This window comes from Lemur catta, chromosome 5 (genome assembly GCF_020740605.2).
Source record: "Lemur catta isolate mLemCat1 chromosome 5, mLemCat1.pri, whole genome shotgun sequence".
In the NCBI taxonomy this organism is placed as follows: domain Eukaryota; kingdom Metazoa; phylum Chordata; class Mammalia; order Primates; family Lemuridae; genus Lemur; species Lemur catta.
Genome location: NC_059132.1, coordinates 2163322 through 2307500, shown reverse-complemented (window position 1 = coordinate 2307500; position 144179 = coordinate 2163322). Strand labels below are relative to the sequence as shown.

Here is a 144179-nt window from a genome sequence, read left to right as displayed (position 1 = left end):
GTGTTTCCTAAGACTGGGGAAATTGGGAATGGGGAATCCCGAGCCCTCAGGGAGGGGACGGCTGGGCAGGATCACTTGGCGAAGATCACGGAGAGGATCTCCTCGTCCTGGTGGTCTCGTAAGCAGACCTGGAGTTGAGCGGGTGAGGCCCGTCTGCAGCAGCAAGAGCAAAGGTGGCCACAGGCAGCCTTGCTGCGCAGCCCAGACTCTTGGAAGATGACCCGCTGGGTCCTAAGTCAGACCTCTGGCTCTGCCTCGGAAAAATGCTTCACTACGTCCACCACTGAAGACAGACAGACAAGGCTCTCTGGGCCCCTCGAGGGGTACAATTCCTGGTTCTGAGCTGTGATATCCCCCCACACTCCCTGCCTGGCCACAGGGACATAGAAGGGCCTTTAGCCCCCTAACTTTAGGAGATACAGCCAGGGCTTCTGGAAACTCCTTCTTCCCTGTTGGGCGTCTGGGATTTCTGGCGCAGCCTGCATTTCTATCCCAAGGTTCATATATACGTGACCAGTGTCAGAAAATAAAGTCCTTGAGCCAAGCAGGAGTCTTTATCCGAGTTGTTTTTAAAACATCCCAACGTTTACCAGGCTGGCTAGAGCCACCTTAGGTACAGAAGTAAAGCAGCAAGGAGCAACATTCTTCTTATTTCAGAGATGAAGCAACAGAGGACTAGAAAACTCTGTCAGGGCGGGAAGGATGTTATCCAACTGAGCCTTTTGTTTTACCAAGTGGAATCTATCCATCCATCCATCTGTTCATTCATTCGTTCGGTGCCGACCCCCGGGGACAGCCCCCTCGCCAGGAGCTGGGAATACAGCAGAGAGTAAGACAGCCAGGGTCCCTCCCTCAGAGAAGGCACAGTCTGTCGGAGGAGGCAGATGGTAGCAAACAAACAAATAAACAAACGCTAAGAACCCTAATGAAGTGATGGAACATGGTCTATGGGAATATTTAACTATAGAATTTGACGTGGACCCAGAAATCAATGAGGCCTTCCCTGAAAAACCAGAGATGTGAAGGATGGGTGGGAGCCAGGTAGGCAAAGAAGAAAGAGAAGAGTTTTCCAGGCAGAGGGAACAGCAGGTGCAAAGGCCTGGAGGCTGGGGGAGGGAGAGGCCTAAAGAGGGAAAGCCCACCCAGGGAGCCGTAAGCCAGCCAAGGCTTTGGAATTCCCATGTCTGTTCTTCCAGCAGACCCACTACTCAATGCCCCCATCTTCACGGCCTTAGAGAGCCCCCAACCCCTGCTGGGCCATCCACTGCACTCTTGGGAACCCAGGAGAGCTCAGTGACAAACCACAGGGTGCAGGACACCAGAACTGAGCAAAGGACATATAGGGTGTGTCCTACTTTATTGAAGCCCCTTCAGGCCCCTGGTGGCTGGTGGGAGCCTCTGACTTGTGTTAAGATTAAAGATCCTGGATTTGTGTGAGCCCAGAAAAAAAAAAATTAGACCAAAGTTCGAGTGCTGAGGCTGGGCGTGTTGACTTGCGCCTGTAATCCCAGTGCTTTGGGAGGCCAAGGCAGGAGGACCCTTTGAGGTCAGGAGGTACAGACCAACCATTTGCTAAATGAGGACCCCATCTCTACAAAAAATTTAAAAATTAGCCAGGCGGGGTGGCACATGCCTATAGTCCCAGCTGCTCAGGAGGTTGAGGCAGAAGGATCGCTGTGATTGTGCCACTGCACTCCTATCTGGGTGACAAAGTGAGACCCTGTCTCTAAAAAAAAAAAAAAAAGATTGAATGCTGAGTACAAAAGTTTCACTGCCAAACAAGGAAACTATTCCATCATAGAATCTAGGCTCAGAGATTGTGAGGGGTGGGGAAGAGAGGGAGAAATGGGGTTAGGCATGAACTATTTCTTTTCTGTATTCAAAGAACAAACTTTCTGCGGACCGCTGCTTGACCGGGGACGTGGGGCTGGTGGGGGAGGCGCGCTGGGCTGGCTGGAGGGGGTCGGCTGTGTGCCTGGGCATCGCTCCAGGGCCACGGTGTCTGGCAGCGTCCCAAGCGTGGCACGGCCAGCCCAAGACGCGGGGACCCAGTCAGGTCTTCACACCGTCAGCCGGCTGGACGGCCAGGTCGGGCTTGTCACTTGCTATGGTCTTCAATTCTTCACCTATGAAAGGTGTGGGGGCTCCAGCTCCTGCCTCCTGAGCCCAGTCAACAGCCGTTGCTGAACGCAGCCGTCAGTCTGGGATCTTCACCCTCAACAACCGAGCCAGGGCCCCCTTCCTCGCTTCCCTCCCCCCACCCTGCTACGTTGAATTCTACTTCTCTATATTCCCCTGTGTCTGCCCTGGTCCCGCCACCACTAGTGCTCACCCAAGGCATTCACTTCCTCTAAACGTACCACCTCCAGTTCATGGTCTATGTGGCAACCAGAGCCATCTGTCTAAAATGTCACCCCTCTGCTTGACCCTTCTTTGACTCTCCTTGGCTACTGGCACAAGGCCCCAGCCCTGCGGCCCAGCCGAGAAGGGTTTGCACATCCCGGCAGTTGACCTCTCAGCCACTTCCCCACTTCCCCCTCGTGTGCTGGGCCTGGCCACTGGGACCTTTCAGTTTCTGCAAAGTCATGCTGCTTCTCACCTTCAGGCCTTTGCCCACGGTGTTCCCTCTGCAAGGAATGCTGTTCTCACCTTTGCCTGCTTATCTTCCAAGCGTCAGTTTAGATGGGGACACTTCGGGAGAGCCTCCCCTGCCATCCCCAAGCTGGGCTAGGTGTTCCCAACTTGACCTGCTGCAGTCTTTTCGCCTCACTTACATGCTTGTTTGGATTGGGGTGTGGAGGAGAGACGTGTTCCCTCAGGTTAGTTGGGGAGACATCTGTCCCCTGCCGCTCAAACTCCCTAGAAACATGGGCCGGAGTCCCTGCAGCAGGAGGTGCCGGCACAGCTCTGGTTCTTCACTCAGATCCTATTCTAAGCACGGCAGGGCCCATTCATTCCTGAGAGCGGACTCTTCTCTCGGACCACGCTGGAAGGCGGATCACAGGAGTCCCTCATGTTTGGTGGTGGAGGGGCTCCAGGCCCACCAGCCGGAACACAGGGGCCCACGGGGGCCAGGCACAGGCCCGGGTTGGAGAAGGCAAGGCCTGGGCTCAAGCCCCGGCTCTCTCCATCTGACCGAGTGACCACCGCTCAGGCTGCCAGACTTCAGCGCCCAGCCTGGGCTTGTCGTGCTGGGTTGTGCTGGGCCAGAGGGATTCTCCGCAGACCTGGTGCCTTTTGAACTGATGCTTCTGGCCTTTGGGAGAATAGAATGACTATTCCCACAAGAACTAGGAATGCCTCCCTGGGGCTCTGTTCTTTGAACCAACTTGTACAAGAAATCAAGGGGTCCCACAGACTGACCTTGAGGATTTTCTTTCAAAGTCAACCCAGGTCAGGACTCTCCAAGTCTGTTGATCCCCACTGCTACCCTGCCAAGTGGTTACAGAAGGTCCCCAAGGGCCCTCCCATGCTGGGGGAATCGGGCATCCCCTGTGGAGGCTTAACTGTTCACTGGAGTGAGTTCTGGGGAGGGGAGGGCTGGGATGACACACACTCATTTTACTACGTAGCTTCTGTAATGTGGGAATGTTTTTACAAGCGTGTATCACTCCTATAATTAAAGATGCAAATCTAGTAAAAAGCTCCATCCCTTAGGCCATAGGTTCAGAGGGCAGAGGATGACAAGGAAGGCCTGACAGGTGAGACGCTGGGCCTGGTCAGGCCAGTCAGGTGTCTGCACCAGCCACAAGGGGGCATGTGGCCAAGGTAAAGGCAAGACCCAGGGCCTGAGGATGGGAGGGCTTTGCAGGTAGAGTATAAAAAGGATGGGCGCATACTTGGCTGGAGGGGGACCCTGTGGAAGGATGGTGAGAGGTGAATTGGTACTGTAGTGGGCAAGGCCTTGAATGCCAGACCAAGGAGTGTGTAATTACAGGGTTTCTGAGCTAAGCCCTCGGGACTGGAGCTGGCAGAGGTGAGAGAGAGACGGGCTGCCAAGAGGTTCTTTGGACATCCCAGTGAGAAGAGCAACAAGCAGGAGAAAGGGATTCCTGAGGGATGAGCTGGGTTGTCCAGGGCCTAGATGCCAAGGGCAGGACGGCCCACCCTCCACCTGCACTGAGAAGCCTCTCACAGCCTCTCTGAGCATCTTCTCCCCTCCTCTGACTCATCTGAGCCGTTCAGTGGACTCAAACGCCTGGCCTCGACCCATCCTCCTGCCTCAGCCTGGCACGTTTAGTGAAGAGATCAAAGCCACACTCCACCCTGAAGGAGCCAGAAACTTCAGTGCACAGTGAACACATCAGGCAAGGAAACGCCCGACTTCTAACCCGGACAGTTTCACAGCTCTGAGCTCTGGGGCCTGCTGTCCCCTCTGCCCGGGAGGCCCGTCCTCCTCCTGTTCCTTCTTGCAGATGTCGCCTCCTCTGTGAAGCTTCCCTTCATTCCTCTGTTAGCAAACTCCCCTCCCACATCATTTCTGGACCTTGTCCTTGACCCATCACTGCGTACTGCACCCTCTGCTGTTTCACTTTATTTATGTGTCTGGGATGATGTCATGAGTCTTCCTTGGCTCTGAGTCACCCGGGTGGAGCCTAGTGTCTTCCCCATTGAGGGGATCCTCTACAAGCCTTGGTGCGAGAGCCACGAAGCACAGTCCCAGGTCGCCTAAACCAACTCCAGGCCGCTTTCCCTTCTCACTCACCCCCAGGTCCCCCTCCGTCCAAGGTTGGCGCCCGGCCTCAGCCATGCCTGGAGGTGTCTCTCCTGAAAGGGCCCTCAACCTAGGAGTCTGCCGAGGTGCTCCAAGGCCCTGTTGGTGACTTGGGACTCAGGCCAAGACACCACAGGGAAGGCTGGGAGCTTCGGTGCACCCCTCACTGCTCTGAAAACGGACCCTGGTACAGGAGTGATGCAGTGATGACTGACAGCTCGCGTGTAATAAGGAGATTGGGCTGTGGCCTGGGTGAGCGAGTGAGCACCTTGGCTGCCCAGCGTGTCCTGAAAACCCCATCTGGAGATGGCTAGGTGGGGACACAGGACCCAGGACTTATCCAACTTGGGCCAAGACCCCCAACCATGAGCAAGGAGTGTGGGACCAGCCGGACAGGTAGGGGCTCCCCAGCCCCGCTCCGTGCAGCTAGTGCCAGAGTCCTCAGCCCACCCCCTTCCATTCTCAACTTGAGATGCGGTTCCATTGTCTAGGCAGGACGTGGCAGAAAGGAGAAAGCCAGCCCCTGCCAGAAGGGCTTGGCAGTACCTGCCGTCCTTTGGGTGCTCCAGCCCCAGGCTTCGCATTCCTCTGGGATCACAGTACCCCACCACTGGCCACCTGGCCAAGCCAGAGCCTTGTCTTCCTTTCTTCCTGTGGACGTCTCTAGCTTTGGGATTCTCTGGCTGGCTGATGGCTCATCTGCTCAGCCCGGCCTCTGCCGCCCGACCCCTCCCTCCTGACCCCCACCCCCAGCTTGAGTCAGCACTCAGCTGGGTGCCGGAGCCCTGGCGCTGGGCTCCTAGAGGTCTCTGGGCGAATCTGCAGCTCCGCTCTGAACACTTCTGCATTTGGTCTCTTCGGTTCATTGATCAGGAATCATATGATCTTTGAAAAACACAGCTGGTAGAGTTGCCCATCTGTGCTTCTGCATTTGGATCAGCAAATCAAGCTGCCTGGAATTTATTTAAACCTGCGGGTCTGGGTGTAGAACGAGGCTGCCCTCACTATGCCTCCTGTGAGGATTTTTCATTTTCTGGATCTTCTTAATTTTTAAGACCACCCTTGGCTGGGCTGCTAGGATTGGGCCTGTTGTTTATACTTATTTGTCTCCTGAGCTCCTCTAAGGACTATTTTCTGTTTACACTGAGATTCACTAATTACAGGGGATGCACTAGTCTGCATTCCTTCCTCATCCCTGTAAAACACACACACACACACACACACGTGCACACACACGCACACGCACACACGATGATTTCCCAGACAAAATGGGCCGTAAGTCCTTGGCCAGGCCAGTAACCCAGAGTAGCGATGTTCTCTATGCTACCTCCCCCATACCCCTTCCTGGGTAATAAACAGGAGAACTTTGCTGATGTGACAGAGACTGCCAATTGTCCCCCAGTATCTTTTCTAAGTGAGCACACGGCCACCCAGAATAAATACTAAATGTTCTAGCCTCCTTTGCAGTCATGTGACTAAGCTCTGACCAATGAGATAGAAGTAGAATGGGATATACAACTTCTGGAAATCCTCCTTAAAGGGAAAAATCATGCCCTGCTTCCTTTCTTCCTCCTCCTTACAGTTTTGGAGGCTTGAAGTCTGAGATCGGAGCACCAACTTGCGAGGGCTCTGGTGAGGACCCTCTCCTGGGTTGCAGACTGCCCGCTTCTTGGACTCCCAGACGGCAGACGGAGAACAAGCTCACTCTCTGGCCTCTTCTTATGGGGTACCAACCTCAAGACCTAATTACGTCCCAAAGGCCCCACCTCCAGATACACCACAATGGGGATTAGATTTCAGCATGTGAATTTTGGGAGGACACAAACATTCAGTCTATAAAAAGGGGGCAGTAAACTAAGGAGGGGAGAGGAAAGGTGGAGAAGACACATCTGCTTCTTGACTGCCTTGGGCTAGGAGTGACACTTGTCATCCCTGATCGACACTCCACTGGCGAAGAGTGAGAAGGAGTCACTTGACCCCTCTCAGGTGTGGCGGGCGTGTGGGGAATGTGGTCTCTGCGGAAGCCCCTTCCCAGCCTCAGCTCCCTTCTACAGGAAGGTGGGGGACAGCAGTGTTTGGTGACAGTTAGCTGCCTCTGCTATGTACCCTTCACTTCTTTCTGCCACACCCTCCCTCTCACCAAGACACCAGCCCTGGCACAACAGGCCCATCTGCCCCCTGGCTACGTCCCGGAGAGAACCCTGAGGTGGACAGTTAGTGCTCACGCAGGTCTATGACCTCCACGGCCAGGAGGGTCCCGCATTGCCAGGCCTGGGTCAGCTTCCCTCCTATTTCCAACAGCCATTGTTCCAAACGTCCCCCTCTTGTCCCCACCCCTCGCTCTCAGCAAGTCAGAATTTTAGGGCCAAAAACTGTGATGCTCCTGCACTTCTCCCCCCCCCCCCCCCCCCGCTACACCTACATAAGCTTGTCCCTGCCACGTTCACGCCAGCCTCATGGCACAAACCGCTCCCTACGTTTCAGACCTGCGTATACACCTGCCTGCTGGATGCTTCCATCTGGATGCACAGAGCTCTTTCTTTCTTTCTTTTTTTTTTAATTTTTTTAGAAGCAGGGTCTTGCTCTGTTGTCCAGGCTGGAGTGCAGAAACGCTATCATAGCTTACTGCAGGCTTGAACTCCTGGGTTCAACCGATCCTCCTGCCTCAGCCTCCCGAGTAGCTGGGACTACAGCTGTGTGCCACCATGCCCAGCTAATGTTTAGAAAATTTTTTATAGAGACAGAATCTCACTATTTTGCCCAGCCTGGTCTCAAATCCTGAGCTCAAGCGATCCTCCAGCCTTAGCCTCTCAAAGTCCTGGGATTACAGGCATGAGCCACTGCGCCTGGCCATGCTCTTTCGTACTCATGGTGTCTCCAGCTGAACTCACCATCCTCCGGCCCACCGCTCTGTTGTGGTTTCTTTCTCCTACGACGGTGACACCCTAAGCACACGGTGGTCTTGACTGAAGGCCAGAGGGTTATCCTTGTCTCGCTTCTCAGGTTAAATTCAGGCCGACATGTTTCTTGAGCTGGGTCTTCCCCTCCTTTCCTCCTGCCCGGATGCCTGCGGCTGCCTCCCGAGGGGGCTCCGCGCCTCCAACCCCTCGTCCCCCAACCTGCTCCGCACAGGCTGCCCGAGCGCGTCCTCCAAAGCACAGCTCTGACAAAAGCACTCACTTCCTTTTTTCATAGAGACGGGGTCTCGCCCTGCTCAGGCTGGTCTCAGCCCCAGGATCCCAGGTGACCGGCCCCACTGCCCCTCCAACAAGCGCCTCCTCTCCCTCGACACTCCTCAAACTCCAGAACTGCCTCCGCTCGTGCCCTGTGGCCTCGATGCCACGCTGGGGTCGTGGGCGGGTGCCCCTCCTTGGTGCTGCTAGAAAACCCTTTGTTTCTCTGTCTGCTGATCAGACTCCTTGGTGAATCTCCCCTCGCTTGTCTGCTTCCAGCACCACGAGAGCAGGACCAACCGTCTATATGTACCTCAGTGTCCTAGAGCCTGGTACAGTGCTCACCGTACAGTGCTCACCATACAGTGCTCACCATACAGTGCTCACCATATAGCAGGTGCCCAATGAACGCGCGCTGAATGAACGAACATGGTGAGGACATACTCATCTAAGGGATGGAGAACCTTGACTGAAATACTCTTGCCCTACACTGTCTTGCCTCATGCTGAATGAACATTTTCTCCTCAGGAAGCCAAATTGTGTAAATACATTTGCCTGTGAAATCTGATCCTTTGCCCGAGAACCTCCCCATCAATTAGCCGTGACCGGCCATTTGCACAAAGCCTCTTCTCCCAGGGCACTCTGCACGGAGGGCCAGGGTCTCCCGCCTCGCCAGAGCGGTGGGCTCAGTTTTCCTCTCATGACGGGCCCTGGCAGGAGACTTATCTGTGCTCTCATGGGACCCCCACAGAGACCCTGGGGGGCCAAGCGAGAGGAGCACTGTCCCCCCTTTTAAGATAAGGAGGGGAGGCGACTGTCCAAGGCTGTAGAGCAAGTCAGGTATTTGTTCTTTCCTGCCGTGTCACAGACCACCCTGCCCCCACCCTCTAGAGCCGACATGAGACCCCACAGTGCCGACACAGACCCTGGGCTCTGGGAAACTGCCTCGCAGCTGGGGAGGGTTGAGACACACCCCGACCCCTAGGTTACATACATGCTGTATGTCAGTTACTCTCTTAGGCAGGCGATCATCGGAACAGACGCCTATCCAAGCGGACTCTTCCAGAATCCACACACAGGAAGTCACCCCAGAGGAACTGCAAGCTCCCTGGACAGGCACTCTGTCTTTCCTGCTGGGTGGCAGTTTCTTGTCTTTGCATTTCTGATCTGCTGCCGTTTTCAGAAAACCCTTGACCATCTTTTACAGGCCCCTCATGACCGCAGCCCCGAGTCTGCCTGACTCACAACTCGCGTGCCCAGCACTGTGGACACAGAACGGCGGAGCCTTGGGAGCCCTTGTTTGGCTCAGCCCAGGTGGTGACTTGGTTCCCAGCTTAGGCCTTCAGCCCTGGCCCGTCCCCACAGCAGGGGAGGCTGGAACTCACAGGGCAGCAGGGACTGTGCAGAGGGAAAATCTGGGAGTGGTGTAAGTAAGGGGCCAATCACAAGTGCAGGGAAAAAATTTAGTGGGTGTCCTGAGTAACTCCCACCCAAAAGGTCATCTCTGCTTTTTGTCGTCTAGACTATTTCTCAAATCCCTAAAGATAGAAATTAAATTGTAAAAACTTGATAGCAATGCAAATTAATTCCTGTTCACAGAAATGCAAGTTGTGTCTGGTGGAATGCAACTGACTATTGTCTGATGGATATTGACCAGTTCTGCATCCATTTCTAAAATCATTTCAGCACTTCTTTTTTTCTTTTTTCTGAGACAGAGTCTTGCTCTGTTGCCCAGGCTAGAATGCTGTGGCACCAGCCTAGCTCACAGCAACCTCAAACTCCTGGGCTCAAGCGATCCTCCTCCCTCAGTCTCCCGAGTAGCTGGGACTACAGGCATGTGCCACCATGCCTGGCTAATTTCTTTTTATATATATTTTTAGCTGTCCAGATCATTTCTTTCTATTTTTAGTAGACAAGGTCTCGCTCTTGCTCAGGCTGGTCTCGAACTCCAGACCTCGAGCAATCCACCCGCCTCGGCCTCCCAGAGTGCTAGGATTACAGGCGTGAGCCACCACGCCCGGCCTAAATTAAATCTTTGACATGTGTTAATTTCATAACATGGGAGAGTCATGATTGCATCTTCTTTTAAAATTTATCAGTATACAGTGGCATTAGATTTGGCAAAAAAAAAAAATTATCAGTAAATACAGACATAGCCTGTATGATCACATACTATTTTAGAAACATTACTGATGCAGAGAAAAAAATTAGAAGGATACACAAGAAAGTACTGGTGACTATCTGTGGGGAAAATGAGAGGGAAGAGTCACTTAGTTTTTATTTTATCTTTTTGTGCCATTTTAATTTTTTAACTATGTTAAAAGAATTTCAGAAGTTGCCAGGCAGGGGCCAGGAGCAGTAGTATGGTTGCCCAGGTGTGGTTGTTTGGACTTTTCTGACTATATGTCACATTTTAAAATTAAAAATACCCCAATACATGTTAGCATTAAATCTTGTAAATTTTAAAGGTAAAAGCAAACCAAATAGGCAAAATCTTGGCATATTGCTCCAAACCAGCCATGCCCAGCCAGAGACGGTCATGACGTGCTGCCTGCCTTCAGGGAAGAGGGTAAGGTTCATGCTCCACCCACAGGCAAAGGGGTCCAGGCACCCACGACGACACCCACCTCGTATCAGGAGCTGCTCAGGTAACAGGACTTCCTCAATACCTGCCCCTGGCAGCCCAGCTCCGGGAACACTCGAGGGAAGATCCTGCCAGACTGGGAACCCGGGTTCTACCTGCCCCGCCCGCCCTGGCAGGTTGAGCGGCACTCTGCCCGCGACTGCTTGCAGCTGAAAGGGGAGAGTCTCTGCCAAACCACTTCTTGCACAACAATGCATTTTGGAGGAGGGCACACAAATTTTTTTCCATTGAATCGTGTCTTCCTCCTGACTTACATGATGGTCCAGATATGCTCTGGCTTCCACGCTCATGGGTGGGTCATCCGTCCACTGGCGAAGGCTCCCAACATCCGTGTACCTCTGTCTGCACCAGCCAACCTATAAACCAGTATTTATTTAAGTACCTGTGGATGGAACCCTCGGTCTAGGAATTCTTCCATCAGGCAAGCGTGGATGTTTGCCTCTGCCATTTCCTTAGGGGGGCGTGAGTGGCGAGGGAGGCCACACCCACAGACAGTGGGACCACCTCTCAGCCCAGGAGCCTCCCCCCATCTTTGGCCTGAATGTGTGCAGTCCCCTACGCTTGGCACAGTGGCTCCCAGAAGCTTCATTAATGAACTCCTGGCCGAGGAGGACCAAAGAAGGCGGAAGGCACGAGCCCAGCCCTCCCCTGGCTCACCACACGCTTTCCGCTGGCCTGACCAGGACTGGCCCTTCCCACACTCACCCACTAAGCACAGAGCCTCCGTCACCTCCTAAATCTCAGGGCTGGTGCTCCAGAGGGGCAAGGACACTGTCCCAAGCAAAAAGCCACTGCCTACCGACTGCTGTGGGAGGGACAGCCTTACCCATAGTGCCACTCCTCAGGGATGTTTGAGCCCAGACCCCCAATGTCATCTGACCACATCACCCTCTCAGTCCAGGGTCAAGTCCAAGCTACATGGCCTGGCCTTCAAGTCCTTTGCTCCTCATTCTGGTTCCAGCTATATCTCTGGCCCCGTCTCCCTACACCATGTACCCCACCGTCTTAGCATTCATTCACCCCACGCGCGCGGGAATCCAACTTATGCATGAGCCTAAAGGCTGTTTTCCAAGTCCTCACAGCTGCCCCAAACACCTCATTTCAACGGCAGCCTCTCTCCTATTAATTGATGTCACCGGAGCTGCATTACTGTAGACTCACACGCAGGCAACGCCAATGCCGCTTCTAACGTGGGGCCTCACCCTGCTGCTAACGCGGCCGGGACTGCACCTGGGCGAGCTCCATGCAGGTCACGTTCCGGAACGGAGCAGCTGCAGATCCCTCCCACCTCCCAGAGCTCACTGCCCTGGACCAGAGGACACATCACAGCATCTCGCTGCCAAAGTGACAGCTACAATTATGTTTTGGCTGACAGCTGGAGAGGAGAGTGCAGATAGCCAAGGCCCCCAGGGTGAGTCAGCAGTTTGTGCTGCACGGCCAGCTGGTGGGCGGGGCCTCCCTCGCTGGGCTTCCTGATGGCTGCAGGCCTCAAGTTAGCACCTGGGACCCTCAGGTAAAGTCCTCCAGGGGATGGTGACAGTGAATGTCCCCAAGGTCACCCCAGGAGCCTGAGAAGCAGGAGAGTCAGGGTGGGCAGCCCCAGGCAAGGCCCAGCCCTGAGGGACAGGAACTGAGCTGCCAGGGGTGAGGCCATTCGGCCTGATGCAGGGTACTGGCGCGGGGCAGAGGGTCTCTATCGAGACCCCAGGGCACCAGCCCCCTGAGGAGCTCGGGCCACAGGCTGTGTGCAAAGGACAGGTGTCAGTACAGGGACCAAAACCCAGCGGAAGTAACTGCAGCAGCAGCACGTGCCGGTGCTCTACCTACCTTGCCTCTGTCACTCCCCACAACCGGTGCGCTAGGTTCTGTTATTACCCTCATTTACACTACGCATGTCACGTGAGGCAACGGAGCCTCAGAGAGCAATCCGACTGCAGCCACGTGGCTGGTAAGTGTGGAGGTAGAATTTGAGCCCAGATAATCTGGCTTCAGAGCTTGGCTGACCTCATTATCCTGGTTGGGCCCTTTAAATCCGGCCTGGGTTGCAGGAAACTAAGAGACCGCCAGTGCCTTCCTCACCCAGGGTGAGCTGAGCGGGGCCTCTGAGCAGACTTTGGCCTGGAAGCCAAGACGTTACTAAGGAAAATAAACAACAGCTATTTCAGGTGACAGGTACTGGGCTGTGAAATTGGAGGAAATTTTTTAAAAGCCTCAAGGATTTCCTCATTGTGAATTTTTGCATGTTCAGCAGAATGAGTGCTGTCCGGAAGCTGCTCTATGGCCAGCGTCACCCCTGGAGACAGGCAGGAGTGGGGATTGTCCTCTCTCTCTGACTTGCAGGCACTCGGAGGCTTGCCTCCCACTCAGCCCTGCGCTGGGTTCTAGCCCAGGCCCCTGGGAGGGTGGGCTGAGGTTGTCAGAGCTCACGCAGGGGTGCCGCTGCCCTTCGCAGAGGTCTCGCTGGGGCAGAGCCTGCCCGTGCGTCCCACCCCAGCGCATCCAGCCCAGGATGCAGCAGGCCAGCAGCTCTGCTTGCTCAAAGTGCTTCCAAATGGGTGCAAAAGGCCGGTGGGGCTGGGGACACAGAGCGTTTGTGTTTCAAGTGGCTGCTGCCCATGAATCACCAATTTCATTTTGTGCTCTCAGCTCCGCGGAGGCATCGTTTCCACCCTGCCTCACAGGGAGCTGGCGGCCAGAGCCTCTTAGTGGGGCTATAAATAGCAGATCATCAACTCACCTCTTCTGAGCTCATCACAGCCTTCTCGGTTTACTGTGCGTCTTCCAGCTGCCTGCACGTCACTGTCACTCAGATTTCCCAGGTGAAGCCTGGCTGACAGACCCAGGGCATGCTCTGGGGGCTGCAGGGTTTTGGTTCCCAGAGACATTCAGGGTGACAGCGAGGGCAATGGCAGACTTTTGAAGAGCTTGACATTTAAGACGTCATAATTATAATCTCAGGTCTCTGTGCTCCTCTCCAATTAAATGCAGTAGCAAGGGACTGTCATTTCTCTACGAGTCCTAGAAATCAAAGGCAAAGGATTCACCAAACACACAGCCGGAGAAAGCCACAAGGAATGGGTGGCATCAAACGAAAGGTTTCATGCCTTCCTGTGGACTTGTCTCCTGACACTCTGAATGAAACACTTTATGGCTCTCTGGCTTCAGAAGTGCGATTGCATTTTTTTGCATTGCTCTTCTAGCTCCCGTACAGAGTGTCCCTGAGAGCCAGGCACCGCGCCCGGCCGTCACAGACAGCCTCTCGTCAAGCCTTCGCACAGCCGTATCCAGTTAACTGCTGGTGTCATTTGCTTTCCATAGGTGAGGAGGCTGTTGCTCACAGAGGACAGGTGACTCCTCCAGAGTCACACAGACAAGATTCCAGTCCAGGACTGCTGGGTTGCACAGCCCAATCCTTAAAGCACCACCCTTTCCCCCTCCTGTGGAAGAGGACTGTGTGTGTCCACGCGTGTGCCCACGTGTGTGCACCCTGAGCTGTGGGCTCCTTTCTCAAGCTCTACACCCAACCTTTTTTTTTTTTTTTTTTTTGAGACAGAATCTCACTCTGTTGCCCGGGCTAGAGTGAGTGCTGTGGCGTCAGCCTAGCTCACAGCAACCTCAAACTCCTGGGCTTAAGCAATCCTCCTGCCTCAGCCTCCCAAGTAGCTGGGACTACAGGCATGCGCCACCATGCCCGGCTAATTTTTTCTATATATATATTTTTAGTTGTCCAGATAATTTATTTCTATTTTTAGTAGAGACGGAGTCTCGCTCAGGCTGGTCTCGAACTCCTGACCTCGAGCGATCCACCCGCCTCGGCTTCCCAGAGTGCTAGGATTACAGGCGTGAGCCACCGTGCCCGGCCTACACCCACCTTTTACACCGATCAGTAAGGGGTGCAAGGCAAGAATGGGGGTAAGGGCCTCAAAACTCTGTAAGGGAATAGGCCTAGCTAACAATAATACTAATTAGTCACTGTCCATAATTGATACTCTGGGGTCCCATTGCTGGTGGTCATAAAGATTCTTAACTCTGGCCAGGTGTGGTGGCTCATGCCTGTAATCCTAGCACTCTGGGAGGCCATGGTGGGAGGATCATTTGAGCTCAGGAGTTCGAGACCAGCCTGAGCAAGAGCGAGACCCCGTCTCTACTAAAAATAGAAAGAAATTAGCTGGACAACTAAAAATATATAGAAAAAATTAGCTGGGCATGGTGGCGCATGCCTGTAGTCCCAGCTACTTGGGAGGCTGAGACAGGAGGATGGCTTGAGCCCAGGAGTTTGAGGTTGCTGTGAGCTAGGCTGATGCCACGGCCACAGCACTCCAGCCCAGGCAACAGAGCGAGACTCCAAAAAAAAAAAAAAAAAGAAAGCTTCTTAACTCCCTCCGTAGATAACATCACCCTTTCGGAACCGGGGTAGCTTCTGAGCTATCTTCCAGGCCCACATTCCAGTGGACTGGCTGACCCACCCAGACCGGTGACCCATACCAAGAAACTGACTCCACTGGAATTGTAACCCCAGCAGCTGAAACAACACAAAAAGATTTCTATGCCCCTATAATTTTGTCCCCAAACTAGCCAATTAGTAAACCTAATTGCCTAATCCTTGGCCCACCAAACTATCCTTAAAAACCCCGTCTCCCAAATTCTCAGGGAGGCGGATTTGGGAAATTCCTCCTCTCTCGCCACTTAGCGGAATCAAACCCTTCCTCTGCTGTAACCCCTGCTGTCTCCGTGTGTCGACTTCATCTCGGACAGCGGGCAGTGACCCTGCTTGGCAGTAACAGCTCCCCACAAGCCATGACGATAAGGGCAAGCCAGATGTCACAGATCCATCATCCCCCGGGTCCCAGGCCCCCTTGGCACCTGAATATCTCATGTCACTGGCTTCTTCCACATCTGAATTTCTTCCAGGTTCTCCTGCAGGGAGGGCGCCAGTCTCTGGACAGCTGTCCTGGCCCAGCTCAGTGGTCCTCCTCACGCTCACGCCTCCCCGCTAAGCAGGCGGAGGTCAGGTGGGACTCTCCTCAGGGCAGCCTTCCCTTCTGTCTCCCCAGAGTCACAGCCCCACATCTGGGGTCTGGTCCCCTCTAGTGGCCCGTTCCAATGGCCTCCCTGCTCAGGCCTCTGCACCTGCAGAATGTTTTGAGAACACAGGTTCCTACTTCCCTCCCTAAACCACCTGAAACACAATCTCAAAGGGCAGAGGCGAGGGTCTGGGTTTTCACAAAGCTCCCCCGATGATCTGTCTAGCCACGGCTAAGAACCTTCGTCCAACTGGCCCACTGGACTCCAGCCTCTCTTCCTCCGAACCCTCTGACCCACAGCTCTCAGCTTAATTTTCTTGAAACACGGTTTGCCTCATGTCATTCTCCTGCTCAGAATCCTTGGGTGTCTCCCCACTGGCTGCAGGAAAGGCCAAAGTCCTTGGGGTGGCATTCGAGGCCCTATCTCCCTGGTCCACTCACTGTCCTGCTAACCTTTCCCTGTAACTGGCTGCTGGCCCTGCCGTCCCTCTTTAGCCTGTCTGGACTGTCAATGTCAGCTGGGCACAGCAGAGCTCACTGAAATGGCAGTGACCCTTCCCGAGACTTCGAGCCCTTCAGTGAGAGGAGTGAGGAGTTGGTGCTAACATGCTTCAGTGCAGGGGTTTTGTGCAGCCTGCAGAGGAAAGGAGTTCCCCCGGCAGCTGCCACACAGTAGCAGTACCCTGGATGGCAGGAGAAGTGGGGCTCCTGAGGGATTCAAATGGTACAACGTTTCCTCATTCTCCTTGCTTCATTCATGCACAGATGACAGGGCACAGGGTAGGGCCACCCGCCGCGGGCCTCTCGTGCTTTCCCATCCCCCACTTCCGGACAACAGCACAGAGACACTTTGGGTCTTGCTGTTGTTCAAAGGGTCAGGAGTGTTTTGCTAAAACCATCACACAATGTGTGTGTTTGCACATTGCATTTCCCACAGAGAAACATCTACCCCAAAATAAAATAAAAAATACCTGTTGACTGAAAGCAAAATTATTTCTGAATGGGGCCAGGAAATTGTCACCTGAAAGCACTTCAGAGGGAAAACTGACATTAAAGAACTGCTGGTTAAACACGGCAGAGTCTCTTGTGAATCTCTGCTCCCTCCCAAACCCTACTAAAAACAACTATACAAGAGTAAAAAGAATAAAAAAGGTGTAAAAAAAAAAAAAACCGGCAAGGTCTCTGCGGAGAAGAAATAGCAGCAGACGGAGGATGTCCCTGCGTTTTTGGGGAGTGGGCGGCGGGGGAGGAGCGGTGAGTCACCGGGCGGCTGCAGAGGGTTCCGGTGAGTCGCAGGCCCGGCTGCTGGCTGTGGGGACAGCAGAGCTGAGGACGGCAGGGCCGGCGGAGCCCACCTGGGAGCCCAGCGAGAGTCTCAGGTGGGCGGTGGGCTGGCCACACCCGCCTGCTCCTCCAGGACACCTGAGGGTTGCTCCCTGGGGGACTGGGGTCAGCAGGTCAAGCCCTGGGGAAGGTGAGTCTGAGGGGCAGAGATGGAAACGAGGGAGCAAATGGGGATCCAGGTACTGAAAGGTAAACTCTCGGCCCCTCTTCCTCAGGCTGCTTCTAACAGCCCCAGGCTGGACACGGAAGAGCTCTTTCCCGGGACGCTGAGCAGGCTTAGGGGAAAGACCCGCAGATGCGGACCTCGGACCTCGGGGGCTCCCAGTGGAGGAGCCAGCCCGGACCACCCGCCTGCACAGGGCAGTCCTGGGCGAGACGGGCTCTGCCCACGCGGGTGGTCCTTCAGCATGGTCAGAGAGCCAAACCCCAGACGTGAGAAACTTTGAGGAGCTGGGGAGAAGAATCTATGAAATCCCCAGGGAGCAAAAATAAGACTTACATCTCAGGGTGCGTTATCATGAAATGTCAGAACACCAGGGATAAAGAGAGACCCCAAAAGGATCCAGAAAGGAAGAGCTCAAGCCAAGGGTCAGGACTCAGAAGGCACCAGACTTCTCAGCAGCAGCACCGGAGGCCAGAACGTGGTGGAGCGAGGCCTGCTGGGTTCTGAGTGAAAATTATTTACAACTGGAAATCTAAACCCAAACCGTTAATCAAGAGGAACGGTAGAAGAAAGAAGTGTTTTCAGATGAGGGAGACCACAAATAATTTACCTGTCGTGCTCCCTTTCTCAGAAAGCCTCTACCCAAACAAGAGAATGATCCAAGAACGAGGAAGCCGTGCCCAGAAAAAGGCCAAGGGGTCCCAGGACGGTGGGGAAGGAGACCCCAACAACAGCTGGGCAGTTGCAGATGTCGGGAAAAAGATGGGCTGGGGGATTACTGGACAGGTGTGAGTAGGTGGGAGAGATGTTGACAGTCTGTTGAAGGGTTTTGAGAATTACAGATGCTTCTGGATTTATGATGGGCTATGTCCCAATATACCCCTTGTAAGTTGAAAATATCGTAAATCAAAAATGCTTTTAATACACCTAAGCTACCAAACATCACAGCTTAGCCTGGCCTGTCTTCAGTGTGCTCAGAACGTTTACATTAGCCTACAGTTGGGCAAAATCATCTAATACAAAACCTATTTCATAATAAAGTGTTGAGGTCAGGTGTGGTGGCCCACGCCTGTAATCCCAGCATATTGGGAGGCTGAGGTGCAAGGATGACTTGAGGCCAGCAGTTTGAGACCAGCCTGGGCAACATAGCAAGATCCTATCTCTACAAAAAATTTTAAAAATTAGCCAGGCGTGGTGGTGCATGCCTGTAGTCCAGCTGCTTGGGAGGCTGAGGCAGGAGGATGGCTTGAGCCCAGGTGTACGAGGCTGCAGTGAGCTATGATTGTGCCAGTGCACTCCAGCCTGGGCAACAGAGCAAGACCCTGTCTCTAAAAAGAAAACATAACATATGTGTGTATATACATATTAATTTATATATACCATATACATATATATAAAGTGTTGAATATCTCATTTAATTTATTGACTGTACTGAAGGTGAAAAATAGAATGGTTATGATAAAGGAAACCCCCATCTATTACTTGGCACATCAGCCACCTGAGCCCCCCACCCCTCATGGAAGACCCTCATCAGCATAATACTAACCTATTACTTGACACATCAACTAACCTATTACCTGGCGGGCATTAGCCACCTGAGATCCCAACCCTTGAACCACCCCAACTTAATAAAAGTGGGAAAAATCGGGTAGATGGGGCTCAGAATTTGGTGGTGAGACCCCTCTGAGCCCGCCGGCGAATAAACTTTGATTCTCTGACTCTCCGTGTGCCACTGGGCTTGTCCTCGGAACCACCGGCTGTGACACTTGCTGTAACAGTTACTTGGGTACTCAAAGTACGGTTTCTACCGAATGGCCTATCACTTGCGCACCATCATAAAATCAAAAAATCCTAAATCGAACCATCGTAAATTGGGGACTGTCAATAGTAATAGGTTTACCAAAACCTTAGAAAATATAAAAGAGGCAATAATTACCTGAAAAAAACCACACACACGTAAACAGTAAAAGAAAACAAATGCAACACCAAAAAATTTACATAGCCATGATAAGGGAAACGTAAAATATTGATCTAACCAAAGACTGTAATAAACAATGCTGGGAGTACAGGGGGAGGGAAAGGAGGATGCAGGTGGCTGAGGGTAAAGGAAACAAATCATCTCCTGCAATTGAAAGAAAACAGGTCATGTCTAAAACCAACAGATTGACAAAATAGCCGTTGGAGTGGGAGTGGTACTGGGTGGGAAAGAGCCCTGCTTTTTTTCATTGTATCTTTTTAGTATGATTTGATGATTTTTTTTTTTTTTTTGAGATGAGGTCTTGCTCTGTTGCCCAGGCTGGAGTGGAGTAGCTCAGTGCAGCCTTGACTACCGGGCTCAAGCGATCCTCCTGCCTCAGCCTCCTGAGTAGCTGGGACTAAAGGTGTGCGCCACCACATCTGGGTAATTTTTAAAATTTTTTGCAGAGACGGGGTCTCACTATATTGCCCAGGCTGATCTTGAACTCCTGGCCTCAAGGGTCCTCCTGCCTTAGCCTCCCAAAGTGCTGATCTTTCTATTTTCTTTTCTTCAAACACTTAAATATTGACAGGAAAATATGGTAAGTTTTGCCAAATAAAATACATTTGGGATATACTGACCCTACAAAATTATTGGTTGTTTATCTGAAATCCAAATTTAACTGGGCATCCTGTATTTTCATTTGCTAAATCTGGGACCCTAAAATGTGGGCTCTCCTTTCAGGCTAGGACTGTGGCCAAAGAGCTAATGAAACCAGAAAGTTTTTCTTCAATTAATATTCACAAGGTGAGAAATTTGTATAGAAACTGACTGAGCTTCCGGGTCGGATGCTGGGTGATGATTTGATATGTAGCATATCGAGTGTGCGTGGTGTGGTGCCAGGCAGTCCCAGCCAGTCTCTGCGAGCCTAGAAGCATATTTAAGGCAGTGCAGGTGTTGCCTGCAGCACAGGGTGGTCCCCACCCCCATACCCAGTCCTCCTCTCTCCCTGTGTCCCTCAGGGCTCCTGCAGGCCCTGCAGTCCCTGGGCTGCATTCTTTCTCTGAGAGGGGCAGGGTGGGAGGGGAAGTGACCTCCATTTAGCTACATTCAGGAGTGGGACCATACCCACGTCACTGCCTCTTGCTTTTTATGGAAAAACTATCTGAGCAATTTTTTTACAAAGTTGCCTCAGCTTGTCTACAATGTGCTTTACCTAAAAGAATTTCACCCTCAGAGGAGGATTTTGATCCTGAACTGCGGAGAGATCTCTGCCACCCCTGACTAAAGGTCAGGCTCATCTTCTCTCCTTTGTGCATAGGAAATTGTTCTCGGTGTTAACAGAAGTAAGACCAAGACTAAGGAGACAGATGAGTCTTACTGAAAGCTGAAATCATCTCTGGAACATATACAACTGGGAAATACAAAAACATAAATCTGTATGGCAAGAGAGAAACAGCTAAAGTCTGGATATTTTAAAATATGTAAGAACACAAATATAAAGCATTTTTATTGTTTTGACATTAATTATTCCTTTTGTTGAGGAGAGGTTGGGGCACAGACAAAACAATACCCCAAAATGTGACGCTTTGGAAGGCTGAGTGCTTTGAAAATGGAAAGGCTGTGTGATCCTGTCTCTGCCAAAGCACAGGATGAGGCTGTTCTCTGAAGTCCCCTTATCTACCTGGAAACTGGACCTCCAAAGAGGGACACAACTGTCTTTCATCCCTTCCCTGAAATATCATTAACCGGAGACAATTGAAACTTGTATCACAGAGGAAGACCCTGCACATTAAACACCACACCTAGAACCCACACAAACTTTGTCCCAAGCCATTGTTTGTTCTCCAGCCCCATTCGATTTCCAAAGAGAATCATTCACAGGATAATGTTTGCCTCCCCCTAAAACTCACTCACTCCTCTACACCCCCATCTGCCCTTCCCCTACGAAGAAGGGTGTTTAGGCATCTGGACCTCCCTGGGTTATTGGGTAATCATTCTCATGCAATTCCCATGCATATTAAATGAATTTGTCCACCTTTTTCTCTATTTATCTGCCTTTTTTAAGTTCATTTTCAGCAAACCTTCAGAAGGGGAAGGGAGAAGCTTTCTCTCTTTGCCCTGTAGGTTTCAGAAACCTACATGGGATTAAGATGGTTAGCCACATGGTCCTACTCTACAGAACTAGTGGTTGGAATTACAAAAGATTACCCTTAAACATTTTCAAGTCTTTCTAAAATCAAAGGACTGTGGACGTATATTTTTTTAATTGAAAAATATTTAATTATGTATCTAATGCAATCATGAGTTTATTGTAGACCCATGAGATGACCATTCATTTGAATCCTCCCAACAATGGGCAGCTCAGTTCAACCCAAAGTCTTTCGTATTTTTCAGATAGCTCTACTTGTTTAAAATTCTTCCTTTTAAAGTTGAAATCATATAGCTCTCTCTTTGGCCCTATGCTTGCCTTGAAAAACAAGAAAGAATGAGATGTCTTCTCTAAAACAGCCCTTCAAAGATCTGAAGATGTTACAAGGCCTCTCGAACAGTAGAACTGTATCTTCTGCTTGTCAGGTAACCTGGTCTCCAGTTCTCCTCCTCCCTCCCCTTCCTTGTGCGCACTTTAGTTCATCCACGCTGGGCTTAAAATAAGGCACTCACACTGAAGTTCTTCTAGTATCCCCTAAGGCTAGCAAAATAGCAAAGAACTTTCTGTGATCCGAACGCTGAGCATCCATTCAGTAAAGTAAAAGCAGCCACTAGACTACTGTTATTAGTATACCAATTTTATTTTATTTTATTTTATTTTATTATTTTTAGAGACAGCCTCACTCTGTTACCCAGGCTAGAGTGCTGTAGCATCAGCCTAGCTCACAGCAACCTCAAACTCCTGGGCTCAAGCGATCCTGTAGCTGGAACTACAGGCACACCCCACCATGCCCGGCTAATTATTTATATTTTTAGTAGAGACGGGGGTCTCGCTCTTGCTCAGGCTGGTCTCGAGCTCCTGAGCTCAAGTGATCCTCCCGCCTCAGCCTCCCAGAGTGCTAGGATTACAGGTGTGAGCCACGGCACCTGGCCAAGAATACCAATTTTAAGGTTTCTGGCAGAGAGAAGACTTGTCTAATTCAATAGAAAAAAACTGTTTACATTTACAACAGGTTAAAACATTTGTGCATTTTGGTACAGAAATGCCATTTCATATGAATATAAGTAAGGGACAAACTTTTGTAAGACAGAAGCTAACCTGGTTTTATTCTGTCTGCATGTGTGTCTGGGAGAGGTTGGGGGCACCATGGTGCCTCAAGACCCCCCAACCTGATTTTAATCCTTACTACCCTTGGAGTAAGGACCTGGGTAACTGCCTGCAGTAAGAAGCCTTAGGGGAATTAAGTTCCATTGCCTTGTGATGTTAATTTGAGGTAATTATCATAAACAGACTAAAAAAAGTTTTGCATATTATCTGTCCTTATGAAAGCCCTATGCAGTGGGAGAGTCAGGATCCCAGAGGAGCCCCAGGAGAGGAATATTCGGAATGTGGATACTTCTTGAAGACCCACAGAGGCCGCGGTTTGCAACCTTTTATTTCATGGTTCCCAGCCTTCCTCTCAGAAGCGGGGAGGCCTGCTCCAAGCCTGTCTCCATGTTTTTACTGCACCTTCATTGTCACCCTTTCAGACGCAGGACGCAGGACGGGCAAGAATAAAACCATTTCTCCAGGGCATTTGGCTATATGGATAAGGAAGACCCTCATCAACCTAATGCTAACTATTACCTGGCTTCTGCAATTGCATCAGCCACCTGAGACCCCACCTCTCGGACCACCCCAACCTAATATAAGTGGAAAAAACCCAGTAGACGAGGCTCAGAATTTGGTGGCGAGACCCCTCTGAGCCCACCAGCGAATAAACATTGATTCTCCGACTCTTCGTGTGCTGCTGTTTGTCCTCGGGACCACTCGCTGTAACAATATTAGAACAGTTTTGTTGGTATGGAGAAAAAACTAGGTACTCTTTCTGCCTGACACTTCCCGGACCACTGTGAATTTAAGTTATTTGCTGAGCTTGTTTGTGGTGGGAATAAAAAGGAAACCCTGGGGTCCTTGAGCCATTTCTGGGGGTGGGGCTCACCTGTTGGATTGCCCTCCTACCTTTGCTTGGTTCAAAATCTCAAGAGCAGGCCGGGCGCGGTGGCTCAAGCCTGTAATCCTAGCACTTGGGAGGCCGAGGCGGGCGGATTGTGTGAGCTCAGGAGTTCGAGACCAGCCTGAGCAAGAACGAGACCCCGTCTCTACTAAAAAATAGAAAGAAACTATATGGACAGCTAAAAATATATATATAGAAAAAAAATTAGCCGGGCATGGTGGCACATGCCTGTAGTCCCAGCAACTCGGGAGGCTGAGGCAGTAGGATCGCTTAAGCCCAGGAGTTTGAGGTTGCTGTGAGCTAGGCTGACGCCACGGCACTCACTCTAGCCCGGGCAACAGAGTGACACTCTGTCTCAAAAAAAAAAAAAAAAAAAAACACCAAAATCTCAAGAGCTGAAAGTACCAGAGGGTAAATAAGGACCAGCCGGTTCCCAGCCCCGTGTTTCAGTGTCAGGTCCTCTCAGTCTGGTGCTTCTACAGAGCTTCGGCCACAAAGTGGGGGGCTGTGCAAACAGAAGAAAGGCTGCTCCAGAGAGTCGGAAAATTCCAGAATGCCAGAGTCTGATTGTAGTAACTGTTCACCAGCTTTAAAGAGGAAGCCTGTGGCTGGTAGGTATGGAAATTGAGGTCTAAACTTTCTGGAGAGCAATTCGGCAAAACATAGTATTATAAATAAAAGCTTTTAAATGTACATGCTCTTTTGAATCAGGAATTTCACTTCTAGAAATTTATCAGAAGAAAAAAACCTGGATGTTCATAGAAGTTTAGTCTGTAGGGGCAAAGTAAAACTTACCCCTTCATCTCTAAAGGCGCAAAAGGTACATTAAGGCCTGGCCCAGTGGCTCACGCCTGGAGGGCTAGGGGAGGCGGGAGGAACACTTGAGCTCAGGAGTTTGAGACCAACCTGAACAAGAGGGAGACCCTGATAGAAAAACGAGCAGGACGTTGTGGTGTGCAGCTGTAGTCCCAGCAGCTCCGGAGGCTGAGGCAAAAGGATCACTTGAGCCAAGAAGTTGGAGGTTGCAATGAGCTATGATGATGCCACTGCACCCTACCCGGGGTGACAGAGTGAAACTTTTGTCTCAAAAAAAAAAAAAAAAGAATAGGAGAAAAAGGCATACACATTTATTAATGTGCACTAGAGAGGGGAGAAAGATCATAGTTATTACCCAAATAACTCAGTGGGGCCAGATGCTTATACAACTTTCTTCACAGGCGAGGGGGGAGATAGGGAATGTACATAATTCTTTTGAAGGGTAAAGGATTATTAGGGAGCATCTCTTACTGCTAGGAGTCCAGCCTGGACAACATAGTGAGACCCAGTCTCCAGAAAACAAACAAACCAATAAGAAATTAGGGAATCTCATTCTCATAAACCCTTTCGGAGGAACCTACTAGAACCATGAACCAGCAGTATCAGCACCAGTAAACAGCCTTGAGGAAATCAGGGTAAGAGGACTTTCCCTGAGCACTGAATGTATTCAACTATACAATGTTACCGACTTCAAGGTCCCCAAGTCAATAGAAATTGGCATGAGACCGGAAAAGGAATTTATGCAACCAAGGCTTTATTGGGGGTGAGGGTGGAGGGCTTTTGTTTGAACAACAGGGAGACAGTGCTGGTTAAGGAACAACTAGACTGGCTGTCGGAACAAAGGGCTGGGGAACTTTTAAAGGGCAGAGAGAGAAAGTTTGACTCTAGCATTGAAATCACAGCATGTAGAGGCGGAGTTCTGTTGGCAGCTGCCTATCTGGTGATCATGTTTCTTCACACATCCTATGTCTCATTAGCCCTTAAATCTCCACCCTTGGGCATTATTTTTAGCATTAAAATGAGGCAAAAGGTCTATGAGTGACAACATAGCAAAACCCCATTTCTTTTCTTTTCTTTTTTCTTTTTTTTTTGAGACAGAGTCTCGCTTTGTTGCCCAGGCTAGAGTGAGTGCCGTGGCGTCAGCCTAGCTCACAGCAACCTCAAACTCCTGGGCTTAAGCGATCCTCCTGCCGCAGCCTCCCGAGTAGCTGGGACTACAGGCATGCGCCACCATGCCCAGCTAATTTTTCTAGATATATCTTTAGCTGTCCAGATAATTTCTTTTTATTTTTAGTAGAGACGGGGGTCTCGCTCTTGCTCAGGCTAGTCTCGAACTCCTGACCTCGAGCAATCCCACCCGCCTCGGCTCCCAGAGTGCTAGGATTACAGGCGTGAGCCACCGCGGCTGGCCGCAAGACCCCATTTCTACTAAAAAAAAAAATTAGCTGGATGTGGTGACACATGCTTATAGTCTCAGCACTTTAGGAGGTTGAGGTGGAAGGAACCCTACAGCCCAGGAGTTCAAGGTTACAGTGTGCTATGATGGGGAGACTGCATTTCAGCCTGGGCAACACAGCAAGACCCTATCTCAAAAAATAAATTAATTAATAAAAATTTAAAAACTAAAAAATTAAATGTATAAGTAACTACATAAGGTAAGCTACAAGCTAAGTTAACCACATACACAAAAAAGAGGAAATGCACATATAGCCAAAGTAAGAAATTACAAGGGGAAAATAATCACACAAACATTAGGAAGTGTGGGGGTGGGGGGAAAACTTCCCCTTTCCCCAACTTTGGGCTTCATCTTCATAATAACCAGTCTGTGCCGGCTTTGACGGGGGCCTACAGACCTCTGCCCCAGTGGTTGTCACATGCTGTTAAGGAAAGCAGAACCACCTTCTGCTGAAGCCGGGAGTTAATCGTTTTCCAAGCTTTTGTTCAGGATCGTAAGCAGACCTAAACTCTGGCTGAGGGCTCAGGCAGGTAGCCAAAGTCTACCACCCATACTATCTCAATAAGACTAAAGCAAATGTAGAGATTAGGGTGACAGACTAGAATGCAGATGTTCTATGCTTTAATATTGTAAAAATTTTCATTACTAATAAAAAATTGAAGAAGGAAGAGAGAATAAGAGTGAGGTCACTGATCGCCTCAAATTAATTGACTCAAAGGAGGCAACATGAAGAGCTGCCTGAGTTGAGAGGAGTACTGAGGATATGCCGGGGAAACATCATGTGAGGGTATATTGCAGATGCTATATATTTGACATAGTTGTGACGTTGTTCCCCTATACTTATGGTACAGTACAGAAATGGGAAGGTCCAAAGATTTCTTGAAAATTGAATTAGAATATGGAAAGTTGTATTCATAATTTTCAGGTTTCATACTATAAGTGTCAGACTACATTGCATATAACTTGTTTAAAGTTATATAACATTCCAAGTTAGATAACATTTCCAAATCAAGTAGAAGCTTAAGCATATTTAACAGAAATTTTAACATTTATAATTCTATTGACTGCACGATGGAGGAGGGGGAAGAGGAAGAGGATGAGTTTACAAGATAATTTTATTAATTATCTTGCAGAATCAAAACATACTGTTGCAAGAGTATTAAGGGTGTTTATAAAGGTAACTTCTAAAATAAAAATGTAAACTTTCCTAAATATTGAAACTACATTTTAAAAAGAGGAGGGTGCAAATACAAAACTACATTATGAAAACATTACATAAGTTAATATGACATAATTATTAAATAATATCAAATAATATTACATAAATTAATATATTCTATATGAAAAATATAGAAGACTTTGATTCATCTTCCCCAATCAAAAATAGAACAAGTGGTCAAAGTTAACTGAAGATCTAGAAATTCAAACAACATAATTAGAAATGTAGATGTTACTGACATGAACCAAACATTCCCTTGAAACAGGGAATATGCTTTCCTTTCAAGTGCTCTGGAATATCTGTACACACACACACACACACACACACACACACAAGCATATACTCACAAAAGATTATATATTGGGCCACAAACCAAACTTCATTAAATTTTGAAAATAAAAAATAATTCAGGTAGCATTCTATAACAACACAATAAACATCAAAATTTATATCATATCACAAAAAGTGTCCTTCTACCAATGTGTATGTGGACTCTATATTAAATAACTCCATGATCAAAGGGAAAATACAAACTGAAATAGCAGAATTTCTAGAACACAATAATAATGAACCCACCATATAGAAGGATCTATGAGTACAGCTAAAGCGGCACTAAAACGAAAATTCATAGTCTTAAAATAATTATATCAATATAAATGAAAAAAGAATGACTCAAACAGCTGTCTCAACAACCTACAAAAAGCAGAGGGGGGTGGGAATAAAAAAAAATAAAAAAAACCTACAAAAAGTATTTTAAGTGGCCGGGCGCGGTGGCTCACGCCTGTAATCCTAGCTCTGGGAGGCCGAGGCGGGTGGATCGCTCGAGGTCAGGAGTTCGAGACCAGCCTGAGCAAGAGTGAGACCCCGTCTCTCCTAAAAATAGAAAGAAATTATCTGGCCAACTAAAAATATATATACAAAAAAAATTAGCCGGGCATGGTGGCGCATGCCTGTAGTCCCAGCTACTCGGGAGGCTGAGGCAGGAGGATCGCTTAAGCCCAGGAGTTTGAGGTTGCTGTGAGCTAGGCTGATGCCACGGCACTCACTCTAGCCGGGCAACAAAGTGAGACTCTGTCTCAAAAAAAAAAAAAAAAAAAAAAGTATTTTAAAATAAACCAAAGGGAAGCAAAAGGAAAAATTAATAAAGAGAAATACATCCATTAATCAGTTAATAAACTAAATTATGAAACTGCCTTTTATAAAACTGATAAAAGGCCACAAGGTGGGAGCTGAGGTGGGGAATAGGTGCATAACCAGCCACTGTTCCCTAGCTCGCTTTCCTAGAATGCTCACGTCACACAGCCGACGGTCATGAAGACTCTTAGCTTCCTCTGTTGCTCCCGTAGATGACCTCACCCCTGTGAAACCTAAGGCTAAGTTTTGAGATAACTTCCCGGCCCTGCATTCCAGGGGAAGGGCTGACCCCCACCCCCAGGACCAGTGGCCCACAGGGAGGAACTGACTCAACTGGTATTGCAACCCCCACCCAAGAACCGACCCAGTGCCCCTATGGTTCTGCCCTGAACCCGCCAACTAGCAGACCCAATTGCCTAGCCCTTCGCCCACCAAACTATCTTTAAAAATCCTTTCTCTCAAATTCTTGAGAAGATGGATTTAAGAACTTCCTCCCACCTGCTCCCATGGTACCTGTGATATTAAATTCTTTCTCTGCTATAACCTCTGTTGTCTTAGTGTATTGGCTTTCTCTTGAGCAGCGAGCAATGAACCTGATAAGGCTGTAACAGTAGAACCTATAAATAAATAAGCTTATTTTTAGAAAACAATTTAATAAACTAAGCTGGACATGGTGGCTCACACTCGTAATCCCAATGTTTTGGGAGGCTGAGGGAGGTGGATCACTTGAGAACAGGAGTTCGAGACCAGCCTGGGCAACATAGCAAGACCCCATTTCTACTAAAAAAAAAATTAGCTAGATGTGGTGACACATGCTTGTAGTCCCAGCACTTTAGGAGGCTGAGGTGGAAGGAACCCTACAGCCCAGGAGTTCAAGGTTACAGTGTGCTATGATGGGGAGACTGCATTTCAGCCTGGGCAACACAGCAAGACCCTACCTCCAAAAATAAATAAATTAATTAATTAATAAAAATTTAAAAACTAAAAAATTAAATGTATTAAAATTAAAAGTAATTGCATAAGGTAAGATACAAGCTAAGTTAACCACATACACAAAAAAAGAGGAAATGCACATATAGCCAAAATAAGAAATTACAAGGGGAAAATAGTCACACAAACATTAGGAAGTGTGGGGGTGGGGGGAAAACTTCCCCTTTCCCCTGAAAGTTCACTGAAAGATCAACTCACAATTAAGGCAGATTAATAAGAGGAAGAGGTTTATTTATTGTCCATGGGGAAAATCAGAGTGATTACCCAATATCCCAATGGGATGCAGATATTTTTATACCCTCCTTTTAGAGGGGAGGGGAAGATGAGGAATATAGGTAGTTCTGTTTAGGGGTAATAAATGGTTGCTAGGGAGGATGAATGGACGGGGGAAATGGATTGACTTGTAAATGATTCTCTTTGCAAATTAAATTAAGCTTGAGAGATAGGCATTATATTTAAAATGATTTGGGCCAGGTAAAGTTCTATTCTTGATTTTCTTCCTTGCAATACAGTGAGATAACAGGGAAGGGAAAGGAAGTCTTTGTTCTTTTGATGGGTGTTGTGGTTATGCAGATAGAGGGAAAGCCCCTTCCCAAAGCCTGTTGATCTGTAAGGGCCTTTACTTCAAAATACTCTTTATACCAAGGAATCGTATTTTGGGGTGAAATTTCCTGAGCTCCTTCAGAAGTAAAAAACAAGACTAACCAAAACAAAAAAATTTCTAAGAGAACACTTTACACAATTTTATTCAAATACATTTGAAAAATTATATGAAATGTATAATACTTCTCAGAAAACCAGACAGAAAACCAAAACAGACCAATTTGCATAAAAGAAATAGATAAAATTTGTCAAATATTCCCCCAATAAAAAATAAGAAAAACTAAGCCTGTGATTTCACAGGGGAATTCTACAGTTCTACTACCCTTTAAAGAACAGATGATTCTAAAGATTTTAAAATGCTTCCCATGGCCCGGCGTGGCAGCTCATGCCTGTGATGCTAGAACTTCGGGAGCCTGGGCAGAAGGATCCCTCGTGCCCAGGAGTTTGAGACCAGCCTGGCAACATAGAGAGATCGCATCTCTATAAAATATAAGAAAAAAAATTAGCCAGGCGTGGTGGCCCGCACTCGTAGTCCTAGCTATTCAGGAGGCTGTGTTACAGCAAGTGCTACAGCTGGTGGTTCCAAGGACAAACCCAGAGGCACACGGAAAGTTGGAGATTTGCCGGCAGGCTCAGAGGGGTCTCACCACCAATTCCTGAGCCCCTTCTACCCGATTTTTCCCACTTTTATTAAGTTAGGGTGGTCCGAGGTGTAGGGTCTTAGGTGGCTGATGCCCGCCAGGTAATAGGTTAGTATTATGTTGATGCACCAGGTAATAGGTTTAGTGTTATGCTGATACGGGTCTTCCGTGAAGGGTGGGGGTCTCAGGTCTCAAGTAATAGATAGGGGTTTTCCTTATCAGCTGAGGTGGGAGGATCTCTTAAGCCCAGATGTTGCAGGTTGCAGTGAACTATGATCGAGTCACTGCACTCAAGCCTGGGTGACAAAGTGAGAGTCTGTCTCCAGAAAAATAAAAATAAATAAATAAAATGGTTCTAGTCTAAAGAAAGAAGAAAAACATGTAAATTCTTTTCATAAGGCAAATGTAAGTACATTGAAACTGTATGGGAGGAAAAGATTTTTTTTTCCCCTCACCCATTGCAAAGTTCAGGTATTTAATATGAGGCCCCTATAACAAAAGACAGATTAACAACAGAAAAGTATACAGATTTATTTAATATAAGTGTTATTATACATGACACAAGGGTCTTCAGAAATGAAGACCGAAAAAAACAGGTAAACATGTATTTTTTTTGGGGGGGGACAGAGTCTCGCTCTGTTGGCCTGGCTAGAGTGAGTGCCATGGCGTCAGCCTAACTCACAGCAACCTCAAACTCCTGGGCTTAAGCGATCCTCCTGCCTCAGCCTCCCGAGTAGCTGGGACTACAGGCATGCGGCACCATGCCCGGCTAATTTTTTTCTGTGTATAATTTTAGCTGTCCAGATAATTTCTTTCTATTTTTAGTAGAGACGGGGTCTCCTCTTGCTCAGGCTGGTTTCGAACTCCTGACCTCGAGCGACCCTCCCGCCTCGGCCTCCCAGCGTGCCGGGATGACAGGCGTGAGCCACCGCGCCCGGCCTGAACATGTATTTTTGTGCTTCGGTTTGGTGCAGAGCGGATCGCTGCGGAGCAACATGGCTGGAGGACAAAGGGTATGATCTAATGGTCATAAACTGGGTGAAACTTAGGAAGGTCTTTTTGTTCAGAGTCTTCCGTGTGTCCTCTGGGTAGAGGAAGGGCACCTCTCAAGTGAGGGGCTTATGACCCGCTTCACGGGATTAGGATGGGGAGGAAGGTGACAGTGACCAACTGCTTCTGCTTTCTCAAACGCTAAGGTGCCACACTTTGGGGCAGAGGTGTCAGATTTCAGTCTGAAGTGTCGGTTCCTGGCGCGCCCGTGGGCACAGAATGCCCAAAGTTAGGCAAGCACGAGGTGCAGTTTGCCGAAGGGGACCAGGACAGGGTTCCGAGCAAGAGCAAGACCCAGGTTTACGGAAGAAGACACGTCCCGCACGGAGAGCCTGGCTAAGCTCTGGGTCTTGCTTTATGGTGCCCGGATAGGGACCTCCCCTCCCGGTGGTTCAAAGGGCACCATGGAAGCACTTTGATTGGACAGTTGGGAGCTGCATGACCTGAGTCTTACTGCGCATGTGGGTTCTGGGTCACGTTCCCGACTTTATGGCACCCGTGCTGCTTGGCCGGTGGTCTAGAGAGCCCTCTGCATTCTTTTGCAGCTGGGGTGCTGAGTTCTGATTGGCAGATTCGTAGGGTGTTCCCTCCTCCCCCAGGTGTGGGAGTAGCTCAGGGTAGGATCAGAGTGGGGCAGGACCCTGGGAGGCCTGGGGCCCACCCTTGTCCTGCTGCGAGGCGGGGGATACACCAAGGCAACAGCACCCATTTGTCCCCGGGAGACCCGGAATCCCTCGCTATCTACTTAACAGAGGGTCCTGACCCCAGCAGTACTGAAGTACAATAAGGACTACAAAAATAAAAAAAAAGCAATAGGCGGCCGGGCGCGGTGGCGCATGCCTGTAATCCTAGCACTTGGGAGGCCGAGGCGGGTGGATCACTTGAACCCAGGAGTTTGAGGTTGCTGTGAGCTAGGAGGACGCCACGCCTCCCTAGCCCGGGCAACAGAGTGAGACTCTGTCTCAAAAAAAAAAAAAAACAAACAAAAAAAACACATTACCTCTTTAAAAAAAAAAAGAAAATCTACTAATGTGAGTCACTGTATTATTAGTTCTAAATAGAAAATCACATGATCATCTTTAATACTGAAAATACATTTGATAAAATTAAACACTTATATTCTTGTTAAAAGCAAAACACTCAGTAAAACAATGGATACTTCTCCAACGTGGATGGGTTTCTTTTTTAGCAGAAAAATAACAATTAATGTGGAAAATATTGGAGACATGAATATTCATGATGTGTTAGACTTATTAACCAATGCAATATAGATATGAGAAATAAATTAGTAATAAAAATATTGAAGGTAAATATTCTAGATTATCTTATAGAATATCTTTAGAAGTAGCTTATGGTTCCCATGTCCATAATCAAAAAAGTTGATAGGGAATATTCTAGAAGATAACTTTAGAAGGAGTAGGAAGACGGAAAAGGGAGGAGGAGCAGGAAGAGGAGGAAGAAGAAGAGGAAGCAGAAGAAGAAAGAAGAAGAAGAAGAAGAAGAAGAAGAAAAGAACATTCACAAATTTTTTGATACTCTGTTGAAAGGTAAAGTATAATTCCCCTCCCCTTGAATGTGTACTGGACTTAGTGACTCACTTCTAATGAATGGAGTAAGTCACACGTGACGGTATGTGACCTATGAGTCTAAGTCATAATAGATATTGTGGCTTTGCCTTGTTCTTTCTTGGTTGACTTACTCAAGGAAGACTCCCTGCCATTGGAGGACACTCTGGCAGTGCCGTGGAGAGGTCCGTGTCGGGAGCAGCTGAGGCCTGCTGGGAACAGCATGTGAGTGACCCATATCAGAGGCGGATCCTCCAGCCCTAGACAACAAATTGAAAATTCATCAGAGACCCTGAAGCAGAACCACCCAGCCACATCACTCCTGAATTCCTGATTCACATAAACTGAGAGATAGTAAATGTTTATTGTTTTAAGTTACGAAATTTTGGAGTAATTTGTTATGCAGCCATATAGCTAATACAGAAGGCAGAACAGAGACATTTTCAGGCAGACAAAAAGTGAGAGTTTGGCATCAGCAGACCTGTACTAATGGAGATTCTAATGTAAATTTTTCAGGTAGAAGGAAAATGAAACCAGATGGAAGTTAAGAGATAGATAAGGAATAAAATACAAATAAAGTAGTAAATAGGTTTATAAATCTAATGTTTCATTCGATTTTAAAATATATCACAACCAGCCGAGTGTGGTGGTGTGCACCTGCAGTCCCAACTACTTGGGAGGCCTTGAGCCTAGGAGGTCAAGGACAACTTGGGCGACATATTACAATAAGACCCTATCTCTGACAAAAAAAAAAGGCACCAAAAAACAAACAAACAAAAAACCCCAACAACAACACAACAATAAGAAGTCCTAAATAAATGGAGAGCTATACCATGTTCATAGTTTGGAAGATTTGATATTAAGATGTTAATTCTCTGCAAGTTGGTCTATAGATTCAGTATGATCCCTATTAAAACTTTGGAGGAATTTAGACTGTTTTTCTAAAAATTGACAAACTGATGCAAATATTTGTATCAAAAACCAATAGACTGGCTGGTCCTAGTGAAATGGTATTTACAACTGCTTGATCAGAACCAGTTACAGATTCCTTTGTTCCTTCTCTATTCCCACTGCTTCTCTTGACTCGCAAAAAAAGAAACAAACAAACAAAAAAAAAAAAACTAAACCAAACAAACAAATAAAAAGCAAGCAATAGACTAAAATAGCCAAAACAGTTTTGTAAAAGAACACAATTGGAGGACTCATACAACTTGGTTTTAAGAATTAGAATACATTTAAAGCATGGTTGGCAAACTGTGACCCATAGGCCAAAGCTAGCATGTAGCCTGTTCTTGTAGGGCTCACAAGCTAAAAATGCTTTCTACATTTTTAAATTGTTGAAAAAGGAAACAACAAAAGAATAGACAGCAGGCATTGTATGTAGCCCATCCTTCGTTTACATTTGCTAACTCATGAGCTGTAGTAATCAAGACACTATGGTATTGGCAAAAGGATGGACACGTAGATCAATGGAACAGCACAGAGGGTTCAGAAATAGACTCACACAGATATGGATAATTGATTTTTGGCAAAGTTACTGAAGCAATGGAATATAAAACGGATAGTCTTTTCAACAAATTGTACTGAACCAATAAGACACCCACATAGGAAAAAATTTTGGAACAAGAATCGTAACCTATGCTGAGAGGCAATTCTCCATGGGTCTCTCACGTATTTGCATATCTTGAGCTGGACACTAACTGCCCTTTTGTTCCAGGTTATCTTCTCAAGGACAAATATCCTCAAAACAGCCTAGAGATAGTGTTTATCTCCAGATAAAAAGAATGTATTGCCCTGGAGAAAAGGTTGGGCAGATTTGCTTGTAGTCTTTTATAAATTATTGATGTTCCCTTAATTTTGGGTTCTTCAGTTGTGACAAAACCCACTATATGTACCTCATCTCTAAACATAAAGGTTTTTTTTTTTGGTTTTTTTTTTTTGAGACAGAGTCTCACTCTGTCACCCCAGGTAGAGTGCAGTGGCCTCATCATAGCTCACTGCAACCTCAAACTCCTGGGCTCAAGTCTCCCGAGTAGCTGGGACTACAGGCACGTGCCACTGCCCGGCTAATATGTTCTATTTTTGGTAGAGACGGGGTCTAGCTCTTGCTCGGTGGTCTCCAACTCCTGACCTCAAGAGATCCTCCTGCCCTGGTCTCCCAGAGTGCTAGCATTACAGGCGTGAGCTACTGTCCCGGGCCCTGTTCCACTATCTTGCAACTCTCTTACCAGGCCAGGTTCTCTCTTGCCATGGCCCACTCCCCTTTACCTAACTCTCATTCATTCTTCAGTCCCCCATGATCACTTCCCTGAGCCCAGCACTAAATCAAGTCCCTTGCTTATTCATGCTTGTAGCACTCTGGGTTTCTCTTTATTAATTCCTGTCAACGTTGAAATTTTTCCACGTACTTCAGCAATTATTTCATTAACGTCTGCCTCCTCCACTAGATGGTAAAGTTCATCAGAGCAGGATTTGCGTTTGCTCGCATTGCCTCTGCGGTACCTAGCAAAATGCTGGATGGATGACTGGCTCCAGCAAGGCGGGCCCCAAGCTCAGTGGGGTGTCGGGGCTCCTGGGGACGGATCAGCGGTAGGCCTCGGGCAGCTACGCGGAGCAGCCCCCAGAAGGGAGGGCATCCATGTTCAGCCTGGGTCCCCGATGCTGCTCGGGACGAGGCGGTGCCCGGGGAATCCCAGGGCAAGAAGGACACAGCATAATTCTGGCTGGCATCCAGCTGCCGACTGGGCGGTGGGCGCCCCGACTCTATGCTTGGGGCCCTCAGTTTCCCCACTGGTTCCCCGGGCAGTCGCCCGCGAACCGCCCTCGCAGCCCAGGTAGACTCACGCCAGGTGCCGCGGGCCGCGGAGGTCTGCGGGGCCGAGTGGCGGGCGGAGCCGCCGCGGGCCGCCGGGCCGGGCGAGGGCGCTCCAGGCACGGCCTCCGGGGCCGGCGCGCGGCCGGGGCCCCTCTAGCCGGCAGGCGGTGGCGCGGTGCGTGTCGGGAAGGCGGCGGCGCCCCGGCCCTGCGCGGCGGCGGGCACCATGGTGGGTGGCGAGGCGGCTGCCGCGGTTGAGAAGCTGGTCTCGGGGGTGCGGCAGGCGGCCGACTTCGCGGAGCAGTTCCGCTCCTACTCGGAGAGCGAGAAGCACTGGAAGGCCCGCATGGAGTTCATCCTGCGCCACCTGCCCGACTACCGCGACCCGCCGGACGGCGGCGGCCGCCTGGACCAGCTGCTGTCCCTCTCCATGGTCTGGGCCAACCACCTCTTCCTGGGCTGCAGGTGCGGACCCCTGCCGGCCGGCCGGCCCCGTCCCCTGCCACCTGACCCGCTGCCCTCTCCCAGGGCTCACCCCTGACCTGGACAGTGCCCCCAACCTCCAGGCGCGTTGGCTGATCCGGTGTCGATTCCCACCTGGGCAGCCCCTTGCAAAGATATTTATCTTCTCTGAGCCTCAGTTTCCTCATTTGGTAAATGGGTGGTTGTGATGACTACAGTAATTAAAGGGTGAAGAGCTAAATATATGGTGGCTCCAAAGTTGCTATTGTTATTTGTATTGTTACTATTACTAGCTGAAACCTCACCTTTGCAGAGTGCCTTTTAAGCACGTTAGCTCCTTTCACCCACATGGCAACCGTGCAGAGACAAAAACTGAGGTAATTTAACAGATGAAAAAGCTGAGGGGAGGGGAGTGATGTATCTGGGACCATGCAGCTTTTGGCAGGATTGGTGGATTTTACCACATAGAGCAAGACGTAATCTGTGTCCTGTGGCTTTTTCTCCCCATCCCCCATCCTCCTCGCTCCTGAGAGCTTCGTCTGTCTGCCTTCCCTCCTGTGAAAACAACAGTTGCCTTTTTGTCAACGTCCGAAAGCCCACTGCACCAAGAGGCCAAGGGGCTGCTTTTGAAGTGCCTAATAAGGCACCCCCTTTACCCCACCACGAAGAAGGTGGCAGATCTTGAGACTCCCTGTTAGCTCCATTCCCCTGACATTGTGTTAGGAGGATAGGATGACTGGGTTTGCTCCTGATTTCTTTACCCATTATGGCTGCCCGACTTGGATCACATGGCTCCCCCAGGCCTAAGCCACCTGGTTTTGCTTCAGATGTCGGGGTTTAGGATGTAGAGAGACAGCGCCAGATGCACCCATCCCTTTTCCCTGCCTTCTAGGTGCTCCTGGGAAATCCTGATTAAACAGGATCCATGGTTAGGCAAATGTCAGAGAATTGGGCAAATGAACAAGTGATGTTATTTTCATTAGACCAACATTCTGCATGTTTAAAAAATAATCAAAAGTATTTTGGGCCCTTTTCCCTCATCTGAGAATATGTACTGCCAGAGGTACAGTGCCTCTGTTTTTATAAATCTTGGAACATTTGCTCTGTTGGCATTCCTAAAGCCCACTTTTGTATCCACAAGCAGGAAAAACTGTTTCCTAACCTTGTGCTGAACATGTATAGTTTCCCTTGCAGTATCAGATCAGTCCTCTGAGAGTTTGCAGTCCAGCAACCTGCAATTTCATAATAATCCACAGTGACAATTCTTCCAAGGTTTTTACCTTGCTGCTTTTTATTGTGCAGTTACAATAAAGACCTTTTAGACAAGGTGATGGAAATGGCTGATGGGATTGAAGTGGAAGACCTGCCACAGTTTACTACCAGAAGTGAATTAATGAAAAAGGTAAACAGGATATCCAAGTGCATGTGATGATATGGTATAGAGTTAATGGTCCCTGCTTTGATGACACTATATTAGAGTACATTGTTTTTTGAATGCTCTTTTTTACCCCAAAGATCTAAGCCCTTTCATTTTTATTTCCTAATAATTGGTACAAACCATTTCATAACTACAAAACTCAGTATGATAAATTATGCATTGTTGGTGGACAACACAAACTTGACCTCTCCAAGTTGTCTAGGAACATTGTTTTGAACTTTTTGCTTGATTATTAAGAAAATATTGGCTAGAGTGCTAAAGTTTCCCACTTGTTAAAAACTCTTGTTTGTAACAGAGTAACCCTTCCTTACCCTAGCAGGTGAGGACCAGACTTATTTGACCTCTCTTGACTTTCTGATAGTAATTTGGCTGGAGTAATGTCCAGATATCACAGCTGTTCTCTGTTCTTCAGGGCTTAGTCTGGTCTCAGGCTACGGACTTTTTACACAGTGAGCTCTTGCTTTGGGTCTTGAATGTGGACCCTGGAGGTGGGGCTATGGAGAGTGTGGCAGAAAGAACCTCAGGGGGTGGGGCTGGGCATCCCAGCTACTTTTCGGAATCTGCCCCCAGACATGCTTTTTTCACATTTGTCCCCGTCTCTTCAGGCAGAATTAATTGCTCCCTTATCGCCCAAAGTTCCTTTCACACTTTACTCCAGCTTCTTTTAGAGCAGTTGTGACCTTAAGGGAAGAGATGGTGCCTAAAGTTTTAGTCCTTATAACTCCATAGCCTAGAGAATGTACTCAGAAGATATTTAAAAATGGATGAAAGCAATAAGATATAAAGCTGGGGACCACTTTTTAGTTCTACCCTCAGAAACATAGGCAAGCCCTTGTTTCACCTTAATTGGGTCTTGTTTTGGGAGGCAAGGCACATAACGAAGTCCCCTTCTGTATGTGTATCAAGGAACTAATCAAATCCTCAGCTGCTCAGAAAATATTTCAGTCCCAAAGAGCACATCCCACTTGATTTCAGATGGTTTTTCTTAAAAAAGTATTCTTTTAGTTTTTAATGTGAACCTGCAGTCAAAACCTTCAGGTTGGTGTTCCAGCCACTATTTTGTTTTTTAAATAAGCTGTTAACAGGGAACTATTTTTAGCCAGGTAGCAAAGTGAATTGGGAGTTTGTGGGTTTTTGGATCCTCCTATTGTAATACTTTTAAAAATCCCTGGGTAGGCCGGGCTCAGTGGCTCAGGCCTGTAATGGTAGCACTCTGGGAGGCCGAGGTGGCAGGATTGCTCGAGGTCAGGAGTTCAAGACCAGCCTGAGCAAGAGCAAGACCCCCGTCTGTACTAAAAACAATAGAAAGAAATTAGCTGGACAACTAAAAATATATAGAAAAAGTTAGCCGGGCATAGTGGCACATGCCTGTAGTCCCAGCTACTCGGGAGGCTGAGGCAGGAGGATTGCTTGAGCCCAGGAGTTTGAGGTTGCTGTGAGCTACGATAACACCACTGTACTCTAGCCGGGGCACCACAGTGAGACTCTGTCTCAAAAAAAAAAAAATCCCTCGGTAGTCCTTGGGTGTCCCGGAGTGGTGAGGTTCCTGGGGCCCAGCCAGGAAGGGGCTAGATAGTTGTTGGCTGCCAGAGTGTACCCCATGGGGCAGGGGCAGGCAGGAAATGGGGCGAACCTTCATTTCCTAACTGCTTGTGGCATATTCTTTCTTTCTTTTTGTTCCTCAGTAGTTTTCTGCCCTTCCTCAGATCTTGCTGGGCTATTAGAGATCGGAACACTTCATGACATTTGGGCTATAAGCCCCAGGAGGAGACTAAAGAGGTGTGACATATCCCAAACATTATCCACAGACCAGTATGAAGAAGTGTGTGTGTGTTGGTAAGGATCTGTATAAACTGCTACATATAGTAAGGGGTCTCATACCTCAAAAATACAGAGGCCCTGCCCTGGAATGTTCATTCTTGACACTATCATTGCATAGTGTGACCTCCAAGGACGAGTCCTCACGCGTGAAATTAGCGTCCTTGAAACCAGTGCTAATCATAAGTAGTTAGCTACACTAAGAAGCCTGTACAGAGGCCATAATTCTATAGCATTTTTAGATTATGTGTGTTGCAACTTCCTTCAAATATAACTTATTTTTTCTTAGTAACCAAGTTTAGTTTTAGACTGTTGATACCACTGAAAATGAAATTCAGCTGATCCTGAAAAATGAGATACTTAGACGGTGCATAGTTTTGCCAGACTTTTCTAGATAAGCCCATCCTGAGATCCAGTCATCAGATCTCCGTGCCGTGAGACTGTGTGGTATTGAAGGCCACCCTGAGAAACCGCTGTTAAGTGAGCTATGGGGACTTTGTACCAGTAGTTTTGTCCCTTACCTGCATTTTTTGCATGTGATGAGGAGGCTGGCAAACATTAGGCAACACTGCCAGCCCAGAGACAAAAAACCCTAATGTCAAACCACACTTCTGAAAATGTCTCTTGTTATTGTGCCCAGAATTGATCCTTAGCTCTAAAATTAGTTTGGTTGGATTTTAAACCTGCTACCAAGTGGAAATGAATCGCCTGGCATTGTTGGTATCTCAAGACCAGACAGTGATAAAGACCTGGAGGCAGACATAAGCTCTTTAAAGTAGGATTTTTAAAATACTTTATGGCTATTCTGCAGCTTTGAAGCAAGTGTGCCTGTGTCTGTCCTTTTTTTTTAGTCTGTGAAAAGAAATGAGCATTGGTCTCTGACAGGTGGGATTGGTTACACACTTGCAGTGTATGATTTTTTTTCTTTTGAAAGAAGGGGATTCAAACAGAAACCTATTGAGCAAACAATCTTGATTACCTAACCACCATCCTAGGCACCTGCTAGCAGCCTTTGTGGTTGCCCAGCTTAACCTTTAATGAGTGGTAATTAACAAACAGCAGCAGCTGACTCAGGAAGGGTGTCATTGCTATGACTGTCAGAGTTAATATTTCCAAGGTAACATCTTAATCAAGGAGAAACAGGAGTGATTGACTAGGAAGCTATTATTATTGACTCAAAGCAAGAAGCTGTCAACCTAATTACTCGGTCCATTTTTCCTGAGAACATTTTTATCCCAAGAGGGAAAAATGTCAATATGAAAAGTGACTATGAAACGTGAAAGAAAAGTTAGAAAAACAAGTGTGCCTGCACTTCTTTCTTTTTGTGCGTCATGTTCAGTCTTGGCGAGCTCTGAGGTAATGGGGCTGCCACTTGTTTGGTGGAAGAAGCTGCGGTTCTAAGGTGGCAGGTGTTGGTGAGTATTTAAAAAAAATTCAGCTTGCCAGATTAGTTAAATCAGAAGCCTTGCATCCCAAGACAAGTGCCCAGTGGAGCTACCTGTCTTTTACTCCTTATCTACTCTGAAACAGAAGCTGGAAAAGCTGTGTCTGACCCTACAGACCCGTTTTGTCTGGTGCTCAGAACGCGAGGACGGGGTCACCCACCAGCACCTTGTGGGAAAGACCACTCGTAGCAGCCGTGTGCCGCCGCAGCCTGGGCCTGCCCTGTCAGAACCCTGAAAGCCGGTTTAGAGGACTTTTTTCTCTTTGGACATAAGATGGTTTCTTTAGGTGGTGATACTGCATTCTCCTAACTGGAAAAAGACTTCTTACCTTTTGCTGAGGAATTTTGTTTTTTCACCTCAAAAAGACCGACTGGCTTAAATAGGAAATAGGTCATACCTTGAAATCTCTAATTACTAAAAAGACTCTCAGGTTGATTCACTCACACTGCTAAATGTTAAGGAAATTCATTCAAATACAAGGTGACAGCCAAAGTGATTTCTTCACACCCTGCTTAAAAGTTGTCTAAAGCCAAGTTTAAATTTACCAAAGGTGCCAGAGAGTACCCAGAAAGAATGTATCTGCTTCATTTTGCCACTATTTGAAGACATGCTTTTACAGTTTCTAATAGTGTGAAATCCAGAAATATATAACCTTCACATCTCCTAAATATCCTGACTCAATGTGAAATGTTGTGAATTACTACCTGAATCTGACTGGTTTTAATTTAGAACAATAAGTGTTTGTGTGATTCTGCTTTTAGAACCGTTCACTGCAGAGCATGCCAGGAAAAGTTGTATTTTAAGTATTTCCATTATCACTTTAAATTGTGAACATTTATAGATTGCAAGTGACAAGACAAGAAAATTAGGTTCTGGCTTCCAAATGGATGGTGTGGTCAATGTTTGCTGAATTTTTTGTATGTAGTAAAATATTAATAATTTCTGAGTATGCTCACCATTGGGATAGTATATGAATATTACATCACTGCTATATTTTAATTTATGAAAATGAACTTGATTCACTGGATTACCTGATTATATAACCTTTTCTTTTTTTTCCCCAGCATCAAAGCTAAGGCAGAAGATTTATCACATTTTCATCATCAACTACAGGCTTAGAAAGGAGGCTGGGATGAATGTGACACAGACCACAGTAGCTCTCTTGAGACTCCTGGTATCACCAACAGCAAGAGGCAGGTAGAATGGGAGGAATCTGTCTAGACAGGCTTTTTAAGAGTTATCATTCTTCCAGTAGCTATCACTGTAAAAGTATGCATGGATATTTATGTATTTATAAATCATGCTCTCTAAGACAAGTTCATCAACATTGTAAAAGCCCTCTTTCTTATTTTCAGTTGTTAAATGTCAAACTTTTTGTTTAAAATGACCTTTTTTTGTTGACGTAGTAATGGCAGGTAATGAATTTTATAGTTTGGATTTTTCAACAATTTACCTTTAAGTGTGATTCTGTTTTATGGCCTTTTTTTCCCCTACCAAGGCAAACTAGATCCTTATTTCCTTATTTCCACCTGAAATTTACACCATACCTATATCCCACTGCCACACATACTCATCTTTTTTTAAGAAATGAGAATCAAATCATAGACCTGAGGTACCCACCAGCACATGGGAGGAGGCAGAGGCAGCCTACAAAAAAGCTTTATTTTAAAATTCATTGATAACAGATTCCTAGGCCTTGTCCAGCCAGCGAGCTGATTTATAGATTTGGAAGATCTCCTATGCTGGCTTTTTCTGGAAGGAGCCTGCAGCTTGGGTCTTCTGGACTTGAGGAACTGTTTTGCACATGGCCTCTTAAAAAATACTGCTTTGCTCTAAAATTTTGGTATTAATGTTCTCTCGTAACTAAATGTGTCTGTTCTGTACCCCCCTCTCTGTTCCTCTTTCTTACTCAGTCCTCATCATTAAGTACATAGCTCTAGGCATAAATGCTGGGAAAGGGGCTTCATCTGGGGGCAGTAGTTTAATGGTCTACCACAGCAGGATCACTCACTAGTGGGAGGCACTGTGCTTGGTACTGGCAATAGTGGCAATTAAGACAGTGGACCCTGCCTTAATCTGTGGGTGAACAGAGGCAATTGAACAACCAGACATGCTGAAAACAGAGCTGGGGAAGCATGGTGTCTGGGAGCAGAGAAGTGGGACAAGACTCTTGCCTGTGGCTTGAGACGAAGGCCAGGTAGCACACCTTGGATGGGACACATCTCTGTAGGGCTTCTAGCTCCAGAGTCCCTAGTGATCTCTAGGATGGACTGAGTGAAGAAGTCAAGATCTAGGATCTGTAACCTTGGACAAGCCACTTCTTTCCCCTGATCCCTTACCTGGAAAATAGAGATCATAGAAATACACAGAGAGCTGGGGGCAAGGATTAAGACAGCAAATGTTATGCTCAGTGAGCCTTAGCTGCTTCTATTCCTCAAATGTAGCCTGGCTTTTTCCCCTTCTGACAAATTTGTAAGGCTTAAAAAATGAAATTACAAAATGGGAAACAGTCAGTGTGATTATTCACTTTTAAATGCATCTTCCTGGCCAGGCACAGTGGTTCATGCCTGTAACCCTAGCACTTTGGAGGCCCAGGCAGGAGGATCACTTGAGACCAGCAGTTTGAGACCAGCCAGAGTAACATAGGGAGACCCTGTCTCTGTAAAACATAAAAAAAAAAAGCCAGGCATGGTGATGTACTTAAGTCTCATCTACCCAGGAGGCTGAGGCAGGCGGATCACTTGAGCCCAGGAGTTTGAGGTTGCAGTGAGCTATGATGATGCCACTGCACTCTAGTCTGGATTGGCAGAGTGAGACTGTCTCAAAACAAAACACCAAAAACAAACAAACAAACAAAAAACAGTAAAGAGGTCAACCGTGGCCGGGCGCGGTGGCTCACACCTGTAATCCTAGCACTCTGGGAGGCCGAGGCGGGTGGATTGCTCGAGGTCAGGAGTTCAAGACCAGCCTGAGCAAGAGTGAGACCCCGTCTCTACTAAAAACAGAAAGAAATTATCTGGCCAACTAAAATATATATAGAAAAAATTAGCCGGGCATGGTGGCGCATGCCTGTAGTCCCAGCCACTCGGGAGGCTGAGGCAGTAGGATCGCTTAAGCCCAGGAGTCTGAGGTTGCTGTGAGCTAGGCTGACGCCACGGCACTCACTCTAGCCCGGGCAACAGAGCGAGACTCTGTCTCAAAAAAAAAAAGAAAAGGTCAACCGTGAGCTGTGTGGGGCCGATAACTAGAGCTCTTGCTTTGCTGTGAAAGTGGGCATCAACTCATCTCCTCATGGTGGCATTTTCCTTTACCGTGGACATGTCCTCATAGAATGTTAAATTGCCCGTAATAAGTATGAGCTAGTGGATACTTCCTTCTTCTTGAGTTACTTTATGTCAGTGTAGGCATCTGCAAAGTGAGGACGATTCCTTCTTCCATTTTTATCGGAGGATTCAGTGGAAAAGCTAATGTGTGAGGGTCCCGGGTGCTTCGGGGGCTCTCACTGCTTCATTCTGGCCCTGAGTCCCCCTTCAAGGTCAAGCTGGGGAGATACGAAAACTTTTCAACTAACTTAGATTTATACAAAATAAAAATGAGTGCCTACAATCACCCTACTCAACCAGGCTCCATCCCAGGGCTGCAGAAGAGTAAACTTTTTTCCTTTTAAGTTGTGCAGGGCCTAACATGCAACCTGGCACCCAGTAGGTCCCAAGTACATGTGGCTGACTGGTGAATGGGGGCAGGCACTGAACGATGTGTCAACCAAATAAATGCCAGCCTGCTCTGTAGAGAGAAAGCACCACCTCCAGGAGAAAATGGCTACTACCCGGCAAACCCTGGCCAGAGCTCCCATGGCCACTGCAGCCCTGTCTTCAACACTGGGTGCCCTCAAACCCCTGTACTGGACACGGGAGGTGCAGGGCTTGCACAGCCTGGGGGCATGTTCTTTTCAGCGCAAGCGCTGGCTACACAGCAGGAGGCTTGTGCCAGGGTTCGGTCCCCTAAACCAACTAGATTCCTCATCACCGTGGCTGTGAATTTCAGGTCCCAGCTCACGACAGTGCCCATTTCCCCTTTAGCCAGCTGTTTTCATTGTCTCAGGTTGTCAAACTATGGCTCAAGTTTCCTCCTACCTTTAGGTACTCACCAAAGTATCATGACTATTTTCTACTTTTACAACAACAAACAACTGCTATTTAAAAAGTATCCCCAAAGGAGTCAGAGCTTGGACCCCAGAGGTCCTGTTAACTCTATAGGCCTCCTGCCAGGCCTGTGCATGCATCTGGCTGTCTGGAAAGCAGTTCCCAGTCTTTGGATTTAACTTCCAATGTTTGGTACTTAAATTGTTGCTCTTACAGCCTGGTTCTTGATTTGGTTTTGAGAGGAAGTCATGGTGATTTTGGCCTGTTCTCAAACTGCCCTGTGCAAAAGACGACCCAGCCCAGTCAAAGACCCGATGTAGCCAGGTGCAGTGGCAGTGTATGATCATAGTCCCAGCTACCTGAGAGGCTGAATGGGGGGATCTCTTGAGCCCAAGGGTTTGAGTCCAGCCTGGGCAACATAGCAAGACCCCATCATAAATAATAAATAATTATATAAATAAATAAATAAGCAAGCAAACAAGCTCACGTGTAGGCACTAACAAAAACCAGGGAGAGGAACTTTCTCCTGAACTCACCACTGATGGGCCCCTCTAATAGTATTGCTGGCTGGCAGAAGACCCCTTGTACTTTCCCCTTTAGAGTGATTGTCCTCACTCTAGAAGCAACCTTCCAGCTGATGTTCCAGGAGTCTCCACCTGAAACCGCAGCCTTATATGTGCCCATGCAGGGATAGCCCAGTGCCACACAGCGAGGCTACTAATTTAGCTTTTCTTTGGAGGTGCTATTTCAAGCCTGAAGCCAAAGTTTGTGACTACAGGCTGAAGTCTCTGGATTCCTCCCCATTCTCTGCCCAGTAAGGTCATCAGGCAAAGCAAAAGCATCTTTTTCTGTCAGAAGGAGACAATATCTCTCAGATTTGGAATGACGTACTAGCTAAGCAGCTTCCTGTTCCTTGTCTTTGTTCTAGCACTGGTACAAAAACAAAATTTCCAGCTCAGTTCCATAAAATGACCTTATATAGGGGCTAGCCAAAAAGCTGCAAGCTGCTAGTCCAATTCAGCTGGTGGGCTGTGATATTCTTGGCAAAAGATCTTATTTGTAAAGGGGGAAGGAAAGAAGGCAACTGTATCGTTTGGGCTTCAGAAAGAAAGCAGCACCACCACCCTTTTGCTCTAAAGAGGTGTACCTTCAGTGCTCTCTTGTGTGCACTCTGGCAGCCTTAAAGACAGCAGGGAACCTCCCCTGCACTCCAGGAACAGTCACTAAATAGTTCAGGTTGATGGTGCCTGGGGATCTTTTCAGAGACAGGCTCTGATTCCCTTTGCACAAACTCCCAGCCCAGTGGCACTTACTGAATCTCAGTCGTCCATGTAAGACTTCAGACCAAGGCCGGGCGCAGTGGCTCAGTGAGCCTGTAATCCTAGCCCTCTGGGAGGCCGAGGCGGGTGGATCGCTCGAAGTCAGGAGTTCGAGACCAGCCTGAGCGAGACCCCGTCTCTACTAAAAATAGAAATAAATTATATGGACAACTAAAAATATGTATAGAAAAAATTAGCCGGGCATGGTGGCTCATGCCTGTATTCCCAGCTACTCGGGAGGCTGAGGCAGTAGGATCGTAAGCCCAGGAGTTTGAGGTTGCTGTGAGCTAGGCTGACGCCACGGCACTCACTCTGGCCCGGGCAACAAAGTGAGACTCTGTCTCAAAAAAAAAAAAAAAAAAAAAAAAAACAACAAAACGACTTTAGATCAGCCAACCTCCCCCAAAGAGTACAGAAACATCACACTTATAACCAGGACCAGCACCAACCATAAAAAGACTTTCTCTAATTGGCTAAAAGGTTATTTTCTTTCTCTCAGCAGACCACATTCTACAGATTATATATTAAAGCCTTCCTAAACACATTAATCCAGAAGTCACCAATCAACAAAAGCATCATGTGGCCAAGCTTTGGCACTCAGTAAATGGCTGAGTTGCTGAAAGTCATGCCATATACAAGATTCTCATCCAAGTCTGAATATTCCATATGCCAGAGAGGAAGCCTGGAGCCCAAGTCCTCCTGAGGTTGCTGATTTTAACCATCAAGGAGCTAATGTTGTTGACTGTGGGGCAGTCACATACTCAACAGGGTTTGGAATGGGCACAGCTCACTCATCTTTTTGATCCAACTAAAAAAAATCCCTAGCCCTCTTCCTAAGAAGAGAGGAAACATTAAAACCTTAGGACATTCCAGACAAGATTGTTTTAAAAAGCTGTAGTGATGGTGGGAAAAGCTTATTGAAGGAAGAATGGCACAACATTTGCCAGCTTTGTTCAAACAATAGAGAAAAAGTCAATCCTTTCAATAAAATGTAGTTTTTGATATCTTTGCTCTGTCATATACTAGAATAACTAAAGATAATTAATCCTTCCTCCTATCTGATAAGAGCTCATTTTCTAACTAGATGGGAACTGAAGTAATAGAGCTATTATCTTGGCACAAGGCCCCTGTCCTATGGACAATTTCATTAAAAAAAAAAATTTTTTTTTTTTCTGAGACAGAGTCTCACTCTCTCTTGCCCCGGGGAGAGTGCACTGATGTCATCGTAGCTCATTGCAACCTCAAACTCCTGGGCTCCAGTGATCCCCCTGCCTTCAGCCTCCCCAGTACAGGCGGGTGCCACCACACCCAGCTAATTTTTCTCTTCTTTGTAGAGATGGGGTCTAGCTCTTGCTCAGGCTGGTTTCAAACTTACAGCCTCAAGCAATCCCCCCCTCCCCACCCCCACTGGCTTCTCAAAGAGCTAGGATTACAGGTGTGAGCCACTGTGCCCAGCCTTAGTTACCTTTAATAATAATAAATAGCTTTTCAACTATTGACTTTTCTGTTTATATACACAATCCCCACATAATTGAGATTCCACTGGGATTTTCTATTGCTCAATGCAATGGAAAATTATTACCATGAACACTATTAAGACCCCAAAATTTGATCCCTACCTCCAAAAACTTGGGATGACTGAGAATGAAACACCTTAGACATTAAGTCTGAAGTACACTGTGAGCCCCAGGGTTATCTCTTAACACTAAATGAACAAACTGAGCAGGGCAGGGACTTTATTTACTAAGGAAAAAGCAGACTGTCAGTAAACACAGCACTTTTAATAGCTGTCTTCTCTACTACCTTCCACCTACTAAGAATTTAAATCAATTCCAGAAGTTATTCATATTAATGAAACGTTTTTTGGAGGGGGCAGTGGGGGGTATCCTACAGACTCAAGGATATTTCCAGGAAGGGGAAAAATTATGGTTTATTGATAAGCCATAATCCTTTCTATCACAGACCAGAAAGTGTTCCTATATTCAGACTTACTTCTTTACATTAAAAAGAGGTGAAAATTGGTGTCAAGAAAACATTTTCATTGGAGTAGTTACAAGTCTGTATATAACTAAAGCAACTGAAGTATTTCCACAAATTGGGACGAATATTTAAGTTCAGTAGAATTCCTAACACTCATCTCAATATCTTAATATTTCTTAAGGGACAGTACAGTTGCTGATTTAAAAGACCAGACTGGGTTCCAGGCCCAGCCCTACCACTTACTGGCTGGTTGACCTTCAGCAAGTCACTTCATCTCTCTGTACCTAGTTTCCTCATCTGTAATATAACAATACTTACCCTCATGGGGTTACTGTGAATTTGAAATGAAATTATACGTTAAAGTGCTTAGTGCCTTGCCTGGATTGTTCTATGCTAGAGGTACTGTTACAAAAGAACTGTATCACAAATGTATTTAAATTTTAACATGAATCCAGCAATATAACTTTGTAGCAACATAAGTAGTATTTTAGTTCTAGCTTCTTGTCATACCATACATTTGTAAAATTGACCTAGAGTTTAAAAGTAAACATTTTTCGTACGACATAACCTTGTAAATTGAAGGTTTATATTTGGTACTCAACCAAAGAAATAGGAATCTGTTCCAAGGCTGAAGGAAAAAAAAAAAAAAAAAACAGTAAGGAATTACTTAGAGATGGAACCTTCTTAAGGATTTTCTCCAAAACAAATGTGGACTAGGGACAAGCTTTATGCATATGTTGAATTTAGGAATTAGAACTCACTGAATTTCCTGCAAATTAAGATGTAACTCACTTATAATTATCAATACTTGAAATGTTCCCATTTTAAATCACAAAAGAAAAAAAACAGGTTAAGGATAAAAATGGATGTTAAAGCAGTAACCAAATGGCATTTAATGAAATAAGAGGGAGACCCTCATGGCTACTGCATATTTAATCTAGGAGTTACTGGAGTAAATGTCTGTAATTTATTTTAAAGCTAAATTATAAAAGCACCACACACTTAATATGACCATAAAGTAGTTTTAAATCAAGCATCTTTTTTGGGCTGTGATTCCAGTGAGTGAATTCCCATTTGCATCAAAGTTCCCTAAAATCATACACTTAACCCGGAACTTGCCAAGTAATAACTTTTAAAGGGAAAGCAGCACTTATCCATTCAGTGTTAAACTTTGCTTAATGAATAGAAGCTGTAGATACTGCCATCCTGTAACCCAGTCTTCTAATAAAGAAGCAGCTTATTCCCAGGAGGCCAGTATGGTTATGACAAGAAACCCTTGGGGTTACTGAAATAGCTGTTTTAACTACTAGAGAGACTACACAGGTGGTTCAACAGAATTTACTTGTATATTTTCAATTTTCTAGACTATTTGAAGGCATAGGATAGCTTTATGTTAGCTTTCTACAATACTGTGTTTTAAATTTATCCAACAAACTAAGATGCAGTACAACTGTTATACAACTTAGGAGATTAAAAAAATCTCCACAAGAGAAAGCAACTCAGCAGACCCCAGTGTTAAAACATTTCCCCAGAATAAACAGATATGCAATTGCATTAAAAGGTAGTCTTCAAATATCTAAATTATACCAAGACTCCTTCCAAATATGTGCCTTACCCAAACCAATGCAACCAATTCATTGTTTGTACTGGGGCCTGGATTTTTGGCAAATGTTTATGGTTTTACTTTCATTTAAAGTGCTACCAAGCAGCAAAATCAGTTGCATCAATTCTCTGCCCATGGCAGAGGGGCCAACTGGGAAATCGCAAAAGGTACAGTTTAACAGTAAGTAACGCAGGAACTGTAACAAGTGGCCGAAGTACAGGCTGGGACATAATCAAACCAGTTATGTCTAGAATTACTCAACTGAAGCTAATATAGGTACATTCAAAGTAAAGTTGGAGATTATAATTGGTATTTAGAATCAAATTTGAAGACTGTCTTGATAAAATATAATTATGTTCTTTTGAAATTGGAAATGAAACTATTAACTGATGGAGAGCTAGAGACTTATTAGCCCCTTCTACAGATTAAGGAAATAAGTGACAAAGTCTCTTGCACTGAAGTTATGTATTTTAACAGCTTTACATGTAATATTCATATATAAAAAACTTTAAGTGCTTTTCTCCAATTTAAAAATCTAAAGAATTCAAAAATAAGGCATTCAATATTTGAAAAAAGTACAGATTTACAAAATGTGTATATTCTGTCATGAAAACTCCACACCAACATTATACACTTGGAAAAAAATACAAACAGGATATATTACAAATTTATGCAGCAATAACTTAGTTCACACCATGCAATAAAAAGTACATTAATCAAGATACACAAGCTTTTGTAGGTTCTAAACTGAAGGACTTTTTTCTTTTTTCTGCAGAATCCTTAAAACCTGTGGCACTTAAAATTTGTTAGCCTTTCTACTGAGAGGTAAATTATACACAACAATGATGAAAAAGATTAACAGACCAGTTGTCTATTATGAATCATTCCAGCTTTGTTCAACAATGGCCGAAACTCTTTTCTCATATTCTCGTTTGTTTTCCTGATAAAGCTGTGCTGCCTGGCTATTGGCTGGACTGTTTGGATTCGGTTCATCCAGCAGAGACTAGAAGGAAAGAGAAGAGACAGGTTTGCAGAGTTATTCTTTATGTTAACATGGGTCAGATATGGAGTAAAGTTATACAAAACAACAGAAGTTATTTAAGGGATTAGTATGCCATATATTCTCAGGTTTACATTCTTTCAGAAATGGCTTGGCAAATACTACAATAATAAGAGGTTTCCTGCTGCTGAAGAGCTTAAGCTTCTAAACAAATAGTTATCAACTGCCTTGAGACCTCTAATTTCAAAGAAATTACAAAAGAATATTCTTCAGCATACTGAGACTTGCTCATTAACCAAGGAAATAAACAGCTTAATTTGCTTAAGATACTATACCTATAAATACCTTTGTAACCAACATTTTCCAAGGTTAAACTCTATTATTGTGGTTACTTTGCAAATGCTGGACAGTAAATGGCGGGGGGGTTAAATCTTATTCCCTTTAATCAACAAAACATATACATTTACCAGTAAGGGAATGAAATAGGAAGGTTGAAAACAATGTTTATAAGACAACCAGAATTAAAGGAGTGTGATAGAAAAAAGTTTAAAAAGTTGGTCACAAACCAAAATGTTATTTCTGCTCTTCTCAAATCCACATAACTAAAACATCCCCCAATTCCACCCCTCCAAAACTGTCATTCAAGGTCTATTCTGAAATATTCTGCGAGACAGCTTTGGCAAATAGTTACACTACTTTTTATTTTCTTTTTTAAAATAGAATTTTTTTTTTGAGGCAGAGTCTCACTCTGTTGCCTAGGCCAGAGTGCCATGGCATCAGCCTAGCTCACAGCGACCTCAAACACCTGGGCTCAAGCGATCCTCCTGCCTCAGCCTCCCAAGTAGCTGGGACTACAGGCATGCGCCACCATGCCCAGCTAATGTTTTCTATATATATTTTTAGTTGTCCATATAATTTCTATTTTTTAGTAGAGACGGGGTCTCTCTCTTGCTCAGGCTGGTCAAAACAGAATTTCTTAGATGAGGCAACATACTCAGTGCTTCTCTGCACTTAGCAATAATATTTTCCCCCAAGATATCCCTTTCCACATCCTCTAGTTATGCTTCATGGGTACAAATAAGGTTTAACCTGTGAGAACACAGCAAAGGGACTGTGGACAAGATTCCATGCAGTCACACTAATGAAAAAGCACAGCAGTTAGCCGAAAATCAGGAGTTCTTGTCTGATGTCTGCCATTAGTTACCTGGGTCCTAGGGAAATTAATATGTTCATGTGGTCTTTAGATTGCTCTTAAAGGAGCTGATTGTATCCTAAATAATATTGAAAAATTACGATACATCCTAGCACACACTTACCTGAATTGATGTTAAGATAGAAGATACATCGTATGTTGGACTCCATCGATTCTGAAGGATATCTAAACATATGCTACCATCAGCATACACTGCAAAGACAACACTAATTGTTATACAAGTAACACTGTCAGAGCTAACAGGAGAAATCTTCACCACAAACAATGCTAGGCTTGTTCAGACGTTTTATACATCAGGTCATAACCCTTCTGTATCATAGGAAAACCTGTGTTTTAAAACTAAGGTCTCTTATTTTGCTAATTGCCATTTTATTAGGTCATTAAATATGAAATGTCCTATTTCTAATCAAAAGTTTAGTTTATTATATCTCAAACAAGAAGCAGTATGTGCCTAAATTATCAACACAGTTTTGCCATCTTAACAGTAGCTTGTTTAAGCCTGGGGAGTGAGTGGAGATGAAATCACAAAAGGCGTTTTCCACAGCTTGTTGAGAATTGAATATTGTTCCTTGCAAGAAGTGGTCCAAAGCCTGGAGGAAGTGGTAGTCAGTTGGTGCAAGGTCTGGTGAATATGGTGGCTGACAGAGAGTTTCCAACTCCAGCTTCTGTAGTTTGAGCAGCAGTGTTTGTGCAACATGTGGTCAACTGTTATCTTGCAAGAGGACTGGCTTGTCTCTACTGACCAATCTCAGCTGCTTAATCGCGAGCATCCTCATCATTTCATCCAACTGGCTGAGGTAGACATCCGCTGTAATTGACCAAGTTTCATGAAGCTGTAGGGGATAATACCAGCACTGGACCACCAAACAGACACCATTAGCTTTTTTTGAGGAATATTCAGTTTTGGACGGTGTTTTGGCACTTCGTCTTTATCCAACCATTGTGCCAAATGCTTGGGATTGTCAAAAAGAATCCATTTTTCATCACATGTAACAACACAGTATAGAAATGGTTGGCCTTAATGTCATGACAGCAAAGAAAGGCAATCTTCGAGACGATTTCTCTTCTGATGCTCATTTAATTCATGTGGTACTCATCTATCCAGCTTCTTTACCTTGCTGATTTGTTTCCAGTGGTCCAGTATTGTTGGAATAGTAACGTCAAACCTGGCTACTAACTCGTGGGTAGGTTGAGATAGATTTCTTTCCAGTACTGCTTTCAACTCATCATTATCCAACCTTGGTCTCAGGTCACCCATGTGGCTCATTTTCAAGATTAAAATCACCAGAATAGAACTTCTCAAACTATTGACGTACTGTATGTTCATTAGCCACATCTTTCCCAAACACTTCATTGCTATTTTAACCTATCTGTGTAGCATTGGTTCCATAACAGGAACTCATATTTGAAAATAACATGAATTTTTGATGTATCCATGGTTTTACAAATTGCTCTTAAAAAAAAAATTGAAAGATAATCACAAGCCAAACGATGCGTTTGAAAGAATGATGTAGCTTCACAGTAAAAAACCAAAAAAACCCCAGAAATGTCAAACATCAAAGAAACCAACTGTCAAACTTAGTACTTAAGGAAATGGGACATTTCATACTTAAGAACCTAATACCAGCATTGAGAGGCGGGACCTTTAAGAGGTGACCAGGTCACCAGGGCTCTCTGCCCTCATGCACAGGTTAATGCCATCATGCCAGGAGCGAGCGCCTGATAGAAAGATGAGTTTGGCTTGATTTCCTCTCTGTCGTGCGTGCTTGCTTGCCTGCCCTTTCACCATGGAATGCCACCACACGGAGGCCCTCACCAAATGATGGTGCCATGTTCTTGGACTTTTCAGTCTCCAGAACCAGGAGCCAAATAAACGTCTATTGTTTATCAATTATTACCCAGTCTCTGGGTATTCCATGAGAGCAGAAAACAGACTAAGACAGGCCTTACCATCAGGGGGCTGAGAGTTAAATTTTTTCAACACATACCACAAGCCATTTGTTTACATTCCATATTTTGAAATATTCTTAAATAAAGCTCTTGAAAAATTGCTTATTTACTGACATAGAAATTCTCCTAGAAATTATTCTAAGGAAATAATTATGGGCATACACAAACATTTATTTACAGGATTTTTGCTATGATACTATTAATAGGATTGAAAAACTGGAAACTACCTTATGGTCCCTAAACAGGGTACTAGCTACATAAGTAATGGTACATTCATATAACCAATATCAACTGCCACCAGAAATAATATATATCTGCTGTTTATTTTTACGCAGAAAGACACCCACAGTATATTGGCCTAAAAAACAAGTTTTTAATTATTTACATTGGATAATTCCATATTTTGGCAAAAAAAAATTATATATAAATATTTTCATTTGAAGTATATGTAGTCACAAAAACATTTACTGTAAGACTAAATGCAAAATCTAAGTGGTGGATATCTGTAGAGAGCAGGATTATCAATGATATTTCTTTACCCTTCCTTGTACTTATTATGTATTTTTGCATTGAGTATGTATTCCTTTCATAATAATTTAAAAAACATGAGTGATCAACATGTATTAAAGGTCTTAAACATTTGGGAGGTTTTCCCTCCTTAGACCAATTATGTGAAAACATAAGCAATGAACATAAATTTCTACCCACTTGTGAGACTATCTTCAGGATAAATTTCTACAACTAGAAACACAGAATTGCTATGTTGACAAGGGGTAAATGCATTTAAATGTTATAGATATTGCCAATTGTGGAAAGCTTCATGGAGCAATCCAGAACACTCTGTATAAAAACAGGGATAAGTGAGGATTTTTGGGGGAGAGGGGAGCAAATCACACTCAAATACTGTCATTCCTTACGGCTTTTTCTTAGGTCTTCTTCCTTCTTACCCTTACACACTCTCTGGGAAATCCTATTCACTGCCATGGCCTCAGTTACTACTCATGTGCTCAGCACTCCCAATCGTTAGCCTCAGCCCAGACCTATCTCTCAGCTTCACAGCAGCACAGCCAACTGCTTACTGTCCTATCCCGCAGGAACATCAAACTTAGCATGCCCAAGGCAAAAATCAGCACCTCTGTAAAACCCATAAAAATATAAAACAATTGTGAAGTTTTAAACTAGAAACTATTTTTGAGAATCTGGAAGTAACTAGACCCCAAATATCTGTGAAATGATGATAAACAAAATGCAGCATTTCCATACAATGGAGTATTATTCAGCAATAAAAAATGAAGTAAAAATACATGTTACAGCATAGACGAACCTGGAAAACTTTATGCTGGGTGAAAGAAGTCAGTCACAAAGGACCACCTAGCGTAAGATTCCATTTACATGAAATGTCCAGAATATTCAAATCCAGACAGAGAAAACAGATGAGTGGTTACCTAGGACTTGGGGTGGGTGGAGAAGTGAGGAGTGACTCCTCATGGTTAGGAGGTTTTCTGCAGTTCTAAAATTGATCATAGTGATGATGATGGCAGAACAACTCTGTGATAGTAAAAACCACTGAATTATGGGTGAATAGCATGGTGTGTAAATTATATTTCAATAAATGTTTTTAAAAAAGTAAACCAGAAGGTTAAATAATAAAAACAGGTACTCACAGCAGAAAAAAGAGGAAAAATGCTATAAATATGAAGGGATGAGAAAACCAGATACATTCTACATTTGCTTAAGTAGATAACCCTACCTCTACACATGTATAACCCCTATTCATTCCACAGTCTTCCTCATCTTGATTTAAAGGACCCCTTACTATGACTTGTTTGGTTTGATTCAATACCAGGTCCAAGCCAGATAAAGTTACAGTGGAATAAATGGTAAGTGATTTGGGAATTTCTCCAAAACAGAAATGGAAAACAAAATCATACCCGTCTTCTCCACAAACAAAAAAGCAGCTAGAAGGAAAAAGCAACTTCACAGTAATGAAGCATCAAAGGCTAGATCTATTATTGAAAAGTCACCTTGATTTCAGACATCGACAAACATATCTCTGCTCTGGGTAGGAAACTCTTTAGGTAGTCTGCAGCATTACAGACACAATTAAGAGGACCTCTGAAAATGTTCTTCCTGAAAGTAAGTTAGCTGCTGGGGAAGACGCCATTTAAATGAACAAAGGTTATAAGAAGGAAAAGGACCTTCAAGATTTTGGAGAAGTAGTCTTTCACATGGTGATTTATAATTCAGGAATATAAATGTAATAGATATAACAAGTCAAGGAAGACCAAATTTATTACAAAAGTGTTATTCAGTCATCATTTAATAAATAATAATAACAAATTATCTTGTTGAAGCAAAAAATGGAAAACTGTGTAAAAAGCCTTAAAAACATAACAGCCTTTGACCCAGTAATCCCACTTGTAATTATTGGTATCTGAAAAGTCTTTTTTTCAAGAATGTTCACGAAGTGCTATTTAAAATGGTAAACAATTAAAAACTACCAACAATTGAACACTGGTTAAATGGATTATGGTAAATCTATTAATACCTAAGATAGTACTTTGGAGCCATTAAAAATGATGTAATAGAGTATCTGATAAGAGAAAATGTTCCTAACATGTAAAAATTACTCTACTTTATACATATGATCCCAATTTTGTAGAAACAAAATTATATATGTGTGTGTGTGTGTGTATATATATTTTTTTGACATAGAGTCTCGCTCTCTCTCCCCAGCTAGAGTGCAGTGGCATCATGATAGCTCACTGCAACCTCAAACTCCTGGGCTCAAGCAATCCTCCTGCCTCAGCCTCCCAAGCAGCTGGGACTACATAGATGTGCCCCAGCATGCCTAGCTAATTTTTTCTATTTTTAGTAGAGATGGGGTCTTGCTCTTGCTCAGGCTGGTCTCGAACTCCTGACCTCAAGTGATCCTCCCGCCTCAGCCTCCTAGAGTTGCTAGGATTATAGGAGTGAGCTGCTGCACCTGGCCAAAATTATATTTTTTAAAAGCTAAATTTTAGGTAATAAATTCTTTTTGGTATCTTTCACATTTCTACAAACAGATACATATTACTTGTATTTATTTATCTTTTTTATTAGAGACAGGGTCTTGCTATATTGTCCAAGAGGCCCTCCAACTCCTGGGGTCAAGTGATTGTCCCACTTCAGCTTCCTGTAGTCTGGGACTACTGGTGTACGTCCCTGTGCCTGGCTTACATACTACTTACAATTCAGAAGTTACTAAAAAATGACTCTGGATTTTATGGAAAAAAAAGAAAAGAAAAAAATTCTTCCGTGGTTTGGGATTTTATGGGAAAAATAAAAACAAAAACAACTTTACCTCAAATTTGGAACTTTGATTAGATTCTAGCTACAAAAAGGTGGCTACTATGGGCACAGACGCAACAGCTACCTACGAGTGGGCCCTAACCGTGAAACGTGAGGGGCAGACCTAAAAGGCGGGAAACAAGTCTTTCCCCCCAAGTCATCTGCAAAGTCTCATGTTAAGTGCTACTTACCATTCGGATGAAACATTTTGGATAAAAACCTAACAGTTGGCGGTTTATTTGGATATTCTTCGGAAAATTCTATTACTAGTTTAAAAGTACCTAGATAGAAAACAAATCAAAATAATTATAGTAAAGACAAGCACAACTCTTACTCTTTTCATCAATCAATCCTCAACCCCATGCTGGTTTTTGCACATACACAACAGTTAAAATGTCACCTTTGGTTTAGCACACAAACGTACTACATATACCTCTGTCTCTGTTAGACTGATAACATGCAGCATTGGCAAGCAGTTGGGGAACCAGAACATTCATAATACTATTGGTGGGAATGTTAACTGTCGTATTTTTAGAAGGCAACTGGGCCCCAGCATCCAAGATTTAAAATTCACCTCTGAGGAAGTACAAACAGTTTATCACAGCTTAGAAGAGGGGTGGCCAAGGGATTTTGAGAGGGACTGACTAGCACACAGCAAAGGAACCAGACTGGAGGCCTGGGTGGGTACGTAATGTGGAAGGTTGGTTCTATCCCAGCACCAATCCCTTCATTTGAACACACTAAGAATCATTAAGCTTTAGTACAACTGCCTACTTTGGGTTATAGTCCAACATGGTACAACACTGTGATCAGTCTAAATCTGTATTTAACTGCTATTAATGGTTTTGTGCTTGTCTATATAGACTGCTTCTGCGCTTAACTATCCAGGGCGCTCTTACTTGGAGGAGTCCACCTGAAGGCTGGAGAGGTCCTCCAACTGCAACCCTGTGGATGTACGCAGTCAAGTTGGGACTTATTCCTAATGAAGTAAATCTTTAAACCATTCCAGATGTCTCTATACAAGGTTCTTTCCTTATTTCATTAATGCAGTTACAAACAAAACAAAACACTCTTTCACAGCGTAAATTCTAAGCTCCTGGCTTCAGTCTACCAAGATTAACACATTAACTGCCATGTGAGTTTTATTTAACTCAAGCTAGTTTTGAGCCCCAGGCCTCGTGAAGCACATGTAACTCACACATCTCTTCACCTTGGGAGCCACATAAACTATTTCAAGTTGCATATAACCCGTGCACAGAAAACAATACAAAATAACAAATTTTTCATTAAATTAGAAACAAATGTTTTGTTTTCCAAGTTTTTATTCTATTTTTGTAATAAAACACCATGGCCCCAGGGAAAAGAAATTTTTTCCCCTAGTGTGTTACAGGCTCACATTCAGTGCAATATTTTATATTGTCACTGATCATATATTTGATATACAACTGTCACCTCTCTACTTTTTTTTTGTTGTTTGGAAATTTAGGACTGGGGAAGCCAAACCAAAGGCAATGTCTATTTCATGTTATGGCATGTATTAATATAACACAGGTACTCTGAAGCATAGTTAGTTAATGAAGTTAGCCTTATCCCTAATTATGTATTTTTAAAGCTTGTATTTTAATTTTCTTTAATTATAAAAATAATAGCCGTTGAATGTAAAATTTTAGCCAAAAGCAAACAGGAAGCCAACTATCCTTAAGCTTTTTGGTCTCAAGACCGCTAAACATGAAGCTAGAAGAGATGCATGCAGTAACATACCATAGAGATACAAAGAGAGTAATAACAACCTCCTCAAGAGCACCAAAAACAGTACAATATGGCAAAATAACTAGAAAGTGATGAGGTTTGAGTATTTGTCACTTTTTAATTTCTAAAAATGTTTTTATATAATTTAATTTCAACATAATGGCTCTTTAATAACTAGCTTGCAAAAATTCCTGAAATTTTAACAACTGGCTCTCATGACTCAGTATAGGCTGCCTCTGGCACACCACTGGTTAAACCTACTGACATTTGTTGTATTAGAAATTGTAACAGAAAATCTTAAAGTATTTATTAATTCATTAAAAAATAACTACAAACCTATTACACATTAACCTAAGTACCATAGTTAATGAAAAATATTTTCCCCCCAAAAGTTAGTGAGAAGTATAAGCACTGTTTTACCATTTTTTGCAACTCTTTAACAATTGGCTGAACAGAAAACAGCTGCTTTCTCTTATCTGCTTCTGCACTCAAGCTGCTACAATATACTGTTTGGCTGAAGTATCTGAAGGAAATCTGGCCTCACACAAATATACAAGTGAAAAACGGAGTATTTTCATAGCCTTTTCAGATAATTATAGGTATTCTGTTTTGATATTACACCAAAACTAAACGTAGTTTGTTGCAATGCAGAATCTGAAACCGTTTTTTACTCAGTTATTTAATACATTAAAATCTGTTGTACTCTGCATAAATCTTTTACCCATCCATGATTTTATAATATTATGTGTTGGTCATTTGTAAAATATTGGGTTCACTCAAGTTACACAGATCTTCCAAATGTTGCCTGCCATATTCCACTATATACTATCCAAAAAAAAAAAAAAAATTCACAGTAGGTAATACACCTGCTAATCTCATCGGAAGAGTCTAAGTATTGGGAAGCTGTCATTTTATCATCAGCAACAAATACACTCATTCATTTTCCTTAACCTGACAATACACTTAGGTCATTTTTGAGAACATGTCTGCCATATATTCAAACCTAAATAAACATAGCTTGTCTGTGAGTCACTCTTTCAAGTAAAAAAGGTTCCATTAAAGCAGCAGTAGTTGAAGCTGCAACTCAAACAAATGCAGAAGTATTATGACAACCATAATACTCTGGTGTCAGCAGAAGTGCTTTATTCATGCTTCCCATTCCATCACACAGAATATTAAAAAGATGTATATTCAAGGGTCAGAGCTTAATACCAATAATTTCTACTGTTTCAAGGCATTTTTAAGTAAAACTGACTCCTTTTAAAATGCAAATAATACAGTGACTATTAGTACAGTTTGGTGCCACAGTCTTGATTTATTCTAAGATGATAAACTGCTTAGGTGCAGTTTTAGCCACCATTGCTCTTGTACCATCAATACAAATGTCAACACGGTCTTACTGAAACGGTCTCAGAGCCGCCAAGGGGTTTAGGGACCACACTTGAGAACCCCCGGTATAGAAAAAAAGCTTAAGTCCTTAATTGCCTCCTTCAATTCCTGACCCCCACCTAGAGATAATCACTGATAACACCACAGTGTGTAACATCTTAACACACACACACACACACATGCGCGCACGTGCGTGCACACACACACACACACACACACACACACACACGCGCGCGCGCGCACATATTTAGTAAAAATGTGATGCTATAATAAACATTCTACAACTCTTTTGTCTACTAAGACATATGTCCAAATCTAGTTTCCTCTTTAATAGGTACATGATATTCCAGAGTCTAGATACATCATAATTTGCTTAACCACTTCTCCCACTAAGCATTCAAGCTATCTCCTTATAAATAGTGCTACAGTCAGTATTCTTGTGCAAATATTCTTGATGGATTAATTCTGAAGTCATTTTGCTAACTGTAACAAAGCTGCTTAACAATTTCTTAAAAATCCATGCTATAATTAGGAAAAATCTAAGTACATGGTTAAAAATCAATTTGATAAGCTCAATTATAAATACATGTTAGAACTAGTTTCCCATTTTCCTTGCTCATGGTGGAAATAACCAACTTGAGATGCAAAAGATTACGCAAAATGCTAACTACCTATGGGTGTTAAATGCTAGTAGTAGTACTTAAAGCTACTGGTAGCTTTGTATGTTAAAGAAAAATCTCAGCTCAACACCCTATCAATATAAATTAACAAAGTATAAAAAAGCATGATTACGTTCCTGGTGTTGACCTCAGGGATCTCTTTATCATGCTACAAGGCCACCTAAATACAAACTATTCTCAACAACACAGAACCTGCCATCTAGGCTTACAGTTCTACAGGCAAATACGAAAGTAACGGAACTGGCAATAGAGGTGACCAAGGTGATGTGGGGTGGAAAGTCCCTTATAAATTAAAAATTCTCAGTGGCTTTATTTAGTTTTATTAACTTGGCCTATTGACAATAGATAATGGCTTCAAGGGGATATGCTGGTGTTACAATTCCTTACTAAAAAGCACCCTCATAATACATTAGAAAACACAGTATGACTTACCATCTTCAAAGGGTGTGCCTTCTGGTCTGAAAACAAGAAGATTTCTGATTAAAAGAAGTTTTTCATTCTGCTTTTTCCTGATTTTCAAGAATGGAAAGGATAAATGCCAATAGATAAAGAGGGGCTCATTCTGATAATTTGTGGAGTTTTTAAGAGATTGTAGTTTAATACCATCTTAGCCCTGGATTTTCACAGATGCAGGCAGAAAGAATAACTTTCATTTTTTACATTTTCCTTTTAGGATGGTTTTTTTTTTTTTTTTTTTTGAGACAGAGTCTCACTCTGTTACCCGGGCTAGAGTGCTGTGGCGTCAGCCTAGCTCACAGCAACCTCAAACTCCTGGGCTTAAGCGATCCTACTGCCGCAGCCTCCCGAGTAGCTGGGACTACAGGCATGCGCCACCATGCCTGGCTAATTTTTCTATATATATTTTAGCTGTCCATATAATTTCTTTCTATTTTAAGTAGAGATGAGATCTCGTTCTTGCTCAGGCTGGTCTCGAACTCCTGAGCTCAAACAATCCGCCCACCTCGGCCTCCCAGAGGGCTAGGATTACAGGCTTGAGCCACCGCGCCCGGCCTTTAGGATGGTTTTAAGAAACATAACAAAAAACTTGTCCATAATTTTAGCACAAAAGAAATTCAGTTCATAAATACTGAGCAGTCATTTTGTAAATATGTATATTCTTAAAAGTCACCTTTTCATTTTACAGTAATAAGATGGAAATCAATACCCATTAGTTTAAGATAATTATGACACTAAAAGTGTCCTAAACCAAAGTAACTCTTGTCCAAACTAGCTAAGCATAGCTGATGTCACCAAGAAAGCCAGATTCTTTTGCTCAGATCTTTTCTTTGCCTCCGTATCCCAATTTCATCTTTCCTAAGCAGCAGCATGACGTTTAATTATTATTTGCAAGGCATATTCAGGATCTCAAAGCAGCAGGATAATAGCCTGAATGTAACAGAATCAGTTTACTCTAGAAGGATGAACTTCACTCATTTCCCCGTAGTCTTTAACTATAGGCCCTTATAACTAATTTTGTGGAAATCAGAATTGTTTATGAAAGTATTCACTCTTTTTACTTTTTAATGCACAACTCTAGTTTAAAAAGAATTGGCCGGGGGAGAATAAAAGAAAAATAGATCAAGTCCAGAAAAAGCAATAAAAAAATAAGGAAATTTTAAATTAAAAAGCATATATACAATATGTAAAATGTAAAACTTTTTCTCAAATGGCTCCATTCAGTTATTTCACATTGGGCTGTGAAACATTTTAATCTAAATTCTTGCTACAGTGGAAGTTCTCATTATTTTCTGTTCCAAGCCTTTTATGACTTCAATGGAATGAGACCATAAACATTTGCATGATTATGGTTTTTTTTTTTTTTTTTTGAGACAGAGTCTGGCTCTGTTGCCTGGGCTGGAGTGCCATGGTGTCAGCCTAGCTCACAGCAACCTCAAACTCCTGGACTCAAGCAATCCTTCTGCCTCAGCCTCCCGAGTCGCTGGGACTATAGGCATGTGCCACCATGCCCGGCTAATTTTTTCTATATGTGTATTTTCAGTTGTCCTGCTAAATTCTTTCTATTTTTAGTAGAGACGGGGTCTCGCTCTTGCTCAGGCTGGTCTCGAACTCCTGACCTCCAGCGATCCACCCGCCTCGGCCTCCCAGAGTGCTAGGATTACAGGCATGAGCCACCGCGCCCGACCTGCATGGTTGTGTTTTGTACAAAATAATTTTTCTCCTTTACCATTCCACACCATTTAATTTCAAATAGCATTTTTTAAGTAAATAGTATTTTTTATGATTATAAACCCATATGTAATTACCGCAAAGAGCCAATAAATTTTATGTAACTGCCAAAACGGATTTTTTTTTTTTTTTTTGAGAGATAGGATCTCACTCTGTTGCCAAGGTTGGAGTGCGGTAGTGTGATCACAGCTCACTCACTGCAAGCTTGAACTGAACTCCTGTGCTCAAGAGATCCTCCTGCACCAGCCTTCCAAGTAGCTGGGACTACAGGTGTCTGACACCAACCCCAGCCCATTAAAAAAATACACCAACTTTTTTTTTAGAGATGGGGTCTTGTTATGTTACCCTGGTTGATCTTGAACTGCTGGCCTCAAGTGACCCTCCAACCTTGGCCTCACAAAGTGCTGGGATTATAGGTGTGAGCCACAGTGCCGGGCCCTAAAACTCTTACTGAAAAATTTTCAAAAATCTATCTTGTTTCAATCCTTAAGGAACCTTCATTCTACCTCAGTCTCGTTTCCTAGATAGTTGTAATGTATTCACTTTTCTTAAAGAATCACCACACACTTATTATTTGTTAAATCTTTCAACTCACCCAAATATAACTGCATTCCACTGCATGATGTTGTTTTCAGATGGTGCACCACTGACACCCACAGGTGGGTCCTCTTGCAATCTAGAAATTTTAAAAGTTGAACATTAAGGTCACTAAGGAGGCCAGAACACCTATGGACACTATACCATTTTGGGACAAAAACTAAATCTATTTCCTTGTTATTGTGCTGAACTAAATATATAGACCAGGCATATACTTATTAAACACCTCTCCAAATTATCTAAAAGTCCAAAGGGCTTGGGAATAATCCCTCTTCAAATATCATCAAAATTAAAATATAATACCTCTTTATGAACTAATGCTCACAGACTGCCCTCTTCAACCAAAAACAGTTTAAAACCTCAACAGCAAAAATTATTTTTACAGAATTGATTTTGCTGCTCTAACCATACAAAGGCTATGTAAATCTTAACACAGCTACTTGTGCAACAGGACTACAAGAAAATAAAAAAAGTAAACCTCAACGTAAACACCTATATTCAATCTAATTAGGAAGCTAGCTTTAGGCAGGATATCTAAAAGCCATTGCTTCTGAGAGCAATGGCTTTTCAAAGTAATCAGAAGCTGCAGTTAGGTTTTCCACCAGTCCCTATTTTAAAGGCTCTGCACTAACACCACGTCTACCCTTCAGACCAGAAGACTCAGTACGAAGCTTCCAACGTTCGTCACAGTCAAGTTCTTGCAACCTGAAGACCTTTGAAAACTGCCAAAGGTGCCATGTGTGCAACGCGGAATTAAGCAGAGAAATACAGTAAGGAACCAGGGGGACAACGGACAGGAACCGAAAGTTTCATTATTTGAATTTTTCATGAGAGCTAATCAAATCTACTGATTTCAAGCTTTAGAAAGAGCATTTCTGCTTAAAGACTGTCACCTCAATTAAAAAACGCTACATTGTACACACACACAAACATATACGTAGTCATTTCCATGTGGTATAATACTTTGTGATTAGTCCACATAAAAATGGCTCTTTGTAGTCAATCTCAAGCAAATGAGGCCAGCATGCACAGAAGCCTTAGAGGAACTATACTGCTTGACGCCTACCTTTAAATGGCTAAAAGAAACTAGGAATGAATTTAAGAAGCTGGCCAAAGCCCAAAACAATGGCTTCTAAATGCTTCACAAAGAGCTTAATGGCGAAGTTGAGAGGTTAACTTCCTGAGCGGCAAATCTAAGTTCTTCTACTAAATATTTTGTCTCCATCAGGGCAGGTCTCTCCAAAAAGAAACTTAAGAAAAATATGCAGAGTATCGCAATGGTAAGTTTCTCACTCATTTTCTTACGTACCTGTAAATATTCAACAGAAGATAAACAACTGGAAAAAAGCCATTTTCTTCTCGCAACCCCAATACCTCATAACAAACTCTACAAAGGGAGGCCCAGGGAGTATCGGATTAGCGCCAGTCTAAGGGAAGGCATTTTTCCAGACTTCAGAGGCTATAGATAGGGCTTTATTCACCAGCCAGAGCTGAGTTCCAGAACGTACTGGCAGCCAGAGTGGCCAGCTCCAAGGTCCCAGATCCCGGAGTCAGCGCTCAAGGTCCTTGCAGGCGGGCGGGGGCAGGGGCAGGGTCAGATTTCGGGGGATGGGTTAACCACCTCCGGACCCCGCAGTAGACCCCACCCTCGCTGCAGACAAGGAAGGGGGGCCTTTTCGCCCCAACCCCGATCCTCCGAGGAGACCGCGAGGCCGTGGGACAAAGCTGCCTGGAGCAGCAGGCGAGGGACAACCCCTGCAAGAGCTCACTTTTAGGGGGCAGGAAGGGGCGCCGCAGGGTGCAGGGGCGGGGGCATGATGTTCGATCGGTTGGGTGAGACGTCGGGCAGATGGCCGGAATGGACGGCCGGGAACCCCAGGCTAGCCGATCGCCACCTTTTTACTTTCTAGGAGGGGAAGGGGGAGGAGGAGAATCGAAATTTCCGAGGCTGCCAGAGTGGGCAGCAAGGATGAGGGAGCGGGGGCCGAGGCCAGGAGCGGGCTTCCGCCGGTCCAGCTGGGCCCACGGCCGGCCTCTTCGGGTCATCGGGGGAAGGTGTCCGCGATCCCCGCCCTGCAGCCCGTAGTTTCGGGGAGCAGTCGTCATGCCGGCGAGGGGGAAGGCCCTTACCGCTTGAAATCCCGCATGAGCCTCCTCCGGGCCGGGGTCGACATGCTCCCCAGCTGCCCCGCGGTCAGTCTGAAAGAAAAGAGTCCCGCGCGGCCCCCCCACCCCCCGGCGCGGCGGCCGAATCACTGTGGGTCACCGCGGCCACCGAGACTGCACAAACAAGCCGCAATGACGTCTCCCTCCGCCGCCTCCAGATCCCTCCGCCCTTCAGCCGGTACCACAGAGCCGGGGGTGGGGGCGCCGGGGCGGGGCGAGCGGGCGCGGGTTCCGGAGCTTTGCGCGGAGACCGTTCCCACTGTGCCTTGCGGGGGTAATCGACAAATTGGTGTTCTCGGTGCTCAGACTAGAGAATGGGCGTTAAGAGACGCCGAAACCGAAACGTCACCCTGGTTCCCTCCCCGTCGCTAGTTTAGGCTCGGCGGGGGGAGGGTAGGGAAGAAGGACATATCCCGGGCCAGAGATTTCAGGGGAAGGAGGTGGGGTGACGTAAGGTCACGTGACTGCCGGCGGCGTTGTCAACAATCCACCCCTGAGGGGGAGGGGGCGAAGTATCTAGAATCACGTGTCCCTGTGACGCGATTAGAATGGGTCGCGTGAGAGCGTCGCCAGGATCTGAGTTAGTCGGGTCTATGAAGCCGGTGGTTAAGTTTACCGGTTTGAGGGCGTGATATTCCTTTATTAGTTTGTCCCCGGTGTAGGGACATTACCGAAGAGATCGTGGCAGAGCAACAGCTTCTTTTGCATCTGTTTTCTTTAAAACGGAACACCAAATAATTTGGACTTTACTGCCCTCTACTTAGTTTCATGGCTTACCAACTCTGGTATGTGGGGCAGGGAGGCAGAGTGGAAAGTTCGCGATCATTTAATGCAGCATTGAATGCTGAGGCCCTCATGAAGTTAAATCTGAAATGCTTCCTTGGGGCCACCAAATAGCTTTTCTGCTTTGCAGTGGGGTTTCCAGGATTGGAAATTCTGGGCAAAGATAAAAGAATAGAGAGTGCCCAAGATTTGTTGAATTACCCACGGAATTAATGAATTTATTTTTCCTTTATGGGTCTGCTTTCGTTTGAAAAGATGTCAGTCCGTGGATTTGCCTAGGGGGTGGGTACCACTGTATTTGTCCAGAAATGGGTTGCGATCTTGAGAGCATACCAAGAAACCTACAAATACGACTCAGATGGTGGGGGGGCGATTGTGCAGACAAGAGTCAGGGTTATAAATCTAGCCTGAGATAACTCAGGTTTTCTACACTAGCAAGTAAGGTATAAGTGCGCCCTCCCACCAGGGGGCTCAGCTCAGAGTTGTTGACAACCTCCACCCCCAACTTTTCCACTAGTCACTGGATTCCTTCATTCTATAGCCTCCAATTGCTGCCTTCAGGACTTTGTTGGTCGGGAGGCCATTTGGGGAATTCTTCAGCTCAGCAGAAAAAGAGAGGGTAGAATGAGGCCCTTACTATTGCCCCAAGCTTGTCCTTGGTTCCATAGAAGCAGAAAGGTTTAACCTTTTCTGCTTTCCTTGTACCTCCAAATCCTTTCTTCAAATCCTGACTTCCGGTGGGGCACCGTGGCTCACGCTTGTAATCCTAGCACTCTGGGAGGCTGAGGCAGGTGGATCGCTCAAGGTCAGGAGTTCAACACCAGCCTGAGCAAGAGCGAGACCCCGTCTCTACTAAAAATAGAAAGAAATTATCTGGCCAACTAAAATATATACAGAAAAAATTAGCCGGGCATGGTGGCACATGCCTGTAGTCCCAGCTACCCGGGAGGCTGAGGCAGTAGGATCACTTGAGCCCAGGAGTTTGAGGTTGCTGTGAGCTAGGCTGATGCCACGGCACTCACTCTAGCCTGGGCAACAGAGTGAGGCTCTGTCTCAAAAAAAAAAAAAAAAAAAAAAACAACAAATCCCGACTTCCATAGCTTGCATTTAGATGACTGCCTTGGTGATCCAGTTAGCCAGGCCTAACCCTTGATAGGTCCTGCCGTGCATTCACAATGTGACTGTCTAAGTTAAAAGCTGAATATTCTTTTTTTTGCCTTCCTGCCGGAGCCATCCTAGTCCTCCCCATAGGAAGACATATGTGTAGGGTTACATGCAGTGAAATGCTAAACAGGAACTATAGTTTTTTAAAAATCCTTGTGTCATTTATCTAGCAATTTATAACTGTTGTGGAAACTGATGGTTTATGATTTTCCAAAATGAGATACTTTTGACTAATTCAGTGAATGTACCTCCTAAAGTCTTAAAGCAGTGTATTAGCAAGAATCAGTGGCTCTCCTGGTCACCAGGCCTGCCATAACCTATTTGTAGAAAGAATTATTTTAAAGGTCTTGAATTGCATTTTGTAGCTCTGGATTGTGAGCTCACTGAGGGCAGGGACTCTGGTTTATGCATCGTCTCTTACAAGTATTTAACTTAAAACAAATATTTAATAAATACACTTACAGCCAGTCTGGGTCCACTGTAAGATTTACTATGACATTCTTACTTATAGATAGTACTTTATAGTGTGGTTGAATAACTTTTCAAAAGGAAAGACAACTCTGAATATTTTGGCTGATAAACCAAAATCATGACCACCTCTCCTTCCTCTCATGCTACCCTATCAATATAACCCCTAGCAGCATAGTAGACACACTTGGGAAGCTCTTAAAATACCAATTTCTTTACCCTTTCCCAATTAAACAGGATCTCTGGGGGATGGGGCCCTTTAAAAGCTCCCCAGGTGTGATTTTAATATGCATGCTGGGGTGGGATCCACTGGACTAGAATTTATTGGATAATAATTCCCTTCCTCTTATTTGGGGGAAGCATTGCAAGATTTGGTCTTTTACGTTTAACTCACATTACAGAAAAATAAAAAATGAATTACGCTTCAATAAAACCGGCACTCCGTGGGCACCTCCTTTAGTGAAAGCCATGTTATTCATTGGAGGCTGTTACTCCAGTCGAATCCTGTATTTGCTTATGCAATTAGACATCGGCCTCTCTTTATTTCTTTTCCCTTGTACATCACTCCGAATGTGGAGGAATCCTTTGAATTATGTGCTTTCCTAAGGACAGAGATTTAGAGTTTTGACATGTAGTGAGGATCTTTTAAAAAAAGATTACTAGGAGTTGGAAAATTTTTAAAGGCATATAGCAGCAGGTGTTTATGAAACGTTCTTGAGAACCATCTCATCCCCATTTTAAGGACGAATGTCGACTGCTAGGTCGAACTCATCTCTAAGGGTTATTAATGTAGGTAGGTAATTTACAAAATTGTAGTCGCACGAGACTTCCTTGGAAGTCTCGCTTTACAAATTGTCTCTGTTTAATGACACCTGCCATCCCTTAAGGACTCAGTACAAGTGGCTGGTGTTCTCCAACCTGGGAACATGCGCGACGCAGGTAGAACAGGCCTCCGCCTCGGTTTTCCTTCCCTAGCGGATCTGCCGTCACTCGGGCCGCAGCCAAAATGTGGATGCCGCGGTCCCCATTCAGAATGAGAGGCGGCTCAAAGTGCGACAGCGACCGCTACCCCCCCCTCCCCCATGCCCATGCACTCTCACTCAGCACCCACCGAGAGCTTGTTCCCGCCTCTTCTCACTTTCCCTTCCGGGTCGGGACGCCGCGATGTTCCGGTCTTGCACACTAGGGCCTGCGCGCAGGCGCGTCCTCCCGCGTTTCCATGGTAGCGGGCGGCCCGGAGCGAGCCGGCAAAGTAGCGTCGGTGTCGCGCTGCCTGGCTGGGACTGCGCGGGAACCAGGCCGGCGGGACCACAGAATGGGCTGAGGCGTCGACAGCTGGGCGAGGGGCGCGACGCCGGTCCGGGATCCTGGGACGTCCGGGCGGAGGAGCGGGCGGGGCCGAGGCTTTGCCGGGACCCTGGGCCTGTTAAGGGGGCCCGTGCGGGGAGCGCGACGGTTGTGTGGGGACACTCGCTTAGTGGACGGGAACGTCAGTGTCAATGGGAGCGACCGGCGGCGGGCGTGTCCCTAAGTTCTGTCGAGGGTTGGCGCCTCCCAAGAACACCTGACTGCCAAGCCGGCATTTTCCACAGATAAAAAGGCTCTGTGGAAAAGATTCCCATTACTTCTGTTTTTTAATATGTGAAAGTATGGGTTTATTGAGGATACGCATTATCCAGCTTGAATAAATGAAAGTATAAACGTTTAACAACTTTCATTTTCTTTCCTTATTTCTATGAAGAAGTGGAAACCCAGTTTGAAAAATGGAGATGTATGAAACCCTTGGAAAAGTGGGAGAGGGAAGTTACGGAACAGTCACGAAATGTAAACACAAGGAGACCGGGCAGATAGTGGCCATTAAGGTATTTTACGAGAAACCGGAGAAATCTGTCAACAAAATTGCAGCAAGAGAAATAAAGTTTCTAAAGGTTTGCTTCTTTTGCCTTAATTGCTCTGTAAGTCAAAAGAAAAACTTTTATGGAATAAAACATTGTATAAAATTATATTTCAGCTAACACACATACTAAGACAACGTAGTAGATAAACAAATGTGGTACCCTATGGCATTGTCTACATTTTGTACTTTTATAGTGATACAAGATGTGTTTTTGTATAATGTAACAAAAGCTAAGCCACTACTACGAAATAATTATTCAGAAGTATTCAAGTATAAAACTTAATAAAAACGTCTGCTCTGTACAAGGCATTGTGCTAGATGCTGAGACTATGAGGAGGTAAAAGACAATTCTTGCCCTTTAGAACTTCAATTTAATCATAAAAACAGGAGGGTATATAAAGATAATACTGAATAAAAAGTGGCTCATAACAAATGCTAAGTGATCAACACAAAGTCCTATTGTGCAGGAAAGATTTCTTGGAGGAAATAGGATGTGAATTTGGCTTTAAAGGATTTGTAAGATTTAGATAGAGGAAGAGACTCTTGTATTCCAGATTAGGGGAACTGCGTAAGCTCAGAGAGCCTAAAGCAGGACAAGGGACAAAGAGCAGAGTGGAAAGAACAGAGCAGAGACATTTTTGCCTATAGAGGTTTCTGTGCAGAATTAGAAAGAGGTGAGATTAAAACAGTAAATTGGAGGTAGATTTTGAAGTCTTGTCTTTTAGGCTAAGAAGTCAAAACTTGGTTTTGTAATAGGTGGAAAGTCAATGAAGGTTTTAAATTCAGTGTAAAGAAACCCTGTAAATATTAATTTAGCACTATTATGTAAAATAGATTGGAGAACTAAAAGTAAAAATAGGTTCACTTTGAGTTTGATTCAGGGGTCTCTTGCTAGAATGCAGCAATATGAATGGAAGGTAAACTTACAACATAGTATATTGCGGAAGAAGATGTAAAAGAGTATAGAAGGATAGGGAAAGGCAGGAGTCAGAGGTTCAGTGATTTCTACAATTGATGGAAATATGAAAGACTTGAGGTTGGTCCCAGTGCAGTGTGTTCACAACTAATTGGTCACAACCAGTTGCAGATTCCTTTGCTCCTTCTCAACTCCCACTGTTTCACTTGATCAGAAAAAAAAGAAAAATAAAAAAATAAAATAAAATGAAAGACTTGAAAGAGTCATGGTTTGGATACTAGTTCAATTTTAGAAATGTTGAATTTGAGGTGACAGGAAGACATTTAAGTAAAGATGACCAGTAGGCTTTTAGTGATGGGGAACAATATCAGGAGACATTAGAACAGAAGGTAGAATCATGTGTAGGTGTGACAGGTCAGGTGACAGAACTGAGGAGTGTGGAGCAAGGAGCATTTACATTCCTTGGGGATTGGGTACAAAACTAGTGATTTAAAAAATATTTATATATGTATTCTGTTTATTGGAATCTAGGTGCTTTAAGGTTTATGATCTTAATTAGATGTTTTATAGGTGATGAAGTAAACAGATGCTTTTGTTCATCTTTATTGGATACAAAAGTAATATTTTCTTTCTAAGTCTATATTAGATATGATGGATCCATTTGCTTTCTAAATAGAATATATTAGGCATCTGTGGAGTATTGGAACTGCTCTATTTCTAGACAATGAAAAGAAAAGTTAAAGTCAGTAAAGATGTTATGATTTTGTGAAAGATACCAGTTCCTGTCCTGGTGACCTAAAACATAATGATACGTAAGGCAACTATTGTGCACCATAAGTGAAAATCTGCTTAGAAGGAGACTTTTTCCCAGACAATTATCTTGTGCTCTTTCTTCAACTGTTGCACTTAAACTGATTTTTTTCTACTTAATCATTTTGTAAAACTAAGCAATATATGGCAAGAACACAGAGATGAACTTGAAGATATATTTTACTATTACAACTATTATCCAAATTATTTTGAGATACCCTAACTATTCTCATTGGCTTCTCATAAAATTTTTAATTTGATATAATCCAATTCCACTAGACAGATTTCTTGGATTAGTTAACATTCTTAGTCTAAAAAGATTGTCGAAATGACTTAATTTGAACTAAATTCTTATCTGTTAGAATTTCATTAAAAATAAATTATAGTTAGAGTAATTAGTGGGAATATCTGTAGAAACATTGTCTAGTAATGGAGAAAAAAAATTAAACATCTTGAAGAGGGGTAATGGAGCATTTCTAGGGATTTCATTTCATGGTTTATCAGAGAAAGTAGTATACCTGATTCTTCATTCCTGGATAAATCTTCCCTAATGCTTATTCACTGACATTTACCCTTTACTGCTTTCACTGCTTTTGCCTTTAAAGTGAACACTGGCCAGGAAACTAGTAATTTTCCTTAGGTGAAGCATTAATATTGTAGTGTCCAAAAACAGCCAGTTCTTTTCACTGCTGCCAGTATGCTTTTGCTGCAGCACTCTGGCTTCTTGCCAAGCAGGGAAATTGGGAGCAAAAAAGAAAAGGAATCTGGTATTATATTTTGGTATGTTTTTCTACTAGTCATATTTTAAGGACTTTAGTGTCCGTATTAGTTACAGAGAAGTAGACAAATTGACATTGTGCCATTAGAATAAAGGCAAATATTTTTTCATAGAATTATGATTTTCTAATGAACCCAACATTGAAAATATACCTTTTAATTTTTAGCCAATTGGATAAATATTTTTGGTAATTTGAAAAAAGCGGCTAAATATTTTAGAATTGATTGTAATTAAGTCAATGCGTTGAAAAACAGAATAAGCAGCATAAAATATTAAATCTCATTTGTTTTCTAAGCTGATATATGGCCATTTTTGACATTTTAAAATTATTTTAACAATGACTGTTACAGTCTAAAAAGGTGTTTAATAGAATAGTACAATAAATGAAAATTTACCCACAAATAATTACATATTTTGTAAAGTTCCTACGATTATAAATTGATATTTCACCGATATGACAGCTTTCTAGATATTATAATCCTTTTCTGTTATAGTCTGACAAATTTATGGTGTCTACCTAGAACTTACAGTTTACTTTCTAGAGTTTAGGATCAAAATTAGAGAATAATTATAATAATTTGTATAAATTCAGATTCCATACTTAATGGTGTTGAAATCCATACTCATTTGAAAACATAAGGACCTTTTAAATTTCAGATGTTAAATTTAACCACAAAGTTAAAAGATAGCAGGATATCTCTTAACAGCATACCAACTTTCATTACAGTATATTATAACTCTAAATTTTTTTAATAAGCAGTCAGATGCCAACTTGAGGTAAAATAATACATTTTGCTTTGTTCCATAAATATTGATTATGAAATGAATTAAAATTTTCTTAACATAGCAATATGAGTAAATCAGTTGAATATTTTCAGTTGAAATGCATGGAAGAATCTGAGAATATTTCTGTTTCTTTTCAAAAGTATATAGGTGTTATATGTACAAATTATTATGCTTGAAATAATTTATTAAAAATTTATTTTTTTTTGTCAATAGCAATTTCGTCATGAAAACCTGGTCAGTCTGATTGATGTTTTTAGACAGAAGAAGAAAATTCATTTGGTATTTGAATTTATTGACCACACGATATTAGATGAGTTACAGCATTATTGTCATGGACTAGAGAGTAAACGACTTAGAAAATATCTCTTCCAGATCCTTCGAGCAATTGAATATCTTCACAATAATAATGTAAGTGCTTCACAGTAAGCCAGATTGTAGGATGAATATGAATTGTAAGTGCCCTTTAAATGTTTTATTTTTAGGAGGTTTGCTAAAATTCTTTTTCTGTGTGATATTAATAGACATCCTGAAAATGGGAGATGGGAAGCACTACCTTACAATTCAGTTGTAGAATTAAAAAACATTTATTGAGCACACAATATTGTGATTATAGGGCAGAATGAGTATGGGATGCTAAAGGAGGTATCAATGATTATGTTTAGAGGGTCAGGTGTGGTGGCTCAAACCTGTAATCCTGGCACCTGGGAAGGCCAAGGTGGAAGGATTGCTTGAGGCCAGGAATTTGAGACCAGCCCGGGCAACATTGCAATATCCCATCTCTGTAAAAAATTAAAAAAATTAGTCAGGTGTGGTTTCATGCACCTGTAGTCCCATCTAGTAAGGAGGCTGAAGCAGGAGGATCACTTGAGCCCAGGAGTTTGAGGTTGCAGTGAGCAACGATGATGCCACTGCACTCTAGTGTGGGCAACAGATTAAGACATTATCTCAAAAAAATAATAATAATAATTCTATATAAAGGAATCAGCAGTCAACTGGAGTAACTTTTATTAGAGAAAGTACATTTAAACATTGAAAATCAGAGCTGTGGCTTAATGGAGACTTGCTCAAATGAAGAAATATTTGGAGTTAGGAACTGGAAATTAGGTCAGGGGAATAGCAAGTCAATGTAGGTGCCTTTAGGGGAAGAAAGAAATAAAATGGCTGAGAGGTGTAGTGCCCTGTCATTTAACCTATGAAAAATCAAGAAAAAAGATCAGCTATTCTGATTTTTAATGTTGACTTTAGCATTGCTCATAAGTGTTTAGATGAGCAGGTTTTTATGGAGCTTTTTTGGTTCTCAACATGGCTCTACTTTCTGGAAAATTAGATACATATTCAGGAAATAACAGTAAAAGCCTCAAAAATAGATTTATTAACTAGATGATACAGGCACAACAACTATATATACCAGGCTTTTTCAGATCAGATATCTTAGTTTCTAATTGTCTGACTTGCCAATAGTGCATCTCATTTTGTGCTTTGAAAAATATGGGTGTGGCTGGGCGAGGTGGCTCACGCCTGTAATCCTAGCACTCTGGGAGGCCGAGGCGGGTGGATTGTTTGAGTTCAGGAGTTCGAGACCAACCTGAGCAAGAGTGAGACCCCATCTCTACTAAAAATAGAAAGAAATTATCTGGACAACTAAAAATATACAGAAAAAAATTAGCCAAGCATGGCACATGCCTGTAGTCCTAGCTACTTGGGAGGCTGAGGCAGAAGGATTGCTTGAGCCCAGGAGTTTGAGGTTGCTGTGAGCTAGGCTGATGCCACAGCACTCGCTCTAGTCAGGGCAAAAGAGCAAGACTCTGTCTCAAAATAAGTAAGTAAGTAAGTAAATAAATAAATAAATAAAAATAAAAAGTACATTTTCATATATAACCTCAGAATCACTATTACATTTGCACAAATAATTCCTTAGTATCATGTAATACCTAATTTGTATTAAAATTTACCTGATTGTCCTTAAAATACCTTTTACAGCTGGCTTATTAAAATCAGGATCCAGTCAAGGACTGTGCTTTTGCCCATTTGGTTTTTAGGGTGAATAGGAAATTCCCAGTCTTGCAGTTTACCTCACACATCATTATTCAGCCTATTTCTGGAAGCTACTGGCTTATTTTTTCATATACACATGAACATTTAATTGCATAACATCAGATTGAAAAATTTTGTTAAATAGAAGCTCTGGGTGATTTAGAACCCAGGCTCTCTGAGGTTCTTGGAGGTTGTGAAGGTTTGAACTCGCTTCTTTCTTGGTGGATATTTAAATTCAAGCACATAGGGCTATATAGAGGAGAGGTATTATAAATCAGATTCTATTATGGAGTATTATGTAGTCCTGGAAAGCATTCAGCTACAGAGTAAAAGACAATCAATCTCATTGCTTGAATTCCAAGTCCAATAGTTCACACTATATTCAAAAATTAACTAAAAATGGATCAAAGACCTAAATGTAAGAACTATAACTGTAAAACTCTTGGAAGAAAACATAAGTGAATATCTGTCACCATGCATCAGGTATGACACCAAAAGCAAAAGCAATCAAAGGAAAAATAGACAAATTGGACTTAATCAAAATGTAAAACTTTTGTGCATCAAAGGGGACACCATTAGAAAGTGAAAATACAAACCACAGAATGGGAGAAAATATTTGCAAATCTTTTATATGATAAGCAATTAATATTTAGAATATATATAGAATTCTTAAAACTCAACAATAAAAAGACAAACCAATTTTAAAATGCATAAAGAACTTGAATAAAATTTCTCTAAAAAAGATATACAAATGGCTGATAGCACATGAAATGATGCTCAACATCATTAGGCATTATGGAAATGCAAATCAAAATCACAGTGAGATAACACCTCACAGCCACTAGTGTATAGATGTGATTTTAAAAACAGGCAGTAACAAATGTTGGCAAGGAAGTAGAGAAGTTGGAAGCCTCATATAATGCCGGTGTTAACGTAAAATGGTGCAGCTGCTGTGGAAAACAGTTTATTTCCTCATAAAGTTAAACGTAAGTGGACACCGTGGCTCACACCTCTAATCCCAGATACTTGGGAGGCTGAGGCAGGAGGATGACTTAAGCCCAGGAATTTGAGGTTGCTCTAGCCAGGGCAACAAAGTGAGACAGTGTCAAAAAAACAAAAAAGTGTAGATGATAAAGTGCCACGTTTTTTTGGCAAAAAACAATGTGATAGTACAGCACAGGATGGGCAAGGAAGTCATTAGGATAATTTCTGACTAAATACCAGTGATAATGGTATTCCCAAGGATGGCCTGCCATTGTCCTCATCCACATGGAGCTAGGTGCTTTTGATGTAATATAAAACTAACCATTTGATTGTGAAATGAGAGTTTTTTTTTTACAGTAACCCAATAAACAAGGAAACAAATTCACAGGTTAATAAATAAATTTCCCAATGCTGTACACTTAATGAGTGATGGGTGTGGGGACTAGAAGCCTTCCACCATCCCTGCTCTTTCCTTTCTGCCATGCTGCCTCTCCATAGCAGATTAGTATAACTCGAAGCCTGTGGTTAGGAAATACTACAGAAGGAGAAAAATGTCAGTATATTTGGGAAGCAGCCAGATAACTATCTGTGTGCATATTCACGAGTATGTGTAAAAATGTATATGCATGCATATATTTGTTCATTGAAATGAAATTGGGGGATCAGAAGAGGAAAATGACAGAGAAGAGAAAGATTTCCAAAACTTCAACTGGTGTTTGTAAAAGAGAAATGTAAATAAATGAGTTCATCTGAAATCATCTCAGAATTCCAAAGTGACTTTTCCATAAATATTAATACCTTACTTACCATGCTCCCTTCTACCATAAGACATTTGCACATATTATTGCCTCTTCTGGAATTCTCTTTCCTCTACTCTGCCCCTGGTTTACCTCTGCTCAACCCCTGGATCTTAGTGCAGGTGGAAATTCCCTCAGGGATGTCTTCCCTAATCTGTCAATGGGGCATATCTCCATTTACATTATCATGGTACCATGTAATTTTCCTTTATAGCACCTGTAACAGTTGCATTTTTATATTTGTGTTATTATATGAATAAAAGTGTGTTTCTTCCACTTGACTGCGATTTGTGAAGGCAAAGAACCATATCTATTTTTCTTTAATAGCTTTATTTAGGTATAAGTTAAGTATCATAAAATTCACCTGTTTTAGCTGTGCAATTCATTGATTTTTAAAGTTAATTTACAAAGTTCTGCAACTATCATCACAGTCCAGTTGTAGAACATTTTCTTCACTCCAAAAAAATTCCTGTTGCTTATTTTCACTCAATCCCAGTTTCTGCCCTAAGTTCCAGACAACCAATAATCTGCTTTCTATCTTTAAAGATATACATTTTGTAGACATTTCATATAAATGGAATTATACAATATGCAACCTTTTGTATCTGGTTTCGTTCACTTACCATAATGTTTTTCAGTTTCTCTAACATTGTAACATGTAGCAATACTTCATTCCTTTTTATTGCGGAATAACATTCCATTGTATGGCTATACTGCATTTTGTTTATCATTTCACCAGCTGATGGGCATTTGGATTGTTTCCAGTTTTTGGCTATTATGAGTAATACTGCTATGAACATTCATGTACAGTCTTTGTGTGGACAAATGTTTGCAGTTTCTTGGGTAGATGCCTAGGAGTGGAATTGCTGGATCACATGGTTAGTTTATCTTTTTTTTTAAAGAAACTGCCAAACTTTTCCAAATGGCTGCATAGTTTTATATTCCTACCAGCAATGGGTTCATTTTTCTTTTCATGCCCTTCTCAATATTTGTTATTATCTTTTTTATTGTAGTTATTCTAGTGGGTATAATGTAATACTGTTTTTTTTGAGAAGGAAACTGCCTTTATTCACAGATGACCTGATCATCTATATAGAAAATACTATGGAATATGCAACAAAGATAACAGAACTAAGAAGTTTGTCAAGGTTGTGGGATACAAAATAAATATACCAAAATTAATTGAATTTCTATGCATTAGCAACAAGTAGATATTGAAATTTTAAAATACTGTTTGTAATAGCATCAAAAATGTAAAATAATTGGGGAAAATCTGACAAAAGATGTACAAGACCTGTACGGTGAAATCTACTAAACATTGATGAGAAATTTTAAAGAAGACTTACACAAATGGAGAAAGATATTTTTCTTAATGGAGGTCTCAAAATGGTGATGGAAGACCAAGGAGGATGTTACCAAAACATAAAATTTTAAAAGTTGGGATTCAGAGAGTGCTTTATTTTCAAGGATAACAAAATTCTGGACACAGTCATGGCGTTAGTTGTTGAAAAGAGTGAGAATGTCAGGGTATCAAGTGGGTGGATCTTCCTGCGCCATGTTTAGAACACTGAGGAGGAGGCTGAATGGATGTGTGGTTGGTGGGCAGAATGTGTGAAGTGGGATCTTAATGTGCTCTTTCATATCTATTTTTGCTCACATTGTATAGTTAGATCTTGGTACAGCGCTTGGCATTATAGTAGGCGCTCAATAAAAATTGTGGAAGTAGACAAGGATTAATATAGTTTGACAGATGGCAACTGTAAGGTGGCTCAACTAGAAAGGCTTACCCTAAGTTAATTAATTGGCTATTTAAGGACAGAGACTGAGGTAGAACAACAGCCAGTCACAAGGACTTATGGCAATAAGTTTGCATAAACAAGGAGGCTGAGGCAGGAGGATTGCTTCAGCCCAGGAGTTTGAGGTTGCTGTGAGCTAGGCTGATGCCACGGCTCTCTAGCCTGGGCAACAGAGTGAGACTCTGTCTCAAAAAAAAAATTAAATAAATAAATAAATAAATAAAAATAAAAAGAGAAAGGGCAGCAACTGGAGTGGGATGTGGGGTTAAAGAAAAGTTACGTTTCTTTCACTAAGTTCTTTTGATTTTCCTTATAGGAATATGATTTGCCTTTTTAGCATTATGTCTATTTTCTTGGCATCATTTCATTTTGAGGTGATGGATGGAGCAAAAATTGAAAACATATTTGTGTTGTGTAGTTAACCCTTTGCATGTGGTAAGGAAATAGCTTCACTATCTTAATTAGCAAGATTTTCTCTGTATAATTTTTGAGAGATTCTCTAGATAATAAAATCTCATTTTAATATATTTCATATTCTATTTGTTTTTTAGATCATTCATCGAGACATAAAACCTGAGAACATTTTAGTATCCCAGTCAGGAATTACAAAGCTCTGTGATTTTGGTTTTGCACGAACACTAGCAGCTCCGGGGGACATTTATACAGACTATGTGGCCACACGCTGGTATAGAGCTCCAGAATTAGTATTAAAAGATACTTCTTATGGAAAGTATGTATATTTTGGGATCTTGCTTGGCCTTTCCTGGGCATCTCTCTTTTCCCTTGGTATATCTGCCATCCCTACTCCTGACATTCTCTGTCCTGCATCTGAGTTGGGGCTAAAATGAGGGGCACCTCTAAAGGTAACAACAAAAAGACCATATAGGCACCTACATTGCCCGCTACTGCTGCTGCTGTATTCATTCAGTCCTCATGAATGACTGGCCTAAGCCCCAGGAAACCTATGCAGATGTCCTGCAGGGTGTATCCATGATTGCTTTAAGTTGTGCCACAGCCTTCGCAGAGCGGCCTCCTCTGCTTATCTTTAGCCTCTACATGCTGCAAAGATATTAAAATCATTTACCTCACTCTGCCAGTGTTGCAATAGGAACTGCCAAGTTTCCTATTAATATTTCCTGGGGCTGGGCGCGGTGGCTCACGCCTGTAATCCTAGCCCTCTGGGAGGCCGAGGCGGGTGGATCGCTCGAGGTCAGGAGTTCGAGACCAGCCTGAGCGAGACCCCGTCTCTACTAAAAATAGAAATAAAAATTATCTGGACAACTAAAAATATATATAGAAAAAATTAGCCGGGCATGGTGGCGTATGCCTGTAGTCCCAGCTACTCGGGAGGCTGAGGCAGCAGGATTGCTTAAGCCCAGGAGTTTGAGGTTGCTGTGAGCTAGGCTGACGCCACGGCACTCACTCTAGCCGGGCAACAGAGACTCTGTCTCAAAAAAAAAAAAAAAAAAAAAAAAAATTTCCTGGAAGAATGGCACCTCCTTTGCAAAGCCTGGCAAATAATTTTTAAATTGTACTGTTGTAGGTGCCTCAAAAGTAGCATGGTCTCAGTCTAATGTGAAACAACAACCTAAAACACAAATAATCAATCTTGAAGAACTTAAAGGGACATGGTGTGACTGCAGACTAGCGCAACCTCTGTGGAAAGTAACATGGAGATACCTCAAAGAGCTGCAAGTAGAACTATCATTTCATCCAGCAGTCCCATTACTGGGCATCTACCCAAAAGAACAAAAGACATTCTATAAAAAAGACATCTGCACTCGAATGTTTGTAGCAGCACAATTCACAATTGCAAAGATGTGGAAACAACCCAAGTGCCCATCAATCCATGAGTGGATTAATAAAATGTGGTGTATGTATACCATGGAATTAACACTCAACCACAAAAAACAGTGGTGATCTAGCACCTCTTGTATTATCCTGGATAGAGCTGGAGCCCATTCTACTAATTGAAGTATCACAAGAATGGAAAAACAAGCACCACATGTACTCACCATCAAATTGGTATTAACTGATCAACACTTAAGTGCACATACAGTAATAACATTCATCAGGTGTCGGGCAAATGGAAGAGGGAGGAGGGGATGGGTATATATGAACACTTAATGGGTGCGGTGTGCACCATCTGGGAGATGGACACGCTTGAAGCTCTGACTTGGTTGGGGCAAAGGCAATATATGTAACCTAAACATTTGTACCCCCGTAACATGCTGAAATAAAAAAAAATTTTTTTTAATTAAAAAAAAATAAAGGCCCTATCTCCAAATACAAAAATAAATAAAATAAAATATTTGAACTGGCAAAAAAAATAAAGGGACAAAGGTGTGAAATTTAATACCTTATTTAATAGAAATGGGGTGAGGGGATAATTCTCATGTGCTTTTCCTAGAAACTATTATTGTTTTTGTATTAATATCATATATCAGTACTTTCTGCCAGAAACCATTCTAAATGCTTGACATGCATTAAATCATTTAATCTTCACAGCAACGTCTACTTCTTTAATCACGCTTTCCTTTAGTTCTGTGAACCTATTTATTTTTTATTTTATTTTATTTTATTTTTTTTGTTTGTTTTTTTGAGACAGAGTGTTGCTTTGTTGCCCAGGCTAGAGTGAGTGCCATGGCGTCAGCCTAGCTCACAGCAACCTCAAACTCCTGGGCTTAAGCGATCCTCCTGCCTCAGCCTCCCGAGTAGCTGGGACTACAGGCATGCGCCACCATGCCCGGCTAATTTTTTCTATATATATTTTAGTTGGCCAGATAATTTCTTTCTATTTTTAGTAGAGACGGGGTCTCACTCAGGCTGGTCTCGAACTCCTGACCTCGCGCAATCCTCCCACCTCGGCCTCCCAGAGTGTTAGGATTACAGGCGTGAGCCACCGCGCCCGGCCTGTGAACGTATTTATAATCTTTTTCTGTTAAATCCAACATTTGGTTACTCTTTCAGGCACTTTGGGCTGCCTGATTTTTTTTCTAGTGTATGTGTCATATCTCATAAATTTCTTTACATGACTTGTGATTTTTTTTTTTTTGGACTCTGGACATTTTAGATAATATATTATGGCCACTCTGGGCAAAGGACTACCCACTCTGGATCTTGTTATTGTTATTTGCTTATTTGTATTTTAGTGACTTGGCTGAATTATTTTAGGGGAGCCAGTTTTCTCCCACATAGTATTAAACCTCTGTAGTTGCTCCTCAGAAAGGCACGGCTTTGAGTAGGCCCACAGTCACTCTGGGATGACAGTAGTATTAGGAAGGTTATCCTTCTCTCTTTCCCCGCTCCTCCTAGCTGTTAACTCCACTAATCGATGGCAGATTGCTCTATTGTTTTCAACACAGCCCTGTGGCTTAAATTGCTCTACAAACTAGTCCAATCAAATTGTGGCTCCTTTGAAGCAGTAGTTTCTGTGGTCAATATTTAATATTTGTTCTGACCCCAAGAAAGCTTCTGCCAACCGTCTTATTTCCTGGTTCTTTCCCACAAACTAGCCAGCCTACAGGGTAGAGTGCTTCTTCATTAAATCAATGAATTTCTACCTAATTGCCTGTTACCACATCCTCCATTGTTCTTGAGAGATTGCTTAGGCTGAAACTTCTCTATACTCTGTTGCAAATGATGTCTATTCCTTTGAAGGAGATTAGGAGCCATCTAATTCATGGCCTACTTCTTCTCCCAGGCAAAATCTCTGAGCCAAAGTTCTGGAGCTGGGTTAGGTTAATGGAAATCCTCTCTCTAAGTAGGAGCTGGTTAGAAGAGCTGCTCCTAGCTGCTCTAGGAGCTGAGTACTTATGGGGTGGGAGGGGCAATAGCCTGTGGTCCCATCAGCTTGCTTCTCCTGGCATGAAACTACTGCCTCATGAGCTGGGCCAAGGGCAGTTTGGGCCCTAGTATTCTCTGTGTACCACACCCGAGGTAGAGCCATCCTTCTGTGAGTGGAGACTCTAAAATCAATGTGTCAATATCTATAAAATAATTTCCTAGGATTTCAAAAAATTGACAGATAAGATTATATGTATATATCATGTACAACATGAAGTTTTGAAGTATATATACATTGTGAAATGACTAAATCTAGCTAATTAACATATGCATTACTTTGCATAATTATTATTTTTTAATGTACTGGGATTTTAATTGGGATTGCATTGAATCTTTATATAAAGTTTGGAAGAACTGATATCTTGATAATATTGAGGTTTCCCATCCATGAACATAGAGTATCTCTCCATTTATTTAGATCTTCTTTGATTTCTTTCATGAATCTTGCTTTTTTCACTTGAAAATTTAACTTAGATATCATTCTATTTCAGCACATAAAGATAGACTTATTATTTTAAACAGATGAATAATATATCACTGTGTGGTTGTACAAAAATTTACTTAGCCATTCCCTTATAGATGGATGTTTAAGTTGTTTCCAATCTTTTCCCACCACAAACAGTACTGTAGTGAAATTCTCATATAATTTATCTTTGTGTACATATGTGAGTATATCTTAGGATAAATTCCTAGGAATAAAGTTTGTACAGTTAAAAGTATGTACAATTTAAATTTTGGTAGCTTTTGCCAATTTTTCCTCTAAAGAAGTTATACAAATTTACACTCCTAGAATAGTACATGAGAGTATTTGTTTCTCATAACCTCACCAATATAGCAGTTATCAGTTCTTACAATCTTTCAGTTGAATCAGTGAAAAACAGATCTGTGTTTATTTGTATTTCTTCTAAATGTGAGGTTTGGTGTCTTTTTGTGTATTTAAAAGTCTCAATGATAGAAACTATTTTTTTCTTTTTATAGGGTCTTGCTCTGTCACCCAGGTTGGAGTGCAGTGGTGTGATCATAGCTCACTGCAGCCTCGAATTCCTGGGCTCAAGCAATCCTCCTACTTCAGCTTCCCAAGTACCTGGGACTATAGGAATGTGCCACCACACCAGCTACTTTTTTTATTTGTTGTAGAGACAGGATCTTGCCATGTTACCCAGGCTGGCTCAAACTCCTGGCCTCAAGTGATTCTCCCACCTTAGCCTCCCAAAGTGCTGAGATTATAGGTTCGAGTCACCACACCTGGCCAGAAACTATTTTTTAAAAAATAAATTATGTGGAAAAAAATTTGATTGATGGGTCAAGATAAATAAATATAAGCGGTAAATTATTTGAGATTAAAGTTTTTTTACTTCTTAAGTATGAGATTTTATAATAGTATTCAATATTCTAATTCATAAGCCATTTATGATGTCCATATGAAAGTATCTGAAAACAATTTTAGAATTAATTTTATCTTGACTGCTACATGACTTATCTTGCAATTTAAATATAAGTTATTTCATGCTATTTATAAAGTGTGGTGATATTTAATATATATCTTAAAGTTGGTATATGATGCTACAGTGAAAATTTATAAATGATACCACTTAAAAATTCTTGTTTCTTTGTCCTTGATGTTATTTAAACATGTTTTAAAGAATGGATATATTATGGCTGGGTGCAGTGGCTTATGCCTCTAATCCTAGCACTCTGGGACGCCACGGCAAGAGGATTGCTTGAGATCAGTTTGAGACCAGTCTGAGCAAGAGCAAGACCCCCCTTCTCTACAAAAACTAGAAAAAATTAACTGGGTATAGTGGGGTGCACCTGTAGTCCCAGCTACTTGGGAGGCTGAGGCTGAGGCTGAGGATTGCTTCAGCTCAGGAGTTTGAGGTTGCAGTGAGCTACAATGACACCACTGCATTCTACACAGGGGCGACAGAGTGAAACTCTGTCTAAAAAAATAAAGTATAAATATTTTACATATTTATGCCTAAATAAGTGATTTATTCTGATCTATTTCAGACCTGTGGATATTTGGGCTTTGGGCTGTATGATCATTGAGATGGCCACTGGAAATCCCTATCTTCCTAGCAGCTCCGATTTGGATTTACTCCACAAAATTGTTTTAAAAGTAGGTAGGTATTACTGAAATATTCTGTTACATATCTAAAATAAATATTGCCAGATCAATTCTGTTTGATTTTCAAATTTAGCTTTCCTGCATAAGAACAAGGAAGCATATTGTTTTGATAGATAGTAGCAGATGGATGCCTGGGGCTGATAAAGAAGGCAGGAAATTCTCTGCTTTTGCAAATTATATTTTCTTTCCTAGGATGCAAATAACTAAGCCATATGTTGACGGTTATTGCTAAGAAAAGTAGTACAATAGAAATGTACTTCAATTTGTCTAAAAGTTGCTTTTAAATTTTAGCTTCTAGAGGCCAGGCATGGTGGCTCATGCTTGTAATCCTAGCACTCTGGGAAGCCAAGACAGGAGAATTACTTAAGCTCAGGAGTTTGAGACCAGCCTGAGCAAGAACAAGACCCATCTCTACTAAAAATATTATAGAAAATTTAGCCAGGCATTGTGGCACATGCCTGTAGTCCCAGCTACTTGGGAGGCTGAGGCAGGAGGATCGCTTGAGCCCAGAAGTTTGAAGTTGCAGTAAGCTATGATGATGCCACTGCACTGTACCCACGGTGACAGACCCTCTGTCTCAAAAAAAAAATTGGTCTCTACAAATATTTGCACCTCTAAGCAAGCATTTTTAAATATTAATAATAGAGTTGAGTCAGATGTTTTTTTAAAGCACTTGGAGGTAGACAATTCATTATTTACTAAAAAATAACTCTTCTTTTTAAAAAGTATAATTGATAGCCAGATAGCTAAATAACTTATTCAAGAATGTATCTGATGAAAGTTTAATTATTTAATGATCTTTAACCACACAAACATTTTGATGATTAGCCTTGCACATAGTAGTTCAGTGATTTGTTGGATTTGTTTGTTTGTTTGTTTTGTTTTTCCCTGAGACAGAGTCTTGCTCTGTTGCCCTAGCTAGAGTGCAGTGGGTGTCATCATAGGTCACTGCAACCACAAACTCCTGGGCTCAAGTGATCCTCTTGCCTCAGCCTCCCTAGTAGCTGGGACTATAGGCATGCACCACCATGCCCAGCTAATTTTTCTATTTTTTGTAGAGACTCTTGCTCAGGCTGGTAGCTTGGACTATAGGTACATGCCTGACTAATTTTTCTATTTTTTGTAGAGAAGAGAGTCTCACTTTGTTGTTCAGGCTGGTCTCAAACTCCTGGCCTCAAGTGATCCTTGGCCTCCCAAACTGCTAGGATTACAGGCGTAATCCACTAAGCCTGGCCTGATTTGTTTTTTAATATTTCTGCATGAGGAGTTTGAGGAGCCCTTTGTGTGGTCAGGAAGCCCAACATAAACATGTAACTACAGGATTATGAGGAATGTACTTTGAACAATTATAAGAACAGCGAAATCTGCATAAATATTAAGATCCCGTTCAGAGCCTAAAAGCATCACACTTTGTTCATGTCTTCTTTAAAGTTCTGGTTATAAGACTAATGGTAGAGCACACTTTAGAGATGAAGGGATTAATCCTGTCATTTTACAGATGAGAAAAGCAAGGCACAAAAAGGGAAAAGATTTACCCAAGGTAACAGCACTAGTTATAACAAAACTATATTTATAGTTCTTTCCATTCTTCTCCTCCTGGCCTTGTTTCTTCTTGGCAATATTTTGATTTCTTTTTTTTTATTTTTTATTTTTTTTATTTTTTTTGAGGCAGAGTCTCGCTCTGTCACCCAGGCTAGAGTGCCATGGCATCAGCCTAGCTCACAGAAACCTCAAACTCCTGGGCTCAAGCAATCCTTCTGCCTCAGCCTCCCAAGTAGCTGGGACTACAGGCATGTGCCACCATGCCCAGCTAATTTTTTCCATAAATATTTTTAGTTGTCCAGCTAATTTCTTTTTCTTTTTAGTAGAGACGGGGTCTCGCTCTTGCTCAGGCTGGTTTCGAACTCCTAAGCTCAAACAATCCACCCACCTCGGCCTCCCAGAGTTCTAGGATTACAGGCCTGAGCCACCGCGCCCAGCCTGATTTCTAAATAATTTTAATATTTTAGCTGTTTTGAGTAAGGTTTCAACCTACTTTGCTGATGAACATTTAATAGTTAAACCATTTAAATACCCATATGGTAATGTGTAAAATTTGATTGTGCTTTTTCTGATGGAGTTACATATTATGTCTTATAGTTTGGGAAAAGCAAATGAACCTGGTGATTTTATATTCTTTGCTGCCTATGTGCTATCAACAGATTACTGGGGAAACTTCAATTTTTTAAATGACATATTCAGATAGTTTCTTGTTTAACTTTACAAAATTAAAAGACATAATTGTTATTGTTCCTTGTCTTGGTTTTTAGTAATTTAATGGAGATCACATAGCAATTTGATTATTTTGATTGTAGACTAATTTCTCTGTTTTCTTATATACGTATTTCTTTTCTTTTCAGGCAATTTGACACCTCACTTGCAGAATATTTTTTCTACGAGTCCCATTTTTGCTGGGGTGGTCCTTCCTCAAGTTCAACATTCCAAAAATGCAAGAAAAAAATACCCAAAGCTTAATGGATTGTTGGCAGATATAGTTCATGTATGTTAAGAGATTAAGAACTTATATCTGAGAAATTTGCATTAATTATAATATAGTTTTAAATGATTACTTTAGTGGAATTCCAAAAGGATTCGTAAAGTAATGTTATTTGTAGAAATTTATGTCTTTAATACAGAGGAATTAAAATTCATAGACCGTCAGAACTAAAGGCCCCCTAAGATAATCATTCCCATTATTTTTAGTTTATCCCAATCTTAATGATAACTAGAGATAAATTGGAAAAACTCTAAGGACTTACCATGTTTATCACTACTTTGTACATTTATTCTAGCCAGGTTAGGGGTCTATTCTTTGTAGTGTGGTATCCTGCTAGTTTGGATATTTGACCCTCCAAGCCTCATGTTGAAATTTGATCCCCAGTGTTGGAGGTGGGGCCTAACAGGGGGTGTGTGGGTCCTGGAGGTAGATCCCTCATGAATGGCTTGGTGCAGTCCTCACAGTAATGAGTGAGTTCTCACTCTGTTAGTTCCCGTGAGAGTTCCTGTCCTACCCAGAGTGGAGAGTGGCACATTCCCACTCTCTTTTGCTTTTGCTGTCACCATGTGATCCCTGTACGCTGGCTCCCCTTTGCTTTCTGTGATGACTACAAGCAGCCTGTGGCCCTCACTGGAAGCAAATGCCAGCGCCGTGCTTCTTGTACAGTCTGCAGAACCATGAGTCAAATAAACCACTTTTCTTTATAAATTACCCAGCCTCAGGTATTCCTTTATAGCAACACAAACAGACTAAGATCCTAAGCTAAAAGACATTGGTAGCTGTAATTTTGATGTTGTTTGAAGTTACACCAAGGCCCAAATCAATCTTGAATTGGATAAAACAAAAACATTATATATCTCCTTTTTATTGTTTCAAAATTTAATTTTTTTTAGGTGGGGGTCTCACTCTGTCTCCCATGCTGGAGTGCAATGGCCTGATCACAGCTCACTGTAACCTAGAACTACTGGGCTCAAGCAATCTTTCTGCCTCAGCCTCTCAAGTAGCTGGGGCTACAGGTGCACACCACCATGCCTGGCTGATTTTTCTTATTTTTTGTAGAGACAGGGTCATGCTATATTGCCCAGGCTGGTTTTGAACTCCTGACCTCAAATGATCCTCCTGCCTCGGCCTCCCGAGTAGCTGAGACTACAGGTGCATGCCACCATGCCTGGCTATTTTTTTCTATTTTTTGTAGAGATGGCATCTTGCTTTTGCTCAAGCTGGTCTTGAACTCATGGCCTCAAGCAATCCTCCCGCCTCAGCCTCTCAAAGTGCTAGAATTACAGGCGTGAGCTGCCCCGCCATTCCCGGCCTCTTAGTAGCTGGGACTACAGGTGTGTGCCACTGTACCTGGCTTGGATATTATAATTTTAAAAATCTTTGCCAATTTAATAAGCTACAGATGGTATGTTTTTAAAAATTGCATTTATGTTATTATAGAAGAGTTTGAGCATTTGTTAAATAAATTTAATTTTCACCATGTGGAGCCTTGTTAAGAACTCGCTTATCATTAAAATCTTTTTCCTTTTCTAGGCTTGTTTACAAATTGATCCTGCTGAGAGGATATCATCTACTGATCTTTTACATCATGAGTATTTTACCAGGGATGGATTTATTGAAAAGTAAGCATTTTGAGTATGTGTGTGTTTTTTTGTTTTTTTGGTTTTTTTTTGAGACAGAGTCCCGCTTTGTTGCCTGGGCTAGAGTGAGTGCCGTGGCTTCAGCCTAGCTCACAGCAACCTCAAACTCCTGGGCTCAAGCGATCCTACTGCCTCAGCCTCCCGGGTAGCTGGGACTACAGGCATGCGCCACCATGCCCGGCTAATTTTTTCTATATATATTTTAGTGGGCCAGATAATTTCTTTCTATTTTTACTAGAGACGGGGTCTCGCTCTTTCTCAGGCTGGTCTCAAACTCCTGACCTCGAGCGATCCACCTGCCTCGGCCTCCCAGAGTGCTAGGATTACAGGCGTGAGCCACCGCGCCTGGCCATAGATAAATACTGTATAACAGAAATATTCAGCTTAAAAATTTACTGAGTTGGCTAGGCGCGGTGGCTCACGCCTGTAATCCTAGCACTCTGGGAGGCCGAGGCGGGTGGATCGTTTGAGCTCAGTTCGAGACCAGCCTGAGCAAGAGCGAGACCCCATCTCTACTAAAAAATAGAAAGAAATTATATGGACAACTAAAAATATATATGGAAAAGATTAGCCGGGCATGGTGGTGCATGCCTGTAGTCCCAGCTACCGGGGAGGCTGAGGCAGGAGAATCGCTTAAGCCCAGGAGTTTGAGGTTGCTGTGAGCTAGGCGGACGCCACGGCACTCTAGCCAGGGCAACAGAGTGAGACTCTGTCTCAAAAAAAAGAAAAAAGAAAAAAAAATGTACTGAGTTACTGTATCAGATATCAATTAGATAAATGGTAGACTTATAAGTGTCATGGATAAAAAGTTTAGTAATAAAAAAATAATTGCAGCTAACTCTCATTACACAGTTACAATGTCATAAGTGTGCTAAGTTCTTTATATACTACAATTTCAGTGCCATCATGGACCAACAAATATTAAATATACACTTGATACTTTTTAGCTTTACTCCCCTTTGGATTCCTGACTCAGAGAATAGTCTGGGTTTTCCTCTTCTGATAGCATCTCTGATCTATTTATTATAATTAGTGTTTACTTCCCAACTGATTTTTTCTCTACTTATCCTCTGTTGTAGTGCCTGTTCTTATTCAACCCACTTAGTTAGAAGTTCCCTGAGGACAGGGACCATGCTTCCCACAGCCCTTCTGTGTCCTACACTGCCTGTGATGTGTTCAGCATATAGTATATATCGACAATTTAGATTCATTATTCAGCCATATTTCTGAGAAACACCACCTTCTATCTGGGCTTTGGAAGAAACAGGAAAAATTTCTCATTAATGCAAAATCATTCAGATGGCTTTTGGATGTGAAATCAGAAAGATGCACATCAATTAAAAATGTCATGGAGTTAAGGTCAGGTATGAAAAAGTTTAGGAAATGCCATTGAAGATAGACTAAATAGAAAAGGCAAAGAAAAGAGAATCCTTAAGAGTAACTAGAACTTCAAGCATTTCAGGAATTCTAGTCTAAAACAAAAAATAAGGTGATTTATTTAAAGTGCCATTGATGAAATGTGCCTGTTACTGAATTAAAAAGCTGCTTCATATCATATTCTATATAGACAAAGTTGACTTATCTTAGCATTTATTTACTTATTTATTTGAGACAGAGTCTCACTCTGTGCCCAGTCTAGAGTGCTGTAGCATCAGCCTAGCTCACAGCAACCTCAAACTCCTGGGCTCAGGCAATCCTCCTGCCTCAACCTCTCCAGTAGCTGGGGCTACAGGCATGTGCCACCATGCCCGGCTAATTTTTTCTCTATTTTTAGTTGTCTGGCTAATTTCTTTCTATATTTAGTAGAGACAGGGTCTCGCTCTTGCTGAGGCTGGTCTCGAACTCCTGACCTCAAGTGATCCTCTCACCTTGGCCTTCCAGAATGCTAGGATTACAGGCATGAGCACTGAGCCTGTAAAAGTCTTACATAGTAGATTCCCATAGCAAAATTTTTGAAAGATGTATCTTTACCAGAAAGCAATTTTTATTAGGTAAATATTGTACCAGCTTTTGGGATGCATTATAATTATACAGCATTATTTATGCTGTACCTGAAATGTAAATTAATTGACCAAATGGTTCATTAAAGATAAAATACTCTATCTACATAAATAAAAAGATTATCTGTTGATATTGCTTGTTTTGTCAGATTCATACCAGAACTGAGAGCTAAATTACTACAAGAAGCAAAAGTCAATTCATTCATAAAGGCAAAAGAGAATTCTAAAGAAAATGAACTCATGAAAGATGAAAGAAAAACAATTTACATCAATACACTGCTAAATAGCTCAGTTTTGGAAAAGGTAAGAACTTCATTTTTTGTTTCAGTCAGTATGACTGTATTACAGTTATACGCTAATGAAAAAATAACTGTTCTCGTGACTCAAATTTGGGATGTATTATTCCAGGAAATAGAAAAAGAGAAAAAGCCCAAGGAGAGCAAAGTCAGAGTTATTAAAGTGAAAGGAGGAAAAGGAGATATCTCCAAACTGAAAAAGATAGAGTATGAAGGTGGACATTGTCAGCAAGATGCAATCAAAAATGCTCATGCTCTGTCTCCAGATATGAAACCTGTAGTCATTGAACCACCAAACCCTGTTAATCCCAGCACTAATGCTAATGGCATTAACGAAGGTCTACATTCTGGAAGTTGTACGACAATGCCACCCATCAATCTAACTAGCAGTAATTTGGTGGCTGCAAATCTCTCTTACCCCAATTCAAGGTGAGCTGTGACAGACAAGAGACATAAGTAATAAAATGTTCCTGTATGATGGTATTTCAAAGAATCATGCTCATAGCGTCTATATGAAAACTGAACTCGAGGAAGGTATATTGAAATTATAATTGTATAATGGGCCATTTACTGGGTGAGTCTTATGAATGCTGTAGAAAAAGTTGACTTTTCTTGGACATATAGATGTTTAATTTTTCACTAATGTCTTTTGGGAAAACCTCATTAAAAAAAGACTCTTGGAAAAGTATCTTCCCTTTTGAAGAGAAAAAAGGTGATGTGATCTAAGTTCTAGTATAGATGTGTCTTGGTATAACAAAGTAAGCTTTATTTTTATGTCATAGCAAATTCTCTAAGTGTAGAAAGGATAGCCAAAAATAATTGTTCACAGTTAAATAGCCTTTCAAGAGCAAATATTTTAGGAGAGAAACAGCATATTGGGCCAGTTTTAGATTTAGCCTCTGATACAGATTGAGAGAATAGTCCCATGGGTCTGGTTAATCACGGGCAGTGTGATAGATGGTGAGGGTCTGCCTAGCAGGGCATTAGGGCCACTTCTAAATTTAGGGGACTACTATGATTCTAGGTGAGGAAGGAGATTAGGTTCATTAGCCCAAGAACATTTTAGCAAACTGGTTCGAGTTTAGGTTGTGAAGCCTAGTGGTCTGCAGAGGTGGGCAAGTGTCCATGTCTGTGTCAGTCCAAAGGTACAGCAGGCTACAGACTGCAAGAGCCCAGTCATTCTTGAGGTGACCCCAAAACCGTGGTGCCAGTAAGCATGGTTGTAAGCCAGCCGGTCTTGGATAGAAAGCTCATAAATTGAAAAACCCAATAGTTAGGAGATCCAAGTTCAGAACAGATAAAAGGGAGCAACTAGACCAGCAGGAGTAACCCTACAACATGGTATCACCACTGATGTTAGCCATGCATTGATTTTTTTTCTGCCCTGTTATTAATACCTCTCTCCTTAGAGCAATTGGTACTTAAGGACTGACAATTTCATTTTGGCATTCAATGTTTGAACAGTAGACATCCATGGTATAATTTGTTCGTTCTTGAAGCTAAAGCAAAGGCATTTCTGGGAAGTTCTAATAACCTCTCATTTGTTTTCAAATAATAGGTTAACTGAAAGAGCAAAAAAGAGACGGACTTCACAATCCATCGGACAAGTTATATATAATAGCAGGCAAGAGGATACAGGTCCCACTCAAGTAAGGCAAGAAGCTCATCATCAAAATGTGGCCGCTTTTAACATTACCTCCCTTTCCCTTTTCTCCCTCTTTGGGGCTCTAACACTTTAGAAGTGTGCTTTTAGTTTCTTTTGGTTCTTCCTAAGATGAAAGTAGGCCATCATTTTCTTAGTGCTTTCACAATTTTAATCAATTTTCCATATCTTAATTTGTGTATTTAATATATGAATTGGGCAGAATAAGTTAAGATTTTCACCTTAAAAAGTCACAAGAATTTCTGGTTTTTCATTTCCAAAAACTGTTTTAATATCTTACTTTATGGATTAAAAACAATTATCAAATAAACACAACTTACTTTCATTGGAAAAAATAATCAGTGTAGATCATCCCCCCAATTTTTACAATTTTATTTATAATAATAAAATTGAAAATGACACAAACCCATCCAAAAGCAGATGATTGATTAAGTACATTAGCTTACATTCATACAGTGGGATACTACACATTACATTGTGGAAGAGTGTTCGTTAACCAAGAAAGGTTTTTATGATCCGTTGTCAAATGAACAAAAATAGGTAGCACAAAAGGTTTTCCAAATGCTGGGTGTACAAATAATTTTTTTCCTTTTGGTTTTCCCAGTGTCCATAAAGCATATAATTTTGTAAATAGATAAATAAATTATTAAGAAAATGAACAGGCCGGGCGCGGTGGCTCACGCCTGTAATCCTAGCACTCTGGGAGGCCGAGGCGGGTGGATCGCTCGAGGTCAGGAGTTGGAGACCAGCCTGAGTGAGACCCCGTCTCTACTAAAAATAGAAAGAAATTATCTGGCCAACTAAAAATATATATATAGCAAAAAAAATTAGCCAGGCATGGTGGCACATGCCTGTAGTCCCAGCTACTCGGGAGGCTGAGGCAGTAGGATTGCTTAAGCCCAGGAGTCTGAGGTTGCTGTGAGCTAGGCTGACGCCACAGCACTCACTCTAGCCTGGGCAACAAAGTGAGACTCTGTCTCAAAAAAAAAAAAAAGAAAAGAAAATGAACTGAAGCGATTTGTTCAGAGTAGTGATTAGTATTATTAATAAAAATTAAAAGTGTGGTTCTCATGATCAAGACTATTGTTCTAAGAAAACTAAATATGCTAAAAAAAGTTTGCTTTCTGAAACTTTTATTGGAGTTTGATCTGTTGGTTTGTTTAATGGTATTCTGTTCTACCTCTTAAGTATTGAATAGTTGTCATACCTATCTTATGCCATCCAAATGGCTGGCAATTCCAGGTTTGTCTTTCTACAAATAGTTACACACATTTCTTCAAATAAACTCTTGTTTGTTTGTTTAGAGCCAAATGGAGAGGGGTATATTTAATGAGCGAACGGGTCAAAGTGACCAAATGGCAAGTGGGAACAAAAGGAAGCTGAATTTTTCCAGATCTGACAAGAAGGAATTCCATTTTCCGGCATTGCCTTTCACAGTGCAATCAAAGGATCTAAAAGGAAAGGAAGGTATACGTTTGTTGTGTAGCTTTACGAATCTCCAGATGATATTATTTATAAAACTTCTTTATAATATAACTTACATTTTATAGTGTGACTTAGGTATAAAACAGTAAATTGGTAAGAAAAACATTTTCAGCTGATGAGATATTTTTTCCCCATCATCAAATAAGGGGTAGTAAGACTTAAAGGAGATAATTTTAAAGAGGGGTTAAGACAGCTTCAAAGGGTAGATTTTTCGTTAGCTCAATATTGTTGACATGTTAGAACAATATTTGAGGAAGATAGTTTTGGTTCAGTATATAACCTTGAATAAATCACATTCTTATTTATCTCCATGATTATTTGCTCATATAGTACCAGGAATTTTATATATGCTTTGGCCATTCAAGGATTTAGTAGATAAGATTTATAAACTTAAGATTTATCTTAGTCTTAAATTTAAGATTTATTTAAAAACAAAACTCATTTTTGTCTTGAATAAATGTTCTTATGTTTCTTTGAAGAATAGTGACACCTTGTGGAAAGTTAATATAATAGCAAGAATATAATGCACAGCTCAAGAGAAATTATCTGATTCACTTAACAGTTATACTGAGAATAATAAAATAAAATAAAATAATTGTCTTCTTTTAACTTGGTAGACTACTTGTAAAGTTATAAAAAATAATTTGCTGTATTTTACCATTACAACTCATGGTTTATTCAGTTCCTTTGTAATAAATTGGGAAACGGATGTTAGTAGACATCAGAATTTCCAGTTGAAGTTATTAAAAAGGAAAGTAAAATTTCAAGGTAGAAATAACAAATTTTCATTGTTTTGTATAATTTTGTAAAAGTTAAACAGGCAAAAATGCTGAAGAGGGACTCAAAGAAAACAGGTTCATATAAAATACCAACTTTATTTAATGTGGATCAAAATCAAGAGAAACAAGAGGTAAAACTTTTTTAGTTTATAGCTTGTGGTAAAGAATGTTGTTTAGAACCCTTGACTCAGTGTGTAAATTTAACTATTACTATTGGAAAGCTATATAAAAATTAAAAATTCTATAAGCTTTAAACTCTAGAAACATCTATATTTTTGTAGATAACCAACTACTGAAAGTTTCTAGCAATCATTTCATTGAGGGTGGTAAATACCATCTCTCATTTGCATGTTGAATGATTAAAATGCACGATACCCAGGGAAAATAGTATCTGTGTTATGTGTGTTGTCAAACACCCGGACAGGTAAGCCATGCAGTGAAAATGAATAATGGTATAAACATGTGGTCTGCGGCCTTGAGCATATATGTATTTGTCTTTAGCCTCTGCCTTCCTTCTTGTTTTACCTCCAATTTGTTTCCCTATCTATCTCTGCTGTCTGCCTACTGTCCTATTTTCACAAATATTTACTGTCAGCTATCTATTAGGTAATCTTGTTGAAATGTCTCCAGCCCCTCCCTACCTACCAGAGCGATTTTTGAATTTTATTTGGAAATCATGAAGCCTTTAACTTCCAAATGAATACTCTCTAAAGGTATTTTTAGGGGAAAGAGATTGTGCTGAGCACACACTGAATTAAATCGTATAGATGGCCTCCTATTCTACACTTTCGAGGTCATCTCTGCAAGTGATTTATCAACTTCATTATCTCTGATTTTAAAAAATAAAATTGATTATAGTTTAATTCAGGATAAAATCAGCATGTACTTATTAAGGAAATTTGACGAATTAAAAATATAGAGAAACTGGTCTGAAACTATGTAGAAGGCATTTTAACAAGGCTCCTCAATCTCTACAACATTTGGATAAGAGGGTTATCAGACACTATTAGATGTATTATCACTGTGACATTTAGGGCTGTGGCTTAGTCTTGGCCTAGAACTTCAGAACTCTGCAATCCACTTTGCAGAAAAGAGATATTGTAGAACAAGAAAGCCATTAACGGCCATCTTTTAGTTCATTATAAAAAGCAATAAGGTAGCTTTAAACTTCTGACTTGGAGTGACTCACTCATGTGACAGCATGTTGCACAGCACGCCCTTTGCACATTTTTTGAATGATTGGGTGAATTAGGATGAGGTCTCCTGAGTTCGGGCAGTCTAGAAATGCGCCACATGTGTTTACCCCATTGTCCCGTGAGAGCCCCCAGGAACCGAGATTCCATTCCAGTGCAGGGAAAAAGGAATTCTGTCATTTCTAGGATAAGCAAATAATAATAAGGAAAAACCTCTTCTTGCTCATATGAGGAACCCCTTACAAGATGACCTTTTTATAAGACTGACCTTGAAACAAGTTGTAGTTATTAGAAATAACCAGAAGTTGACAGTGTTGGTTATAGCTTATTTGTACTACTCATTCAAATGCAGTTCTGACAAGTGACTGAAATTGCATATTAGGCTAGTCTAAATGCTTTTAATAAATTAATGTCAGAATTAAGAAAATTTCTTAAATTTTGAGTCTGTAGTTTGTTTTAGAACATGAGAGAATATGATATGTTTTAAAAAACGTAAGAGAGGGAATAGGCACTTATTTGTTCTATTGCTGGCTCTGGCATTCACTTGTTTTTTGAATTATCTAATCAGATCCAAGCACTTCCCAGTTTTACATTAAACTCTTTCAGGCGTCTTAAAAGTATATTGAAATAATGCACACATGCGTTGACTAGGCTCTACGAACAGAGAGACCCTCAATCACTGTCAGCAAGTGATTTAGGCAAAAGAGGAGCCCCCATAAAGGCCGCCTTTAGTTCTGCTTGATGGTGCTAAAGAGGAATACTCTGGCAAATACTCTCCCTGTACCTTACAAAAGAACTCCCAGGGGCAAAGTACAAGTATTTATCTCTGGCTGTATTTCCTTAGCCAAAGACTCACCATTTCCTCAATTAAGGTCCTGTTTCTATTTACTTTTTAGAATACAGGAAATGCACAAACTGAAAGGAAGAAGAACCCGTCAGATGTAGAGTAGAAAATGCAGCAGCTGAAAATTCAGGGAATCCCAGAATCACTGTATGGTTAAAAAAAAAAAATCCTTTTTATTAATGTTACATGTACAAAAATGCTGACTAGAGAATTCTACAGATATATCAAATTCTATGTAGTTATGTGTATATTCACCTAAATTTGTTTTAAAATTTATTAATCTTTAAATTATTCATGTTTTCTTAATTTGAACATTAATTTATAAAAACTGCTTGGCTGGTACATCCTAATAAAACTACAGCTGACATTTTATCACATAATTTTATTTCATCTATTATTTCAGTCATGTTTGATTAGTGGTCATTCTTAGCTTTGGTTCAAAGCTTTCTAATTACAAAAGGAAAAGTTTCTAAATGTGTAATAAAGTCTGGGAGCACCAAACATTTCTGAGCAAGCAAGTATACTTGATAAGCATGAAACATGGGTTTGGTTCCACACTGAACATTCTGGAGCAGCATTTAAACATACCATGAAGATTGTTTAAAACAGCGGTCCCCAACCTTTTTGGCACCAGGGACTGGTTTCATGGAAGACAATTTTCCCGCGGACCAAGGGGTGAGGGTAGGGGATGGTTTCAGGATGATTCAAGGGCATTACATTTATTGTGTACTTTATTTCTATTATTACATTGTAATATATAACGAAATAATTATACAACTCACCATAGGTTGGGGACCCCTGGTTTAAAAGTACGAAACTTGAGCAAGACAGTGAAGCAAATCTTCTGGCTTAACTAGCATGTTTATCATTTAGTAGTTTACACATAATTTAGCACTAATACAGTCAAGGTTTTGGCAGCATATATTTACATTCTTATCCCTGGTTCTTATTAGCTTGGTTTCTAATTTTAGGGTGGAGATGGCCGTTATGAGGAGAAGAACTTGAAGAGGAACAGACTTTTTTTCTGGTAGTGTCTTTTCTTTTAAATAATCTTAAGAATACAAACTGACAACTCTTCCTTTCTTATTTTATAGATGATAGAAATGTTATGTGAGCTGTTAAGACAGCCTGTGGTCTCCCATTAGCATCATCCAACCTTTTTTTTTTTTGGTACCAAAACATTTACTGTTTCCCTCTTTTTTCCTTCTAAAACTATGTGATGCGATGTTTGATTTGAAATTATAAAGAGTAGGTAACACATCTTGTCACAGGACATACACTGTACTCACACCGATTTCTTCCTTCTGATAGTCATATAACCTCAAGTCAATTGTCTCCTAGAACACTCAGCCTTCCTGAAGTGAGTTCTTATTGATACATCTGACCCATTGTTTTAAAAGCCATTCCTTACCATTACATGATTAAAAATATGTTGCGTTGGTCAGCAATAAAAGTATTTATAAGATTTGTAAAATATCTAAAAATGATATGATAATCAAACAAATGTTAATTAAATTATTTTATCCTTTTAAACAGTTGCCAGCACTCTTTTGTTTCCTAGTGCCATCTGTAGTGCCTTTTATGTAGTACAGTCTTTTTCTATTTCACAAAATAAATAATGTACAGCAAAAGAGGTATACTACCAAAATTCTGGATTTTCCTATTCTTTAAAAAATAATAGAATTGGAACACCTAGTATATTACCAGGATTCTACCTGATTTTGTATTTACTAAGGAAATATGAAAAACAAAGGGAAGTAATTTCTTTAATACAATATAATGATCTCTTTTAATCTCAGAAAAAGGTTGAATACACTTAATAGCTGAGATTATTACACATAATATACCCTTCTTACAGACTCCCTGTTGGCTTTAGCAACTAATCTCCTCTGGGAAAATTAAATTCCCTGTGGTAAACTCAACAGATATAGATCTGCCTATTGTCTGTTGCATTTATATATTTGTTAATCATTGCACCAATATCAAAGATTGTCAATTTTGGGGTCAATTTCTATAAAAATGCCTACTGGAATTTTGGGATTGTGTTAAATCTATATATCAATTTGAAGAGAATGGATATATTAATATCAAGTCTTCCAATCCATGAGCATGATGTAAGCTCTTTATTTAGTTAGATATTCTTTAATTTCTCTCAGCAATACTTTGTAGTTTTCAATGTAGCAGTCTTACACATCATTTGTTAAATTTATTTTTATATTTTGTTTTTTGATACGACTGTAAATGGTATTGCTTTTTAGTTTCATTTTCCAGTTTGTTGCTAATATACAGAGGTCAGATTTGTTTTTCTGTGTTGATCTTGTATCCTGAGACCTTGCTAAATTCACTTATTAGTTCTAGTAGGTTTCTTTCTTTCCTTCCTCCTTCCCTGCCTGCTTGCCTGCCTGTCTACCTTCCTTTCTTCCTTCTTTTCTCCTTCTCCTTCTCCTTCCCCTTCTTCTTCCTTTTTTTATATTCCTTAGGATTTCCTCTATAGGCAATCATGACATCTGCAAATAAAAATAATTTTACATCTTCCTTTCCAGTGTTTATGTCTTTTATTACTTTTTCTTGCCTTATTGCACTGGCTAGGATATGTGATACAATGTTGAGTAAAAGTATTGAGAGTGGACATTCTTGCTTTTTTTTTTTTCTTTAGCAGAAGGAAAGCATTCAGTTCTCTCCCACTAAGTATGATGTTAGTTGTATGTTTTATGTAGATGACTTTTATTAGATTAAGGAAGGTTCCTTCTATTCTTGTTTGCTCAGAGGTCTTACCACGAATGGGTATTGAATTTTGTCAAATGCTTTTTCTGCATCTGCTGAAATGTTCTTATGATTTTCCTCCTTTATTCTGTTAATGTGAATTACATTAATTGATGTTTGAATGTTAAACCAACTCTGCATTCCTAAGATTAAAATTCCACTGGATTCCTTTTTAAGTATTGTTGGATTTGGTTGGTTAATATTTTATTAGGGATTTTGGCATCTATGTTAATGAAAGGTTTTAGTCCATTTGTTTTTTATATTGTCCTTGTCTGGTTTTATTCTCATTGTTATGTTGCTATATAGAATGAGTTGGGAAGTATTTCCCTGTCTTCTGTTTCCTGAAAGAATTTGTATAGGATTGATTGTATTTCTCTTTGAGTGTTGGTTAGAAATCAACAGTGAGGCCAACAGGGCCTGGAGTTTTCATTGTGGAAAGATTTTAATATACAAATTCAGTTTCCTCAAATTTATTCAGTAAATATAGAGATATTCAGATTTGCTCTTTCTCCTTGTGTCAGTTTTGGTAATTTACCTCTTTAAAGGAATTCATTCATTTCATCTAAGTTGCTGATTTTATTGGCATAAAATTATTTAACATATTTCCTTATTATCATTTTAAAGCTGGTGGGATCTATGCTGATGTTTCCTTTATCATTCCTGGTATTGGTAATTTGTGTTTTCTCTCTTTTTTTTCCTTGGTAAGTCTAAATAGGGGTTTATCAATTTTGCTAATCTTTACATAGAACCAGCATTTGGTTTTATTGATTATTTCTATTGTTCATTTTCTACATTATTGAGATATGCTCTTATCTTTATTATTTCTTCTTTCTATTTATTTTGGGTTTAATTTGCTCTTCTTTTTCTAGCTTCTGAAGGTGGAGGGGCTAAGGTGATTAATTTGATACCTTTCTTCTTTTCTAATATGAGTTTTTATTTTTATTTTTATATTTTGAGACAGAGTCTTGCTCTGTCACCCTGGGTAGAGTACAGTGGCATCATTGTAGTTCATTGCAACCTTGTTTGAGGAGGATGATCAAGTGATCCTCCTCCCTCAGCCTCCTGAGTAGCTAGGACTACAGGCATGTACCATGATGCCTGGCTAATTTTTCCATTTTTAGTAAAAACTAATTTTTCTATTTTTAATAGAGATGGGGTCTCACTGTTGCTCAGGCTGGTCTCCAACTCCTGAACTCAAGCAATCCTCCCACCTTGGCCTCCCAGAGCATTAGAATTATAGGCATGAGCCACCATACCTGGCCCTAATATGAGCATTTAAAGCTTTAAATTTCCCTCTTGGCTCTTCCTACAAATTTGAATGTTATTATCAAATCAGTCAGTTAAAATATTTCTGCATTTCCCTTTTGATTTCTTTTTTGATCCATTTATTTAGAAATGTATTGTTTAATTACCAACTATTTGTGACTATTTCAAGTATCTTTCTGTTATTGGTTTTCATTTGATTACCATGTGGTTAGAGATTATAATCTATATTATTTCAATCCTTCTAGATCCATTGAGACTTGTTTTATATCCTAGTATATGGTCTATCTTTGTCAATATTTACACTTGAAAAGAATGTATATGCTGCTGAAGGTTGGGTGTAGTGTTCTGTAGGTGGCAATTAGGTCAAGTTGGTTGATAGAGCATTTAAGTCTCATATCTTTACTGATTTTCAGTCTACTTGTTTTATCAATTAGTGAATTACTAATTGTGGATTTGTCTGATTCTCCTTTCATTTCTATCAGTAGTTGCTTTATATATTTTGAAGCTCTGTTATTGGAACCTATATATTTAGCCCTATTAGATTTCTGGTGAAATTCACCCTTACCTGTTTCCAGTTCCTGAAAATTATTGTTTTACATATTTGTCCAGTTTTATCATTATTTAAGGTAGGACAATACCTATCATGGCTGGAACTAGAAATTCAGTTAGAGTTCTTGAAGGAGATCTAGTCACCATTATGAATTACGGTGTCTGTTGAATAATATACTGACATTTATCTTAAGAATTTTAAAGAGCTTTTAGAGTAATTACCAAAAGTTATAGCTGGTCTCCTTATTCTATATGTAGGGGCTTACCCATACTTTTTTGTCCTTATTTTGATTATTGTAATGATCATGTATTACATGATCACTGATTACACGTGAACCTTTTGCTAATAGTATAATGAAACTTCAGCAATGAAAGTAGTTAATAGGATGGATATTTTATTGGCTGATAATACTTGTCAAAAGTTATCAGTCAGGCAAGCATATTTGAGTTATGTTTCTGATCTGTTTTCATTTTCTACATGACTCTGTCTTGTAAATATTTGTTACAAAGCACTTTTATTTTTTTCAACAGATGATTGAAGTAATGAGTTGCTTACATCAAAAATGAAAATGTGTCCCGGGAGTGGTGGCTCATGTCTGTAATCCTAGCACTCTGGGAGGCCGAGGTGGGTGGATTATTTGAGCTCAGGAATTCGAGACCAGCCTGAGCAAGAGCAAAACCCCATCTCCACTAAAAATAGAAAGACAACTAAAAAATATATAGAAAAAATTAGCCGGGCATGGTGGTGCATGCCTGTAGTCCCAGCTACTCGGGAGGCTGAGGCAGAAGGATTGCTTGAGTCCAGGAGTTTGAGGTTGCTGTGAGCTAGGCTGACGCCATGGCACTCTACTCTGGGCAACAGAGTGAGACTCTGTCTCAAAAAAAAAAAAAAAAAGAAAGAAAGAAAATGTGAGGATTTAAGCCCAGGATTGCTTGAGCCCTGGGCAACAGAGTGAGACCTCATATCTTAAAAAAAAAAAAATAGAAAATGACCCGTGGTGGCTAGAACATGATGACATTCGGATAGGTCCCAGAGAGTCTTTGAAAGAAGACGTGGTCTTGATTTCTGTGTTTATTATTTCTGCTCCATCCTCACAGTCTTTCCATCAACTCTGCCCAAGGAGTTGGATTTCCAGGGTCTGAGTAACAATAGTTTAATGTGTGGTTTCAGTGTCTACTAAGGTCACAATTGTGGTAGACTGCTGCAGGGTCAGCATTTTCCTCAAAGTCAAGGCTGAGAAAGTCATACCTTTTAAAACGCATTGTCATATACACATAGGAGCAAACTATGCCAGTACATAGGAATGCCAAGAAGAGAAAATTGGCTAACTTTGGAAATTAAAGGGCTCTAAATGGAAATTGGGCCAGGTTCCCAAAACAACTAGCAGAATTGCACAGGGACGTGATCGAGAAATCTTGGGTGATGGGGGAGCTGTGAATTATAAGACGATTTACAAGATGACCAAGGACGGCAAGAAAGCATTCTTTGATTTTAAGAAAAGGCAAAAGTACAGAAACAAATAAAATGTGCTACTGTCCTGCAGGGGTAGGGGAAGTTGGTAACTGATGAGTGTGTAAGGGCAAAGGAGTATGATGATTTTTGTTCTTTCTTAAAAAGTAATCCTGAGGTCAGATTACCGGAAAAATGCCTTTATAGTGGATGAGATGAAAGCCAAACTAAAGAAGATAAGACTAGTTAGAGTTCTTTAAGCTGTGTTCTATTCAAACTGTCCCAATATACTGTCATTCATCCTAGGATTGGTAAGCAATAGTTGATTAGTTTTGAATTCTTATTTGGAAACCCCTCAGAAGGCAGATAAACATAGCACCCTTCTTTAAAATGTCTTGGGCAAAAGAAGAATAGATTTGTTCATTTTAATTTTGAAACCTGGAGACCTAGAAAGAATCTTCAGGTAGTTGATTTATAGTCATCTGGAGAAACAGTAGATAATAATCACTATGAATTTGTTATTTTATCTGATTAATTTCTCTTAATAATAGTTTAATGAATCCTATAAACAACGATAAAGCAAGAGATATGTTTTTGTAGTTCAAGTAATAACAGCATTTGGGCTCAGTTCTTAGACCTCTTCTCTTTGCTGTCTACACTCCCTTGGTGATCTCACCCAGACTCAAGCCCTTAAACACCATTTTTATGTGGATGACTCTTAAATCTCGTTCTCCAGCCTGGACTTGACCCGCAAATTCCAGACTCAGATTTCCAATTTCCCATTCAACAGCTTCATTAAAACATGTAATAGGTATCTCAAACTTAACATGTCCCAAATTAAGGTCTTGATCTCTTCCCCGTTCCCACCTGCTCCCCTCACGTCTTAATTAAAGGCAACTCCATTGTTCTAGTTGCTCAGGAGAACGGTCTTGGAGTAATCCTCAACGCCTCTCTTTCTCTCATACCCTATGTCCTTTCAGCTCCATCTTCAAAGTACTTCCAGGATCTGACCGCTTTTTATCCCTCTCCTGCTGGTCACAACATCTCTTGCCCAGATTTTGTAGAAGTCTCCTAACTAATCTCCCTGCTTTTACCCTTGTTTAACCTTCAGTTTTTTGCCATTGTACTGCCTGTGTGTTCTTTTCTTTCTTTCTTTCTTTTTTTTTTGTCCACAGAAAGACTCTTCAAATACCTGGGTGTTCTTAATAAAACTTAAATCAAATGATGTCATTGCTCTGCCCCCAGCCCCACTGGCTTTCCACTTCACTCAGTAAAAGCCACAGACATTGCAGTAACCTGCATGGCTACACAGTGAGCCTCTGCTCCGCTTTGCACCCCACGTGCCACTCCTCTCCCCGTAGCTCATAGGTTCCAGGCCCAGGTGCCCCTTTGCAGTTCCTAGACCGGCAGCAGCTGTTGCAGTTGGGCTCCTGCCTCGGAGCCTTTGCTGTTGCTGTTTCCTCTACCTAGAACTCTCTTTCCTTGTGTCTGCATGATTTCTTTCTTCACCTCTTTCCCGTTCAAGACAACCTCTTTACTAGTCTTTACTTTATATATAAGTATCCCCTACCACCCTGTTTAAACTTATACATCTCTCCATTTCTATTCTCCTTTTCTATTTTTTCATATAGCATTTTCCTACCTGACAAGGTATCTATGTTACTTATTTATCTTGTTTATTATTGGTCTCCGTTTGCTAAAGTATGACTCTCTGAAGGCAGAGATTTAGTGTTTTGTTCACTGCTGTATTTTCCATGCTTAGAACAGTGCCTAGCATATATTGACATTCAATAACGTCTGCTTTGTGAATGAATGAATGAATGAATGAATTTATTAAGCACCCAACATTGTAATACAGTCACTTGAGGAAAAAACAAAAGAAGAATGAAATATGGAATAATTTTACTGGTGGGGTAGAATATGTCTCTGTAGCTTGCTAGTATTAATTTCACCTTCTGGATAACTACTTTTATATAGATTGTTGGTGTCCAACATGATCTACACGCCCCTCCTGACCAAGAGAGTAAAGATGATCCTCAAGTTCTCTCCGAAGTCAGATAGTTCTAGTGTCCTCCAGAGGGAGCCCAAGGTCCATCATTTTCAGAACCTGGGGCCAGGCTCTGCCCTGGTCTAACAGAGGACAAGCCATTTATAGGGTCTCCTGTTGGACTGAACTAGTGTATGAAGATGAGGTGCTAATATGGCTTTTTTTTTTTTTGCTGTAAATCCCCTAGGTGAGAGATGCAATAAAAATGCAAGCTAGGAATTTGGTTTCTTCAGATGAACGACTCCATAGTCTTAGGGACATTTCAAACTAAGCCCTAGAACAGTTGTACACATTTCAGGCAGCATTTATTGGGTATCTCCTTTGAGTAATTTCGTCCCATGCTTGGAACAGTGCCTAGCATATATTGGCATTGAACGGTATTATTATAATGTTAAAAGCATCTGATGCCTCATGAAAAAGTTTAAAAACAAGATGTGTTCTGTATTAATAATAATTCTGCCATCAATAGTTCTTTGGGTTGTTGTTGAATTTGGAAAATCGATTCCTTTAATTTTTCACTGTCCTCCCCCAAACCGGAATGTTTGGTGGTATCAGAATATTTATTTAAACTATGTACCTGTAAACTCCTGGGAATTTTCTTTTTAGCATACATTTATTGAGTGAACATTCCATTCTTATTAAAAGCCATATAATATAACACTCAGAGTCCAGACTAGTACCAGGTGGCCTGAGTTACAAGGCGGGTGGCACAATGGTTAGTGCCTTGCCCACTGCTTTTTCACTGGGCAGAGTGGGTGTGGTGCTTTGTTTTCTCAATTTTCCCTGCTGGATAATGGAGACAAGAATATCTTAGAGATATTTAAGGACTCAATTGTTGGAATATTGTTGGAATAGTAATGTCAAACCTTGCTGCTAATTCATGCATAGGTTGAGACAGATTTGCTTCCACTACAGCTTTCAGCTCATCATTATCCACCTTGGTTACCCACGTGGCTCATTGTCAAGATTAAAGTCACCAGCATGGAACTTCTCAGACCATCAACGTCCTGTGTGTTCATTAGCCACATCCTTCCCAAATACTTCGTTGATATTTTGAGTTATCTGCACTGCATTGGTTCCACGAAGGAACTCATATTCGAAAATAACATGAATTTTTGACTTATCCATGGTTTCACAAAAATTGCTCTAAAAAAAAATGAAAGATAATCACAAGCCAAAACATGCATTTGAAAGAATGAGGATGTATCTTCACAATAAAAAAAAAAAACAAAAAAAAAACAAAGAACAAGAAGTGTCAAAATGAAATGTCAGAGATAACAACTGTCAAATTTCTAATAGTACTTAAGGAAATTGGACATTCAATACTTAGTAACCTAAGGCCAGGTGTGGTGGCTCACTCCTGTAGTCCTAGCACTCTGGGAGGCCGAGGTGGGAGGATCACTCGAGGTTAGGAGTTTGAGTTCAGCCTGAGCAAGAGTGAGACACCCATCTCTTTAAAAAAAAAAAAGTAACCTAGTAGTTTTGGCGTTTTGGCTAGTTCGAATAATTTCAGTAGGCTCAGGGTGGAGGGGCTGTCTTCAGTTGTCTCATATCTGTCCCTGGAATGACTGGGGCTATGTAATAATGGCCTGGAGTGTAAGAGCCTGATAAAGGAAGTGATATGGGCTTTGGATTCGTTGGCTTGAGGTAGGTGAGTCTTCTACTATCTCTAGAAATTGGCTGGCCCCAGTAGAGGCAGTCCCTCCAGAGTCAGCAAGGGCCCAAAATATCAACGCATCAAAACTATAGAAAATAAAAAAGTATGATTAATACATAGGGATGTGGAGAAAATTTAACAGCTGGGAAACAACTAACACAATGGGAGCAAATATTTGCAAATAATGTATCTGATAAGGGACCAGTGTTCAGAATACATAAAGAACTCTTACAACTCAATTATAAAAAGATAACTCAATTTTAGAAATGGGCAAAAGACCTGCTATGGACTGAATTGTATTCCCTCGCCCCACCAAATTCATATGTTGAAGCTCTAACCCCCCCTGTGGCTGTAATTGGAGACAGGGCTTTTACTGAAATAATTCTGGTTAAATGGAATCATATGGGTAGGGCCCTGATCTGAGAGGGTTATTGTCCTTATAAAAAGAGACTCCAGGCCAGGCGGGGTGGCTCATGCCTGTAATTCTAGCACTCTGGGTGGCAGGAGGATTGCTCGAGGCCAGGAGTTTGAGACCAGCCTGAGCAAGAGCAAGACCCCATTTCTACAAAAGAATAGAAAAAATTAGCTGGGCATAGTGGCACACACCTGTAGTCCCAGCTACTGGAGAGGCTGAGGCAGGAGGATTCCTTGAGCCCAGGAGTTTTGAGTCCAGCCTGAACAACACAGTGAGACCCTGTCTCTAAGAAGAAAAAATTTGACTGTGGTGACAGTTGCGCATACATGGGAACATACTAAAAACCATTGAAGTTTGCACTTTAAATGGGTAAATTGTACAGTGTGTGAGTTAGATCTCAATAAAGCAGTTTTAAAAATGCCAGGAGTTTACAGGCTTATGTTGGGGAAAAAAGGAAGGGAAAAAGACTCATTCCATAAAGAGGAACAAAGAAAACTTTAGCAGCCTTCTTGTCAGAAACAATTCAAGCCAGAAAATAATAGAACTACATCTTTAAAATTTTCAAAGAAAAATAACTGTTAATTCAGAATTCTATGTCTAGGGGAAAATCTCTCTTAAAAATAAAAATGAAATAAATACATTTTCAAACAAAATCGAAAGTGGAAGAAATTTATTATTTCTCTTTTATTTCAGGCATTCTAGGGAGTGTGTAGTGGTATTTCATTATGGTTTTAATTCACACTTCCCGGATAAGTAATGAATGAGCACCTTCTCATATAGTTTATTGGCCATTTGTATACCTTCTTTGGTTGCCTGTTGATTTAAGTCTTCTGTTTACTTTTAATGGGTTGTCTTTGTGTTTATTTGTAGGGGTTCTTTATATGCTCTGAATACAAGTCCTTTGTTGGGGTATGTCCTGAGAATATGTTTCCAGCCTGTGGCCTGCCTGTTCATTTTCTTAAAGGTGTCTTTTGATGAACAGAAATTTTTAATTTTGGTGAAATCAAATTTATCTATGTTTTCTTTTATGGCTAGGGCTTTCTGTGAGCTAAGAAATTTTTGCCTACCCCAAGGTAGGCATACATACATATTCTCCTATGTATTTTTCTGGAAGTTTTATGGTAGTAATGTTTGATTGATTTCGATTTAATCTTAAAATAATTTTTGCAGATAGAGTAGAATGGAGGTTGTGGTTCATGTTTTCTCCCAATCCTGTTATTCTATCACCCTTCATTGAAAAGAATTTTCTCTATTGATTTGACACCAGGTTGTGTGTATGTGTGTGTGTGTGGGGGGGTGTTTGTATGTGTGTGGGGGGGGGTTGGGCGAGCCCCCAACTTGAATACAAATGTAACAGATGAGCCTAATTACATTATAAATGAATAAAACAACCACACTGAAGAGGGTAGGGAAGCAAAGAACTAACCTAAATAACTTTAAAAGTGAGTATTTTGTCTATATGCTTTAAGGCTAAAACCAAAAGTACACAAATATTGTACTCTAACTAATAAATTTGTGTTTCACAGGAGTGTGTGTTAGTAATCTGAAACTTTATGTATTTTACATGTGTTCTAGGACTGAGCAAATAAATCAATTGTAGGATGAACTCACGTTTTTTATGAGATACGGATGAATGTAAGTGAACGTTTGCACGTTTATATGCTTCCTATTCTGTCTGCCAAGCTGCTCCGGTGGCAGTGAGTGCACCTCGTTCCCAAATCTTGACTTTTAAAGACTGTGCTTCCAATAAAAAGGTAACAGAGCTCCTCGGAGAAATGGCTGATTGCAAGGCTGGGGCAGCGAAAGTAAAAGATGAGCCTGAATGTCTTTTTGTGCCAGAAAGTAAGGAAGTCCTTAAAAAATGACGTAGGCATGTCAAAAAGACACAGGAGCCAACTTGAAGAAGCTCCCAATCGCCAAATTTGAGGCAACAGTAACAATAAAACAAATAATGATAGTAACAGAATATAACCCACAAATAAAAATGAGTAGTTCATGCACATATAAATGAATAATTGAAAAAATTAGTAAATGGAGGAGAATACAGAGCTCTTCCTTATAGTAGAATTCCATCTAATAATGTAGAAGGAATGATAGAAAAAGAAAATTATTATTTGCCAAACACCACACTATAATTGATACAGACATGAATCATTGATGGATGCTAAAACTAAACAGAATATTTACATAGTGTCAAAGGTATCTCCCCATATTAGGTTGTTAAGCATGAAATGTCCGGTTTCCTTAAGTACTAAGTTTGACAGTTGATATCTCTAACATTTCACTTTGAAATGTTTTATTTCTATCGTGAAGGTACATCTTCATTCTTTGAAACACATGGTTTGGCTTGTGATTATCTGTCAATTTTTTTTAGAGCAATGTTTGTGAAACCATGGATATGTCAAAAATTCGTGTTATTTTCAAATATGAGTTCCATCTTGGAACCAATGCAGCACAGACAGCTTGAAATATCAACAAGTGTTTGGGAAGGACATAGCTAATAAACACATAGTACTTCAGCAGTTTGCAAGGTTCCATTCTGATGATTTTAATCTTGAAAATGAGCCACGTGGGTGACCTGAGACCAAGGGGGATCCTGATGAGCTGAAAGCTGTAGTGGAAGCGAATCCATCTCAACCTACACCTGAATTAGCAGCCAGGTTTGACGTTTGTATTTGAATAATATTGGACCATTTGAAACAAATCAGCAAGGTAAATAAGCTGGATAGATGAGTTCCACATGAATTAAATGAGCTTCAGAAGGGAAATCCTCTCGAAGCTTGCCTTTCTTTGCTGTCATGACATAAAGGCAAACCATTTCTACACTGTATTGTTACATGTGATGAAAAATGGATTCTTTTTGACAAGCTCAAGCATTCGGCACAATGGTTGGGTAAAGATGAAGTGCTGAAACACAGTCCAAAACCAAATATTCGTTAAAAAAAGCTAATGGTGTCTGTTTGGTGGTCCAGCACTGGTATTATCCGCTACAGCTTCATGAAACCTGGTCAATCGATTGCAGCGGGTGTCTACTGGAGCCAATTGGACGAAATGATGAGGAAGCTTGTGATTAAGCAGCCGAGATTGGTCCATAGAGACAGGACAATCCTCTTGCAAGACAATGTTCCACCACATATCTCACAAACAACGCTGCTCAAACTACAGAGGCTGGACTTGGAAACCCTCTGTCATCCACCATATTCACCAGACCTTGCACCAACTGACTCCCTCTTCTTCCAGGCTTTGGATCAGTTCTTGCAAGGAAAAATATTCAATTCTCAACAAGCTGTGGAAAACGCCTTTTTTGATTTCATCGCTGCTGGCATAAACAAGCTACCATTAAGATGGCAAACCTGTGTTGATAGTTTAGGCGCATACTTTGATTAATTGTACTGCTTCTTGTTTGAGATATAATAAACTAAACTTTTGATTTGAAATTGGATGTTTCATATTTAATGACCTAATACTTATTAATTACAAAGGGAAAAGAGTAATTTTTTAGAGAAGAAACCTGTTAGGAACCATCTTAATAAATTTATCAAAGTGAACATCCTCAGCAATGGGACAAATTGAAATTATTTACCACCTGACAGGATGCAGTGAGAAGAACAGCATTATTTCCCTGATATTCCTGCAAAAACCAAATAAACAAAACCCCCCAATAAAACAAAAAAATGTTTTGTATCTAAACATGAAGAAATATCAGAAAAACTAAAATTGAAGGCACTATACAAAATAACTGGCCTGTAATATTCAAAGGAGTTGAGGCCATGAAAGTCAGGGAAAGACTGAAGAACTAGTTCACATTAAAAGAGAAAGAGAGACATGATAACTAAATAACACAGGTGATACTGGACTAGTGTGCTTTGCGATGAAAGACATTAATGGGACAGTTGGAAGAACTGAGTGGGGATCTGGGGCTTAGACGGTAGTGATATATTAATGTAAATTTCCAGAATTTGATTATTATACTGTGTTTAAGTAAGAAAATACCATTGTTTGTAGAAATTATGTACTAAATTCTAAGTTATTTGGGGCATCATTCAGCAATATATACTCTCAAATGTTTCAGGAAAAAAATGTTCTTTGTACTATTCCCGGAGTTTTCCAGTAAATTTGAAATTATTTCAAAATAAAAGAAGAGTAATGGTCACATCAACATTATCTGATAGCCCCAAACTAAAAGCCATGCAAATGTTCATCAACAGTAGAATGGATAAATGAATTCTGGTATAGTCATATAATGAAACATAGCAATAAAAACGAACAAACCGCAGCCACATGGAAGAACTTAGATATATCTCACAAATTTAATATTAAACAATGAAACCAGCCACAAAAGGATACATACTTTGTTATTCTGTTTTCATAAAGTTCAAAAACAGGCAAAACTAATTTGTGGTGATAAAGATCATGATAGTGAAACAGGAGGAAATGATTGTGAAAGGTTTGAGGGACTTCAGGTGCTAGTGAGGTTTTGTTTTGTGACCTGCATGGGAGTTATACATGTTCTCTTCACTTTGTAATAATTCATTCAGCCCTTACGATTTGTGAATCTTTGTGAGTTATAATTTTTAAAAAGCTTTAAAAAGACTTTTCATACTTAGAAGAAAATATGTAACTTTCAAAGCTTTTGTCAGAAGAGAAAAAATAGCCTAAAATTAAGGAACTAAGCACCCATCTGAAGAAATTTTAAAAAGAACAAAATAAACCCAAATTAGAAGGATGGAGATAATAACTATAGGAACAGAAATTATGAAATGAAAAATTGAGATTATAGAGAATATAATACAATAGAGAACAAAGCCACAAGTTGTTTCTTTGTTTTGTTTTTTTTGGGGGGAACAGAGTCTCACTCTCTCACCCTGGGTAGAATGCAGTGGCATCATAATAGCTCACAGCAACCTCAAACTCCTGGGCTCAAGCGATCCTCCTGCCTCAGCCTGCCAAGTAGCTGGGACCATAGGCATACCATGATGCCCTGCTAATTTTTCTATTTTTAGTGGAGACGGGGTCTTGCTCTTTCTCAGGCTGGTCTTGAACCCTTGAGCTCCAGTGATCCTCCTGCCTCAGCTGCCCAGAGTGCTAAGATTACAGGCATGAGCCACTGTGTGGCCACATAAGTTGAGTTTTTGATAAGACTAGCCCGGGAGTTAAGTCCAGTCTCTATCCCCCACTGCAAGACCCCATTGAAGTGGTCCCTATGTCTCTCATCATGGCCCTATTTGAATAAATTCTGCCTTACCAGCTTAAAAGAAGAAATTGACAAGCCTATGGTGATGATATGGAACCAAAACAAAACAAATCAGGGAAGGGACAATTAACAAGGTAACAAATGAAAAGAAGGCCGTAAGCACAGATGCAGGAGAGATTTTTTTAAAAAGTAAGAGAACTTTGCCAACAACTTCAGGCTGATAAATTTGAAAATTTAGATGAAATAGGAAAATGTCTACAGAATTAGTTGAAACTGACTCAAAAATAGATAGAAAATCTGAATGATCCTGTAACTACTAAAGAAATAGAATTAATTGTTAAAACACTGGGCCTGGAGAGTTTAACAGACATGTTCTTCCGGACTTTTAAGGAATAGACAATTCTCTAGTCACATGGTTCCTCCAGAGGATAAATGCAGGGGACCACAACCCAACTCAACTCATATAATCTCCATCAGGATAGGGATATTTTTCATTTTTGTTCATGATATGTCCAAGTGACTAGACTAGTGCCTTGTGCATAGTGGCCACTGGAAAAAAATTGTTAAATGAAAGAATGCATGGAATAGTCTTGAAACCAGTCAAGCAAGGTCAATATAACAAGGAAAATAACAGTCTAGTCTCACAAACAGATACAAAATACTAAAGAAAATATTAGTATGTAAAAACAAGAATGTATAAAAATAACATATAACAACTAAATTGTGTGTTTCCTGGAATACAAGGTTGATTAGGAAATCTATTATTGTAGTCTACTACTCTAACAGATTAAAGGGGGAAAAACATTTATTTTAGTCATTGCAGAAAAAAGATTTTTGATATAATTCAATATCCTTGGTGAAAAGAAAAAAGTATTTATAAATGGAAAGAAACTTCATAAATCTGAAACAGTAAGTTTGCAAAAAACCCTACAGTAAATATCATATTTTAATGAAAACCTTTTAAAGTCAGCAGGAAGATAAGGATTCCTGCAACAACTGTCACTCTTCAGCTGGCATTCAGTATAAAACAGTTATCAGCTCTTCATGAATCTTCACGAGGAATTTTAATAAAATCCCAACACAGTTTGTGTGTGTGTGTGTGTGTGTGTGCTTTTTTAAAAAAATTGACCTTGGCAACTTCATTTTAGAATGCATATGAAACAACAAAGGGCTAAGAACAGCCAAGACATTTTTGAAAGAACAAAGTAGAAGAACTCGTCTAACCAGGGATTGACTCATTTTGAAGTTGTAATTAAAACACCACTGAATTGGTGTAAGGGTAGGAAACAGATGAGTAGAACTGAATAAAGAGCCTAAAAATAAACGCATACATGCGTAGAAACTTAATACACGATAGAAATGCTATTGACAATAAGTGAGGAAAGTCTAGACTATTAAATAAGTAAGTGAGACTGGGACAATTGGTAATCCACATAAAAAAAGAGGAACTGGATTCTTGCCTCAGACCAAACACAAAAGATAATTCACAATGTATTATGGACTTAAATGTGAATGGAGAGACTTTAAAACTTTTTGAAGAATATCTTTAAGACTTTGGGATAGATAAATATTTCTTAAACAAGACACAAAAAGCAAAAGAAAAAAGAAAAAATTATGAATAAATTAACTATATTAAAATTTAGGGTTACTCTTCATCACAGAAGAATAAAAAAGTAAAAAAGCAAGTCACAACTGGGAACTTACATAACTTACATAATTATGTCTGGAATTTATAGTGAATTCCTAAAAAATCATTAAGAAAATGGCAACATACCCAAAAGAAAAATAAGCAAAAGATAAGATATTTCACAAAAGTAGGAAGATGAATGCTCAATCATAGGAAACAAGCCTCAGCTTCATTAGGAAGCAGGGAAATGGAAATTAAAACCACAGATTCCAGTTTTCATTCTCACCCAGTTGGCAAAAGCTCACTGTCAACACCAAGTGCTAGTGAGGATGTGGAGCAATGAGAACTCATAGACCACCGATGAGAATGTCACTTGGGACAAGCACTCTGGAAAACAATCTGGCATCATTTGGTAAAGCCGTAGATGGGTATACCTGGTGACCAACCATTTCTCTCCCCAGTGTTTATTCTAGAGAAAGTCTTGCACAGGGTTTTCAGGAGAAAAGTCTAAGGATCTTACCAGCAGTGTTGTTTGTTATAGCAAAATCTATAAACAGTCCAAAAGTCCATCAACAAACAGACTGGATAAATAAGTTGTCATATATTATTTATACACACACACGAAAATGAATGAACTACAACTATATGCATCAACATGGGTAAATCTCACAAACATTTTTAATCAAAACAAGTCACATTGTGATTCTACGTATATAGATTAAACACATGCAAAACTAAATATATTTTCAAATACACAATATACGATTAGATTATAAAGAAAGGCAAGGAATGAGAAACAGAATTCAGGATAGCAGCCCCGTCCGCCGGAAATGTGACCAGAGACAGTATACCTGGAGCTCCAGTGGTCTTGGTAACGTTATGTTGCTTTGAGTTGAGGGTTCAACGGAGTTTGTTTTATTATTATTCTTTAAATATGTTAATTATATATTTGTCAATATGATATTTTTCATAATAAAAATGAATCTTACAAGCTGGTGAGGGTGGCAGCGGGGAGAGATGGGCATAGCTCTTAGTCAATGCCAAGAACTGCAGGACTCTTCTAGTCCATCCCTACATGTGACTGTCCACCTTCTGTTTCATTTTTTAATTTAAATTTTTAGTTTCTAGGTGTACTTTATTTCTGAAATATTTCAGAAATACAAAAAGGTTTAAAGGATAATGTCATAATTACCTGTGTGTCTATGATGCAATTTAAGGTGTAAAACTTTACAGAAATAGTTGAAACCCCTGTGTAACCCTTCCCAATTGCATTCCCCTTCCTGAATCCCCATAACCATATTTCCTGAAATTTGCATCTGTTATTCCTATGCTTGTCTTCCTCATTTTACCTACATATGCACATACCCTTAAAAGTTCCCATTGTATTGGTTGGCATTTTACATACATGTTATCATTGGGTACATATCCTTCTGCACTCTTTTTCCCAATAATTTTTTTATGTCTGTCCCTGTTAATGTGGCAGGATTCTTTGTATGCAGTTTTAATTTATGTTTCCAATCCTCCAAGATTTAAAAAAAAAATTGTTATGGGAAATTTCAAACATACACAAGAGTAAATAGAATCTCATAATGATTCTTCATGTACCCATCATCCAGCCTGGAGTGGAGGGCAGCAGGGGCCAGGGGTGGACACCTTGCCTGGGACAGTGAGCCGCTTCTCCTTCGCAGTCCCGGGCAGTTGTGTCATGAGAGGCCGTCCTGATGACATGTGCCCAGTTCACATGGTCAAAATATGCTGTCCTGCTGCATTCTTTCCTCCTGGGGCAGGTGTTGTAGGTGCCGTCTTCTGGTATTTGGGTGGCGCAGGAGCCTGAACAGTCTCACCGAAGTCTTGATGACACTGAGAACCTAGCAGTGACACAATGCGTCGTTTGCTACATGACAGAGGACTCCTTCAGCGGTTAGGATGGCCAGCGTTCTGGAGCTAGAGCACAGTGGTGGTACTTCACCCCGTGGCCTTGACTGTCTGTAGACAGGATTAGGGGTACAGCACGGACGCAGCTTCACCATCTGTTCTGCCTTAAATTGCAGATGTACCAAGAATGCGCACCACAACGACATCACTAGGAAAAGGAGGCTAGAGGTGATTTATAGCCCTGCGCCATATTTTAGATCCAACACTTCATGTATGTATTTTGGCAAAATCTTTGGAGGCAGAAGAAATCATAATATGATGGTTTCATTTGAAAATAACAGCATCAATGTTGCTTTTCCCCTGATAGCAGACTAAACTCAGCCGTGTTGGATTGTATTTTCACTGTATTTGCTCTCGAGAGGTAAATTTTCCTTAGTATTAGGGGAAATGGTCTTGGGCTTAAAATCTAGCTCGTACTTTGAGGTTCTTTTGTACAAGAAAACTTTAGGGAAACAGAACATCATAATGATGATAAGGAGCCTCCACTTTATTTAGCAAACATCGGTGAATTGTATTTGAGTTACTGTGTTCGTTTGCTAACTAGATTGTGAGCAGTTGTTTGGCAAAGAACCAAGTCTTCATTTTTTATTCCCCATGGCACTTAGCACATGGCAGGAATTCAGTAAAGTAGGACAGAGAAGATGTGTATATAAATAATTGTAATACAAGGCAGAAAGTAGCTAGGGCTGAGAAAGAGGTTTGAATGAGCTGTGGTTTCCTTGAAGAGAGAAGAGATGACTTTCAGTTGGGGGAACTGGAAAGGCTTTATGGGGTGGTATCAGCTAAGCTGGGTCTTGACAGATAGGTGGACCGGAATCGAGTAACATGTGGAGGATAAGAATTATCACATATCGGATGTTTATTATGTGCCAGGCACTAGGCTAAGCATTTTCATGCCTAATCCAACTGAATCACCCCAGCAACTCTGTGAAAAATGTGCTGTCATTATCTCATGTTAGAGTTGGAGAAACCTGTGGCTCAGGCAGGTTAAGTGATTTTCTCTAAGTCACACAGCTGGTAAGTGACAGAGTCGGGATTCAATCCCGTCTGACTTGAAGGGTAGCTCTTCAACACTGGCCTATGCTGTCCCTTATTCCGGAAGTGAATTCCGTGGCTCAGTGTAGAAAAGCTTGGCCTAGGTTCTGAAACCATTCGCTAGTGACGTGGCCGGAGCACGGAGTCTGCAGGGGTGGGGAGCAGCGGGAAATAAGGTTGTCTGGGCAAGTCAGGGACGGATGACAGAGAACTCTGAACGCTACACAAAGGAACGGCGGGGTTTGGGGAAGGGGATAGAAGCATTAAGTGCCTGTTAGTGGCGCGGCAGGACCAGGTATGTCCTTTAGGGAGACAGTTCAGCGTGAAGGGCTGGGATGAGCGACATGAAAACCAGCTGGACGGCTATTGCAGTAATGGCTCCGGAGTGCAGGGAAGGGCACGGCTCGGAGAATGTGTGACTCTGCGATTTCCCCCTGGAAGCCTAGTCGGGATCCTGTCATTTTAAGAAAAAAGAATGCATGTTCAAAAATGTGGAACAACATAAATTAGTGAACAACTATTAGCTTTATGAAATATGCTCTATTTTAAAGCTTTTCAAATAAGAATGGGTTTAGAGAATTTTTTGCACTTGAATCTTTAGGAACTGCATAAATTGACCTACGTTTATAGAACATTCTTTGAAGGCACACTCACCAGTCAGTCGTTACAAAGGAATATGGGGAATATGTACATATCCCTGACAACTAAAGCCCTTTTCTTACATGACTCCAGTTTTTCTTCTAACCCTTATGAATGGCACTGAATATGTTATTACATGTCAAATAAATTCCTAAAATACTTCTTTAAAAAACCCCAACTCCCAAACCAACAGCATTAGGCACTGAAAAACTTTCATAGATTGTTGCTTCTGGACTGTGCCCTGGGTGTACAATAGTTACCTTGTCCCTGATGCTCGCCCACATTCCTGAACCCTGTGTGGCACTCTGAGGCCATGCGTGACACCATGGCATTGGCTCCTGTGGTGACTGCTCACGAGGAGGCCGGCTCCCTGATCCTCCTTTTGTGGAGAGTTCATTCCCATGATGGAAGCCCAAAGTGCAGATTAAACAAATAATGGAAATCAGGTTGCTGTGCGATGTCGTCACTCACCGGGGTCTTACCAGCAAAGTGGAGACGAGTCCTGGTTAACTGCAGAGCCTGTGGGCGGGGCAGGATTTCACGTCTCTCCCCTGGCCAACAGCACGATCACCCGGATATTATGAAATCATTAATTTTAAGTGTTGGAGTGATTATGTTAAAGAGGAGTTTTTGTCTTTTAGAGATACATCTTAAATATTATACTTACAGTTGAAATTGTGACGCCTGGGACTTGTTTCAAAACAGCGCAGGATGGAGGAAGTTGATGGAGGTGCAAATAAAATGATGATGACTGTGAGTTGATGATTGTTGAAGCTGGATAATGGGTACGTGGAGGATCATTACACTCCTCACTATATAAATTAGTGAATAAGTATTAGCTTTACAAAAGGTCTGCTTTTGTATATGTTTGAAATTATATATGATTTTAAAATGATCACTCCTTAGGAAGAGGGCAGAATTAGCAATGTTAAGATTTGGGGTTAAAAAGGAGAAATACTGATGGATTGTTTCTAGAAAAATGTGCAATTTCTCCTCTCACTGTACAGTGCACTATTCAGTCCATCAACCCTCTCCCAGCCTGCACCAGCTCTGTAGAGCTCTGATTAGTTGTGTGTGCATTTGCCTGTGCCTTTTATCGGTGCTCTTAGAGCTTTTTCACCTCTGATTTGTCTCTTCCGTTCGATTAGTAATCTCATCGTGGCAGGGCTTTTCGTCTAACTGGCCCCTCCCCGTATGGCACTGAGCACTATGATGTCTCAAGAATGACAAAATAAATTGTTAAAGACAAGACATAAGATCAAATGGCGTAAGTCAACATTTTTCAAAAGGCTGGCAAAGGGATGGTGATTATCTAAAAGTTGATTTACATATCAGAAACATCTGAGTTCAATTCTGTCGCCTGCAGTGATTCCTTCTTAAGCTAGGGAGAGCGCATCATACATTTTCTTGCTGTGAAATAGAAATAATCTAGTCTCAGGGTGGAGAAGGGAGAGGAGGGAAACGGGGGAGAAACGGGGATGGGGATGGCAGCCATGTTCTTCAGTGACCCAATCATTCCCAAGTGGGGGGACCATGGGCCTGTCCGCAGGTGGCTGTGCCCACCACCCTGGGTCTGGGTCTTATTAGTGTGGCTCCTCTGAGTGGGTTAACTTGCCGCCGAAAGTATTCTGCAGTAGGTGTAGCCCTTTTTCTCATTTTGCATAGAGTTGTAGAAAATTTTGTTGTTGAGAAAGGTCGTATATAGCATTATTTTAAAGGTGCTCCAAAGGCCCTGAATGTACAGGGCCTTGCTCAAGGTCACAGTTATGCAGCAAGGCTCATGCTAGAAGCCGGGTCTTCATAGTTCAGTACTATGAGCCAACTCCCCACCTCCACCTAAGTCCTAGAGATGCACCCTAGGGGCTTGTTTTGAGGATTTCAGGCTGATAGGAATCAAGGGATAGGTTAGTAGATGCCCTGTTTGAGAACTACAATCGCTAGTTTTGGCTTTCAGAAGGAAGTGTAAACAGAGGGAGGTTTATCTCTTAAGCAATCTGTAAAAGTGACTGAGTGCATCACCGTGGGGAAGCGGGGATGTCGTCAGCCCTTTCTGGCCTCCACACTGAAACTGGAGCTGCACTCGTGGTAAGGAAATGAAGGAGGAAGTGAAGCAGATTCATCACTGCCTCAGGAGCCTGGTATGCGGAGCTAGGATTCCCTAGCTGTTGACCGGGCAGCAGAAGGAAACTTTCCCATTCGCATGCTCTCAGGCCCAGCTGAGAAGGGGTGGGGAGCCGGGTGTTGCGACAGACTGTTCCCCACCGTGCACTCTGAGCAGCTCCTGGGAACCGTGGTGGCGTCAGGGCTTCTCTGGCTAGCACTGTTCAATACTTCCGGAAAGTTCTCTTTAGTAGAAACCTTGTGCAGTAGTTCTGAATGGATAATTGGCAAATATGGCTTGGATACAACAGGTAGATTTATTTGATTATTTCAAAGTTTCTTTTACTAAATGGACATTAACGCTTAAAATTGCGTTTCCCTTGGCCCTCTAAGAGTGGTCAAGAAAATGAGTGGTGAATAGGCCCACGTTCCAGTGAATAAGCCACGTTCCAGAAGATCAAACATGGCAGGTAATTTGATCTCTCAGAATCCTGGGCAGACTCTCAACTCTAATTATTACTCTAGGAATAGGTACTTTTTCAGTTGTTAAGAATACAGAATTGTAGCTTGCAGGTGCAGCGTCTAGCTACCCTTCTCAAGTGTCCCCAGATATGACAGGAGCCTGGGTTTTCCCCACTCGCAAGCAGGCAAGCCTTGGGTCTAGACTATGCAAGTTCCCCTGCTCTGTCTGCTCCTCGAAGGGCTTCAGGGATGAGATGAAGTTCCCATCCTCACGCCCATGGACCAGTCCAGCCTTGTGTTTCCTCTTCTGTCGAAAACTTCCTCAGGAGCCAACTCAAATCTTTGCCTTAATTTGGGTCCATTTCTTGAGTCATCATCTGCTGGCACAATAACTTCTTGATCATTATTAAATAGCTGCTCCTTGAAAGTTTTTAACAAGCTTTGAGCCTCTCAGAAGAAAGATATTTTAAATCAGGTAAATAAACACATAAATAAACAAACATGGCATCCCTTAGACTCGGAGTCAAGTAGAAGAGAGGGTAGGAAGGGCAGCCCGAGAATCCGCACCCAAACTGAGACGCCACAGTGAGCTACCGGAGCCAGTTCTGGTTACAGCATCCTTAACGATGAACGAGCTGAGGCCCGGGCTGCGCAGAGGGAGGGATGCTGACTCTGGATTCACGTGAAGAAGAAGCCAGTGCAGACCTCTTCAAGGGCAACATCAACACCCCAAGATGTGGCCGGGCGCGGTGGCTCACGCCTGTAATCCCAGCACTCTGGGAGGCCGAGGCGGGAGAATTGCTTGACCTCAGGAGTTCGAGACCAGCCTGAGCAAGAGTGAGACACCGTCTCTACCAAAAATAGAAAAAATTAGCCGGGCATGGTGGTGCTCACCTGTAGTCCCAGCTACTCGGGAGGCTGAGGGAGTAGGATCGCTTGAGCCCAGGAGTTTGAGGTTGCTGTGAGCTAGGCTGATGCCACAGCACTCAGGGCAATGGAGTGAGGCTCTTGTCTCAAAAGAAAAAACAAAAAAGATGTGAGTTAGTGACTCCTAGGACATAGGTATGGGGATCTAACCAAGAGATGCTGTAGGAACGGGCAGGCTCCACGACTCTGAGGGGACCACACACTTCTGGGGCGAGGGATGCAAGGGGATGCAGCCATGCTGGGCCTTTTGAGAAGGATAAGTGAGACCCCGCTGGACGGTGGTCTTGGGCGAACCAGCCAGGCCATTTGTGAATCTTCGATCCTCCTTGCCATGCGCAGCCGTCTCCATGTTTCAACCGGGGCTCTTCTTGCTGCACGCCGAGCTTAGGCGACGGTTTTTATGTCTCTGGCCCCTCAGTGGTAGATATTTTCTCCATCTGGACTGCGCACACACTGATTTGTACTTTTCTTCCTCTGAGTCTTTGCGTTGCTTTTCAAGGCCCGCTCCTTGCTTGGTTACAACTGCACGAGGTAAGGGCGGTGACGATGGCATTCAGCACGGCGCAGGTCCTTGCGTGATGAGCCGCTATCCAGGCCTATTGTAAGCACTGAAGCGCAATTCTAAGTTCACAAGCACAAGAAGTATGGTAATAATCTGATTTCTGAGACCTTTCTTTCAGAAATGTCCTGAAAAATTTATTCTTTCCTGAAAAATCATGAATTGAATCTTCTGTCTCCCTGTTGAGGTTCTCATTGTGATTATCCTCATTTGACAGATGAGAAAATATCAGCATAAAAATAAGGACAGCTTTCCTTATGCCTTAGATGTTTCATTTACCTCTACGTGTAGTTATTTTAAGAGCTCTTAAATGTATCTGACTGGTCACTGAGAATTTCTGATGGATTTTAAACCTTCACAGTTAAAAAAAAAAAGCTGTCCTGGATGGCTGAATCCAAGCCTGTCCTGGTGCCTCGAGTGAGAATTGTCATTCCTGATTTGTACCTGTCTGAGGTTCCTCCGCAAGGGGCAAAGGCAGACGGCTGAGGGCCAGAGCTGCACCACTTGTGGCAAAGCCACTCCAGATCTGCTGCCCTGTGGGTCTGAGGGCAGTCACTTTGCCTGTGTCCTGCAGGTGAGAGGACAGCAGTGACAAGGGAAGAGGTGTTGCTCTGCCGTCTGCAAGACGGAATGGGCGGGCACAGCGCCCAGGCCCCTCGCCTTGGCTGCAGGCAGGCACCTCTGCTTCGTGATCCGCGTGCTGGCACTGTACCTGAGGCCCCAGGTCCTGTGCAGCTCACACAGGCTGCACCAGCCCGTGGATAAAGTGCTCTTGCAATGTGGCACCACTTCCCAAATTAAATATATACATATCCTCTGATGAGGTTTCTGTGGTCAGTTGACACCCTCCCCTTTCCCACACAATGGAAACCTGCTGGAAGTGAGAACGGGGGAATGTCTGGGGCCACATCCTACAGCTGTGCAGACTGCCCACAACAAGCCCCCACCCGAGGGACTGAGTGGGGGCTGAAAGCCGGCTAGCCGGGCCCCACTCTGCCGAGCTTGCACCTCACCGGGGAGGCTGCAGCCTGCAGGAGGAAGAGGGGCCTTTTCTGAGGCAGAGAAGACACCGTATGGGCGAGAGTTGCCTAAAACGATTCCCACGTGGATCCCAAATGAGTCACACATGAGGCTACTTTTTTTTATTTCAGCACATTACAGGGGTACAAATATTTAGGTTATGTATATTGCCCTTGCCCCACCCGAGTCAGAGCTTCAAGCGTGTCCATCCCCCAGACGGTGCGATACACCCATCCCCTCCTCCGCCATCTGCCTGACACCTGATGATTGTCATTACTATATGTGCACTTGAATGTTGATCAGTCAACACCAATTTAATGGTGAGTACATGTGGCGCTTGTCTTTCCATTCTTGGGATACTCACGGGAGGCTGCTTGTGGCAGGCTGGTTTGGTGGAGGGAAGTCGGAGGCGCTTGGAGTGTTCAGTGCTGGGGGAGCAAGAGGCCAAACGTGGAGCACTCTGTGGTCGTCGGAACCAGGCCTCGACGTGCACAGAGCAACACGGACAGGCCTTGAAAACAAAGTGAGGAGAGAAAACTGTAAGACAAAGAGGAGCTCTAGAACACAATACTGCAGATGTAAGTTAAAATACACGCAGACTAAATAACACACTTCACATGAAACACATACAAGCCAAAACTGCATATAAACATATGAAATGGTTGTCTGTTGGGGAAGGACAGGAGTGGGGGAAACAGGAGGAAACACACACAAAAACAAAGAGGGGCCTGTATGGACCAAACAGAGTATAGTGAGCCATGAACTAAAAAGTGTGATTAACTTAACACTCTATGCCTGAGGCCTGATAATTTTTTTTACCCTAAGTGCACTGGACCTTGCCATTGGAGGCTTCCCTCAACCCCGCTGTTGACTCCTGGCACGGCTTTAACAGGATGAATCCAGCTTTCTAATGATCTCATTGACGGAAATTCATATGTGGATTCCATGAGCTGCCTTATAACATGCCAGCTCTTATCAAACTCAGGGATATATGATGGTCTTTTTTTAAAAATTAACATGGGGGGCCGGGCGCAGTGGCTCACGCCTGTAATCCTAGCACTCTGGGAGGCCGAGGCGGGTGGATTGCTTGAGCTCAGGAGTTCGAGACCAGCCTGAGCAAGAGCGAGACCCCGTCTCTACTAAAAATAGAAAGACATGATCTGGCCCACTAAAATATATATAGAAAAAATTAGCCGGGCATGGTGGCGCATGCCTGTAGTCCCAGCTACTCGGGAGGCTGAGGCAGTAGGATCGCTTAAGCCCGGGAGTGTGAGGTTGCTGTGAGTTAGGCTGAAGCCACGGCACTCACTTTAGCCCGGGCAACAGAGCGAGACTCTGTCTCAAAAAAAAAAAAAAAAAAAAAAATTAAGATGGGGGTTTCACTCTCTTGCCCAGGCTGGGGTACAGTGGCTGCGCACAGACGTGATCATAGTGCACTACCACCGCCAACTCCTGGGCTCCAGCAGACCTCAGCCTCCCGAGTAGCTGGGCCTGCAGGTGCACACTGTGCCCAGCTTATCCTCTTTAAAATCCTTGGGAGTTACCTTGTTTTATCTACATTACTTTAGTTTCCTGATGCCCATAAACAGAAATGAACGCATTTACTCTCTTGGGGATCTAACCAAAATATAAAAGCTATATTTTTATAGAATGAGGACTGAAAAGGAAGAAAGAAAACCCTCAATTCTGTTTGGCCTGGTTTCCTGGAAATCTTGTGCCCACTTTCTGCATCCAGCCAAGGCTGGCAATAGATGGATCAGACTGGGCCCTCAGTCACTGGGACACAGTGTCTCATCTTCTTCAAAGACAGATCTAGAACATTCTAGACCAATGCAATCAAAAACTACCTGGTGCTAAAAACTTAACACCATTTAAAAACAACACTTGAATAATCCAGAACCATTTCTGAGATACTCTAAGGTATTTCTTGGGCTACTTGTGTGTGCAGCCTAAACCCAAACAAGCCCTAATATTCTCCAAAGTGGCATGTGTTCAGTAGATACCCAAGAGTGTAAGTTAGATTGGGTGACCTTGTACCATCCATTTAGGGGCAGCTCCTGCCCATGTGGTATCTGTGTATATTAGAAAAGGTGCTTCTCAGGACGTTGGTACTTTGAGACAGGAGTTTGCCAACCTCTTCATTTGTGGGCAAATTAGTAAACTCCTCTTTCCTTCCCTTCAAAAAAAGAAAGAAAGAAAAGGAGCTTCTTCCTCCTGGTGACACCCCCACTGTAAGGCACAGATGGGGCAAAGGGAGCTGGGTTCCAGCTCAAGCCGGCCCCTTGGCTGTGTGCGCCCTAACCGGGCACAGCTGTAGGAGCTGGCCCGGCAAGGAAACGCCCCCTTCTCTCTTCCACCAGGTTTTCAGAGTTTGCAACGTCCTCCCTGGATGGTGTGGGAAAGGCAGGCTCGATTGACCATCCTGGTCTCCAAGTGGGCAACAGTATTTCCCAGCCCACAAGCTCCCCCGCTACTCTAAAGGCAGAGTCTGAGTCTGAGTGAGTTGTGCCCTGTTCTACACAGCAAAACTGACACTGTGATTTCTGAGGTTGAGTCATGAAAAGTGATACAGTATCCACCCTGTTGACTGGAATGCTTGGAGATGTAGTCCTAAGCTGCCATGTGAAAGGGGACTGCCATGCGTGAGAAAGCCACGCCACGGAGACAGGCCAGGTGTAGGTGCTCTGGTCAGCAGGCCTAGGTTTTGAATGCTTCAGGCCCAGGCACCAGACACGTGAGTGAACAAGCCTTCAGGTGCTTTTACTTCCACTTGAGAAGTCATCACCAGACTTTGAGCCTTCCCAGCTGCGGCCCCAGATAGCTTGGAGTGGAGAGAAACCATCCCCACCACGCCCTTTCTGAATTCCTGACCCACGGAATCTGTGAGTACAATAAATTGATTATTTTTATCCCACTAAGTTTGGGGTGGTTTGTTACACAGCAATAATAACTAAAAGTCCCATTATCTTCAACAACACCAAAAAAGTAGGGCAATAAAAAAGAGAAACAGTTATAAATTAAAAATTAAAAAGTTGTAAACTAAGAGAGACATAAGAGGTGTATCAACAAATTCAGATAACATTGTTTTGCTCCTCATCAGAATAAACCATTGCAAAAAGACATGTAGGAAAGCCAATGTTGTTGGCTTCTGACTGGATACCAGACAACATTAAGGAATTATTTTTTAATGTTTTAGATGTGATATGGTGGTTATTGAGAAAAGAGTCCTTATTTCTTACAGATACATACAGAGTACTTAAATATGAAAACAACTGGGATTTCCTCTAAAGTTTGCTTTAAAATGAGACTGAGGGAAGCGTGGGGTATAGATAAAACAAGATTGCTACATGCTGATCATTGTTGAGGCCAGGCACTAGGCAATGGGCTTTATTACATTATTATCTCTACTTTTGTGCATATTTGAAACTTCCCATAAGAAAAAACTTAACAAAAGAGAGAGTGGAAGGACTGATTTTCTGTGCTATTCTTCCAGGTTGTAGTGATGCGGTAGCAGGTGTCAATGGTTAAATTGATTTGCCCTCTTATGGACATGTCCTCTGTGCATTGGAGGCTCCTTAAAACCCGGGGCCCTACCCCGGTGTGGGGATTTCATGCATAGAAACAGACTGGCAGAGGAAGTCGTATTCTCAGGCAAATGTTTGGGCACTTCTCAAATCAGTATAATTTTTAGTAGCTAGAAATCCCCTTGAAGACAGAATTACCTTCTCTGGCAGTACCCAGTCTAGTGCTAGGTACCCAGGGGACATCAGCAAATTCTTGGCAGAATGATGTGAATTAAAAAACCCGATAGTTCAGGATTAATTCACCAGTTTTCTCTGAAGGTTAGCTAGTGTTCAATTTTCAGCTTTGAAGTGTATCTGTCAGCAGAGGTAGGCGAATGGGCTGCATGTTGCTATGTAGACGACACATTTTGGAAGGTCCTTCTGTTTGCTTGTGGATTCTCTCTCTCCCTTGAAGAAAAACTATTAATTCATACTGCAGCTTGCTGCTCTCTGCTCGGTTTTGGCTATGTCACCAAACCCAAAATAGAAAGTTCTTTTAATGCAGAGCAGGGAAGGAGGTTTAAATTTATCCATTCAGATAACAAAGGGTAGCATTATACTGGCTTTCCCCGGTGGAGAGGAGGGGAGATAATGCCTGTTTCATTAGGAGAAAAAGTGATTGGACCCTGGCAGGGGCTGGGACCAGGAGACAAGCGTTCACTGTGGTAAGTTGGGCTTGTTTCCCATCCTGGCCCCCCTCACTCCCTCCTTCCAACAGTGTCACCTCTTTTAGGACATGGGAAAGCAGCTGAGCCACTGGGGAATCAGTTTCAGAAATGTCACTGAAGTTATCAGACTGGGAACAATTCTCTGAGCCAACCCCCTTCTCCCTCAGCTTTTGAAGGGGTCAGTAGCTTGCCACAAAATTAAACAGCAGGGAGATGTTATCTTTCTCCTATCAAATGGTCAAAAATTTTTAAATGCTCCCCAGCAGTGGAAAGAGTTTGGAGAAATGAGCATTCTCATACATTGCTGGAGGAGAGGCACGCAGCCTCACAGCACAGATCCCAGACAGCAGAAACATGAACAGCAGAGGCTGTGGGTCCCAGGGAGCGCTCATCTGTGGCTGGCGGAACTGCGAATTGATTTTGTAGAGGAATCCTTGCACTGTAAACAGAGACATTTACAATAATGTTCATAGCAGCAGTGTGTGCAAGAACAAAATCTTAGAAACAGTGCAGGTGTCTATTAGTGGCAGAGTGGATGATAAACCATGGTATATTTATGCATTGAATTATTTTACATCAGTCAAAATGAATGAACTGCAGTGGAATGCAATGATTTTAGCCAAATAATAAGTGAAAAATAAAACAAGTCCTGAAAGATCACATACAACATGGCATCCTTTTTATAAAACTAAAACCAATGTTTTACATTACTCTTTAGGGCTGGGCATGATGGCTCACGCCTGTAATCCAGCACTTTGGGAGGCTGAAGCAGGAGGATTGCTTGAGGCCAGGAGTTCGAGACCAGCCTGAGCAAGAGTGAGACCCTGTCTGTACAAAAGAATAGAAAAATTAGCCGGGCATGGTGGCGAGTGCCTGTAGTCCCAGTTACTCGGGAGACTGAGACAGGAGGATCCCTTGAGCCCAGGAGTTAGAGGTTGCAGTGAGCTAGGATGATGATGCCACTGCACTCTAGCCAGGGCAACAGAGTGAGACCCTGCCTCAAAAAAAATAAAAAAGAAAAAATTACTCTTTAGGCTGTGTGCAGTGGCACATAAGTCTGTAGTTCCAGCTACTGTGGAGGCTGAGTCAGGAGGATTGCTTGAGCCCAGGAGTTTGAATCTGTAATGAGCCATGATCCTGCCTGTGAATAGCCACTGCCCTTCAGCCTGGGCAACACAGTTAGACCCAGTCTCTAAAAAACAAGCAAATAAACAAAAACAGCATATTCTTTAGGAATAGAGAGAGATTAATAACACTATATAAAAAGGAAAGCAAGGAAATGAGCATGGGATTCTGGGTGGTTGCTTTGGGTGTGAGCACAGAGGAGGAGGGCAGGGGAGGGGAGCTGTGGTTAGACATTGGTTATGGGCAAGAGCTTAGCTTTGTTTAGGGTTGTGGATTTCCAGGTATTGATTACATTATTACTGAATTTATCACCTAGATTAACAAAATAGTGCCATTCACATACCAGTTATGAGAATGTGTCATGAATCAAGGATTATGGTTAATGCAATTCTGTGTACCTGACATTAAAAAACAAAAACAGGGTATAGCCTTTGGTGTAGTCATTCCACTTCTCAGCATCTATCTTAAGGAAATGAGCAGAGATGCACAAAAAGATTTATAGGCAAGGACATTTATCACAGTATTTATAAATATAAAAATAGGAAACAACCTAAGTACCAAATTAATGGACTAATTATATAAATTGGGTTATATCAATATGCTAGAAAAGTAGGTAGCCTTAAAAAATATAATTTTCTAATAGTATCTAACTATATGGGAAAATACTCATATAAGTTAAATAAAATAGGATATACAACATGAACCCAGTATTTTATTTCTCCTAAATGTATATGTACAAAAAAAGCTGAGAAGATTGTACATCAAAATGATAATAGCATTTATCTCTGGATGTTATGATTGTTTTCTCTTTAAACTTGGCAGTAGTTCACAAATTTGCTACAGTGAACATTAATTCATTTATAATCAGAAATAATTTTAATATAAAATAGGTGTTAATAATAGCTAATAGAGATGGAATATTTTTGATATGCTAAGAGCTTTACATGGGTTAATATAGTTAAAGACTAAAATAACCCTATGAGGGTGGTGCTGTTATGACCCCCACGTTACAGATGAAGATACTGAGGTTTAGGAGGTTAAATAACTTGCATGAGGACACAGAGATACCATAAGAAATGGTACCTTCAATTGGGCTTCCAGGGGGCTCTTTAAAGGGTACCCAGTGGGAGAGCCTTGGTCTCCCAGAGCCGGGATGGCTACACCAGAGAGAATGATCTCAGAAGAGTCAGAAACTGAAATTCACACAGAGAGAGGCCCCCGCAGGGCGTCTGAGCCACAGCCTACACCAGGCAGCCAAGCAGCAAACACAGGGAGGGCAGACGAGAAGGAGCCCCCAGCCCTGAGGGTTTCTGACGAGCCCTTGTGGGAAAGGGAGACCCCAGTGACTGAGCATCAGCTGGCGAGCAGAGATGTTCTACTCATGGGTCTGACCAGCTCTGACGCCCACTGGCCGTTGCAGGACTGGCTTCTAGAGCCTTCGGCGGCGAGAAGGGGGGCACTCTAGGGATGGGACAGAGCCAGGAGCTTAGCTGCGGTCCCTTCTCATCACTCATACTTTAAATATACGCTCTGATGTGATCAAGGCGCCAGAGATAAAATGCCTTTCTCAGGCTCAGCAGGCAGGATCTGGTAGCCAATTTGGACAAGATAGTGGAACATAGACTCAGGGGGAAAAAATCCCTTGGCCCCAGCACTGGCACACGGGAGTTGAAGAATTCGACACGTTAACATTGTAGAATAAACAAACCTAGACATGGTTTCCTATGTTTTCTTCAAAACACCTAGAATAGATATGATTTAAGAGGGAATGATTTTAACAGTTAGTTCTTCTCTTCTCAGCTGAAGAATTCTGGGTTATCCTTCACGATGTAGTCAAGCATCCGCTTCTGTGGAAATCCTTCCCCAGCTTCCCCAAGCAACGAGGCTGTCCCTCTTCTGTGCATGTTTAATAAATGACTTGTTTGCCAGTCAGACTGTCAGTTTCCCCTGCTGGAGCGTGGAGTGTCTCACGCACCTTTGAGTTTTTCCTCCTTTCCCTGCACCTGTCCCATCACCTTTCCCTCGCAGGCATCCCCAGGCCTGCCGCGTGGTAAGTGCTAATGAAATGTGGATTGTTGGAACACAGAGCTGCAGAGGTTCAGGTATGGTCTTCTAGAATTCCCAGAGCTGGGAATCAAATCCCTCTTTGGATCTCTGATACTTCAGAGAATCTGATGAAAGCTAAGAACCTTTCCCAGAAAAAAAGTACATGCAAAAGAAAATTTCCAGTTGTATAGCACGAAATACACACACTAACAGATACACACGTGTGTGCATGTAAAACTGGGGAAATCTGAGTTTAAGACAGGTGAATTGAATCAATATCAATATCCAAGTTGTGAGATTGTTCAGTAATATTCTGAGATGTTACCACTGAGAAACTGGGATCTCACTGTGTTATTTTGTATAACTGCATGCAAATCTAAAATTATCTCCATGAAAATCTCAATAAAAAAGAAAATCACCCTACATTATCCTTTGGGAGTTTATGGAACCCCCCACGCTGAACCCACCCATGAATCTTATAATAAATTGAGAACTCCCCTGTACAGTCCAATCTCCACATTGTCAGATAGAGATGCTGACGGGAAAGGATGTGTTCGAAGTCGTTCAGCTCTACGGTGGCAGAGGGGGGATGAACCCAGCGCTGTTTTCCTTACACTACAATGGGTTGCTGGGAGGAAGAACGTGCTGCCCACATTGTGTTGTTTATTTGATTTAAAGGCGAGACAGACCAATATTTCAGGGCAACTTATAGTCCCTGAAGTGGGGAGAGAGGAGAGAGCACCGAGTCTAGGTAGGGCAATTTGTTTTTAGAATTGTTTGGTCTTTTTTCTTCTCATTGCTTCCTGGGCTGCGTGTGCTCAGCCTGTGGACGGGGGATGATCTCATCTGCAAACAAGGTCACTTGGAGAGGTGTAGCTCAGCGACCAGCAGCCTGTTTGATTCTGAGTACCAGGAGAGGAGCAAAACAGTGCCAAAGGGTTATTCTGGCAGGCTGACATGTGCGGGAATAGGGGAGAAAGAGAGAAAAAAGAAAGGGGGTGCATTAGGAGAGTGGACAGCAAAGGAACACGGTATGGGGTGAAGAGAGTGGAGGAGGGGACGAGTGTATTCAGGGAGCAGCGGGTGGATGGGGGGGGCTGGGCCGCAGGCTGCTCACCAAGCTGGAACTTCCAAGGACGTGAGTTCTGTGCTCTGTCCTCGGAGACTGTCGGGCACTGGAACTGTCGGACGGTCAGATGGTGCAGATCTTCCTTTCATGGAAGTGACTGTGATCTGATGCTAAAGCCTCTCCAGTAGTTGAGAGTTTGGTGCTTCTCTGGCGCTGGAGCCAGGCCAAGCGTGGATCCCAGTTCCTCTACTTACTGTCTGTTCTGCCTTATTCAAGTTACTTAATCCTTTTGTTCCAACATCTGTAAAATGAGGATAATAATAGTGTCTACCCCATAAATTGTGAGGAATAAATGAATTAATACGTGCAAAGCACTTAGAGGAGTGCCTGACATACGAGGTCTGTCTGGAAAGCGTCCAGCCATTGTTAACATAAGCAGAACGGTTTGCGCGACATCCATGGAACCCAGCAGCCCAGGCGAGCAGACCGCAGTGTGCGTGCGGGAACAGTGCTGCGTCCCCGTGCCAGTCAGCAGGGCGCTAGACGCTGTTGAGTCGCCTGAGTCCTGTGTGGCCGTCGCCTTCACAATGACTGAGCGAGCAGAGCAACGAATCTGCATCAGATTTTGTGTTAAGCTTGAATAATCCTCCGAGGAAACTATTCGGATGACTCAGAAGGCTTTTGGGGACGGCACAATGAGCGCAGCAGAAATAAAAAATGTGGTGCCAACACTTCAAAGACGGTGGAGCATCTGTTGAAAGTGATCCATGTTCTGGAAGGCCTGCAACAAGCACAACACCTGAGAATGCTGACCATGTGCGGTTAGGTTAGGAGGCGCTGGGAGAACTGTGTGAGGTCCCAAGGTGCCTACTTTGAAGGGGACTGAGGTGTCATTGTCCTATATACATTGATTCTGGTATCTTGTATCTTCTTCAATAAACAGCTCTATTTTTCATATTCCAAGTGCTTAATAAATGTTGGCCCTTATTGTTACTATGTGACAGGGGACATGGTCATTTCTCTATCTTTTTTTCATTAGCCAAACTGCAGTAGCTGGGGAAAGGGCTGTACTATATCTGTGGCAACGTTCCTGGCCATATAATTTTGGCTATAGCTATGAAATTCTAATTCCAGGTGAGAGGGCAATATAAACTTAATTTTTCCGAAAACTGCAAAGGAGGGAACTAGAGAGAGACACCAGTGAGCATGCTGAGTGCACAAGTCCTCTGGTAGCTGGGCAGGCCCAGTTGCCCAGCGCATAGTAGGCTTTTCACGAGCAGAGCCACTGAGATGTTGACTGCTCAGGACTTCACTGTGGGACTTTTGGGGCACAGAAGGTCTAGGTACAAAGAGCATGTTATCCTTTTCAACTATGGCACCTTTTTAGAGACAGAGTCTGAGCTGACAGGAGCATTAGCCTGGCTAACTGTATTAATTCTTGCATTTATTCCTATGTGACTTCCTCTCTACACAAGTCTTCTGAATGTCTGCTTGATGGCAAGGGAAGAGAGGGGATGTTCTTGTTGTTCCATCTCTACCTGTCCTTGAATTTCCTCCCCATTTCTACTTCATCCAATGGATTTGTCTCTACATGATGTTTTTGATATCCCTGTGTTCTGTTCCCAAACACCACTGTGTACTTTACTGCAGACATTGAAGGACTCCAACTGGCATTAGAGAGTTTTTTGTTTTTGTTTTTGTTTTTTGAGACAGGGTCTTGCTCCATTCCCTGGGCTAGAGTGCAGTGGTGTCCTGAGAACTCACTGCGACCTTGAAGTCCTGGGTTCAAGCAATCTTCCTGCCTGAGGCTCCTGAGTAGCTGTGAATACGGCTGCACACCACCACACCCAGCTAAGTTTTGTAATTTTTGTAGAGATGGGGTCTCACTCTGTTGCCCAGGCTGGTATCAAACTCCTGGTCTCACGTGATTTTCCCGCCTTCGCCTCCCAAAGTGCTGGGATTACAGGTGTGAGCCACCTGCCTGGCCAATAGAAGGTATTTAAAATTAGAGCCCACTTAGAAATTATAAAAAAATAATACCTAACACTTATTAGACATATGCTATTTTTGGTGTTATATATTTACAATGTCATTTAATTCTCAGAAGAAACTTACTATTTGGCTACTATGATTATTCCCACCTTATAGATGAGACAACCGAGACTTAAAAAAGGTAAAGTTGCCAAACTTCACATAGGTAGGCAGTTACAGAACTAGAATTCAAACCCAGGTCCATTTTAACTCCAGAGCTGTTTCTGACCCTGCTCTACTTTCTGTCCCAGTAAGTCAAGGGACTAGAAGGAACAACAACAACAAAATAAACCTAAGACCAAGGGAACTGCTGACAAGATACATCTCATTCCTTCTCCATGTTTAATGTCAAGTTGTATATCTTGGCTAGGAGTGCCTATTATAAAGCTATTTGCTCAAGGTTATCCTCCTACCCCACCCCCATCATCAGATGATTTTTATTTATAGCTATGTATAAACATCATGGGCAACATTCAGACTTGTTGTGTACTCACTTTGCCATCCGAGCAAAGATTCTTTCTCAAAGCATATTTGCTTTACTCACTCTCTGGTTTTTGCTAAGAAATTAAAAGGACAATTTTGTGGGGGTTCACTTTTAACTTTTTGCTCCAAATATTCTTTGGCTCTAGAATTGAGTCAGTCAGGTCAAATTAGTCAGGACCAGATTAATCAAACTGAATTTTCAGATCCATTAATTATTTTGAGTTCTATAGAGTAAGCAAACATTCAGGATTTCTTCTAAAGGACAATATCTTCTGATTTAGTTGTGTATTGTACATAATCATGTATGCTTTACTTCACTGTTTGAATGCTAATAGCTTCCTAGAATTCATGCCTTAAGAAGTCATGGCATCTAATTATCTGGCAGGATGTTTTAAGTACATATAATTATATATTCCCTGCATTTTGTGATGGTGGTGAGCCAAGTAATCTGCATCCAGAGAATAAATAACACCCACATTGATGCTACCCACAAGGAGCTCACATTACTTTGGAAAACTCATTATAATCTTAGCACATAATGGGTGTTGAATACCTTTTTGCGTCACCACCACCTTTCCAGGTAAGAGAACCTGGGCAAAGAGAAATTATATTGGTTCTGTTCCATATTTCAGTCCTTGGAAGGTCCACTGTGTGACTGTGGCTGAAACCTTGCACTTGGGGTATGCGGTTTTAAATCCTGACCACTACCCTGGGCAAGTCCCTTCTCCTCTCTCAGTGCCTGCTTCTTGCCCTATCAGACGGGACCAGTTCTGACACAGGTTCAGGGCAATGGGGAAGAGTAAGGTAAGATAGAACACTGGGTATGGGCACTAAGTGATGTGTTTTTCCTCATTCATTCCACCATGGTCTTAATTCTTACTCCTCTATTATTTGGGAATATTAACTGTAAAACAGGGTCAGAATTCGGGCTGATAGGACTTTTTTCCCCAGTCTGGTAAATTAAGTATGTGATAAGCCTTCCGGAGGAGCAGATCTGATGATGTACTTTCTTCTGGGCACACTAGTGGGAGGTACAAAGAGAAAGCAGAATTGCAATTTCCAGCCTGGCGAGGCCAAGCCAGTCGGCCTTGCCAAGCAGGTTGTCTTGGATGAAGGAGGATTTTCACTCCCACCACTGGCTGATGGGGCCTCCAGGTTCTTCTTCAGCCTGTGGTTGGTTGGGATAACCCCCTGAGACACAAAGTGAGCGCTGTCCTCCAGTGCGTCGCTAAGCAGGGTTGACTGCGATGGAGTAGGGGGCCTGGATGACAGGCGACCAGGTTCAGTTCTTGCTTTGCCCTTTATCTAGGGTTAAACATCCTTGGAAAGCTGCTGTCTATCTCAGATCTTGGGGCCATCATGATCTCTTTGCGTATCCCAAAGCAAACCCGTTTTCAGCCAGTACTTTGGGGAGAACACACACTCCAGGGCAGTGCCCCTTGTGTGTGCGGACGACCCCTCCAGCCCCCAGGCATGGGGTCTGGCACATAGTTTGTGCTCTACAGAGCCAAATATTTCTGTAAACGCAGGGACAACGGAATGAGAAAACCCCAGAGAGATTCACAACCAGACCGAGGTCCGATCCTAGGGTATCACAGCTTTCTTTAAAGCGTAGGTCGTGGCCGCATCTAACGCCACCGGGACGAGTCAGGACAGGTGTATGCATCTCCCACAGGCTTCCTCTCGAGAAAGCAGGCCAGGGCGGGCAGGCGTTGGGGGTCTCTCGTTCCCAGGGAGAACGGGACTCGGAGGAGCGAGGCGCGGCCGGAGGCCCAAAGAAAGGCCTAAGCTTGGCCCCCGCGCGCGCCGGGACGCCCAGGCCCAGGTGCAGGTGTGGCCCGGGGGAGCCAGGTGCGCCGCGCGGCTCTGCCCAGGGGCTGCACCCTCCTCCGCCCACGAGTGACCTAATTACACGGTGCGGGCGGCGCCGGCGGTGGGGTGGTTACTCCAGCCGGGCTGTCCCCGAGGCCCGCTCCTGCCCCAGAGACGCGGGAACCCCACACGGCCCCAGCGTTGTTGCACCGCAGAGAGCCCCGGCTTCGCAATTCCCGTGTCCGCGACCGGGCTGCCGGTCCCCCAGTGAAGAACCGGGGCGTGTCACCAGCGGCGCGCTCCCGAGGGAACGGCCCCGGCAGCCGGGAGCCCCCGCGCTCACCCGGCCGCGCCTGCGCCGGGCCTCGCGGGGCGCAGTGCCCGGGGCCAGCCCGGTTCGCCGCGGAGAGCGCCGCGCGGGCGAGGACGCCGGCCTTCCCGCCCCGGGGACCCCCTTCCTTCCGGGAGACCACACCCTAAGGCAAAAGCGCCCGGTCGCCCGCCGCTGACGCTGCGCCTGCGCCTTGGGCCCCGGTTTGCGCCCGACTCCGGTCGCGCGGCCGACAGGGTCTGCCCCGCGGCTGCGCAGCTCGCGCCCCGGCGCGTCTCCCGCTGCGCCCGCCTCCTGACGCCGGGCGTGACGTCACCGCGCCGGCGGCCGCCATTACAGAGAGCCGCGCTCCGGAGCCAGGGCGAGCGGAGGAGGCGCAGCGGCCGGTGGCCGAGCACTGCGGACGGAGCCAGCGGGCCGGCGCCGAGCACCCGCCAGTGGCCACTGAAGTCCCCCGGGAGCCGGCGGCGGCGTGTGCGTGTGGCCCGTGTGCGGGCGGCGGCGCGGGAGGGGCGAGGAGCGGCAGCCGGCTCGGGCGGGCGGCATCATGGACGAGAAGGTGTTCACCAAGGAGCTGGACCAGTGGATCGAGCAGCTGAACGAGTGCAAGCAGCTGTCCGAGTCCCAGGTCAAGAGCCTCTGCGAGAAGGTGAGCGCAGTCCCGCTGCCGGGGCCGCCGCGGCCCGGGCCCGTCGGGAAGGGGCGGCCGTGGGGACGCTGCAACATGGCGGAGGCCGCCGGCCGGGCCCCGAGCCTCCCCGACCCGCGCCCGGCACGGCCGGCGGCGGCTTCCGAGCGACCCGGCGCCCCCTGCCTCCCGCGCGGGGATTGGTTGTCGCCGCCACCGCCGCCTAAGATGGCGCCGTACCCCGACTCCGGGGCTTTTGGGTCTCCCGGCCCTGGCGCCGGGCGGGGTGGCAGGGGCCGCGGGGACCCTGCGGATCCGGGTCGGGACGGCTTTGAGACCCAGGGGAGGGGCGTGGGTTCTGTGGCTTGGGAATGGGGCCCGGGCCTCTCCCGGGGGGCAGCGGGCTTTTCGCTTGCGCTCGGGCCTTGCTCTCGTGTGCAGCGCTGCCCGGAGGGTCCCCCGCAGAGGCAGTCTGGAGTGCCGGGTACCGGAGCCCGTCTGAAGGTCACACGGCGCTAGTACCGTCCTGCAGAGTTTCTGTTAAACGCACCAAGCGATCTTCTCCAGAGACCTATTTAAAGGATATCTTCAGGAATTTTAAAATAAATCTCTAACCTAATTTCTACGAAGGTCATGGTGGTAGTTATGAGGGAGGAGTATAACTTAGTTTTCATAGATGGAAGCAATGGAGAATATGGTGAGTCATACTACATGAGGAGCTTTTGGATTGGAAATCAAGTGTTAGTTTAATCTATGATTTATATGATGACTCAAATTGGGTAGTGTGGAACCTTTCTGTAAGCTTAACATACTTGGCCTGTTGCCATTGATGTTTAAAATGAGCAACATAGACTAGAAGAGCAGCACATTTTGTATCCTCTTTGTTGAAAAAGTTACTTGATTGTATTTTGTGACTGCAAGTAGTAGTAGTAATGACTGGTGACTGAGCTCTTAGCATAGTCCAGACATTGTGCTTCGTGTTTATCTCACAGATGTTGAAAATGGAATGTTGTACTCCACTTAATAACCCTAAACTTTGAATTTTTTATTACCTAGTTCTATTTTGTTTTCCCTGGGAAAACAAACAGGTGAGTCTGTTTAGCTATTAGCTGTGCATTGTATTTTAAAACTCTTGTAACTTAGTTTTTGGAAACATACAAAATGTTGATCTCCACAGTAAAAATTTTAACTTCCCTTTTCTTTCTTTCTTTTTTTTTTTTGAGACAGAGTCTCGCTGTGTTGCCCTGGCTAGAGTGAGTGCTGTGGCATCAGCCTAGCTCACAGCAACCTCAAACTCCTGGGCTCAAGCGATCCTCCTGCCTCAGCCTTCTGAGTAACTGGGACTACTGGCATGCGCCACCATGCCCGGCTAATTTTTTCTATATATATATTTTAGTTGTCCAGATAATTTCTTTCTATTTTTAGTAGAGACGGGGTCTCACTCTTGCTCAGGCTGGTTTCGAACTCCTGACCTCGAGCAATCCACCCGCCTCGGCCTCCCAGAGTGCTAGGATTACAGGCGTGAGCCACCACGCCCGGCCTAACTTCCCTTTTCAAAATTAACTTTGCAGCATGTGATTTTAGTACAGAGTCGTGGAATGTCATAGTAGCATTTCGTATTAGTGAAAACAATTATTTGTAGTTCGATGTGAAAATTAGGCTCATTAGTTTAATGTATATGTTCTCAAGACAGGCTCTTTCAGGAACCGTGCTGTGAACAGTTGGAATTTAAGTAAGTCCAATTTAGATTTATTCATCCCAACCCTGAACAGAACTCCACTATGGGTTGATGAGGTGGTGTATCATCTGTTGCAGCTGGATTTTAGTGGTAGCAGTGTATTGCATCTCTGATTTATTGACTCCCTAAGACTTTGAGCCAATAATTGGCTAGTTGACTAGTTATTTATGAAGAAAACATTGAAAGGGAAGTGATGATGTAATTGTAAGACCACTCAACTTTGAGTTAGACCTAGACACTCGTCATCTTTCTGCTCCTGTGTGAGCAATTGTGACAGACTTTGGAGCAACCATTTCACTTGGTCCTTGTTTTCCTGTCTGTAAAATAAAGAGTTAAAACATTGTCTGAGATTACTTTTAATCTTCTGAGATTATACAATCAATTCTATTTTAAATTAGTACTTCGTGTTTGAATATTGAACACCTGTTGAATATCCAGGATTTCGTACTCTTCTGAGGGGAATGAAAAGCAGTGAAGAATAAGTGTGCTTATTCTGAAGGAGCTTTGGATCTAGTAGGAAAAACAAGCATGGTACGGAAATGAGTGGGAGATGAACTCGAGGTAGAGTTTCTTCTGGAGACTGTAATACTGGGTGTGAAGGTTGGTGACTGAAGCTTAATGGATCCAGTGTTGATTGTTTTCCACATCTTTGGAAAGTCGAGGTGTAGTGAGGTAAATCAACTTACAAGATTTCCGTTGCTCATTCTGTGTGCACAGATTTTAGTTCTTAGAGCAGAAAAGATAGGAATAATATTAGAAGCTAGATGTCTCAAAAGTTTCCATGGAATAGATGCTTTTTGGTGGATATCATAATACAGCCTTCATACTGTTTTTAACTAGTAAGTATTTCAACTTTTGGAACTATATTAAACTTCCAAACTAAATTAATTTGAAGTCAGGTATGTGGGATGGATGACTTGATATCTTTTGCACAAGTCTTTTTGGTAAAACAAAAGTTCTCTTCATTGTTAATGTTTGTGTGGCCAGTGGCATCTCTAAGTGGAAGCTACATGTGCTCTTTGGTGTGATTGTCTTCTAAATAGTAATTTTGAAAATATTAAGGGTTAAATTTTTTCATTAGTATATAGTAGTACTTTAAAAAAATACTGTTAGAGATAACTATGTGGTAATAGTTTGTAATTTCTTTAATTACAAGAAGGAATAATGTAAAAGCCTTCCCTCTACCACCTCAAGATGCCTGATCTGAAATAAAGTTACGTAGTAAAGATAGATGTATACCATACGAAATTACTGTGATTAAAAAATCCTGAGGCCATTATTAATGGTATCTCACTAACAATTAGTAGTGGGTGTCAAAAATGGGGAGAATCCAAGTGTGCATTTATAGACAAGGTGAACATGGTTTTTACGTTATAAGATGGGATTGGGATTTATATCAAAGCCATTGTTGTTATGTGTGCAGTATACTTTGTCATTTGGGGGCTCATAATTGATAGTTTAAAAATTGGGTGTGTAGTTTTGTCTTAGGCACAGTTCTGTAAGTCAGTAGCATTACTACATCTGTATAACTAGCCTGGTATGTTTCCATCTACAGACTGAGAAAAGTAAATAGTATCAACTTGCTTTTGTATTAGCTGCAGTAAACAGTCTTATATGATTTCACCTTTGGTTTAACTTGGGTGTGGTTTTTGGCTTTGTGCTTTCAGGTCTTACCAAACGTGTGGAGAATGTTGTTTGATAGCCAGATTCCCCCCTCCCCCAAGGAGTTCTTTATCTAGGTATGCTGTTTTCCACTGCTCTGCAAGCACTATAAATAAAAGGGAGTCAGTAAGGCTTCACTTAGTGTTTTTGTTTTTGTTTTGAGCCAGTCTTGCTCTGTCACTCAGGTTAGAGTGCAGCGGGATCATGAAAGCTCACTTCAACCTCAAACTTCTTGGCTCAAACAATCCTCCTACCTCAGCCTACTGAGTAGCTGGGACTACAGCTGTGTGCCACCATGCCTGGCTAATTTTTTTGTTTTTAGTAGAGACCAGGTCTCACTGTTGCTCAGGCTGGTCTCGAACTCCTGAGCTCAAGCGATCCTCCTACCTCTGCCTCTCAGAGTGCTAGGATTACAGGCATGAGCCACCCACCGCTCCTGGCCCAAGGCTTCACTTAGTTTTAATATTTGTTACATGAATATGGGAAAAGCAAACAGCTTCCTACTAATTAGATGAGCTGAAAAATATTTGACCAAGATTACATTCATATATGAAGTGGGTAATACATTTGTTTGAGTGTGTATGTGTGTTTAATTTAAAAGGCTGTTTGGCTCATTTCCGTAGAAGTAATTTGAATCTTGAGAACAAACAGGTTGGGGGAAGCATGTTGCAGAACATTATTCTCATCATACTTTCACATACATAATTCTCTTAACAAGTTTATGAGAGTTTTTGTTCTTGGTTATAGATATAAACTAAAGGCACAGAAAGGCAAAGTGACTTGACTGTAGGGGCTAAAATTGAGATTCCCTAGACTTATGGATTCTAAGCCTAATGTTCCACTGTTGCTTCACAAATCCAGTTTTCTTTTTGGAGGTAGTGTTAATAATGAGCGATGTAGGTGAGGGGCCAAACTGAATTGTGGAATCAAGAATTTTGTAAAATGAAGCACTATTTTTATTCTCATTGCTTGAAAGCTTTCTATTCATGTCACATACTGTTGTCCCACTTTGTCCTGGAAACCGTAATCATTATTCAGTTTTGGATGTGGCTAACTGTATTTGCTCCTTAAGTAAGATTGGTGAGATGGAAATCCCAGATCATTTTCCATATATTCTCAGATAGTATAAATCATGATCCAGAGACTGAGCTTGAAAATATTCTAAGCTGACTTTTATATTGTTCATTGCAGCTTATAAAATGCCTTTCTTTTCATTCTCATAGCTTCCACAGTCAAGCACACGCGTGCTTGTGTGTGTTTCACGATCTCCCAGGCCTGTAGCAGTAATGCAGTTTTGTGTTGATTGAATGAGGAAATACGGAAAAGGTGAACAGTTGTGTTCAGATATACAGGTTCCTCCCTGTTTTCTCTCCTTCGGGGCCAGAGTTCTTTGTCTTCAAAAAATGGCAGTAGAGCTAAGGTGAAACTTGTGTTGTAGGAAGAATGATGGATCCCGGAGGAGTATTTGGATAACATTTGTGTTATGAGTCTGGTGTTTCCCTGTCTTAAGACAGCAAATATTTTCTGTATCTCCATGTAAGTAAAGTCTGTCAGTTACCTGTGAGGTAGCCTTTGTTTAGTTTGGAGGAAATAAGCCAGGACAACCCAGAGGGTTGATTTTGGGTTGAGGTGGTGGGGTCTTTTTTGAGGGTACCGAGGAAAGATATGCAAAGTTATGTGTGACAGAGAAATGCTATTTACTCTTCTTTCTACTTTGACCGATTTCTCTTATTTCTACTTTTTAAAAAAAAGAAATTTACTCATTTTTTATTACCATCCTTGTCTGAAAAAGCCCTCAACCTGCACTCTCATTTGCAAGCAGGATCTTAATTGTACTAGAACTATAAAGGGGGAAGATTTTTGTTTATTTTTTTGTTGTTTTAAATGGCTTTCTGTTTCTGGAGCAAAAGTAGTAGAATAGGCTGAAGAAGAGAGAGGTCTCTAGCTGCCAATAAATGGCTGGGAAATGGGGTCTGAAAGAACAGTAAAGAACAATCTGGGATTAACTTTAATTTCTTCACAGTACAGTGTTATTGCCTGTTTATATGTTGTTCTGTTGTGGATTGTGGTTTGGAATGGATGAACAAGGCGGTGACAGCTATGTGTATGTATCTGAATCTGGATATTTTCTGAACTGTACATGTTCAGCCGGCCAGTTGCTCTTGCACTGCCTGGCTCCATCTTAGTCATTTGGTTCCTACTGCAGATGAGAATATTTACCCTGCTGGTGTTGGGGCGGAAAGAATGTTGCAGACCTTTGTTCTATACTGCTCCTTCGAGACAGACAGTAGCATTTGTTTACCTGGCTGAAGGCATGCAGAGTTTAAGTTCACAAAGGTTAGAGTGTTGGTGATACTGTTAACCGTGTGACCATGTACATTTGTTTTTGGAATGCATTCAACCAGTATTTACTAAGCCCCCATTATATGCATTATTTTCGCTATTTAGCTTTGTCTAAATAGCATTATCTTAGGTATAAGGATTTGAGAGTTTGATTTTGCTCTGATTAATAGCACACTTTCAGATTAGTCAGCAGATTGACCTTGTAGTTAACTCTAGATATGTTTTAGAATGTTTGCGTCAGTGGTGATCAAGTAACTTTTATTGTTCTGCCACCCATCATCTGTAAAGGAGCCTGCTGTCTATTTTGGGTGGCTTTAACTTAATAAAAGAGACTTAAGTGCTTTGGGGTGGATTGGAATTTTAGTGATGGAAGGAATCTTCCAGACCATGTATTATAGGTTAAGTCACCTTTTATAGATGAGGGAGGAAATGGAGACCCAGAGTGGTTGAATCTTGTTCATGATGGATTGTTGTGAGAATTTTTAAAACAATTGCATATATAGCAAGATTTCTCAGTTGTTTAGTAGATTAGCCTTTTTCCCATGCAGGAACAGTGGAGAATGTTTAATTCATGCACTTATGTAGGTTGGTTGGTAGGTAAAGATTGAGGTCAGTCTTGTGTGTGAGACTTATGACTTTTTTTTCCTTTTCTTTTTTCTTTTGCCAGCAAAGAGACATATGACTTTAAAGAAAATGGTTGTTCCTTTTGGTCAGAGGTGAAGAAGGTGATTATATGACATAAACAGATGAAAAAATAACGCATTTCATATATTTTTTTAAAGTTACCACTCACTGCCAACATTTTTCTTTCAGTTAGGTCCAAAGCTTTAAAGACAAATAAAAAATACTAACTCCTAGAACATTACAGGGAGGGTTATAATACTTCTAAAGTATAACCATACGTATTTTAATCTAAGAAGACTGAAATGTTCCATAGACTATTCGAGGCATCTGTTAGTGTGACAAATGAAAGACAAGTACAGTCATGTGCTACATAATGACATTTTGGTCAACAGTGGACCGCATGTATGACGGTGGTCCCATAAGATTATAAAATTTACTTGAACTAGAGTAACAATATTAGAATGAATAATTTGATTTTTGATAGTAAAAATGACTTTCAAAAAATGGAGATTTGTTTGTCAAATAGTGCTATTAGTAATAAGATTGTGAAGAGATAAATTTGTGTCTGGTTTTGAGTTTGATCCCACGTAGAAGACACATCAAGGCCAGCATTGGCTTCTTCCCTAAAGAGATTGCTGGTTAGTTGTTTCTACTTCTAAGACTTTCCCCCACCAAGGGCAAAACTTATGATGTAAAAAATAGATTTCTTTAGTCAAGTACACATCATTGATCTCTGATGAACCTGTACACTTTCCCTCAGTATAGACCTTGGGGTTCTTCTTTGTTTGACCTATTCAGTAACTGCTTTTGTAGGAGGACTTTCTTCTATTGAAAGAAACCATGTTCAATATATGCCTTTAAGAA

General features: G+C 42.5%; 4 protein-coding genes and 1 long non-coding RNA gene across 5 annotated transcripts in view; 3 read left to right on the top strand and 2 right to left on the bottom strand.

Moving 5' to 3' along the window:
- The first annotated feature begins 35633 nt into the window (after window positions 1-35633).
- Window positions 35634-42084, top strand: CDKN2AIPNL (CDKN2A interacting protein N-terminal like). Its single transcript, XM_045550800.1, has 3 exons — window positions 35634-35921; window positions 37221-37320; window positions 41684-42084. Exons 1-3 carry the CDS (start codon window positions 35683-35685, stop codon window positions 41693-41695), a joined length of 351 nt encoding a protein of 116 aa, XP_045406756.1. The 5' UTR covers window positions 35634-35682; the 3' UTR covers window positions 41696-42084.
- A 178-nt stretch (window positions 42085-42262) lies between these two features.
- Window positions 42263-46162, bottom strand: LOC123637780. Its single transcript, XR_006735061.1, has 2 exons — window positions 46075-46162; window positions 42263-42958 (listed from the first exon to the last, which is right to left on the bottom strand). It is a non-coding gene; the product is annotated as an uncharacterized LOC123637780 (long non-coding RNA).
- Window positions 46163-50111: 3949 nt separating this feature from the next.
- UBE2B (ubiquitin conjugating enzyme E2 B) lies at window positions 50112-66066 on the bottom strand. Its single transcript, XM_045550799.1, has 6 exons — window positions 65889-66066; window positions 63757-63837; window positions 61407-61432; window positions 57348-57437; window positions 51980-52068; window positions 50112-50666 (listed from the first exon to the last, which is right to left on the bottom strand). Exons 1-6 carry the CDS (start codon window positions 65930-65932, stop codon window positions 50538-50540), a joined length of 459 nt encoding a protein of 152 aa, XP_045406755.1. The 5' UTR covers window positions 65933-66066; the 3' UTR covers window positions 50112-50537.
- Window positions 66067-69543: 3477 nt separating this feature from the next.
- On the top strand, window positions 69544-97795 carry CDKL3 (cyclin dependent kinase like 3). The gene is made up of 12 exons (XM_045550798.1): window positions 69544-70267; window positions 73740-73934; window positions 79689-79867; window positions 84994-85106; window positions 87511-87650; window positions 89181-89269; window positions 91437-91590; window positions 91711-92012; window positions 93142-93232; window positions 94551-94713; window positions 95544-95641; window positions 97600-97795. Exons 1-12 carry the CDS (start codon window positions 70103-70105, stop codon window positions 97651-97653), a joined length of 1743 nt encoding a protein of 580 aa, XP_045406754.1. The 5' UTR covers window positions 69544-70102; the 3' UTR covers window positions 97654-97795.
- A 38695-nt stretch (window positions 97796-136490) lies between these two features.
- PPP2CA (protein phosphatase 2 catalytic subunit alpha) overlaps window positions 136491-144179 on the top strand; it is a 23969-nt gene continuing 16280 nt past the window's right edge. Inside the window, exon 1 of the mRNA XM_045550796.1 lies at window positions 136491-136969. Within this exon, the coding sequence (XP_045406752.1) occupies window positions 136868-136969 (102 nt within the window). The 5' untranslated portion in view covers window positions 136491-136867. The remainder of the gene's footprint in view (window positions 136970-144179) is intronic.

Coding starts and splice junctions, on each gene's coding strand:
- CDKN2AIPNL (XM_045550800.1), top strand. CDS start 35,683: ATGGTGGGTGGCGAGGCGGCTGCCGCGGTTGAGAAGCTGGTCTCGGGG. Junction 35,922..37,220: donor CACCTCTTCCTGGGCTGCAG/GTGCGGACCCCT, acceptor TTTATTGTGCAG/TTACAATAAAGACCTTTTAG.
- UBE2B (XM_045550799.1), bottom strand. CDS start 65,932: ATGTCGACCCCGGCCCGGAGGAGGCTCATGCGGGATTTCAAGCG. Junction 57,438..61,406: donor AGGCACACCCTTTGAAGATG/GTAAGTCATACT, acceptor TTTTCTATCTAG/GTACTTTTAAACTAGTAATA. Junction 52,069..57,347: donor CAAAATGTTTCATCCGAATG/GTAAGTAGCACT, acceptor TTGTCTTTGCAG/TGTATGCTGATGGTAGCATA.
- CDKL3 (XM_045550798.1), top strand. CDS start 70,103: ATGGAGATGTATGAAACCCTTGGAAAAGTGGGAGAGGGAAGTTACGGA. Junction 85,107..87,510: donor CAAAATTGTTTTAAAAGTAG/GTAGGTATTACT, acceptor TTTTCTTTTCAG/GCAATTTGACACCTCACTTG. Junction 87,651..89,180: donor TGTTGGCAGATATAGTTCAT/GTATGTTAAGAG, acceptor TTCCTTTTCTAG/GCTTGTTTACAAATTGATCC.